The 114226-nt window shown below is 38.6% G+C and overlaps 1 protein-coding gene across 1 annotated transcript; it reads left to right on the top strand.

Moving 5' to 3' along the window:
• The first annotated feature begins 43305 nt into the window (after positions 1-43305).
• On the top strand, positions 43306-94497 carry oprd1a (opioid receptor, delta 1a). Its single transcript, XM_007234571.3, has 3 exons — positions 43306-43843; positions 90221-90576; positions 91871-94497. Exons 1-3 carry the CDS (start codon positions 43599-43601, stop codon positions 92398-92400), a joined length of 1131 nt encoding a protein of 376 aa, XP_007234633.2. The 5' UTR covers positions 43306-43598; the 3' UTR covers positions 92401-94497.
• Positions 94498-114226: the final 19729 nt, after the last annotated feature.

Genomic DNA, 114226 nt, shown 5'->3' with positions numbered 1-114226 from the left:
TCGCTTTGGACAAAAGCGTCTGCCAAATGTAATGTAATGTAATGTAATGTAATGTAATTATTTTAATTATTATTATTGCTTTTATTTATTTTTTAGTTCATTTATTTTTTTGTATTTTATTGTATTATGTAAAAGTTAGTTTTAGCCAATTTTATCACATTTTTGTTGTGTTTATTAGGAGTGTCACAATTCCTTAAATCCTCGATTCGATTTTATTAGGGTCACGATTCAATTCGATTCTCGATTTTTTTTTTTTACAGCAGAGAGGCCTATGCCAGGTTTAGATTAGTCTATGGTCAGTCATTGGTTTGATTAATCAAATTTACAACATCTTATTTCAAAAGGTGGGCTTGATATAAGTGAGCGTCGATCCTCTTTTTGAGTTCGATGCTCGAGACCATGACATAATTTCGATCGATTGCGATGAAATATCGAAATCGTGACACCCCTAGTATTTATCTTATCTTCTTTTGATCTTATTTTTTTATCAATTAAAACAAGCTTTATTATAATTAAAAAAAAAAATCTTTTTTACATTTTTATTTACTGTTATTTTAAAAATAATTAAATTTAGCTATTATTTTCTTTGTCATGTCAATCCCTGTTTATGTAAATGCTCGACTATATTGAAAATAAAGGGTTGCCCTTAATGTACTTCTGAGTCAAACTAAAAGTTGATTGATTATTTCAAACATGGTCTATTCTGTTAAACAGAGCTTAACAGAAGAGTTTTTAATAATAAGTAATGCAGTTGACAAAAACACTGTGACACACATAAAATATGTAGTTTTTTCATTATTAAAATGAGGTATTATACAGAAATAAGATATTCTATGCAACTGAGGTAAATATATATATATATATATATATATTATCTAAAATAAACAATTATTAAATGCAGTTGGCTGGTGTACAGTTTAAAAATCAGGAGGTGGAGACAATGATAATGGAGCAATAATATTTGAGGTGGGAGTCAATTAGCTAATATGTAGTTTTTAACTTGTCAAAAGGGGTGCAATTATTCAAAACTGATTCCCTAAAGATTTTTTGTAGGAAATGTAAAATGAACCAGTGATTTTAGAATGACCCAAATTATAAAGCTTATTCTCTAAATCGATAGTGTTTTATTGGCTGCAAAATTTCCATGTTATTTACTTTACTTACAGTATATTGTAATACCCACAATAATACATTTGACTTTTGACCCTTTTATTTATAATACTGTGTTTTTGCTGTGTACCATAATAACTTTGCATTGTCTGATTGTTTTATGGATTTTTTTTTTTTGTGTAAAACCACAAACCATAACAATTGAATACAATATTTAATGAATGCATTTTGATTAAAAATATACAGAACCATTCAATGTTATCTTTGTTTCTTAATGTATTTTCAACATTCGTAGATTATTAATAAAGACATGAAAACAAAGGGAAACATATGGAATTATGCAGTACACAAAAATTTTCTGACCTAAACCTAATCAACTGAGATACTGAGTTGGGATGAGCTGGAGCTTCACAGCAGCAACTATTGTTCAGCACCTCCGGGAACTCCTTTAAGATGCTGAGAAAACTATTCCAAGAGACTCTACATCAAAAAGACACTGAGATTAAAATAACAGAAGTGTGCAGATCTGTCCTCAATTTGTAATTTTTTTATTTGTTATTCTGTTATTTGTTTGTAATGTCTGGGTCGACCAGAGGAGGAGGAGTTCCTCTCAATGTTCCTTACTCTTAGTATGAGTGGGTTTCCCTTGCCTGCATCTCTGTAATGCTTTTTACGACAACATTTGTCGTAAAAAGCACTATATTATTAAAATTTAATTGAGTTTAACTGAATTAAATCAAGGCTAAATGTGGCTACTTAGAAGAATCCAAAGAATAGAACATATTCTGTTTTGTTTAATCCTTTTTTGTATAGCTTTAATGTCTTCAAAATTAAGTTTACAATGTAAAAAATAATAATAAAAAGAAAGAAAACATTGAATGAGAAGAGGTGTGTCCAAACTTCTGACTGGTACTGTATGCACAGCTGTCCTAAAAATAGCTTCCTTGCTACATATAAGAGCTATTATCACACCGTGAGTCCATGGGACTGTTCTCCCTTTTATTTATTACTAATGTAGAATTTCCATCAGGAGATCATGTGATCAAATCAAGATTGACAGCAGAGGCAAAAACTGCAATCAAAAACAAGGAGGTGTGAAAGAGGCAAGAACATAAAAGCCTCTTGAGGAGAATGCAGTGAAATCTATTTGAGCAGGTGGGCAGTGAGAAACGCTAGCATTAGCATAATAGCTGTCAAGATTATACAATCACCTTCACTGGTGCTGTGCAGCTCTTAATCTGACAAAGAGATTTCTTCCAAATCCTGGACAAATGGTATTTATTTAATGCAGGATAATTCTAAGGTCTGAAATGTTAAGTCTGTAACTTAAAAAGCTGGAAATTATTATTATTATTTTTTTATTTATTTATGCTGTTTGAGGAAACTGGGCTTGTGGGTCCATCCTAAAGTTTGCTGTTTTTTTTTTTCCACCTTCCAGGAACACATTGGTAGATGATCTACCTGGCTGTACTAAATAACCCCAGTGTGTAGGTAGGTAATTATGTGGGTGTGGTTGTTTAAATCCAGACTGAAAACCTACATTTGATCAGGCCTTCAGCTCAGTTTAAAACACTGCAGCTCTGCCCACTTTTATTCTGTAGCGGCACTTTGAATCATGTTTTATTCATGCTTTATTCTTATTTCCATTACATGTTTTAATTTTACTTCTCTTTGTTTTTCTTATTTTAGTTTTTCTTTCCATTTTGACTGTTATTCTTTTGCATGTTTTTATTTTATTTTATTTGACTTCTCTTTGTATTATTTGTTTTTTTGTGAAGCACTTTGAATGACTATATAAATGCTATATGCTAATGCTAATGCTATATAAATAAACTTGCCTTGCCTTGCCTATGATTGCGCACCCACCATACCAACTTTGACCAGGAACAAGTGGATAAAAATATATATCCAGGATGAATACTTTTTGCCTTATACTAAAATGCAGTAGTTGATACACTATAAATTACTATTTTCTTTCTTTTTATGATTTTTTACATTGTAAGTTTAATATTGAAGACTATATTTTAAGCTATACAGAAACACAGGCAGAATTATTATTTTTTAAGTGTTAAAAAAAAACAGAATATATTTTATACTTTAGATTCTTCTAAGTACCACATTTGTCTTTAAGGACAGATCTGCACACTCTTGCTATTTTAATCTCAGTGTCTTCATGAGGGAGAGTCACCTGGAATAGTTTTCTCAGCATCTTGAAGGAGTTCCTGGAGGTGAGCATCGCAACATGCCTTGTTCAGGTTATAACTTAGGGCCCATCATTTTTTAAAGTTGTGTCAGGAAGTGGGAATTTTCTGTTTCATTTTTCAGTGAGAGTTTTCCCACTATCTGATTACTTGAGTACCATATTTTGCGCACTGTAAGGCGCTCTTAAAATCCTTTAATTTTTCCAAAAATCTGTGTCTTATAATCTGGTGCACCTTATGTATGAATTTTACCAGTCAGGTTGTAAGGAACAAAAAAAAAAAAAAACACTCCGCTGAAGCACAGTGTTATAAAGGAGTTTCAGTTTAGTTCTTCAAAACGGAGACTTGTGACTGGAGCAGTGTTAGCATTAGCGGCTAACTGAGCTAAGCACTAGCTCATTCACTGTTTAGAGGTGAGTATTATCGACCTGTAGCCTGCTGCTAACCTCAGCTAGCACTGTTGGAGCAGCATTAGCTTTAGCTGCTAACTGCGCTAAGCACTAACTCTTACCATTCAGAGGCAAGTATATCTGACTGTAGTCTGAGTGTTTACCATGTTAAAACAAGCTACATGGGATGAACCGCTAGCTAATATCACCCTGGCTAACCAGAACACTCAGGGTTCCTCAGTGTAGCGCTGTCGGACGTCTTTAGCCGCTAACCGCGACTAGCCTTAGCGGAAATCTTCAAATCTAAGCTTACTTTAAATAAACTGAAGTGCTTTACTCACCCAAATAAACAATTTTCAGGAGAGAAATCTGCGTAGATTAACATCCAGCACTCATTTGACTTTATTTTTATTTTGTTTTAAACATCACAGTTTTGTTTACTTAGCTTAGCTTTACTTGACTTAGCTTAGTTTTAGACCTGCTGAATTAGGAGGAAAACATGGCGACACCCCTGTTCCTTCCTAATGTATAAAAATGTATGACCAGAAAATCGACGTTTATTGATGGTGCGCCTTATATTCTGGTGCGCCATATAGTGCGAAAAATACGCTATGTAAAGAAGTTTGTCTGGATTACTGAGTAAATTAGTTTTATATAAACACAATCACTGATCCTGTAAATTATAGTATTATCAAATCAACAGCCAAATTTGAAACTAGTGTGTAAAATGGAAATCCAGACACTCATAATTGACTTACAAACTTTAACAACAACAGTAAATCAAATCGTGTTCAAAGTGTTCCTCCTGCTTTGGTAGGGGGGTGGTACATCAAATCTGAACAGTAAAATCAAATAGATGCTTCTGAGGACTAAAAATGACAGGATTTAATCTGCCATCCATGAACTCTGGCTGCAATAATGTTGGTGCAATTATAAAAGACCCAGACCACCAAGGCCACGAGCTCCTCGGTCCTCCTGGATCTGGAAGCAAACAAACTGGATTTTAAAAAAAGGTCTTCAAAAGCAGCAAGCAACCCTGCCATGCTAATAAGAGGACAATCACCTCTATTTGTATTGAACAGCCCTCTGGCTCACTGTTAGACTGAGGGGGTGGCCGGCAGTTTTAAGCTTTTGTGTGGCCTCGCAGAGCTTGCACACAAAAATCAATACTACTCTGAAACCGAGAAATCCACATTTATTATGTCAGTTTCGTGGTACGGTGGGTTGTTTACCGTTTTCAAACAACAGCATTCCACTTCCTGTTAATTTATCTAATGGTGTTTTGAGGAGGTTTCCCTCTGGAAGACTGTTTTGAATTCATTCTCGGTGTGCTGGAGACCGAAGTGAATAAAGAGAGGGCGGGAAGGCATGGAGATAAATAATGCCTCTGTATCTCCACAACACTTACCGAGAGCCACTTAATTCACATCCATGGTGCTCGTGCCTGGATTGCAGGCAGTTCCTCATTCTCTCGGTTATTCAGCCAGAGACTCAGGACTAATAACACAAAGATCGATGATGCGGTTTCGACTGTCTATAGATTTTTATCACTTTAACGTCCTTGCACATTATTGCAGAGAGGACAGTTTGATATATATCTATAATGATACTAGCCCCATCTCTGTTACACTCGGGGACCTATTTTAGTGATATAGAGGTGAGCCGCCAACCGCACACACTGTAAGCCTGGATGAGTTAAACTTACTTAACTTAACTGAGGAAACCGGTTGCCTTAAGATTTAAGTAATGTTTACTTACACTTTACTACTGTGAATGTTGTGTGAAAGGTCAGGTGAAAAAAAAACTGATTTGCATTTAGCCTTCTCTTTGATTTCATTTAAGTAAAATACAGATTTGAAACTGATTTAAACAGCCTACAACATAAAAACCAAGCAGTTATCGTATTTTTTTGAACTATAAGGCGTCCTTAACATTCTTTAAATTTCCCAAAAATCGGCCTTTAATCTGGTGTGCCTTATGTATGAATTTTACCAGTCAGGTTATTAGCAGCAGTAAAGCCACTCATTCCACTGAAGTGGAGCGTTATACAGGAGTTTTAGCTCTTTCGCCGTTCAGAGGTGAGTATTATCGGCCTGTAGCCTGCCGCCAACCCCGGCTAGCACTGCTGAAGCAGTATTAGCATTAGCCGCTAACTTCACTTGCTCTTTTGTTGTTCAGAGGTGAGTATTATTGGCCTGTAGCCTGCCACCAACCCTGGCTAGCACTGCTGGAACAGTATTAGCAGTAGCTGCTAACTTCACTTGCTCTTTTGTTGTTCAGAGGTGAGTATTATCGGCCTGTAGCCTGCTGCTAACCCTGGCTAGCACTGCTCGAGCAGCTTTAGCTTTACATGCTAACTGTGCTAAGCATTAGCTCTTTGGCCGTTTAGAGGTGAGTATTATAGGAATGTAGCCAGCTGCTAACCCCAGCTAGCACTGCTGGAGCAGCATAAGCTGCCAATCGCAGCTCTTTTCATTGGTATCATTGGCCTGTAGCCTGCATGTTTACTGTGTTAAAACAACCTACATGGGATGAACCACTATCTAATACCACCCTGACTTTCCGGAACACTCAGGGCTCCTCAATGTAGCGCTATTGGGTGGCATTAGCTGCTAAATGCTAACACTAGCAGCTAATGCTATTGCTCCAGCTTTAGTACTGGAGAAATTCGTGAATCTAAGCTTACTGTAAATAAACTGAAGCGTATTACTCACCCAAATAAACAGTTTTCAGAAGAGAAATCTGTGCAGATTAACATCCAGCACTCTTTTAACTTAACTTAACTTTTGTTTGCTTATCTTAGCTTGACTTAACTTACTTTAAATGATTTACAAGTTTTCCTAAGGTAGTCCAGGGGGAATCACTACACACTGACAGTGAGTGTCAAAAAAGCTGGGGTACAGCCCCAGTATGCAAATAGATTGTGCCAGAAGCCAATAGAAAAGGAGCTGCCAATGGCGACAGACTAAACTCATAGTAAACTCATAGTTATCATAAGTTGGTTCAACTCAAAGATCTCAGTTTGAATGTATATGTGCCCACAAATTTTCACCTGATTTAAAATGGTTGAGTAATGTTTGGAAATATAAAATTTTACATAAAACAGACGTTTTTTGTTTGAGTTTAAAATAATGGTGGGTTTAAAGTTTACAGTGCAAAATGCAGCTTGATTTAGAGTGTCAGTGTGTCAAAGTAGCTCCACACCTGCTTGCCAGAATCTGGAGAGCACTTGCATTAAAAACATATATATATATATATATATATATATATATATATATATATATATATATATATATATATATATATATATATATATATAAGCATAGGAGTGCTCCTTTAATGCCAGGTGTAAATAGTCCCCATAAGTTACTTGCTGTCCATTATGAGAGGATTTAAGTATGCTATACAATTCACATTTATTGTTTAGAACCGCTTTATTACATTTCTTTCTTTCTCTCTCTCTCTCTCTCTCTCTCTCTCTCTCTCAACATTACACAGTGTGCACAGAGGATCTGAGCTGTTGGAGTACTGGCACACGTCACTGAACAAATACCCTCCAGAGATTTAACCGCCTTACTGCCTTTGACCCCCACTAGAGACGAGAAGCTGGGATTTTATTACTCGTTTCTTCTTGCTCGCTTTTTGGTCTTCACTTGCGTCACGATATCAACCACGTAAAACCTCTCCCATACTTTCAGAGAACGACAGTACCAGGAAGAATGAGGGGTCAGGTTTGAGAAAATGTTAATAGTTCATCTGTCCATTCCAGAAAACACACAGGCAGCCTGCTAACAGGCTAACGCACGACGCACTCACTGACGTCCAGCATCCGCAGCAAGCTACTGTTTATAGGCTGGAGCCCTGGAGAGTTTCCTCGGTTACAGAGCTATATGATGGATGATGGGTAATTAGTCACAAGTGAAGCGAGTATAAAGACTTTTTTTTTCCTCCTGCTGGCTAAGAGCATGATGAGGATGAATGAGCACTTTTCCTTGTTCTCCCCAACGAACATGTTATATTCACGAGCTACACCTGACGAGACTCCAGGAAACCCAATGCACTGTATTTATTCAGAAGGTGATGCTAACATGGAGCTGCCCAGCATAACATATGGGCTTTTTGTCCAGTTTGAAAAACCAAGTGACCAATTCACAAATTAAACTAGAGACTCTACACTGTGAGCCCGGATAAGCTGAATTTACATTTAAAAAAGTAAACTCTTTATTTTTGTTATACTGTAAGACCGAATAAGTTGAGTTTACTTAATTTTTAAGGCAGCCAGTTTGCTCAATTTTTTGTAAGAAATGAAGAGTTAAAACTTGAGTTAGCATAAATTAAAACATCAACTTATTACAACTAAAGGGAAACTTGATTTATTTCTAAGGTAGCCCAGGTGGAATCACTACATACTAATGGTGAGTGTCAGAAACTGTTGGACACACCCAGTATGCAAATAGTTTATGACAGAAGCCAGTGGAAAAGAAGCTGCCAATGACAACAGAATGAACTCAATTATTACAAATTGGTTCAACTCAAAGATCTCAGTTTGAATGTTATATGTGTGTGTTGTATTCCCGAGTGAAAATAAATGTTGATTGATTGATTAAACTCAGCTTTTATATAAACAGTAAACGGAATAAAGAATAAAAGAACATTACTTTTCCCTTAAATGAGACGCTGGTGAGACGCACAAAGTGCTGTACTGTTAAAATATTAATGCGCAAAAGTCAGAGTGCACCTGCGCCTTAAAGGGAATGACTACTGGAACACCAGGGCTGGACTGGTAATCTGGGACTGGTGCCGACAGTCCTCAGGGGCCGATGCTGTTGGAGACTGGCCCACAATTCATAGGGGGTGGCCCATTGGCCCATCTTCAATATAGACAGTGGACTGAACCATTCAGAATATAGGACGAATTTACACGCAAAGAAATTCACTGTGGCTGCTACAAAATGTTTAAAAATCACAGACATGTTCACTGCTGTAGCCTCAACGTCCTCCGTAGGTGAAGAGAGAAGGGGACTTTGAGGTGATGGAGGAAACGTTAGTAATGTTAGGATAACACAGGGACTTTGAGGTGATGGAGGTAACGTTAGTAATGTTAGGATTACACAGGGACTTTGAGGTGATGGAGGAAACGTTAGTAAAGTTAGGATTACACAGGGACTTTGAGGTGATGGAGGTAACGTTAGTAATGTTAGGATTATACAGGGACTTTGAGGTGATGGAGGTAACGTTAGTAATGTTAGGATTACACAGGGACTTTGAGGTGATGGAGGTAACGTTAGTAATGTTAGGATTACACAGGGACTTTGAGGTGATGGAGGAAACGTTAGTAAAGTTAGGATTACACAGGGACTTTGAGGTGATGGAGGAAACGTTAGTAATGTTAGGATTATACAGGGACTTTGAGGTGATGGAGGTAACGTTAGTAATGTTAGGATTACACAGGGACTTTGAGGTGATGGAGGAAACGTTAGTAATGTTAGGATTACACAGGGACTTTGAGGTGATGGAAACGTTAGTAATGTTAGGATTACACAGGGACTTTGAGGTGATGGAGGAAACGTTAGTAATGTTAGGATTACACAGGGACTTTGAGGTGATGGAGGTACCGTTAGTAATGTTAGGATTACACAGGGACTTTGAGGTGATGGAGGTAACGTTAGTAAAGTTAGGATAACACAGGGACTTTGAGGTGATGGAGGTAACGTAGGGCTCTATTTCATGAGAATGATGAGCAATGGCTGATAAAATAGCAAACGGTCAAGACTGAGAAGTGTTGGATGAGCAGCAAGTGTATATTTAAGGCTGCATTATAGTATTTTAGATATTTAGATTAAAGATATGTTAAAAGGCTGCATAGTTTGAGTTGGTAGCCGCTATGCTGTGGATCAACATGTTTTAAAAAACACTAAAACAAGTGAAATAACAGATTTTAAAACTGATAAATGATCAGTTCACTTAAAAAGTAAGTGTAAAAAATATAAAAGTAATATTAGCAAAAGGTATGCCCACACTGAATAAGAGTAAAACAGTGTCAAATGCTTTTTAGACATAGTTGTGTTGCATGAATTCATAAAGCAGTGCTGTTTGTAGCCTGACATAAATACATGTTATAGCTGTATTATTATTATTAGCTGAAGAATTAGAATTGAGCTGTTATATCAGAGAAATTCAGAAAATACATATTAGACATGAATTCAATAAAAACAATAAAGAATCAATTGAATTACCCAGAGCAGACAAAAAAAAAGCTGGAGTTAACAATAGACAAAACAAAAGACTAAATTCTCATATTTAACATGTTGATACATTATGTTTCTCTGTAACCCCACATGCATAAATTACAAGTCAGTTGTGCTCTGCTGATTATGAGGGGCCGGTCTAAACCAAAAATGCCAGGGCCAATTTTTGTCCCAGTCCAGACCTGTGGAACACTGATTGGTTTATTTCACGTTACGCCCAAAACACCCCCCCCCCCCCCCATGATTAATTAAGAGAACTAGTGCTTTAGTATTTTTTTTTGCACCCTCTCCATACCAAAGACACAGGACACGCCCCTAAATTAAGATGTGCAATGCGCTATTGATCTGTGCGCTATAGATCGCTAAAGTAGGGCCCTAAATCTGGCGAAGGCATTCCTAGAAAGCGAGAAAGTGTCCCTCATATTACTACTAAAGCCTTTAAATACAGGTTGTGTGCTCCAGAAAAGTCACAGCTCAATCACATGCTTTGTAAATATCACAAAGTTTGTCACTCAGCCCATCAGATCTATGCATCACTGTGAGCACAGCGACTCAATGAGTGACACACAGTGGAGAGATGAGGCAAGAAACAGTGGTTAAAAAGGACCACAAGAAGTGAGACAGTCAGAAGAAATGTATTTAACATGCTCTAGGAAGAGAAAATTGGGCTGCAGATACTGAGTTTTTAATCAAGTTTGTCTCATATGTCTCCAGACTGTAATCTTTGAGGAGGCATTAAAACCCTAAACCATATTTTTTTCTTTAATAGCTGAAATGTGTTTCTTTGAAGTAATAAAGCGTACTAGTACTGCTTGAAATATCAATTTTATATTATATTATATTTTCATTTTATATACATTTTATATTATTTTAAAACCTTTCCCAACCTTAAAAACACGCTTTTATTGCGGTCATTTCTGCCTCTGCAGAAAAGCAGTGTGTAAGACTGGTGGAGGAGAACATGCCAAGATGCATTAAAACCAGGGTTATTCCACCAAATATTACATTACATTACATTACATTACATTTCATTTGGCAGACGCTTTTGTCCAAAGCAACTTACAATAATGAAGTACAAAAGTAATAGGAATTTAGATAACCCATTTTTAGATAGGGCTTAAAGGAGGTCGAAGGGAAATAAAGGGATAGAGAAGTGAAGGAGGGGAGGAAGGAAATGAGGTTAGAAGTAGTTAGTGTGTTAGAGGTGTTAGGAGAGTAAGTGCTCTTTGAAGAGCTCTGTCTTCAGGAGTCTCTTAAAGACCAGCGAGGAGAACTGGTCTGCTGAGATATCTCGTAAATATCGGCAGAACGAGACCATCGTAGGAGTAGCCGTGGGTTTGTTTGAAATATGAATATTGAGTTTCATGAAGTAGTGATCCGAGAGGTGCAAAGGAGTGACAGTTAGAGAGTCGGTGTCACAGTTACGAGTGAAAATCAGGTCTAGATGTTTGCCAGCTTTATGTGTTGGAGGGCTGGGGACCTGCTCCAGTTCGAAAGACTGCACGAGGGATGAGAAGTCTGTAAAGCTGGTACTGTCGTTGTGGATGTTCATATCCCCTAGAATGAGCATGGGACAATCTTGCTCAGGGATAGAAGACAGTAGCATGTCAAGTTCGTGTGTGAACTCGCCCATTTGTCCAGGAGGACGGTAGAGAACAATAATGGCCAGTTTTGCTGGAGTATTAACCAGTGTGGCATGATACTCAAATGAACTGTATGAGTTTGCAGGTAGTAGTGGAGTATGTTTTAAGCCATTAGCGATTAAATATTGATTTCTGAACTCTTAAAACTTTATAAATATGAATTTGTTTTCTTTGCATTATTTGAGGTCTGAAAGCTCTGCATCTTTTTAAATGCTCTAAATGACAATATTTTTATTTGGAATTTGGGAGAAATGTTGTCTGTAGTTTATAGAGTAAAAGAACAATGTTCATTGTACTTAAACATAAACCTGCTAAAATGCTCTTGATGGCAATATTTTTATTTGGAATTTGGATGAAATATCTATAGTTTATATAACAACGATGTTTATTTTACTCAACTCAGAGAAACTGATTCAAAAACTGTGCAGATGTGCAGAGCTGTATACAGGTGGCAGCTGTTTTTCATAGGACACCACAAGAAGCATAGTTTTCAGTAGTTTTACAACTACAGAACATTGTTAAACATATTTGGAAAGCTGAAAAACTGACTTCATTTCTCTGTACATTTCACTCACTTGCTCTCTCACTTGCTATATCTCTCATATAGTGTCATATAGTAATGGAGGATATAAAGATGTCTGCTTTGACTTCAGAAAAGTCAAATAGAATTCAGAAAAAGCAGACAAACTAGTATCTAAGTTGAAAACAAAAAGTGAGAAATGGAAAACGTACCATAAGCAAAGACAGACTCCTGTTTAGACTGCTATAAAAAAAAAGTAGTCCCTCTTAAATTTGCTGTAATATTATGGTAATTTTAAGTGGAATTTCTTTTTTTAGCTGCTTTTAAACAAGAATTTGTCTACACAGTATAAATTTACTGTAGAACTCACCCTTCTCTACATTTCTGCCATGATGCAGATGTAGATCTACATTAACCTGCTGTATTTTGGATCCTACAGTAAGAAATGATCTATCTATAACAGTGTTTACAGTGCATTTTCTATAGATGATTTCAATGAAAGGAGAGTGATTCATTGTATGCCACATCTGAGTCGCGTACAGATCCATCATACGCCTCATCTTCAGACGTATACAGTGACTCATGCTAATGATGCTCATTTTTTTTATTGTGACTTTCTTGTTTTTATTCCCTTTCTTTTGGTTCCATTGCATAAACCCACGGTACACCTACTCCCCGCATTTCCTTTCTTTTCCTTCATCCTCCTCGTCCTTACCTAACTAGAGAAAGATAGCGCTGCCTGAGCCTTTGAACATTACCTAGACCCTTAGCAACGGTTGTGTCACGAATGAGGATGGAGGGATGGACATAAGTGCACAATATATTTTATTTAAACAAACTAGATTATAAAAACAGAAAACAAAACACGGGTAACGCAATAACTCAAAAAAACAAGATAAGGATATAAATCTAACTAAGACAAAGACTAGAAAAACTGAGGAAACATGAAACTCTAAATATAACTCTAAACATAAAATAACCTGAGAACACAAAGATTACAACCTGAACAAACTTGGAACACTTACATACAGAGGACAAGGATACAAAAGACTCAACACTGAACGCTCAAACAGAGGGGCTTAAATACATGAGGAGAGTGAGGAACACCTGGGCTTGGATAACGAGGGGGCAGGGTTACAAACAAGACACAGGTGAGAACACTAATGGCTAGGGCAGGGCTAGGGCGGAGACAAGGACAAAAACACAACAATAGCACATGGCTGGGACACATGACAGGAAAACAGAGGGGCAGGAGCACAATAGACCAGGAGAGGGAGACACAACGAGACAGACACGGGCTAAACTGTGACATTACCCCCCCCTCAACGGCGCCACTACCAGAGGCGCCGAGAGAGAGGGAACAGAAAAACAAGACAAGGCTAGACAAGACCAGAGAAAGAACACAGGGGCAGGAACTGAGACAGGAGACTAGACAGGAGAAACATACTGGGACTGGAATGGAGACTGGGGAGGTGGAAAAAACAGAGACTGGACAGGGGACGAGAACTGAGACTGGACAGGGGACTGAGACTGGACGAAAGACTGGACAGGGGACTGAGACTTGACGAAAGACTGGACAGGGGACTGAGACTTGACGAAAGACTGGACAGGGGACTGAGACTTGACGAAAGACTGGACAGGGGACTGAGACTTGACGAAAGACTGGACAGGGGACTGAGACTGGACAGGGGGCTGGACGTTAGATTGGGACAGAGACTGGACTGTGGAGGAGAACATAGACTGGGCAAGGGGCTTAGACTGGACAAACTGGGTCTGGACAAGACAGGGCGATGGAACCGGGACAAATACACTTACTGGGACTGACACAAATACGGTGACAGGGATGGGAACAGAAAAACCACCGGGGACAGGAATGGGAACAAACACAGACACTGGGACCAGGACAGGGAGAGACATGGGAACAAACAAAACTTGGGGATGCCCAGGACTGGCTAAAGTCTGTGGGGTAGTTAGAGGGGCCAGCCTGGGCACAGTTCTTGGGCAGAGGTCCGGGGGCCTTGGGGCGGGCCTAGGAGCCCGTGACCTGGGAGCAGGCCTGGGGGCATACAAAGTTCTGGGAGTGGGCACAGGGTCAGAGGCGGCCGGAGCCGCGGGCACAGGGTCAGAGGCGGCCGGAGCCGCGGGCACAGGGTCAGAGGCGGCCGGAGCCGCGGGCACAGGGTCAGAGGCGGCCGGAGCCGCGGGCACAGGGTCAGAGGCGGCCGGAGCCGCGGGCACAGGGTCAGAGGCGGCCGGAGCCGCGGGCACAGGGTCTGGAGCAGTGGGTACCACGTGGGCGGCAGGCACTGCTGGTGCTGGAGCTGAGGCTGGAGCAGCGGGAGCTGCTGGCGCTGGAGCTGAGGCTGGAGCAGCGGGAGCTGCTGGCGCTGGAGCAGAGGCTGGAGCAGCGGGAGCTGCTGGCGCTGGAGCTGAAGCAGCGGGAGCTGCTGGCGCTGGAGCTGAAGCAGCGGGAGCTGGAGCTGGAGCTGGGGCAGCAGGTGCTGGAGCTGGAGCTGGGGCAGCAGGTGCTGGAGCTGGAGCTGGGGCAGCAGGTGCTGGAGCTGGAGCTGGGGCAGCAGGTGCTGGAGCTGGAGCTGGGGCAGCAGGTGCTGGAGCTGGAGCTGAGGCAGCAGGTGCTGGAGCTGGAGCTGAGGCAGCAGGTGCTGGAGCTGAGGCAGCAGGTGCTGGAGCTGAGGCAGCAGGTGCTGGAGCTGGAGCTGGGGCAGCAGGTGCTGGAGCTGGGGCAGCAGGTGCTGGAGCTGGGGCAGCAGGTGCTGGAGCTGGGGCAGCAGGTGCTGGAGCTGGGGCAGCAGGTGCTGGAGCTGGGGCTGGGGCAGCAGGTGCTGGAGCTGGGGCAGCAGGTGCTGGAGCTGGAGCTGGGGCAGCAGGTGCTGGAGCTGGGGCAGCAGGTGCTGGAGCTGAGGCTGAGGCAGCAGGTGCTGGAGCTGAGGCAGCAGGTGCTGGAGCTGAGGCAGCAGGTGCTGGAGCTGAGGCTGAGGCAGCAGGTGCTGGAGCTGAGGCTGGAGCAGCGGAAGCTGCTGGTGCTTGAGCTGGAGCTGAGGCTGGAGCAGCGGAAGCTGCTGGTGCTTGAGCTGGAGCTGAGGCTGGAGCAGCGGAAGCTGCTGGTGCTTGAGCTGGAGCAATGGAAGCTGCTGGTGCTTGAGCTGGAGCTGAGGCTGGAGCAGCGGAAGCTGCTGGTGCTTGAGCTGGAGCCGGCTGTAGAGCTCGGGCAGCGGGTGCTGCTGGAGCTGGCTGCAGAGCTGGGGCAGCGGCGGGTGCAGCTTGGGCAGGCTCGGAGGGTTCCAACCCGAGGAAAGGCGCTGGGAGCGGAATATCTCCTCGGATTTGCTCGGCGAGGAGCCGGAGAAATTCAAGGTCCGCCTTCCGAGTAGCATGCCACTGTGCTACGTCCATATTTAGGTTGAGTCTTATGTCACGAATGAGGATGGAGGGATGGACGTAAGTGCACAATATATTTTATTTAAACAAACTAGATTATAAAAACAGAAAACAAAACACGGGTAACGCAATAACTCAAAAAAACAAGATAAGGATATAAATCTAACTAAGACAAAGACTAGAAAAACTGAGGAAACATGAAACTCTAAATATAACTCTAAACATAAAATAACCTGAGAACACAAAGATTACAACCTGTACAAACTTGGAACACTTACATACAGAGGACAAGGATACAAAAGACTCAACACTGAACGCTCAAACAGAGGGGCTTAAATACATGAGGAGAGTGAGGAACACCTGGGCTTGGATAACGAGGGGGCAGGGTTACAAACAAGACACAGGTGAGAACACTAATGGCTAGGGCAGGGCTAGGGCGGAGACAAGGACAAAAACACAACAATAGCACATGGCTGGGACACATGACAGGAAAACAGAGGGGCAGGAGCACAATAGACCAGGAGAGGGAGACACAACGAGACAGACACGGGCTAAACTGTGACAGGTTGTCACATTACAGCATGGGAGTGAGAGCTGGAAGCCCAGGCTGTCTGACACTTTATAATGGAAGATGCCCTTTTTTTTCCATTCTTCCCACAACCTCTTATCATAACGCTCCCTTGTCTCTATCTCTCCTTCCTCTCTCTTATTTCTTATTTCAGCCTTTCTTCATTCCCTGCCCCTTGTTCTCACCCTTGCTCTGCCTCTTTACTCCTGGCTCAATCTAGATGATTGGGTTCTCCAGAGGCGTCTTTCAATATAAACCTGCCTGTGAAACCCGGGGACAAATGAGGCTCATCATCATGTGAAGTGTTTCTCGCCCTGAGAAAGCCAGATTAGAGCGAGAGAGAGAGAGAGAGAGAGAAAGGGAGGGAGGGAGGTGGTATGACTTAACAAGTAGACTCGACTAGAAGACTTTTTTTTAAGAGATATTTTAGAAATTTGGAACCATTCCTCTTTATAGAACCCATCTAGCTCTCAGGGGCTTTAAGCTCAAGCAGCACATTATCAATAATGTTAAAGTCAGCTGATGTTAAGGGCTGTTCCAAAGGCTGCAACATATGTTTCTTAAAGCAACAATCAGTAATAAATGCAAGCAAGTGTCTGAAATGGCTTCAAGAGTCCAGGTTGCCAAACTGACAATTCGAGCAAGGAGAGCATTAATCAGAGAAGCAGCCAAGAGTTCCATGGTCACTCTGGAGGAGCTGCAGAAATCCACAAGTAGAGTGGGAGAATCTGTATACAGGACAACTATAATAAGTCATGTGCTCCACAAATCTGGCTTTTATGGAACAGTGTCAAGAAGAAATCCATTGTTACAAGAAACATGCAAATAGATGCTCTAAATATTTTAATTTGGAACTTGGGAGGAATGTTGTCCGTAGTTTATAAAATAAAACAACAATGTTCATTTTACTCAAACATAAACCTATAAATAGTAAAATCAGAGAAACTGATTCAGAAACTGAAGTGGTCTCTTCATTTTTTTTCCAGAGCTTTATATAGCTCCCAGTCACTCCACACCTTTGTGACTTATGACCTCACATGACTTGTTCTCTGGCTCCTCGTCCGCTGCCGCTTTTTTATTGCACTCCAAGGCTGCGCCCCATGGCCTCTGTGTCCCGCTGTCAGCTCAGCGGTTTTCGGCTCCCCGGTCTGGATTTCTGAATAACGACCTCACACCTGCCTCCAGCCCGTCATCACCCTCATCTTCATCACTCAACTTCACTCACCTAGCTGCGGGGGAGATCAGGCTTGAGAAATATCTCAAGCAATACTAAACTGTGCCTAAAGCATCATAAATCTGAGATTATTCCCCCCTCAAGCATTACTCATATGCAAAGGGTAGAGGTAATCCCAAATCTAGTTTGAGACAACATATACAGGGGTTTGACAATGAAACTGAAACACCTGTCATTTTAGTGTGGGAGGTTTCATGGCTAAATTGGAGCAGCCTGGTGTCCAATCTTTATTAATTGCACATTATTGCACCAGTAAGAGCAGAGTGTGAAGGTTCAATTAGCAGAGTAAGAGCACAGTTTTGCTCAAAATATTGCAATGCACACAACATTATGGGTGACATACCAGAGTTCAAAAGAGGACAAATTGTTGGTGCACGTCTTTGTGATGTATTAAGAGCCACGGTATCCAGGGAAATGTCAGCATACCACCAAAAAGGACGAACCACATCCAACAGGATTAACTGTGGACGCAAGAGGAAGCTGTCTGAAAGGGATGTTCGGGTGCTAACCTGGATTGTATCCAAAAAACATAAAACCACGGCTGTCCAAATCACTGCAAATATCAACGTGCACCTCAACTCTCCTGTTTCCACCAGAACAGTCCATATACAGTTAATACTTTTTATATGAGAAATTGCACGAGGCAAAGAGCCTTGACCAGGAAGATGTTGGAGGGCTGGATGAGCAAGAGCATCTCAACAGTGAGTCAGACAGATGATTCTAGCTGTAGAATATGCACTTTGACGTTAAGGGTCAATTATAAAAGCCCATTCATTCCTCAGTCTATGAACGCTTATATAATGTTTTAGTTCGGGCAAACATTACTCAACGCTTAACATCTGTTTTTAAACACTTTTTGTATTTGTCTTGTCTAGTGCACACACACACACTTTTGCCTAAGGCATATCAAGAATTGTAATTTGAAACTGTCAGGAGAGTTAAATGGCCATAAACGCTTCTCCATCAATTTACTGTCAATCATTGAAAAAGTTCGGTGTCAGTAATCATATGCTTAAATGAGCCGTTTGGATGGCTTCCTTATTGTGATGTCACAATAAGAATATCTGCATAGAACCACCCTGGCACCACCCCTCACCCGTCAACCGCCACCAGAGCCCCACCGACTAGATCAGTTAAAGATCCACCATTTCGGTCTGCTGGTTGAGAATCTCAGACTGTACACAGCTTAGCCAGGATTAGTCAGCAGACTTCGTCTGACAGAGGGATCTTTAGCTATAGTCTGTAGCAAGTCAGCAGATGAGAGAGATGTAATGTATACTTTCAAATTATGAGTTTTGTGCTTTTATTATTTTATTGCAGTTAAACATGAACTAGCTTGTTTGTGTTTTGCCATTCAGCACAAGCTAACACTAACCAGTGCAGAAGATGCTTAGTGAATACATGGTGTGACCAACAATCACATCACATGGGCTCTTCTAAACAAATGTCTGAAGATCTAAAACGGAAAATGTAATAGCAGGGGCAGCTTTTCTTTCCCAGTTTGCAGCTCATAGAGTGCTGAATGATATTAAGAAAATAAATTTCAGGGGAAAATGAAAACATTCATTGACTTTTCTGCCTCCCTGAGAGTTTAATCAACTGATTTTGAGTGTACATATATGCCAATTAAATATACTCTAAGGCAGAGGTATAGTAACACTGTACTGGAAGTCTTTTCAGGAGTTAAATCCAAGCATCACACAGAAAGTATGCATTTTTATTGGCTCCTTACATCATTTATTTGCATGGAAAGTGCCATTACCTCACTATCAGTGTGTAAAAATAATAATAATACTTTATTTTTGTATAGCGCTTTTGTAAAACCCAAAGGCTTTTACAATCATCATTAGTAGAAACATAGATAGAAACATTATACAACAAGCGAGATGAGTGGTAGAGCACATTAAACAGAGGGAAGGTCATAGGCATGAGAAAAGGGAAAGAGAAAAGAATCTTGAGATTCGATTTAAAAACGGGAAAGAGAGAAAAAATGTTAAACCGCAGATGGGAGAGAGTTCCATAGTCGAGGAGCAAGTCAGTAAAAGCCTGATTAACAAAGCCACAGAGTTTAGAGGAGCAGCAGACCTAAGAGATCAAGATGGTCTGTAGAGAAGAAGAAGGTTTGACAGATAAGAAGATGCAAGATTGTTTAAAGCCTTATGGGTAAGTAAGAGAATCTTGAATTGAATCCTGTATTTAACAGGGAGCCAGGGAGGGTGCTGGAAAACAGGTGTAATGTGCCATCTGAAGTTTATGGATAAAGGAAGATAGAGGAAGATTAACCTCTCTTAGATAAACATTTGCTGCTTAAAAAAAAATCTTCGCTTGGCTCCAGGTGGTTCCACTATGATCAGGAGATTGCTGGTTTGAATCCCGGTCATGCAGCTTGCCATCAGCTTCCGGAGCCCTAAGAGAGCACAACTGGCCTTGCTCTCTCTGGGTGGGGGGATGGCGCTCTCTCCGGATCACCGTCTAAAGGGTGATGTCAATCAACACAAAGCGTCTGTGAGCTGATGTATTGGAACCGAGTCACTGTCCTTGCCACAGAGCGCACTGTGTTGCTACTTGGCAATGCTGCATCAGCAGCAGATCGAAAGCAGGCGTGATCGGCTTCACCTGTGTTGGAGGAGCCATGTGCTAGTCTTGCCGCGGTTAGCACTATCATTGTGGTGTTAGTCATAAAACGCTCAAATTCATTTCTATATAAATAAAATTTAATTTAATTGACTAATTATGCTTAGTTGGCATTTTTGTTTTAAAGTACAGGATTATATTTGCTTCCCTTTTGCCATCACATTCTGCTATTAAATAAAATTATAAATTATAAAATTATTGTTGCACATTTTTGCAGTTCTCAGCCAGCATGCAATCATATTTTACAGTATAGCAAATGCTAACTGGCCTATAACACTGCGGCTAAGCAGATGACCATTATATACAATGTATCTGAACACCCAAGGGAAGGTAGCACTGGTAAAAAAAAAGACCACACACTGATGGTGAGCAAGAAGGACACACCCATTATGCAAATAAATGGTGCAGTAAGGTTTTGCTTCAAGTTGCAACTGTAACAAACGGGAGCAGACGGGAGGCGGACGTAAAAGCGGGTAAGACAGACTTTAATAAATAATAAGTAAACAAATAAACAAACAGGGGAATAACGAATAAGTAAATGTACATAAACAAACAGGGAAAATCAACACAGAGCTAAGCTAAACAGGGGTGCGTTTCCCGTACAACGACGGAGCCTAGCATTGAACTAACGTGGTACGATGCATCGTTAAACTAACTAACATGTGAAGTACGACCGTTTCCCGAAACCATCGTACTTTGTTGGTACCACAGAAGTCTGAACTATGTTGGTTTGAACCACCGTGGTCTTAACTAAGGTGTTTCCAGATGTGTTCGGCCAGACTTTCCCAGCAGAAAACGTGCAAAACTCACAATCTTTAAAATATTATGCAAAAAATATGTTAATAATGTATCATTTAGGCTATTTATATTGTAATTATCACCAGAACATAACGGACAACAATACTATTGATAAAATAACAATGAACTGCAAGTAAAATGTACACAATAATTGCTATATATTAATTATTATTTGTAACAGACAGTGTTACTTAAAAAAAAAACATACACATATTTGCTATTGCAATAATTTTTTTTTTATAAAATAATCACCATTCTGAAGAAGTCTTATTAAAATGAGACATGAGAAATGTGTTACTCAGTGGTTCAGCAGAGCGTCTACGACGTGCAGCGCGCGGTGTTCTGTCGAATTGTGCAACCCATCGAGATGTGCTTCTCAACACCAGCGCCCATGCGTGGAAACATTTTTTATTTATTTATTGTTTTTTTATGGTAATTCTGTTCTTTTTGGTTGCATTAAACAACCAGAAACCCCTTGCCATTATTTCTGAGTATTACAAATGCGTAAATGACAGCTGATGATAATGAAAGTAATTATAAGTTAGCAATAATAAAAAAAATAAGATTTATAATCACCCTAATAACCCTAAACTGTCTCCTGATATTTTGATTCAGGCTTTCCAAATATTCTACCGAAAGCATGTTTAAATATGGGGCTTTTTCTAGCAATTTTATATTTAAAAATTAAATATGCACTAGGATAATACGGTTTGACAGGGTAGCAAAACTCGACAGAACACCGGATGGAAGCCTAGTTCGAATCCCAGTCGTGGTTTTATTCTCTTAATGTTTTTTTTTTCATAATGGCAATTAATGTTATTATTTTTTCCATATATATTAATGTAGCCTACATATTTCTACGTATTTCCTGTAATATATTATTTAACAAATACTAATTGATAACATTTGTATAGGCCTAGAAACACACGTTGTATTGGCTAAATAATAAATTTTCTTTATTCACACTCTGTCTGGCCCTGTTACCTCCAGAGGATAATTAGGTAATTCAAAACACCTGCTTATTGCATATCTTATTCACAGAGTGCATATAGCACAATGGGTTTAAAAAAATAATTATTAACTATTTCATAAATGTTCACAGCACAAGTTATCTTTACTCAAGAGATGCCTGCTTGAATAATTGACATACATCTTTCCAAGACTGTAAAATACATTTTAGCTAAAGAGCACTTCTCTTTTCACTACACTGAATTCATGTTTGCCAAATAAAGCTAAATGTTAAAGACATACATTAAAAAAGGACTGAATTTTATTATTTTACCTGGGCGCACATTGGTAAAAGTGAAGTGGCTCAATTAATGTAATTAACACAAACATTAAAAAAATAGGTACACTTGATATCTTAAATCCTCGTGCAGCAATATTAATGTGATTTATCAGCTTTCTGAATCCTACCGTCCACCGTCTGCACTAATCACCAGGAACTAAGCTCTTAACGACAGGTCAAGAGCTGTAGTTGGAACGACGCAGCTGAACCATTCGCTGGAACCACGGTTCTGGGAAACACCTGAGTAGCTTAACTAAGGTTCGCACTATGCAAGTTACTAACGTGGTTACCTCCATAGTTCCAACCACGCTTTTGGGAAACACCTGCGTCGCAGCTGCATCGTCCAGACTATGTAAGTTCCTAACGTAGTTAGCAACTACGCTTTTGGGAAACGTACCCCAGATAAGTGACTAAACTAAACAGATAATAACAAAACAGGGCTAGGGAATTTATACAAAGGATAAATACGTTAATATATACAAAATAAACAAAGAAACAAACAGGAAATAAACGTGACTACAAATAAACAAAAGCGTGAAAATACAAATAACCAAGGAACGAGAAATCAGCTATAACGTAAACGTGGCGAGACAGACAACACGGGAAGGTGCAAAGACCGACGGATAAACATGGACAAAAGTGTACTATATATAGGAACATGAAACACTGAACACCTGGGGAAGGGGCGGAGCTACAAATTAGACACACATGACGGAAAATTACAGGAGAAACACAGGGGAACAGAGCGAGGCCGTGACAGCAACAAAGTAGTAAAGGTGAATCAACCTTGCAAATAAATTCAGAAATACTACGCCGCGTAAGATTTTTTTCTAACTTTTTCTCCAGAATTTTGCTGTTCAGATAAAATGATGTCACCCATACGATGTATCAAGCCTTCTACACTGCTTTCCAGTGCCTTGAATCTGCTTTTAACGTTTTAGCTTACAATATAGTTTTGAGGTCACTGACTATTGCTGGCAAAAGCATGATACTGGCCATCAAGCTCTCATTGCTCAGAAGGAGCACAATTGGCCCTGCTCCCTCCGGGTGGGTAGATGGTGCTCTCTCTCCCCACATCACTCCTAGGTTGATGTCCGCAGCACAGGGCGTCTGTGAGCTGATGTATCGGAACCGAGTCGCTGCGCTGGCAATGCTACTTCAGCAGCAGCTGGAAAAAAAGCGGTGGCTGGCTTCACATGTATTGGAGGAAGCATGTGCTAGTCTTCACCCTCCTGGTGTGTTGGGGCATTATTAGTGATAGAGGGAGTCCGAATGAGTGGATTGGGTAATTCGCTGTGTAAATTGGGGAGAAAATGGGAGAAATTGGGAATAAAATGATAAAAAAAAATAAATAGCATGATACTGGTTTTAGTGTAAACTAAAACTTTAGTGTAAAATGTCCATGGAAAAAAACAACCAAGCCGTGTATTGTAAAAAAAAAAATGCAGATGGTGTGATTATCTGCAATGAACAGTACCAGTCAAAAGTTAGCACTCAGGTTCTCATTTAGTGTTTTTATGTTTTATTTTTTATTGTAAATAAATACTGAAGTCATCCAGACTATGAAGGAACACATTTAGAATCATGTAGTAACTTAAAACTGTTAAATAAACCAAAAAATACTCTGTGAAGCTGCATTTAGGTGCATTTAGGAAACAGAGGAAACTTTTGGTCTTCCTATCCTCTTCCTATCATCATAACATGTTTTAAGGGTCTTTGTGACTGCAATTAAAGATACCATCAAAGTCAGATTGACGCACCTTCATTTCTTATTTTTTTTTTTTCCTTATTTAGTTGAGTAGTTCTTGGTATACTATGGATAAGAATATTACTCAAATAGAGCTATTCACTCTATTTACTGTATACCTGTAACTCTACCTCTTCACAACTTTACTACAACTGATGCTCTCAAACACATTAAGAGGAAAAGAAATTCAAGTAACTTCTAAATAGCTGAGTTAGCAGCTCTCTGTAAGAATAAATGTCTAGCTCTCCCTCAATGCCACTGTTTTTCCTACTGTGCATTGATGTCAGAGTTAGTCCAGTTATCGGGGCATCAGACATAATTTGAGAAAGAAATGGCTGATCTCTTGGGGTTTAGCCTTTAGCCTAGCTGAGAAATCAGACTGTCAGCAGTTTTATTTCCTGTAGGACTGAAGTGGAACTATTTTACAGAAACACTCACACAGAAACAGATGTCTAAAGGCTTTGTTAACAACTAGCTTTTTTTAATCAGACAGCAGCAAATGTAACTGTTTACTCAATCTTTTAAAGAATCTAATATTTGGCTGAACCATAGACTGTGTATAGCTGGACAGAGCATTGTCTCTCAAAAGTGAAGCCACCATAGTTCGGGCGCCCCCTGCTGTTCGGTTGCAGAAAGCTGTGTAACCCCACCCATCCCCATAGGTTTCAATGGCAAAACAGACAAATTTTCAAATCACGTTTTTTCCAATATACTGTAATTCTACCTCCATTATTTAAATGCAACAGCTAGTGTAACCTCTGCTTATATTGTCAAATTTTTATATCCCCACAGAATTTGTTTTTTAAAATGTTATTCAGCTCTATTCAAAAAAGGTGTGGTCATTGTAAAAGGGCTGGTTATGGGGGGGACTAAAAACAGACATCAGCTCCGCTCCGCTCTGCAGCCTGTGACCTCGAGGCAGCCCTCAGGGGCGGGGTTATTCAAATGAGTAGGTTGTCTCTCCACAGTCTTTCTCCCTCCTCTGGTCTCTACTGCGCATCCTCACGTATCAGGATTGCCAACATGGTGGAAGATTTTGCAGTGTGTAAATGAAATGCAGCGTCTAACAAATTTGAGATGTGTGATAATCCCCATTACCCAGAGAAAATTACAACAAGGGAGTTACAACAGCATTTTAGAAAAAAATATTATACTAAAAGTCAAACATGGTGGTGGTAGTGTGATGGTCTGTGGCTTCTTTGCTGATTCAGGACCAGGACAACTTGCTGTTATAATTGATGTAAGTATGACTTCTGCTCTCTACCAGAAAATCCTGAAGAAGAATTTCTGGTTATCTGTTTGTAACCTTAAGCTCAGGCGTACTTGGGTTCTGTAGCAGGACAATGGTCCATTTTTTATACTGGAAATGTAAATGCTTCAGGTCTTGCAGTACAAATATAAAGCAAATGTGTCCAAATGTGATGCTTTAGCAGATCAGGAGATCCCTATGTTATTTATTCCTTCCACTGAACAGTTCTGTGGCTCTAAGTATGATTAGATAAATGTAATGAGAAAACTGGAATCAGTCTGGTGTGTAAGTGTTCTATGCTTAGCAATGTCTGTGTTAAAAATAAATAAATTGTTCCCCTATGGTTCTGCAGTAATGGAAAAATATAAAAATATAAGTTTTCTGCCTGTAATGCACACAAAAGAAGAATTTAATTATCTAATATAAAGTCTGGTTAAATCCAATTAAATAAAATATATATATATATATATATATTGTGGCGTGAGGAGGCGGGGGAGTCGTGGGTCCGCCCCACGCCAGAGCACAAAGCCATGCCTGTCTCAGCTGGCCCGCATGAGGGCTGATTGAGCCGCCAGTTGAGACAGGCATATATACTCAGCCTCCGCCATCATTTGAGGACTTTGACTGGGGAGCGGAGGGCTGAGGCTGCGCGGACTCGTAGTCAGCACTTTAAAAAGAGACTATGAAACTCTAGAGCCCCATTGGGCCATAGTATGTTCTTTTGAGTTGTTTTTGGGTGTGGTGGAGGGCGTTAAAAGCCAATAAAGGTATGCTTTGAGTTTCATTTACTCCCCGTGTCTGTGTTCTCTGTGTGCTTCCTCCTTCCGGGTCACAGTGGTCACGCCCCCCTACCCCAGGGGCCTACCACAATATATTTTTATTATTGTATTGGAAGCCTATGTTTAACATTTTTTATTTTATTTTTGATATTGACCTTTTTGTGTACCAGACTATTCCTACACAGTAAAATAAACATGATGTCCAAAGTGTCCAAATCACTTTAAATAATCAAAAAATAACTATTAATTTGCCTTATTGGCTTTAGTGTGCTGCCACTCTCTAATGCCTGAGCTGCCGTGTTTTTTCCCAGTGAAGTGGGCGGGGCTAAGCTACTGTTTAATTGGCTTGTAAACTTGCTCTATTCTGATTGAGCACAGTGAGTATCAATAAGTGTAATGTGCAACACAGCGATAAAAAAGGATGCTCATTGGTGTTAATTGTAATGGACACAGAGTTTAAAAGGGTTAATAAAACACTGTAACCAAGATGTGTAAAAATGAAGAAATGCACAATGACCATAATGCACAAATATAAAAGTGACTGTTAACAGAAGGGGATGAACATGTAGAATCTGTTTGAGTTTATGTGTTTATGTGCAGTTTAATATAATACACAGTGGTGTTCAATAAAAAAAACTGAAAAAAATAGAGACCTCAAATAAATGTCTTTTCAACAACTTTAAAAAAAACATATTTTTTTAACTTTTAAGCAAAATCGATCGTAATTTCAACAAACAGCTCTGATGTTTTTTTCATTTTTTATTTTTTTTTTTAATCTGATATTGTTGGGTATGAAACGTTATCTTATTTTTATCATGTTGAGAATGTAACAGAAACCCATTACTAGCAAATCCCATTAGAATAAAACCTTATCTTGATCTTTGAAGCTTCACAATTACAGCCATTATGAAAGATTATAATCTGGGTGATAAACGCGCTATCTATCTCCTTTTGTATTGGTCTGTGAGGTCATATGAGCTGCCTCCTATTATCTTCAAAATAACAGCATAAATGAGGATGTTCCTTATGGATGTGGACCCACACTAAAAGAAATTGCTGTTTTTTTTTTTTTGTTTTTTTTTTTTTATAAAATTAAAGTCTATGTGGACTTTTAGATACACATGCAACACAAACACTGCTCCATTTTTTGTGTGTGTGTGTTTCTTTTATGAAAAAAGAGCGTTTTCAAAATGTATAAAATGAGAATTTTTGTAACTAAATTTTAGTTTACAAAGAGGTTTCAAAGAAAAATGCAGAAATAGTGCAGGATAAGTTATGGATCAGCTTATGTGGTGCTGGTTTGTCGTTCCCCCCTGCAAAAATATAAATCTTCTTTACTATCCCTGACTGTCTACATCCCAGAACTTTCAGGGATGCTTGGATTCAAACATTAAAATTCACAACTTTTAGGCTTGTGTTATTGATTGAATGTGTTTAAAAACGATGAAATGCGAGTTCTTGGTGAAAGCCAATAATATTGCAATAATATAGCTTTATTTTATTCTACTCATTTTTTTTCTAGTAACATAAACCATTTAAAAATAAAGAAAATGCATGATGTCCATTGTAAAGCGTTAAACAGGCTAAATGATTTATCGTATTGCTATGTAACCAAATAATCAGGCACTGCTCAGTTTTAGTATTCATTTTGTTTTTAAGCTATTAGCTTAAAGTACTGTACTCTGTTTATTTACAGTTTCAGTGTAGTTGTATGTATCTTGTGTGTTTCTCTAGAAAAAAAAAATGAAGAAATTAATCAAAAGAAATAAAATGTTATGTTATAAAATGTTTTTTTTTGTTGTTGTTTTTTTTAAAGAAATACGTGTACTGGTTTTAAAGGAAAACAAATATTACTTGATTTTAAAATAAATTTTATTTTACTTTAAACTAAAAACACAGAACATTTAAATAACATTCTTTCAAAATATATATTCTCTAAATACTAAATACATAATTAATTAGCATTAGATTTCTATGGTTATTATACAGTCATATGCTGTAATTGTTTTCCACAGTGAATCACTGCAATTTTACAATCCTTTATTGGCATTTTTTGTGTCTCAAACTCAACTTAAATTTAGAGTGCAGACATAAAAATAACATTATTCCAGTTCTTAGAGCAAATGGGCATAATTTAAAAGCAATTACTGGCCTCTTAGGGTTTATTATTAACCTTTAGCATTTGGAGGGGGGCAATTTTCACACACACACAAACATAAACATATGTCCAAATGCACTGATAATAGCTAGCATTTTAGCAGCAAAAGGCCAAGTATATTTATTTCCCCATCTTCTACTCCTACTATTTTTTTTTGTTTTTTGCTTTTTTATTTGATATAATAAGATCCAGCAACCTCAGTGATTCAAGGGTTTAAGGAGACTTTATTGTTAATCACATCTCATGGTCCAGTTACACCCAAAAGAGCAATTGTTAAAATAAGCTAAATATGAGATAAAATAAAATAGAATGAAATTAAAATGATAATAAAACGAAAAAATAAAAATAAATAAAACACAATGGAAAAATGAAAAAAAGAACAAAAAAAAAAAAAAACACAATGGCAGCTAATATTGTAGCAAAAGGACAAACCTGAAGCTAGCAACCATACAACCCATTATCAAAAAACCCAATCTTGATATTTAGGCTTCCTAATTAAAGGCTGGTATGAAACCATACAGTCCAATATGAAAGATTTGGATCTTGGCAATGAAGACCCAACTTATTTCTTTTTATGCTGTTCTGGAAGATCACAGCTGCCTGCATTAACTAAAGTCACCAATCAGCTTCTACTGGCACTTGTTGTACATGATCTTTATGAACCGAAAATGACAACATTTTACCTTTCTTGGTTTAAAATCTTTTTGACTCAATATCATTAATTTGTAAATTTAAGGTAAAGAATGTCTGATCACACAAAACTGAAATATTGTGACGTGCCTGGTCCATTATTTTTATTTTTATATACAGCTCTGAAAAAAAAAGAGACCACTTAAAAAATGATAAGTTTCTTTGATTCTATCAAATTTAAAACCTCTGGAATGTAATCAAGAGGAAGATGGATGATCACAAGCCATCAAACCAAGCTGAACTGCTTGAATTTCTGCACCAGGAGTGGTATGAAATTATCCAAAAGCAGTGTGTAAGACTGGTGGAGGAGAACATGCCAAGATGCATGAAAATTGTGATTAAAAATAGATTTATTCCACAAAAATTGATTTTTGAACTCTTAAAACTTTATGAATATGAACTTGTTTTCTTTGCATTATTTGAGGTCTGAAAGCTCTGCATCTTGTTTTTTATTTCAGCCATTTCTCATTTTCTGCAAATAATTGCTCTAAATGACAATATTTTTATTTAGAATTTGCAAGAAATGTTGTCTGTAGTTTATAGAATAAAACAACAATGTATATTTTACTTAAACATATACCTATAAATAGCAAAATCAGAGAAACTGATTCAGAAACTGAAGTGGTCGCTTAATTTTTTTCCAGAGCTGAATATAGTGCTGCTATATATAAGTATTAGTATAACTATTGCAATAACATCTACAGCTATACTAATGACACCTAGCTTTTCTATATAGTACATTTAAAATGTTTATAATGTTATTTACCAAGTTTAATTTAGCAGGTTATGTTGACTAAAAGGCAACACTGATCAAGAATCATGCCATTGGAAAAGGTGACGTTTTTAAAAGTCTGGGGGGGCCTATTTTAGTGATCTACTATACATGCAAGCCGTTGAGCGTTCACCACCCAGCTTGATTTAGGACATGTCAGTATGTCTTTGCTATTGTAACGACGGGAAAAGTACACCATGCATGGATCGAAATGCACAAAAGGCTCGTACTAATTCTGTTAATTAATCATCAGTGTTTTGGGGTGTAACATGCAATAAACCAATCAGTGTGTCACTTGCCATTCTCTTTAAGAGCCAGATATGCTCTGAATTTGTTACATTGCTATTTCAGGGGCGCAGCTTTCTGAACGTGTTCAACTCTCCTCTGCAGAGAAAACAGACCTGTTCATTCACATACGTTCTTTCTGTTTATTGCTGATGAAAAAGTGTGCATAGTTGACAATTCACTGTCAAGATAGCAATGAACGTCTGGCTGTTGATGTTTGCCTAGAATGTTGTCAGTCAGTGGTGCAGAAATTTACCTGAACACACCTCATTTAGAGACCACCATGCCCATTAGCGTAGGTATATTCAAAAGCACAGATAATCATTTTATAGTTTTATAGTTTATTTATTGTATTTATTGGTAAAATAACAGAGTGTAAGTTAACAAGTAATTCAGAAAATAATAAAAATAATAATAATATACAAAAAAAAAACTCCCCTTTAAAGCAACAAGGTCTGGAGTTGAAAATAAAAGCAGATTTTTTTTTTTATGTTAAATTAACACATTCGAGTTATGAGAATTGAATTGATTTTAATAAGTAGTATTAACAGTAAGATTTTACATTGATCTCCTTCAAAATATTAGATTATTTCAACCACTACCGTCACACCTGGCGCTGAAAGTGCTTCTATCTCTTCCAAACTCATTTCTGACTCCGGACTACATTCCCCAGGATGCACCACACATCGACATTACACCCGATCTCTTTCATGCCTTACATGACACAGCACATAACACTTTCAGGAAGTAGATCACCTGAGTACTAGCCACATGGTTTAGCCCTATAAATGGGGCTCATTTGTTCTCAGTCAGTGCTGAGTATTAACGGTTTATTCTCATACACGTTTACCTATTGCCTGTGTTACTCTCTCTCGTTTTGACCTTGCTTTGTGTTACCAACCTATGATATTACCTTGCTGTGTTTTGACCTCCAGACTGTTTATCTACCCTGGTATGTTATTTCCTTGTTGCTGCTGTTTTTATCCCTTTGTGTTATACTTTATTTAATAAAGCGTGTTCTGGGATCTATTCAATTATGATTATTATACAATTATACAGTTTCTATTAGCTTATTTATAATATAATCACTCTTTTTACCATTTCTATTACAGCTTGTTGATTGTGATACAGCTCCACTTGCACCACTCTGTCCACATCTCATATATCTCCCATCATGTCCTAAGCTGCCCTGTCCCTGCTGTCAGCCCGATGCTGGCGTGAGTCTGTTAGCGGGTTGCTGGATGCCTGCCTGTCCCCTGGATGTTTTTATTCTCTTTTCTCCTGACATATAAATTTGCCTGGATTTGCCTTAACCCTGTAAACCCCTCAGTTTCTCCTGTGCATCCTGTTCCTCTCACTGTCACTGTTCCACCGTTTCAGATGACCTGTTCCTGCTGTCAGCCTGAGTGTTGTCCTGACCCTGCTCACTATCTACTGCCGTGCTACCAGCGTCACTGCTGTTCTGCCCTGCTCCATACTGGCTTTGATTTACTTACTTAAGTTAAAAGTTTGGACACACTTAAATTCAGTGTTTTTTTTATTATATAATTTTTTTCTGCATTGTAGATTAATACTAAAGTCATCCAAACTATGAAGAAAAACATATGGAATTGTTTAGTAAACAATAAAATGTTAAATAAACCAGAATATGTTTTATATTTTATATTCTTCAGCTTTATGAGGGACAGTCACCTGGAATGGCTTTCAGTTAACAGCTGTTAACAGTAATGAACTCGTCAAGAGGTAATTCTTTATTTGCCTCTTAAAGTGTTAAAGTGCACAGGTATACAGTGAATAGCTCTATTTGAGTAATGTTCTAATCCATATTATGGCAAGAACTACTTGTACTAAGTAAAAATATATACTTTAGGAAATGAAGGTCAGTCAATCCAAAAAATTGCAAGAACTTAAATATCCACAAGTGTCCTCAAGTGCAGTCACAAAGATGTATGATGAAACTGGCTCTCATCAGGACCGTCCAAGGAAAGAAAGACCAAGAGTTCCCTCTGTTGCACAGGATAAGTTTATCAGAGTAGCCAGCATCAGAAACAGCAAGTTATAAGCACCCCAGATAAGAGCACCTAAATGCCTCACTACTTCAGAGTATTATGGTTTGTTTATCACTTTTAAGTTAAACTACTTGATTCCTTATGTGTTCCTTCATAGTCTGGGTACTTCAGTATTAATTTACAATGTAAATAAAAAAAATATATGAAAAAAAACATTGAATAAAAGAGGTGTATACAAACTTTTGACTGGCACTGTTTTTTTTATTAACTCATTTCATAGTCCATGACTTATTGTTACATTAGGAATAATGATTGTATTTCATTTTTTAGACATAAGTTCTACATTTTATTCAGTTTTTAGTTTCTGTTTTTCTCCTAGACATTGTCTCCATTATCTTCACAGTAAAAATGAAAAATATAAGATAAGATAAGATACTGTTTTTTGTTAAATATTATTATACTGTAAATATATCTGTGCTTTATGTGCCTTATGTTTGGGCAGTGCAAAGTGCATCTGTTCCATTGGCCCTTTGCACTATCCATTCATGAACTGGGGGTGTCTTCCTGTTGCTGACACTCACCATTAATGTGTTGTCATTCCCCCCATGTTCTGCCTTCTCTTAAGCATACATGTACAGTACCAGTCAAGTTTGGACACATCTTTTTATTCCATGTTTTGGATACAATCCGGGTTAACACCATAGCTTCCTCTTGCGTCCACAGTTAATCCTGTTGGATGTGGTTCGTCCTTCTTGGTGGTATGCTGGCATTACCCTGGATAACATGGCTCTTGATGCATCACCAAGACTTGCTGTCTTATTTACAGATGCGCCGGCAAGACGTGCACCAATAATTTGTGCTCTTTTGAACTCCACCCATACTCACCCATAATGTTGTGTGCATTGCAATAGTTTGAGCAAAACTGTATGTTGATGGCTAACTATATGAAGATTGGCCACCAGGCTGGTCCAATTCAGGCATGAAAACTGCCACACTAAGTTGACAGGTGTTTCAGTTTCATTGTCCAACCCCTGTGCAATAGTTAAATTCACCAGGTGTATCATAATCTGTTTAACAACAATATGTGCAACAATATTTGAAATATCACCTCTTATTTACTATTTATTTTTATTGATTTACTCATCTCATCTCATCCAGACTATGAAGGAACACATAAGGACTTATCCTGTGCAACAGTGGTAACTCTTACTTTTCCTTTCCTAGGCCGGTCCTGATGAGAGCCAGTTTCATCATAATGTTTTTGATGGTCTTTGCTATTGTGACTGTATGAAGATGCAGTAAATTGTTTATTGCATCAGTATTTCTTTTTTAGATAAAAGGAACAAATCCAGATTTATCAACACCAGTACTAAATATGAAGGATATGAAGTCTTAAACTGAACTGTGTCCAGAAGGTGGTACATTTTGACAAACTGCAGAAATATCACAGTAAATAATATTATTGTGATATTATTATGAAGCATTACAGCACTTTTGATCTTTTTCATTGACGTGACCTTTTGCTTGCTGGCACCAGCCATCTGTTTTGCTGCATTGAAGCAGTGAAATCATGGAGAATTAAAACAGTGAATGTTAATTTTGGATTGACCAAAAAAATCCTCTGCAATATGTTATGCTTTTTTTGTGCATAGTTAATTTCCTCCCTGATTGTCCATCCTTCCTACACAAATATATATATATATATATATATATATATATATATATATATATATATATATATATATATTTACATTTGAATCAATCTTATTCTAATCATATTATGTAAATCTAGATACTGCCATCATAATTATTCTGATTGTTAAAAATATATGGATGCAGAGAGGCCAAATGGTCATTCTCCATTTAGAGTGGAAATTCAAGTGGATCCATTTTTGAAAAAAAAAAAAAAAAAAAAAAACAATTTAATTTGTCCCAGAAACAAACAACCTTAAAATGCCTATTAACAGCTCCACTTACCAAATAGGCAAAATGGAGAGCTTAATTCTGAATAGATTTATTTATTATATTTTAACATAAAATCCAAAGTTTTGGTCAATTTGTCACTGGTGTAATCCCATCCGAAATAATATATTTTGTCATCAATTTATTTATTTTTAATTGAAATTACAATGTGGCTGAATGTGATAAATAAATTCCATTTAACTTAACATGTTCCCAAAGTATGTTTATACACAAGCACTGAAAATAACAAAAATAAAGCTAAATAAATTATTTATATTTAAAGGCATCCTTCAATACTATAAAAAAAAAAAAACAATAATACTTTTTTGTCCAATAAACATTAAAACAATTAACTACTGATATAAGAATGAATGATTTTAACATTTCATGTGGGATACTTTTAGTGACACCAGTGACACTTTAGTGAAATGGAAGATTTTGTGAAAGCCTGTCTCATTGGCAGTCAAGAGACCATGTGTAACTACTTAAAATCAATGAAATAAAAGACATATGGCAATATATTTGATAAAAAATATATATTTTCTTTAACAATTAAAGCACATAACACCAGTGACACACAAAAGTTATGTGCTAACTGATAGAGAGAATTATCAATAAATTAATAAAACAAAATGAGCAGGTATGGACTCACCTTCTCCTGCCTTGAGATTCTTATTCTTTGATGACCTGTGACCCAGGAATCAGTTTAACAGAGCTAAAAAATACAATATAAGAGTCCTGAAAACACCAGTGACCAAAATTTTTAAATAAATTACATATATTTTTTTATTGTAGTGTAATGTTAATCATGCATATAGTAAATCTGGATTTATTTTATGAAATCTCAAAAGTTAAACCTTTTAAAATAGTTCTTGCTCAAATGTTGAAAATTGGTTTTGTGACGAGCTATTAAATGCGCTTTAAATGTAAAGCGCCTTTGAAATATGATTTAAAAAAGGAAAATCAGAGAAATCATAAGGAAAATGTGGTTTTAATCTTAGGTTAGCTGTGAAATTTTCATATTTCGCTAATATTTTAGGCTTTTTATTAGCCCTCCAAACTTTGTGACATGGTTTCCCACTCCAAATGGAGAATGACCCAAATGGTCATAATTGAAATCCTCCTATGCATTTTCCACTTGCATATATATATATATTTTTACTGTTTTATACGTTGCTGGTACGTCGTGTGTTAGCTGGGTATAGTTACAGTCAGAGTAATTAGTTAGATTACTCGTTACTGAAAAAAGTAACGGCGTTAGTAATGCAGTTAGTTTTAACGCCGTTACTCCCAACACTGGTCTCAACAAACCTATCTGTATTGGTTGCTACTCTAATGGCCCTCAGCCACTTCCATCGTCCCTTACACTGGATTTAAAATAATCATTGTTGTGTTGAAATCGACACAAAAGACACCAGTGCTGACTGAGACCAGTGAGACTGAGATGCATCTGTTCAAATTTGATTATACTCGCATTTCACACCACCTCTAAATGTGGTTTGGATCAGATTACATGTATTGTTTTGCTGTTTATATGACAGAAAACAATGTGGATACAATCCAGATCTTCCAGAAATCAGATTTGGAAGGGATGTTTATAGAAACATGATAACTCATAGAACCATTTTGGTGCTTTAATGCTTCTTTTCCTAACTTAGGGCAACTCAAACATTTACGTTTTAAAGAAAACCACCATCATTTGTGCCAAAAAATCTTTAGTTCAGATAATTTATTTTTTTATATGTGTCATAGGAGACCACTTAAAAATGATGAGTTTCTTTGATTTTACCAAATTAAAAAACCTCTGGAATATAATCAAGAGGAAGATGGATGATCACAAGCCATCAAACCAAACCGAACTGCTTAAATTTTTGCACCAGGAGTAAAGGCATAAAGTTATCCAAAAGCAGTGTGTAAGACTGGTGGAGGAGAACATGCCAAGATGCATGAAAACTGTGATTAAAAACCAGGGTTATTCCACCAAATATTGATTTCAGAACTCTTAAAACTTTATGAATATGAACTTGTTTTCTTTGCATTATTTGAGGTCTGAAAGCTCTGCATCTTTTTTTGTTATTTCAGCAATTTCTCATTTTCTGCAAATAAAGGCTCTAAAGGAGAATATTTTTAATTGGAATTTGGGAGAAATATTGTCTGTAGTTTATAGAATAAAACAACTAAATAAAAATGTTCATTTTACTCAAACATATACCTATAAATAGCAAAATCAGAGGAACTGATTCAGAGCTGTATAAAAACACCAAATATTATGTCTCACTAACTTAAAAAAAAAATCACTTTATGTTTTTAGTTGGCCTAATTTAAGTTCTAGGAAATGTGTATTGTACGTTGTGCTGACAAACCTTTATAACGACCTAAAAATAATAGGTTTTACTACATCAATCAAACTCATGTAGTGGGCCAACAATCACTACAATTTGTGTGAATTTAAATTAGCAACTGGGAATTGTTTGACTATTACATGTCTGTATTATTGTCATATAAGCATCAATAATGTATTTGTGACATGTTGGATGTATTGGCTGCTGTGAGGCTGTTGCATGCAGTGTTAGCTTTAAAAGCTAATCTAATCTGAGAATGGGAGCATATGAACACAGGTGTGTGTAACAGGAAACCTCACAAGCACATCTGACACATGACACTTATCAAGTCATTTCTCTTGGTCAGGATGTTCTGGTGTTGGCTTCTCCTTCATAAAATCCTAAGAGCAGATGTATGAACATTTGGGGGGATGTTTTTGATTTAGCTCCTTCAACCACAGACGCAGCTCCTCTCATGTGGAAGGTGGTGAAGGGTAGTTAGATGGAATTCCTCAATACTGCAATCTTCTTGTGTTGTGTCTAAAACACTGGATCAAGCTAATTTCTCCTTTTCTTCCAATTGACCATTTCGTATGTTTATTATCACTGTGGAGTAATCTATTTGAATGGTCAGATGCTGGAATCCTAACAACAATTAAACAAACATGGATAAGTTGGGTGTAACACCACAACATTTAAAGAACATTTTATTATTTAAAAACCGGGCAAATAAATAAATAAATAAATAAATAAATAAAAATGAGTTTAAAATTTCAGTTTTTTTAGATTCAAAGTTTATTTACCCTAGTGAAAAAAATAAGATTAAAGTATATTAAGCATTAATATGCTATAATATATAACTTTTTTTTATTTATTAAACTTTAGTTGTGAAAAAAAAGTACAAAAGTATTTTTTTTAATTGTGCTAAGTGTATGTAACTCTCATAAAATGGAACTATTTTAAATGCATTTTTAAAGTAACATTTTAACATACATTTTAAATATATAAAATATCTTACAGTAAAATTATAATACATTTAATAAGTATTACAACTGTATCACTATTATACACCAGGTTTATTAGGAATGTACTAAGAATTGATGTTAAATATATGTGATCTATTTACATTAGAATACAAATATGCTTCTTGTTCCTGTCTTTTTTTAAGTAGCACACTTCCATTATACTTTGTTGGGTATAAAATATATATTTTAATATACTGTACTGCAATTTTTAGCGTGTTACAAATTTTCTTTACATTTTGTTTAATTAGTAGTAGTAATTTAATTTACTTTCTAAATAGTTATATGATACATTGTTGTACTTTAATTGAACTACTGTAACTGTTGTTTTTAACACACTTTACTAAAAAAATGTACAAAAGTATATGTGGAATTAAGTATTTTAGAATTATATTGAATTATATTAAACTATAAGTGTACTTCATAGTAGTCATTTTTTTAAATACACTATACACTTTTTAAAAAGAATGATCAGAGTTTACTTTCAAACATTTGATGAAATCATAATATTAATGCACTTTTAATATATTTTAAGTAAGTATCTGTTAAATCTGTTATATATTTAAATCTGTCATCTCATCTCATCTCATTGTCAACCGCTTTATCCGTGAAAGGGGGGGGGGGGGTGGCTGGAGCCTATCCCAGCAGGCATCGGGCGGAAGGCAGGATACACCCTGGACAGGCCGCCAATCCATCGCAGGGCAGACAGACACAGTCACTCACACACTCACACCTAAGGGGCAGTTTCAATCAAGTTCCAATTAGCCTGAACGTGCCGTCTTTGGACTGTGGGAGGAAACCGGAGAACCCGGAGGAAACCCACGCAGACACGGGGAGAACGTGCAAACTCCACACAGAAAGACCAGGGTCGCCCCAGCTGGGAATCGAACCCAGGCCGTCTTGTTGTGAGGCGGAAGTGCTACCCACTGCGCCACCGTGCCGCCCTAAATCTGTCATATATTTACAAAATACTTAGACATTTCTCAATATGTTTTAAGCACAATTAAGTATATATTTATTTTACCAGGGTATGTACATGTTTATGTCCAATAAACATAAAATAAGAACAAACTGTAAAAATAAGAGATAAAGTAAAAAAAAAAAAGTGAGAATAATCTCAGTGATTACATTTAGCATAACACAGCTTTGTGGTGATTTGTTTTCTAGTATTATAATTTTCAACCCTTATTAGCCCTTATTGTGTTTCCACCTGTTCTTCAGTTTGCTTTGTAACCTCGTTAGCACAAGATCTTCCTGCCCTTTTGATACTTATCTTTGAGTTGCATGAGTGTAATCAATGCTGTTTCATTTCTTTATCTTTAATTCATGATCAGTTCCATTTGCAAAGCAAATTCATTCTTTTATTTTAATGGGAAATGATTTAGTTTGTTCTGCAGTAATTCAGTGATGTAGCAGTTTTAACAGGTTATATCAATAATCAGAAATGGATTCAGCTCATGAATCATTATTAGAAAACAGTGCCTTTTTGCCCTTAAAACTTTTAAACAAAAGATTATTAATTCTTTTGACTATTTATCACATTTGTAAGACTTTAGACTACATAGAAATCATATCTTATCAGCCTAATCACTTTTATATTATTTTATGCATCCATCCATCGTGTCATAGAATCTGCAATTTTTAATTGCTCATGGTGACCCTTTTAGTTTCAAGTATACTTGTAGATTTTCTAAAATTATGTTAATTATCTTGATATTTTACCACAGCAGGGTAGTTATGAAAAATAACGTTATCCTTTTATGGGACAACAATGAAGATATGACACTATACGAAACAATTAAGCAATAATACACTCAAGATTCGTGCTATAATGTGTTATATTGTCACTGCTGTGCTGCAGGCAGTTCCATTATCGCTGTTTATTAAAAGATTTAGAGCTAAACAGGATGAGAAAATATGATCTGTTTCGTTATAAACAGTCAGCGAGTTAAAATAGTTCCATTGCTGCTCTGTTTGTGGCTGTGCTGTTTGGCTTGTAAGCGCTGCATTGTTACTAAATTACCTATATGTGGCAGAGTAATACATGGAGAGCTTTGGTTACAGTGCATTACCGGCTGATAACGGCACTCATAGAATGCCTTTCAGCCAATCACATTGCACATGCAGAGTCAGAACTAACTATAGTATAATATAAAAAACAGGCATAAATTCACAGTTCTTAAAGTTAGGTGATGCTTAAAGTTGTTTGTAAAAAGTTGTCTGTAGAGCATAAATTAAGAGACTTAGAAAGCTTTTTGGAAACAGGCACAAAATTGGCATTCTTAAAGTTACATTGTTTTAAAAAAATGACATCATTCTTAAAGTTGTTTGTAAATTACTCAGATTAAACTCAAACATCCAGCAAACAAAGTACTAGGCACTAGGATCTAGCCAAAAACAGGGATCTCACCTTTTATGCTTTGAAAGTCAGTTGAAATACTTTGCAGTGTAGGTGATATCCAGGCTTTTATACAAGAGAAAACAGGTAAACATGATTTGTATTCAGGTAAAGCGGATTGGAAAACAATCTTAGGGCCGGCTGGTTGCTGCATTATGGGATCTGGGGTCTGGATAGTGAATAGAACATTTCTCCAATAGACAGTTTGTTTGAGAACAGACGGGGCCGGGAATCGAAACAGTATTGCGCAGTATTGCCTCAGGCCAACAAACCCATGATACATAAATAATGACAATGAAAGGCTAATGATGAAGCTATGAGTTAAAAAGTCCTGTTCTTGGTCAGGATATTTCTTAAGGGCGATCAGGAATCATTTCTTTTATGTTTATGTTTTTCATGCTTTGAATTGCTGCTTATTGTTTGATATGAATATGTTATGAAATCATTACTTCACAATATTGTTTCATAGTGAGATGCTTTCTTTTTAAACTTAAAAAACTAAACAGACCTGTCACATACTGTATTTTCTGGCCATGTTTAGCATTCAAAGATCAATTAATTTGATACTTAATCATTTTTGTTCAAAATATATATAAAAAAAGGATTTCATATTTTGTTTTTTAATAACATTGTCAAAGAATGTTGCCTTGAGGCAGTGTAGATAAAAAAGATCTCCAGATATGTTTTTTTTAATTATTAAAAAACAAGGTTTACTGTATTTTTTATGCAAGAAAAGTAAATGAAAGGTATAAAAATTAAGATGTTACAAAGGGTGAAGACAAAAGGTGCCTTTACTCTATAGCCCTATAATAATTATGATTTTATACCAATCCCTCAAAGTTTACTCATATTCTTTAAACATTTATAAAATTCTACAATCACTCATTTAATTTTAAACATTTTATTACTCCCTGAGAAAGTCTTTAGGAACTTTTTTTGTCTCTTCTTGCATTCTCATTTTTTTCATGTGCATCACTAATGGTATAAAGAGAAGACGTGGTTTAAAGAAGGTTTAAAGAAGAAGAAGTTAAGAAGTGGTCATTTGAAATAAATCTTACATTCTTAGGTATTGCTTAAAATGCAATAACCAATAGTCAGTGTTCTGTAGAAAAGCTCTTAAGTCCTCATTTTAAACATGGGGAACCTTGTTTCTGGATATATCCTAAAGCAGATTTTTATTCAACCCTCTAATACTTAAAACACATCTAATAAAGGTGTTATATGAGTATAACTGTTGAGTTTGTGCATGTAGAACGACAACTGACCTTCAAAGAGAGTTTAGATGGCATCCTGTATCCTGTTTTTTACTTGCATTTACATCTGCTGCTGCCTCCAGGCTGACTGGTGACAGTATTAAACCAACAGACCTAGTGATATGTTTTATCCAGGTTAACAATAACAATAATAAGAAAATTCAAATTCAGAAATTTCAGTTTTCTGTTTCAAAGTAAGTTAAAGAAAAGCACACTCATTCATCATTTAGCAAGAGTACGCACCACCGATGCTCATGAGCTGAACTTAAAGATCTAAGACTTTTCCTATGTACACAAAAAAGCCTTTTTTCTCTCAAATTGTGTTCACAATTGGGTTTAAATCCGTACTAGTGCACATTTTAGAGTGGGCTTTTATTGTGGTGAGCCCAGGATACACCTGTGTAATAATCACTGTGTCTAATCAGCATCTTCATATGCCACACCTGTGACTGGTGAATGTTTTTTCTCAGCAAAGGAGAAGCGCCCACTAACAAAGATTTAGACCCAATTGGGGGCGCCGAGTGGTCCAGCGGTCTAAAGCACTGCCACTATGAGCAGGGGGTCGCAGGTTCAAACGCCCGCTCATGTAGCTTTGCCATCAAGCTGCCAGCACTCAGAGGAAGTTAAATTGGCCTTGCTCCCTCTGGGTGGGTAGATGGCGCTCTTTCCGCACATCACTCCTCCGGTGATGCCTGCAGCACTGGGCGTCTGTGAGCTGATGTATCGGAACCGAGTTGCTGCGCTTTCCTCTGAGCGCGCTGGCTGCTCGTGCAATGCTGCATCGGCAGCAGCTCGAAAAGAAGTGGTGTCTGACTTCACATGTATCGGAGGAAGCATGTGTTAGTCTTCACCCTCCTGGTGTTTTGGGGCATTACTAGTGATAGGGGGAGTCCTAATGAGTGGGTTGGGTAATTGCCCGTGTAATTTGGGGAGAAAATGGGAAAAATTAGAAATAAAATTATAAAAATTATTCTGAGTTCAAGAAAATGTTTTTGCATTTACAGTATATTTTTTTGTTTAGTGTAAAAAGACATCCCAGCTGGCACACAACCGACCTTCAATGTTGAAATGTGGTTGAAATATGACTAAAGTAATGTATGTTGTTGTTTCAACGTTTAAACAACTTTGAATTAACATTTAATGTTCAATGGATGTGCTAACCATGAAATTTTAACGTTGAATTAACATTTAATGTTCAACGGTTGTGCTAACATTGAAATTTTTACGTTGAATCAACATAATGTCCTCAACCTTCTGCTTTTTGAATAAGCATTTTACATTTCATCACCGTATAATTTCTAAAAATGGTTGGATGGAGGGATGAAAAAGTGTTTTACTTCTATTTGCAGTAACTGCTTTTTAATTTACCACCATGTTAATGTTTGAAAAGTTTTACGGTTTTAGTGTTTTTGAGATCAGATGTTGAATCAGATTGGTGCAGAGTGGTGGTTAACTTTCTTTATACTCAGATTTACTACAGTTATGTAAGTTTTTTGTTACCACTTTGTAAACCATAGGATTTTCTAGTTTTAGTGAGCTATTGTTTATTAAAGGTTGAAAATATGACGTTGAAACAACAATGCTATATCAATGTTGATTCACTTTTTAAAATCAACAGTTGATTCAACATTGATTCAACCATAACACCTAAGCAATGTCAAGTCAAAGTTTATTCAACGTTGAAATGCCAGCTGTGATGGGATGCACCATTCTTCACCAATAATACAGGTGTGAACCATTTGCTTATTTTCCAAACATTAAATCTGAAACAAATCTGAGAGAAGAAAGAAAGTGGGAACGTTTTTTATGTTATAATATGGATGCCAGTGTTTTTGGGTGCCTCTGTGTCTATGTTACCTTCTAGCTCTCTACCTTTAGTTAGGCTGTTATCTTATATAGCCACACTCTGATAATGTTGCATATTCTCTGTTTTTCATAAATCCAGTCAAAACTAATTCCATTTTCCTGCCTTCCTCCGAGATAGTGACTGCCAACCTGGATGCCCACCTGAAGGTTTGACCCTCAGATTCTCCTTTTACCTGTTAGACTGATGTTAGAATGGTTGAAACTTGATGTCTGACTTTTATTTGTTCATTTTTATTTATTTATTAATACTTTTGTCAGATTTAAGTTATTTCTGTGACCATTGTGGGTTTTTATTTCATTAACAGATGGGTATGAACAATTTTGTCCACGTGTTTAAGTACTGCACTTGAATAAAATGTTATTCTCAAGCAAAAAAAAAAGTGATTCAGTTTTTTGTATGAACTTTACAATTATATTCAAAATTGGTTATGTATAGTCCTTACATTTCGAATACGTTGGTTTTCTGATGTGTTGATGTGTTCAATAATAATATATTTTCTGTGCCTCGCGCTGAATATTTTTATTTTTTATTTTTTACACGATCGGTAGCGCAAAGTCTTTTGCGCCTAATATATATATATATATTATATATATATATATATATATATATATATATATATATATATATATATATATATATATATATATATATATATATTATATATATATATATATTTCATTGCGCTAATTGGATTCGTGCGCTGTCCAACCACGCATGCCAGTCTCTCTCTCTCTCTCTCTCTCTCTCTCTCTCTCTCTCTCTCTCTCTCTCTCTCTGATAGGGGAGTGAGAGCTGTAGGAGCAGATGCTCTCCCACTACTCTCTCCAGCATCAGCTCCTCCTCCGTGTTGTAGAGGTTCTTCTCTCTGTTGCTGTATTACTGTTATTTTTTTTGGTCTGTATCTGGATCGTGTTTTCTGAAGACTGGATTAGTTCTCTGTTGTTTTAATGTAATCTGAGGAGAATTTAAAGCAGTCGGAACTGTCAGAGTCCCGCCCGGCGAGCGCGCAACTTTTCAGCACCGCGGCGGAAAAGAACAGCGACCACCGCGGAGCATGGAGCCGTCCGCGGTCCCCGGTCTGCCCGCAGACCTGCCCGACCTGTACTCCGTCATCCCGTTCAATGTCACGTTTCCCGACGACGTGATGGGCTTCGTCCCCGACGGCCGCAACTACACCGAGCCCGGTCCCGCAAAGAGCCCCGCCGGGATCATTATCGCCATCTCCATCACCGCGCTCTACTCCGTCATCTGCGTGGTGGGACTTCTGGGCAACATCCTGGTGATGTACGGAGTGGTCAGGTACGCGTGTTTAATGTGCTTTCTTAAGGCTTAAACTTTAAGTACCAACTTTGTTTCCATTCAGTGTTTGAAAAAAAAAATGATTTTTTATATAAATATTTATAAATATTTTTCCTTTTGGCTCTCCAAAAAAAAAAAAAAAAAAAAATCAAATCAAATTTGTATAGCGCTTTTTACAACTGATTTAGTCACGAAGCAGTTTTACAGAAGAGTGATCACATGGCGGAGAATCAGGCAAAACATTAAACATAAAGTATACAGAATACAAACCCCCCCCCAGCGAGCGCAGAGGCAAGGGAAAACTCCCTCAGCGCTGGAGGATAAAGAAACCTTGGGAAGAACCAAGACCCTCATATAAGTTGGGACCATACAACCACTGGTCAAACACCTTTAAATACATTTTTAAAAAGTCATTATACATTCACACAGGTCTAATATATTCAGGTGTATAGCAACACCAATAATGGAAGCCGTTATGGAGTTCATACGAATTTACATTACTCATAAATCATATTTTCTCAGCTCAATCACTTTTTATTTCCACGTTTTCACATTTCCTATCATGCGTGCGCCCACCCTCTGAAGGAAAGCTGCAGGACAGGGTGGAGAATTTTAGTGAAGATTTCAGCGAGAATCGAGATTTGATGTTTGAAAACACAGTTGGTTAAACTAGAGCTGTACACATACAAAAACAAATAATAATAAAAAATTCTCGATTTGCTTAAATTATTTTACTGAAACTGCTGTGAGAGTTTACCAGGGCAGAGTAAACAGCTTATCGTTGCTGTCTAATTAAAAACAAGTATCCTCATTTTTGTCGATTTTTAGGTTACTACATAATTTGAACAGAAAAACTGAACAGACATACACTAGGCCAAACATTCTTGATGAACAGACCAATAAAAATATTTCAAAATGACTTTAAAAATAAACTTACGTTTAGAAGTTTTTTTTTCTCTCTCCTGTAAAGTTGCTGTTTTGGAGAATGTTTGGAGATGTTTTCTATTGGATAGCGACCTTATGCTTTACATTTTATGTAAAAAAGAGAAGTATTAAGACAATTTAATATTTTTACATGCAACAAGTGTCCTCTGTCCCTTGTAAAAAAAAATCAGTTTAAAGGGGTTTAATGTCACTGAATTCTCACACATGTTTAGCTTAATATTTAAAAAATAGTAATATTGTTAAATTAATAATTACATTACAATTATGCAATCTAACCAAGCAGCACTGTAGACATAACACTACACCCCCATCCCTACAATTAAAGAAAAAAAAAACAGCTGCAAAGGAATTAGAGCACACACATGTCCCTTTACTGAAGTACTGTAGACAAGCCTTTGAGGATATGACCTTAAATGACAAAATTATGTTTTTTATTTTTATTTTGATATAACAAAAAACAGTTCCAAATTCCTGTTATCACAGACAGGTGAAAAACTATCTTCTTCTATGTCTTCTTTTTCTAATTAATACAATGATATTGGTATGATTTCCCTTTTATACAAGTACCTCCAACAGTGCTCTTTATATGACAAAAGAATTTCACATTATTTTCCATTTTGTTTCATTTAAAGCACAATTTTCTGGTCTCATTCTGAATTGTCCTAATCTACTTTAAATTTATTGTTTATGTGATGTCACAAAAAATGTCTGCATTTAAAAAAAACATCCTGTTTCTTCAGGCTACAACCTTTAATCTTTAAGTGTTGCATGGTGATAATATAAGGACTAGAGCTGTGTTTACTCTGACCTCATGCCCCATTACTCCACCCCCATTTCCATCTGCTTGGCTTCAAAATCATAAAGGACACAGCTAAGTGCCTGCATCGGTGTAAGATAAATACAGATAAATACGGTTTGAGTAATAAAACAACAGACACCAATGAGCCTCATGAAATGAGGTTTGAGGCTTCTTTCACGTGTATCTGGATATTAAGAAATAAAACACAAGTTGTAAACTCTCTAAGATGGAAATTTGTAAGAACTGTTTTTAGAGTTTTCTGGAAACCAGCTTTATGAATACACTGACATCACACCTCATGCATGTTTCTGGGTGAATCTTTTGAGTGATTTTTACTCCCTAAAATACATATGTTATATCTATGACTACAACTACTATTGACATAAAACATATAAAAAATCTATAGTAGCTTCTAGTACATTATATACTTATAATGTATATATATTTATTAACATTTATAAACACCCAAATAGGCCTTAGATAATTTCAAATCAATTTCATTTATTAAATTCTTTTAAAAAATATTTGCTGTTAGCAATGGCAGTGACTGGGTTTGGAACACTTTGCTAGCAGCTTAAGTGATGCTAGTGACCAGGCTTGGAGTGTTAGGCTAGCGCCAATAGCAACATCCGTGACCAGGCTTAGACTGTTGGGCTAGTTGCTTCAGCAGTGACGGTGATCAGGCTTGGAGTGTCAGGCTAGCGGTATTAGTGATGCTGGCTACTGGGCTTAGATTGTCAGGCTAGTGGCATCAGCAGTGGTGGTGACTGGGCTTCGAGTGTCGGGCTAGTGGCATTACCAGGCTTGGAGTGTCCGGCTAGTGGCTAGCAGTGGTGGTGGTTGGTCTTGGAGTGTCAGGCTAGTGGCATTAACAGGCTTAGAGTGTCGGGCTAGTGGCATTAACAGGCTTAGAGTGTCGGGCTAGTGGCATTAACAGGCTAGGAGTTTCCAACTAATGGCATTAACAGGCTTGGAGTTTCCGGCTAGTGGCTAGCAGTGGTGGTGACTGGGCTTGGAGTGTCAGGCTAGTGGCATTAACAGGCTTAGAGTGTCAGGCTAGTGGCATTAACAGGCTAGGAGTTTCCAACTAATGGCATTAACAGGCTTGGAGTTTCCGGCTAGTGGCTAGCAGTGGTGGTGACTGGGCTTGGAGTGTCAGGCTAGTGGCATTAACAGGCTTGGAGTGTCAGGCTAGTGGCTTACAGTGGTGGTGACTGGGCTTGGAGTGTCAGGCTAGTGGCATTAACAGGTTTGGAGTGTCAGGCTAGTGGCTAGTGGGGGTGACTAGGCTTGGAGTGTCGGGCTAGTGACGTTAACAGGCTTGGAGTTTCCGGTTAATGTCTAGCAGTGTCTGTGACTGGGCTTGGAGTGTCGGGCTAGTGGCATTAACAGGCTTGGAGTTTCCGGCTAGTGGCTAGCAGTGGTGGTGACTAGGCTCGGAGTGTCGGGCTAGTGACGTTAACAGGCTTTGAGTTTCCGGTTAATGTCTAGCAGTGTCTGTGACTGGGCTTGGAGTGTCGGGCTAGTGGCATTAACAGGCTTGGAGTGTCAGGCTAGTGGCTAACAGTGGTGGTGACTGGGCTTGGAGTGTCAGGCTAGTGGCATTAACAGGTTTGGAGTGTCAGGCTAGTGGCTAGAAGTGGGGGTGACTAGGCTTGGAGTGTCGGGCTAGTGACGTTAACAGGCTTGGAGTTTCCGGTTAATGTCTAGCAGTGTCTGTGACTGGGCTTGGAGTGTCGGGCTAGTGGCTAGTGGCTAGCAGTGGTGGTGACTAGGCTTGGAGTGTCGGGCTAGTGACGTTAACAGGCTTGGAGTTTCCGGTTAATGTCTAGCAGTGTCTGTGACTGGGCTTGGAGTGTCGGGCTAGTGGCATTAACAGGCTTGGAGTGTCAGGCTAGTGGCTAACAGTGGTGGTGACTGGGCTTGGAGTGTCAGGCTAGTGGCATTAACAGGTTTGGAGTGTCAGGCTAGTGGCTAGAAGTGGGGGTGACTAGGCTTGGAGTGTCGGGCTAGTGACGTTAACAGGCTTGGAATTTCCGGTTAATGTCTAGCAGTGTCTGTGACTGGGCTTGGAGTGTCGGGCTAGTGGCATTAACAGGCTTGGAGTTTCCGGCTAGTGGCTAGTAGTGGTGGTGACTAGGCTTGGAGTGTCGGGCTAGTGACGTTAACAGGCTTTGAGTTTCCGGTTAATGTCTAGCAGTGTCTGTGACTGGGCTTGGAGTGTCGGGCTAGTGGCATTAACAGGCTTGGAGTGTCAGGCTAGTGGCTAACAGTGGTGGTGACTGGGCTTGGAGTGTCAGGCTAGTGGCATTAACAGGCTTGGAGTGTCAGGCAAGTGGCTAGAAGTGGGGGTGACTAGGCTTGGAGTGTCGGGCTAGTGACGTTAACAGGCTTGGAGTTTCCGGTTAATGTCTAGCAGTGTCTGTGACTGGGCTTGGAGTGTCGGGCTAGTGGCATTAACAGGCTTGGAGTTTCCGGCTAGTGGCTAGCAGTGGTGGTGACTAGGCTTGGAGTGTCGGGCTAGTGACGTTAACAGGCTTGGAGTTTCCGGTTAATGTCTAGCAGTGTCTGTGACTGGGCTTGGAGTGTCGGGCTAGTGGCATTAACAGGCTTGGAGTGTCAGTCTAGTGGCTAACAGTGGTGGTGACTGGGCTTGGAGTGTCAGGCTAGTGGCATTAACAGGCTTGGAGTGTCAGGCTAGTGTCTAGCAGTGTCTGTGACTGGGCTTGGAGTGTCGGGCTAGTGGCATCAACAGGCTTGGAGTTTCCGGCTAGTGGCTAGCAGTGGTGGTGACTAGGCTTGGAGTGTCAGGCTAGTGGCTAGAAGTGGGGGTGACTAGGCTTGGAGTGTCGGGCTAGTGACGTTAACAGGCTTGGAGTTTCCGGTTAATGTCTAGCAGTGTCTGTGACTGGGCTTGGAGTGTCGGGCTAGTGGCATTAACAGGCTTGGAGTTTCTGGCTAGTGGCTAGCAGTGGTGGTGACTAGGCTTGGAGTGTCAGGCTAGTGGCATTAACAGGCATGGAGTTTCCGGCTAGTGGCTAGCAGTGGTGGTGACTAGGCTTGGAGTGTCGGGCTAGTGACGTTAACAGGCTTGGAGTTTCCGGTTAATGTCTAGCAGTGTCTGTGACTGGGCTTGGAGTGTCGGGCTAGTGGCATTAACAGGCTTGGAGTTTCTGGCTAGTGGCTAGCAGTGGTGGTGACTGGGCTTGGAGTGTTGGGCTAGTGGCATTAACAGGCTTGGAGTTTTCAGCTAGTGGCTAGCAGTGGTGGTGACTAGGCTTGGAGTGTCGGGCTAGTGGCATTAACAGGCTTGGAGTTTCCGGCTAGTGGCTAGCAGTGGTGGTGACTAGGCTTGGAGTGTCGGGCTAGTGATGTTAACAGGCTTGGAGTTTCCGGTTAATGTCTAGCAGTGTCTGTGACTGGGCTTGGAGTGTCAGGCTAGTGGCATTAACAGGCTTGGAGTGTCAGGCTAGTGGCTAGCAGTGGTGGTGACTGGGCTTGGAGTTTCCGGCTAGTGGCTAGCAGTGTCGGTGACTGGGGATAGAGAGTCAAGCTAGTGGCATTAACAGGCTTGGAGTTTCCGGCTAGTGGCTAGCAGTGGTAGTGACTGGGCTTGGAGTGTCAGGCTAGTGGCATTAACAGGCTTGGAGTTTCCAGCGAGTGGCTAGCAGTGGTGGTGACTGGGCTTGGAGTTTCCGGCTAGTGGCTAGCAGTGTCGGTGACTGGGCATAGAGAGTCAGGCTAGTGGCATTAACAGGCTTGGAGTTTCCAGCGAGTGGATAGCAGTGGTGGTGACTGGACTTGGAGTGTCGGGCTAGTGGCATTGGCGGTGTCGGAGTCCGGGCTTGGAGTGTTGGGCTAGCAGCACTATGGTGGCAGCAAGCTGGCTTGGGGTGTTGGGCTAGCACTGTTAGCGATGCCGGCGACTGGCCTTAGAGCTAAATTTATCAGGTGACTAGCCAGCAAGCTGGTTGGACAAATGAACCACTGAACTATTTGAAAATCTACATTTTCAGCTAGCTAGCTAAATAGCTAGTTGCCCTAAAATTTAAGCAACAGGTACTGTGTATTTTCAAGCTAGTTAGCTATACCCATAGTACGGCTGGCTACCAGTTTACAGAGTTTAATTGTTTAGTACTTGTCTACTTCCAAGAAACAATTTTAAATGTTTTGTAAACATAATTTACTGCAGCACTGTGTCTCTAAAAAACTATTTAAACTACACAGATGCTTCACAAACTTAAAATAAACAGTCTTTTTAAGTGGGGTCAAGTGGGGTCATAAACACTCTTAAAATACTGTATTTTATTAGGCATGCTCAATCTGTAAAGTTGACTTTACTTAATTGTTTATGCAGTGTTTCTGCAAAACTATGAACATAATACAAACAAAATGATCATTTTAGGTAAAATCTTCAGATTTTAAAGCTGATGTTCGTAAGTTTTGGGATTTGGGGGATTAAGGGCCCCCTCTGGTGAAAATGGGTAATTGCACCAAGCATGCGGAAGAATTATTTTAAACTGGGCGGGTGTGATGCGTTCTCCTTTCAGAGCGGATGAATCCGACTCCAGGTTATGTTCAGTCAGAGAGAGATGCCCTTTCAAGTCACATAGTTCTTTCCATCGTTCAACCGCCAATCAGCTATTAATCCCGGCTTTAGCACGGACTCTTTCGTTTCTTTGTTTTTACTATGAGTGAATGAGCTACTGAGCTCTGAGTTTCCCCTTCTGAAGTCTCCATTGCTCCACCGGTCGCTCGCGTTCAGTAAAACTGAGCCGGATCCTCTTTTAGAGGCTGTACGTTTGACGTAAGTACACACATTTTTAGAAAGTAGTGAAATCAGTGTGTGTAATTTGGGATTAATCCTCTTTGATGTCTTTATTTATGAGGTACTGGGGTCTCATACAGGGTTAGCATACCCATGTACATACTGTTTTCGCCATTGTTTGACAGAAATTGAAGGTTGGAGGGAAATATTATTTAATAAATGATCTGGATATGAGTAGACAGGGCCTAATTGTTTATTGGTTTATTGTACTAGCTTCTTTATTGTACTATAATGTAATAGTGAGCAGCACTACATGTGAAGGAAGAATGCTAACACAAACACAATCCCTTGGACACAGGGATGCTTGCTGTATTTTCTTTTATTGGTCCATTCTTCATAAAAGAAATGTCACATAGTGGCAAAGGGTACGAGGTTTATATTGTCTTTGTTGGTCTGGATATATGGTCTTCTTCATGACTGAATGCTTCTGATAAATGTTTTATTTTTTATTTTTTTGTAAACACTTTAAAAATGGTCCTAGTGCATGTCAAAGAACCAATTTTACTAAAATGGTTTGTGAAGGGGAGAAATATACACATTTTATACAGCACCACTGCCTAAACAATTTCCTAAACAGCCCACAGCAGGCTTTCAGGCTTTTCATTTTGCGCAGATTCTATCTGACAAGTGAGCCACCGGGTGTTTGGACTGTTGGAGAGACCTCACCTCATAGGAATCTGTCAGCGGAGTCAAAAGAGAGAATTATACATGTCTATTAAATGGTAGACTTTAGGGAGGTAAATACTCATATCTCATATTTTGTAATTTTGTAATTAAAACACATTAAAATTAAAAAGCACTAAAATCAACATTTGCAAAAAGGATGTCAAAATCAGGGTTCCAACGGGTGCTTGAAATCCTGGAAAATGCTTGAATTTAAACGTTCTGTTTTCCAGGTCTGGAAAGTTCTGGAATATTAAAAAAATGCTTGAAATTGTAACTTCATTTACTTTACTACAAATAAATATCTGACTAAATAATTTCGCTTATAGAGAAAATTTCAGAGCGTAAAATAAAAAAGGCTTTGCTTTACTTGAAATATCACCATTATCATTAATTTACCACAGCTGAAAGGTGCTGGAAAACTTAAAAATGGGCCTTGAAAGTGCTTGAAAAGTGCTTGAATTTTTCCTTGTAAAAGGTGTATGAATGTGTAGAATCTGTAGAATGTGTAGAATCTGTACATGTCTATGATATACAGGCTCCATGAACCAAACTATAGTTGTCTTAGAACCGAAACCTTTATGATTTACAATATAAAATAAAAAAAGAAACATTAGGATTTCTTCCTTCTTTATATTAAAGCTTATTTTACTTTTATTTCCATTCAAAGCCTTTCAATAAATCAAACTTGTTTTCTCATTTCTTGACAACTTTTTGTTACATTCAGTTGCTAAAATGTGCTTCATTTAGATCTGCATTTAGCTATTTGTTGCTTCGAGTAGACATTTTTCAGGGAACTGCATGAAAGGCTGATCAGTAGCAACTAACAATGCTAACCAGCTAACACAGGTGGTGACTGACAAACTACTTCATAAACTTGTTGTAACAGCACTTAATGAGGCTCATAAGCTGAATTTTAAGGCTTTTTTTGGTAACTAAAACGAAGCTTTAAAAAAATCTTAGATATAGTTAGATATTTGAGACATACTGGGCCCTTTCTTACACCCTGCACAAGGTAATTCATGATGCTTATTGCTATCTTTCTCCTTGCAAACAGTGTGTTTTTACACCTGGTGCTGGGATTAAGCTATAAAAGATTTTTTTCTCTATTCAGAATGTTGCGTAGTCCAAGACTAAGCTTAATCCCTGTCTAAAAAAACTGCTCCTAAACATTTAAATTTAGCTTATGTGCGCTGTAATTTAACTATACACTTCCTTTAGCTTTGATTGCAGCACACATTCACTGTGGCATTGTTTCAGTAAGCTTCTGCAAAGTTGCAAGATTTATTTCAATTCAGTGTTGCATTAATTTTTTCACCAAGATCTTGCAGCAGCATTGATGATGGTAGAGTCTGACCACTGCACAAAGCTTCTCCATCCAGCACATCTCAAAGATTCTCAGTGAGGTTAAAGTCTGGACTCTGTGGTGAACTCTCTCAATTCATGTGTGAAAATGATGATCTCATGCTCCCTGAATCACTCTTTCACAGTGAATCCTGGCACTGAATATCTTAAATTATGTCTGTGTCATCTGGGAAGAAAAAATACATTGATGGAATAACCTGGTCTATATTCAGTATATTCAGGTAGTCAGCTGACCTCATTCTTTCAGCACATACTGTTGCTGAACCTAGGCCTGCAGACCAACTGCAGCATCAACCATATAACATATCATTGCCCCCCATAGGCTTGTACAGTAGGAACTAGGAATGATGCACCCATCAATCCATTCCAATGTTATTCATTCACATTGTGTGTAAATGCTCCTACTTTCACTATTAAATATATCCTTAAGTTGATATGTTTGCTTGCTAAGCGCTGCCACTATAATCAGGAGATCACTGGTTTGAATCCTGTTCATGTAGCTGGCCATTGGCTACTGCAGCCCTAAGAGAGCACAATTTGCCTTGCTCCCTCTGGGTGGGTAGATGTCACTCTTTCCCCTCACCACTTTAAAGGGTGATGTCGGTCAGCATAAGACATCTGTGAGCTGGCGTATTAGAACCGAGTTGCTGCGCTGTTCTGCGAGTTTGCTCTGATGCTACTCGCCATTGCTGCATCAGCAGCAGTTAAAAAAAAAGGTGGAGTCGGACTTCAAATTTATCAGAGGTATTGTAAATTTAAAAAAATTAAATAAAATGATAAAAAACATATCCTTCTAGTATTATTTTTCTACCATTTGATTTCACCAAACCTGCTTTTTTTTACCGCATTCATTAATCAAAGATGATGTTTCACCACTGTCCTTTGTCACTTTTTAATAATCCTGATTTTAGTAGTTTCAGCTAAATCTCAGCTAAATGTTTTCTCTTCTGGATGCATGCCAATAATTTGACCCTTCGGAAACAGATTAACATATTTTCCACGATCACAGGATGAGTCTTTGCACATGGTTGTTTAATAAATGAGAAGCTACTCATTGCATCAGTTAGGGTTAAATAACTTGCTGCCAGCTGAAACATAATCATCTTTGCAGTCATTATCCAATTGAAGGCTCTTACTTACATGTGGTGACATTTTCCTTTTTGGCCAGACAGTGTATTAAAAAGATATAGCAACAATACTATAATATAATGCAGTTCTACTTTATATATAAGTCCATTCATACAGGTGCCAACAGAATCATCTGCTGTTCATGAGTCACACAGTTTCCAGTTCACACCTCAGCCTCCTACTTTTCCTTCTCTGGGGACTCAATCAAAAGTGAGTGGCCTTTCTGTGACCAGAGCCATGAGAGAATGAATTGAAGGCTTCAGGGTGTGAATCAAAAACGCTCTGTAGGAGTTATCCACCGTGTATTAACTGGACTTATTAACCACGTTCTGTACAAATCTTTTTCTCTGCTGGGGTCTTGCCTTGAGGAAACCTGTAGTAATGGAAATAAAGTGTAATAATTAAGGGAACAACAGAATTCTAAAAAAAAGAAAAAAAGGGGCCACAATAGAGATTTGAGGTAACCAGATCCAGAATTAATGAAATCTAAGAATTTTAGTTTGGGTTGTAAGAGTTACCTACGGTTGGAGGAGGAACCAGAGAGCGACGCAAGTACAACAGAACTTATGGTTCAACCACAGAACTACAGCAACCGACCTCATGGCAATCGATCCCTCGGTTTTAGGTCGATGTCTCATGGACAGCCGGGATAATTCTGGGAAGGGAATTGTTCAGTGAGTGACAGAAAGCAGATCATGGCGGATGCAATGTTAATAATTATTGTAATATGATATGAAATGTTTTTGAGGTTGTGCAATTTTTTGTGATATTGTAACTGTCAATTTTCGTCAAATAAAGAAAAATAAAGCCCCCCCCCCCAAAAAAAAAAGGAAAGCAGAGGCAGGGCCTTCTAAAAAGGAAAAAGATAAAACTAATTTCAAAATTTAATTAAAAAAAAATGAAAATTAATAATGTCAAAGTAAAGTTTTGTTATCCTTAGGTGTGTGAGCAAGGGGAGGGGTTAGCCAGGGGGTTGACCTCCCTGAAATCAACTTTTGCAACTTGGGATGTCTGCAATAAAGTAAAAAAGACATCTTAAGAACAAGTGTGATTAATCGCAATTAATCACAGAATATTGTTGTGATTATTCTGATTACATTTTTTAATCGATTGACACCACTAAATATTACTTTTAAAAATGAACTTTTACACACAACAAAACATAAAATATTTTATTTTCACATAATATTCAAAGTAATGTACCAAACATGACATGGAAAAAAATCGAATGCACAGAATCATCAGTGATAATTCAACAATAGCGATACTCTTTATTTAAAAAAAAAAAAAGTTGCTAATAAAATCTGACATCTAATATTTCTCATGTACCATTTCATATAAAACTGTCTGTCATAGGGCTCAAGTCTTGCTCTCAGAGTCTTAACATTTACAGGAGACAACATATTTGCTAGTTTTAGATGTGAAGGAAGATGTGAATATGGCTTAGCAGCCAACATCAGGGTAGCAATGCTGGGTAAGGCTAATGCTGCAATAGCGATGCTAATGCTGTAGTAGTATTGCTGAGCAAAGCCAGCTGCCAGGGTAGTAGTGATGCTAATGTGACAGTGCCGATGCTAAATGCAACTCTAATGATGCTAACAAACATGACTAACAACACTTCATTATTGCTACTAATTGCTTCAGTTAAAGATGTATGCACACACAGCAGAACGAGCTAACAAAGGGTGCAACCTTAAGTGCATGGCCATTTAAGGTGGAAACTCTTAATTGCATTAGCAAGAAAGTAGCAAGTCATTGTCTGGCAAAAAGCCATTGCATACATTCTAGTATGTTTAACAGGTTATTAGGCATTAATTAACCAGATATTATTTTAATCTACTTTTATGTGAAATATACCATTCTAGAGAAGCATAAATATTAATCACTATCTAGTTTAATCTAGTCTAGTATTAGGTCTAGTTTAATACTGAAGCAACTGTAAATAGGTAAATAAATGCAGGATGTGTTGCTATCACACAGCATAGCAATGCTTTTTACTAGCAAATCCCATTAACAAAGATTCACTCCAAAGAACACGTTTTGATTCATGTATTTTGCAGTGATTTTTTGAGTTGTGGACCAGCTCTCAGGGATGTATTGCTTTTTCTCAGCATCAGCCTGGAAGAAGAGCTTCCTGTTGGGTAGAGAATTGATGGGAAAAGAGAGTGTGCACAACTGCAAGCCCTGCTGAGTGGAACATCAGACTTAGGTTGACCTTGTTACCCTCAGGGTGGCTTCTGTTGACATGGCGCACTGGCATTTAGTATTCCTTGGCAATATGGCCATTGATTTATTGAACAACGCTGGTGGCTCGTATCAACTGTGTGGGAGAACAGAGCAAGGTCGGTGTGAACGGTTCATTTGTTCAGACTGCACACACTCTTATACTCTACTACTGGTCTCTAACATTAACCTTTCTATGATGTCATTACTTGTGCTAACCCTCATTAGATTTGATCCCCCACTGGTAAGTGGAGCTGGAGATGGAGATAGAACTGAGGTCAAAGGAAGAGTCAGGATGGTGGGGGATCTAGTAGCGCCTTTCCACTGTTGCGGAACTGGCACCATTCTGGTTTGCGAATCTCATTTTGAACCGGTTCGATGCGTTTCTACCAACAAAGTAGGTTCTAGAACCAAAAGCTTACTTGGTTCTTTAGCACAAACTCTCTTGATGATGCCTCTGTTGATGACGTATGATGTGATGTTTTGATGGTTCTACTAAAACCATTGGAAACGTGGGCTGGTTCGCTGAAAAGTACCACAGTTTTTATAAGCCCAAATGGAACTGGTACAAGAACCAGTATTCGGTGGTCTGGTGGACTATGGCTCTGTCACCATTTTTTTTTCTCAGTAATACCAGCTTGAGACCTGGTTCATGCTGCTTTCCATCAGCAGCCTAGCAGAGTCCATTGAACAGAGCAATTGAACAATTGGCCTTGTTCTCACTGGGAGGGAAGATAGCTATATTTCTCTCCCCCATCACGCTCAGGGTGATGTTGGTCAGCACAGGCATTGGTAAACTGGGTTGATGTGTTTTCTTCTGAGAGCGCTGGCAACCTAGTAATGCTCAGTAAGGCTGACTTCACATGTATTGGAGGAGGCATGTGCTATTCTTCACCCTCCTTGTGTTAAGACCTTTGGTAAAGGTTGGAAGAGTCCCAAATTGGAGCAAAAATGGGATAAAATTTAAAATAAATTCTAAACAAAACACGAGTCAAGGTTTTGGTTGGGTGGGAAAACTTCATAAAACATTTCAGATTGTGACCCAACTTGGCCAATCCATGCCATGTACTGTATAATGGTCTAATACTGGTCTATACTGTCCTACATCAGCCCTTAGGCTGCTTAACTGAGTATAATAAAGACTGTAGCTACAAGGTAGATAACCTGAAATGTTAGTTTAAGCAAGCAAATTTAAGGCTAGGATGAACAGACCAATTAGTTGACAAGAAGTTGTGTCAGATGACAGGGCTTGATGTGGGTTGGATGTACAGTGCTGTGAAAAAGTATATATATATATTTTTTTTTTTTTGTCATACATTTTTTATCTGATTAACAAACACACTTTAATATAAGACAAAGATAACCTGAGTAAATACAAAAAACAGGCTTTGAATGATGGTTTAATTTATTAAAGGAAAAAAGCAATCTTAACTAACCTGGTTATGTGAAAAATTAATTGCTCCCATACCATTTTTCTTAGAAGGCGGAGTTAAATTTGACTAATTTTACTGATTACTACCAGACCTGTAGAATCAAGAAAACACTTAAATAGAACCTGTCTGACAACATGAAGCAGCTAAAAGATCTCAAAAAAACATCACATTATGCCCAAATCTGAAGAAATTCAAGAACAGATGATCAAGCAAAGTCATTGATCATCTATCAGTCTTGAAAGAACTGCAGGTTTACTTGCCTCAGTTAAGGTCAGTGTTAATGATTCAATAATAAGAAAGAGACTGAGTGAAAAATAGATGGTGTGTGTGTCTCATTGCATCTGGCATAAAACTAACTCATCATTTCAGAAGAAGAAGTCAGCTCTTTACCAGAAAATCCTAAAGGAGGATATCATCTGTGAAGGTTTGGGTAATAAACTTACACTGAGAGTAGCAGGGACACTAACACACAGCTAACTCATTCACTTAAACACAAACAAAAGACCTAAAAAAGGCTGCAGGAAACACTGGGCTACATATACACAGAGACAGAGGAGAGACACCTGGGGAACTTAACGAGAGGGCTGGGTAACAAATAACACAGGTGGGAACACTCAATAGGCGGGGCTAGGGTGGGGCCAGGACAGAAACTGTAACAGAGCCATGTGCTAGAAGCAGAAACAGAGCTATGAGAAACAGAAGAGACAAAACAGGACAAAAGCATGACATCATGACTTTAAGCTCAGGTGTACTTAGGTTCTAAAGCAGGACAATGACCTGACATACACCAGAAATTCCACCTCAGAATAGCTAAAACAAAATTAAGGTTTTGGAGTGGTCTATAGTCAAAGTCTGATTGAAATGCTGTGACATGATCTTAAACAGATTCTTCCTGCTAAAAAAAAAAGACCAAGGATGGCACAACTAAGTTATTAGGTTTTGGGGCAAACACTTTTTTCACGTAGGGCTATTTAGGTTGGTTTGAATAGATTTTTTCCTTTAGTAAATAAAATTATAATTTTAACAACTGCTTTATCAATGTACTCAGGTTGTATTTGTCTGTGAAATGTGTTTGTTAATCTGAAAAATGGTATGATAACATATGATAAAAAAGGAAATCTTTAGGCTGGGAAACATTTTCACATCACTGTAACATTTGGCAGGTACAATTTAGTTTTTGAGGAAGGGGTGGGATGACGGAGGACAGGCTGGGATGAAAGGGGATGGGTCTGGATGATATAGGAAATGGATTTGGGTGAGAAAGAAAGGGTTTGGTATGATGAATAGCGTGATTGGAATGGTGGAAGGTGAGGTTGGGATGATGGATGGTGGGGTTGGGATGATCGAAGGGCAGGATGGAAATGGAAATGGAAAGGGATGAATGGAGGGGGATGAGTAGCGACCAACAGTGAGGGATAGGATGAGCAATGGGGGGCCATTGTAAAAGGGCAGAAGAGTTGACAGGTGGGATATAAAGAGCAAGAGGAGAAGGACGAATGATGGAAGAGAGGCAGCAAGAAGGGCAGGAAGAGAACAGAGATGTGCAATACGAAATTAACTGTTAACTACATGAAGAAAACACAGAACATCATAGTATTATTAGTAATATTATAGTCATAATAGTCAAAAAGACAAAATATACACAAAATCTTATATTAAGTGCACAGTGAAAAAAAATATACTGTTTGAAGTAATGCAACACATTATTTTTCATGGTACGTGATATGGGCCCTGTACACTATAGAGGGGCTGTGGCTGAAACTGAAAACACAAATGGATTGAATAGTTCGAAGTTTAAAGTGAATGAGTTTTTTTAAACTTTGTGCCGTCATTGACAACAATTTACTTTGTCTTGTACCAACAAACACAGTTTATTCAACTGTGAGGGCATCTACAGGGCACCACTTCACATTTAATCCACTGGTTGGGTAATTCTTTGTAGAGGAGAACATACCATTTCAACAGTCTATTTTCACACCTTGTGCCCGTGCTGTTAAAAAAATGGTCTGGAAGTGAAATGTGTTCAGGTAAACATCTGGCATGTTTCTATCTTGGCGGCGGGAAATACAGGTGCGCCACTGACTGATTAAAACCCTGACAACAGTCAACAGTAAGCCGGTCATTCCTATTATAGCCATGCTGGAGCACCTTGTGCACTGGAAGTCCTTAGTGCATGTACACCCCCGCTCATTAAACACACACAAATAAATGCAGTGCAGTGTGCGAATCCAGCTTTTACATCAACAATAAGCAGAATAAAAAACAAAGTAGTATTGCTGTATCCATAAAAGAACTGATGACATACATTCACAGCGTGAACACTTAGGTCATTATTGTCTGCTGAGACATGCAAAGCACCACACTGTTTAGATATCAATGCACTAAAGTCAGAGATTGGTTTATTTCATTTTACGCCCATGATTAAGAGAATTAGTACATGCCTTTTGCACATTTCGAGCTACATGACGACGTCATGCATTAAATTCAGCTGTGCAACCAAGCTTTGCCATTTTCTTTTTTTTTTTTTGGCCAGTCTAGAGGATACTTTAGGAATGCTTTTTCAACCATGGGGCCAGTGGTGTGGTATACTGCATGCACCGGGTAAAGTGACATCAGTAAACGGGTTGGTCTGCATTTCAACAATACACAGAGTAATTCAAATAATTACCACTGAAATTAGCATTTTAAATGTATTTATCAGAGCAACAAGCACTTATTGAAGTAACAAATTGGAATGTGCACAGCATGCACTGAGTAAATGGACATGATAAACGATGGAGCGAAGTCCCATCCGGATTAAAATACAGGATAAACTAAGTTAACAACCACAGCAATAATCATTAGCACTCATTTAGTTACTCCAGCAGAGGACAATTACAATAAATTCTTTAAAGTGGATAAATGAAAGGGAGGAGCATGTTTAGCTGGATGGAGGTGTGCAGTATGGGGTGGTAGGTGAGATTAACTGCACTTAATGGAGGGGCCTCAGGCTTAATTATACTTGGAGAGCTCTATTTTAGCAGTCTTTAAGCGAGCCATCAACTGTGCATCTTGATTTAGGGCAGTGTTAGTGTGTCTTTGCTATCATAACGACGGGAAAAGTATGCCTTGCTAAGCTTAAAACATGCAAGAGGCATGTACTAATTCTCTTAATTAATCATGGGTTTTTTAATTTTGGGCGTAACATGCAATAAAACAATCAGTGTGTCACTTACCGTTTCCTTTAAGAGCCAGGGGCACTCTGACTTTGGTAGATTGCTATTTCAGGGGCGCAGCTACCCGGACCTGTTCAATGCTTCTCAGCTCATTTACATTCATTCATATTATTTATCGTTGATGTAAAACTTTGCATAGCTGAAAACAGGCACGCACCAGAGGTTTGCTAATGGTGTACACGGATTGAGGATGTGCCTAGGTTCATTTAAGTCAGTTGTACACCTGTTTTTTCCATTGCCAAGATAGCAATACGCCAGAAATTGACCTCATTTCGAGACCACCACACCCATCAGCAGATATATTCACAAGCACCATTGCTATTTAAACAATGCAGGCGCAAGGCAAGAAAACAGACTGATGCCAGGGTGTAAGATAGCCATGAACATTGTGATGCACCTTGCACAAAATGTAAGATTCCGGAATGTTCTTTCCTCAGTTTGGTTTGTTTTCACACAAGGCAAAAAAACAAGCACACAAAAATGTATCACAACAAACAATGTAACTATGTTCTCTCTGCTTATTGGTCAAACTAGGACTGTGTGGGGTGGGAGAAAAAAAAGTAAATACAGGAAAAGGATCCTATGTTTTGGACTAGTGTGTATTTATGTGCAGTTTTATAGTCAAATCACATTATACAGAGGTAATTTAGGACCGCACCTGATTGCAATTTCTGTATCCACACCTGTCCAATCAAATCACGTCGAGGGTGTAAAAACACCCTTAAATTTCATTTGTTTCATACATGTGCACTACATATTTCTGTAGACTACATTTTCCTGTATTCTGAAGGAAGTGAATATTATAAAAAAAAACAAAAGACAAAGCTAGTGCACTTGTCACGAAGACAGTATTTCAATTTCTCTTCCATCCTAGCAACGAAGTACTTTTAAATTTAATTAACATGCTAATTGAGTGCTAATTCTTTACACTATGTGTTTTAGGCCAAGTAGTTCTTCTGCTTTTAAGCTAATGGATACGCTGTCAGCAAGGACTTCCCTTCACCCTAACACCAAGTACTTCCCCCATTACACAGTAATAGCTTTATTAGAGTCTGGCTGAAACATGCTTTAATTATTCATGAATAAAAAACTCAATTTAAACAGCCTTGTATAAACAATTAAAGCAAGGTCTAATACACAAGCACTGACCTTATAATGTAAAGCACATTAAAGCACATGTCTGAAAATGTTCCAAACATCAGGACTGCTGACATCATGCTGCAAATTAATATTCCTGAAACAACTGAATCATCCTAGATTTTGAGTCTTTCATTACATTTGAATGATTTATTAATCAGTAGTGACATAGAAAAAAATGTTTGTTTTTTTTTTAATTAAGTTATTGGAGAGAGGAATGAAAATCTGCATTCACTGTCCTGTCAATTAGACACTCCTACCTATCTGATCCACCATGTAGATGTGAAGTCACAGACAGAAGCTCATCTGTTGCTGCTCAGTTTGGCCATTCTCTCTCTCTCTCTCTCTCTCTCTCTCTCTCTCAGATCTGGAAAAAATTAAAAGATCACTTCAGTTTCTGATTCGGTTTCTTAGATTTTGCTATTTATAGGTTTATGTTTGAGTAAAATGAACTTATTCTATAAACTACAGACTATATTTCTCCCAAATTCCAAATAAAAATATTGTCATTTAGAGCATTTATTTGCAGAAAACGAGAAATGGCTGAATTAACAAAAAAGATGTAGAGGTTTCAGTCCTCAAATAATGCAAAGAAAACAAGTTCATATTTATAAAATTTTAAGAGTTCAGAAATCAATATTTGGTGGAATAACCCTGGTTTGCAATCACACTTTTCATGCATCTTGGCATGTTCTCCTCCACCAGTCTTACACACTGCTTTTGGATAACTTTATGCCACTCCTGCTGCAAAAATTCAAGCAGATCTGCTTGGTTTTCTTATAGACTGTATATATGTTTTCGATTTTGTAATTGAAAACATCGTAATTTTTAGTTTTTCAGAACTGTATACATATTTATATTTAAGGGCTCTCTCACTTTTATGTAAATAAGATGTGGCTGGCCATGCCCCATGTATACGCTGAGCGTTAACCACAGGTTAATATTAACTTGTGCTAAATGGCAAAACTCAAACAAGCTGGTTTAACTGCAATAAAAGCACAAAACTCATCATTTGAAAGTACTTACATCTCCCTCATCTGCTGACTTGCCAAAGACGGTAGCTACAGATTCCTCCATCAGATGAAGTCTGTTAGCTAATCCTGCTGTATACTGTCTGAGGAGTTGAACCAGCAGACTGAAATGAAACTTGTTTAACTGATCTAGTTGGTGCGGCTCTGGTGGGGGTTTACGGGTGGGAGTGGTGCCAGGGTGGTTCTATGTTGTTTTTTATTATGACATCCATCCAAATGGCTTATAGAAGCATATGATTCCTTATGCCATGGATGGATTTTTTTTTTGTGGTTGGAGTGTTTAAAGGGGCAGTTGAGACCCAAGTAGAAATGGAAAAGCACATAAAACTAGAGTTTTGCAGAATATGTCCCCTTTAAGGTTTAGGTTTACTAATTTTGACAAGATTGTTGTATTAACATATCATTTTCATGAATCATTTCTTGACTTTGTGGCAGCTCCCAAATTGATCAATCTTAATCTGTAATGAATATGAGTTAGCATACCTGGGGTCTTGCTAGTTTGGAAGTGAGGTCTAGAGCTAATTTGCCTGATAAAAAACTTTAACTTGAGTTTGCTCTGCACAAGAAGGATATGTGTATGCGAGTTATTCCTCAAAAAAAAAAAGCTTTCAGAGGATCTACAATCAAAAAAAGTTGATTTACATAAAGCAGGACATGGTTACAAAATGATTTTAAAGACTTTAGAAATTCATCAGTCTACAGTCAGGCAAACAAGCCAAAACAGCAGATAATTTGTGAGTGTGGAACAATCCAAATAACTGCAGACCTCACTTGACTCAGTTATGGTCAGCATTCATGACTCTGAGACTGGGCAAAAATGACCTGCATGGCAGAGTGCCAAAACCAAAACCAATAAAAAGTGAAAAAAAATTAAGGCTCGTCTCAATTTTGCCAGTAAACATCCTGATGATCCCCAAGACTTTTGGGAAAATACTCTTTTGACTAATGAGACGCTGAACGAGATGTTAAAGTTTTTTGGAAGGTGTGTCCCCCATTATATCTGGCATAAACGTAACACTGCATTTCAGAAAAAGAACATCATACCTACAGTAAAACATGGTGGTGGTAGTGTGATTCAGGACCTGGAAAACTTCCTGTGATAAATGGAAGCATGAATTCCTATGTCTACCAAAAATATCCTGAAGAAAAATGTCTGGCCATCTGTTTGTGACCTCAAGCTGAAATTAACTTGGTTTCTGCAGCAGGACAATGACCCAAAACACATCAGCAAGTCCACCTCTGAATGGCTGAAGAAAAACAAAATGAAGACTTTGGAGTGGCCTAGTCAAAGTCCTGACCTGAATCCTATTGAGGTGCTGTGGCATGACCTTAAAAATATGGTTCATGCTGGAAAACTCTTCAATGTGGTGGAATTACAACAATTCTGCAAAGAAGAGTGGAGCAAAATTCCACCCAACTCCCAATTCCAACACTCTTTCACACAGGGACATGTACAGGGGTTGGACAATGAAGCTGAAACACCTGTCATTTTAATGTGGGAGGTTTCATGGCTAGATTGGAGCATTTAATTAATTATTAATTGCACATTGCACCAGTAAGAGCAGAGTGTGAAGGTTCAATTAGCAGGGTAAGAGCAAAATATTGCAATGCACACAACATTATGGGTGACATACCAGAGTTCAAAAAAGGGAAAAATTGTTGGTGCACGTCTTGCTGGCACATCTGACAGCAAGACAGCAAGTCTTTGTGATGCATCAAGAGCCACAGTATCCAGGGTAATGTCAGCAAACCACAAAGAAGGACCAACCCCATCCAACAGGATTAACTGTGGGTGCAAGAGGAAGCTGTCTGAAAGGGATGTTCGGGTGCTAACCCGGATTGTATCCAAAAAACATAAAACCACGGCTGAATTCAATGTGCACCTCAACTCTCCTGTTTCCACCAGAACTGTCCGTCGGTCCAACCCCATGTATGTTCAGTAAGGATGAACTGATAGAAAGATGCTGCTGGTGACATCTGAACATCCTTGTTCTACAGCAAGAATTGGCTACATACAGCTTTAATGAATACAGAGAGCTGGGTTTAGGAACGGTATGTAGGATGTGGATCTATAGGCAGACACTCAATATGTTTGTGAGCAGCCTGAGCACTGCCTATCCTCTGTAAGTAATGCTCGGTGGAGTGTGAGCACGAAAACATAGCAATTTAGAGGTAAGTTCAGTGCTTTTCAGTGCTGCAACTCCAAGTAATCTAAAGCTTGTTGAAATTGTGGCAATAGAAATTCAATTTTCAAGGCTGTACTTTCTGGGGGAAGGGAGATGAGAGCCAGCAGGGTGAAACGAGAGAAGGCAAGGGATAAGAAACTTGAGTCGGCCTCGGTTTTTCAAATAAAGAACAGAGAGAAACAACCATATTTTATTTCTTTGTTTTTTTTTATATTATTGCTGTGGGCAAAGGATCCATATTAGCGGTTTATAAGTATCTGTAATATTGATTAATAACAGCAAGTGTTGGACATGCTACACAAACAGCCTGCTGTTAGCTGTGCAGTTTATGATGATGCATATTGTGTGTTAAAAGTAAAGAGCATAGAAAAATGACTGCATAGAAAACGCATTCTGTTCTAACTTTGCCACAGGGGGCGTAATTCATCTTACGCTGCGCACTGATGATGATAAGTCTTTTAGGTCATTTTCCCAGTGGAGCATAAGCTCACGCAGTCATACATTAAATTTATACATTTATACATTGCAAGGCATATTCTGCAGAATCTGTGCCATTTCTGTCCCTCAGGAAATTACATGTAAAAAACATAGATTTCATTTTTAAGCATAGGGTCTTGTACATTGACCTAATTGTAAAAGTAAGATATGTAATTAAAAACATTAATAAAAACTACTTAGAACACTGAAAAAATTGTGTCTCTAACTATTAACTTTACCATTAAATATAATTATTAAAATCCTTCAGTGATGTCATTTTTTTAATTGTTGTGTGACTCCAAATCTCATCTATGCTTTAAAAATATATATTTTACATAATAAATCCATAATATTTAAGTTAAAATACCCATTTTAGCTGTGTCCCTGGGTTTCACTCAGTCCTGTTACCGTAACACATTACCCCATCTGAAACATCTGAGCATTCTACTACAAGTCACATCTACAACAGGAAGTGACATCGGCTGGTTCTTCTGGAGATCATGAAGACCAGAATTTTAAAAAAAAGTTTGTATATATTTGATCTTATTGTAACTATGACTGAGGAGGTCAATCTCAACACTCATTCCTGTTACCTAAATTAATTTCTTAGATCTTATTTGTTTATTTTACAAATACAAAATTTGGGAAAATCACTAAAATGTGCTCAGTGTCCTCATGCTATTAGCATAGCCGCCATTTAGCTAGGTTTTATGTTTTTCCTAATTCTATGCTAAAAACTCAATCCTGTTGCTTTCAGTCCTGTTACACATAACATTAACAGTAACAGGAATGAGTAGCAGTAACAGGAACGAATGCCAGTAACAGGACTGAGTGCCAATAACAGGAGTTAGTTCCAGTGACAGGAATGAGTAGCAGTAACAGGATTGATATTCAGTAACAGGAATGAGTGCCAGTAACAGTAGTGATTTCCAGTAACAGGAGTGAGTTTCAGCAACAGGAGTGAGTTTCAGTAACAGGAATACGTGCCAGTGACCGTAGGGATTTCCAGTAACAGGAGTGAGTGCCAGTAACAGGAGTGTTTCAGCAACAGGAGTGAGTGTCAGTAACAGGAGTGAGTTCCAGTAACAGCAGAGAGTTTCAGCAACAGAAATCAGTATTGTCCCCTGGTTTAATGATGTAATAATTTGAATCTTAGTTAATGTAAATCACTTTTTTCCCAATTCTGTTTGGCTCATCATTTATCCATTTGTTTAATAAATGGCATGATAATAAATTTAATCAATTTCAGGTTTGGGTCTTCTTGATAAGATAAAAATAGCTTTTACATATTTAAAAAAAATACAATGTGCATGCATATATAGTGATATAAATTATTTGAAGATGCAATCCACCATTTCCTTAAAATAAAGGAATTAGTGGACTTGCTTTTAAACATGTTTTTTAAATGTCATGTAAGTTTTGGTAACAGAACTGAGAAAAATGTAACCATCTTCAGCTTAGAAACTTTGTAAAAAATTAAGTAAAGCTGCCCGAGTTTGACCAGTACATATTTTGAATAGTAAAATACACAGGGGTTTGACAATGAAACTGAAACACCTGTCATTTTAGTGTGGGAGGTTTCATGGCTAAATTGAAGCAGCCTGGTGGCCAATCTTTATTAATTGCACATTATTGCACCAGTAAGAGCAGAGTGTGAAGGTTTAATTAGCAGGGTAAGTGCACAGTTCTGCTCAACATATTGCAATGCACACAACATTCTGGGTGACATACCAGAGTTCAAAAGAGGACCAACAACATCCAACAGGATTAACTGTGGATGCTGTAAGAGGAAGCTGTCTGAAAGGGATGTTCGGGTGCTAACCCGGATTGTATTAAAAAAACCTAAATCAAACATAATTCAATGTGCATCTCAACTCTTGAGACAATAAACTATTGTGGTCTAAAACCAATTGTTTTAGTTTCATTGTCCAACCCCTGTATATTTGTTATCAGATTCAGATTTTCATTTTAAAATCTTTTTAAAATTAAGTTTAATTTGGAAAAGTTACAACAAGGAAATGGCAACCATTCAGAGGAATGGCCCACAAGTGAATCTTAAGGTAGCACAATTAAAAATGTATACATAGATCGTTTTATAAAGCCTAAATTACTTCCATTAAAAAGCAGTTCTTGTTTGACTGATGTTGATATGTGCAGTACAAGAGTTTTTTTTAAGGTAATTACAGTATGTCATGTTTTCCATTCTCTCTAGATATAAATATACACTCGCTGACCGCCTTACGGACACCTCTCCTCCTACACTCTTATGCAATTATCTAATCAGCTAATCATGTGGCAGCAGTGCAATGCACAATGCAGAAACATGCCAGCAGCTTTAGATAACGCTGACATAATTCATTACAACTGAAATAAGTGGTTTTATAACTGATCTCTTGTTATTTTCCTTCAGAACAGTCTGTGGAGTTTATTTTTTTCTGAGAAGAGTGCAGTAAGAATAAAACACAGTAAATCAGTCATTTTTCTGCACAGGGAAGCAGCATTTTAATAAGATATTGGAGCTGACAGGAAAGCTAACTCAGATAACCACGCTGTACACTTGCGCGATATGTCAAACCTGCCTGCCTTGAGGCAGAAGCTGCAGCAGCAGCAGCTGCAGAACACACTGTGACCACTTCTGTCCAGCGGTGGATGAAGTATCCGAATCACATGCTTCAGTTACGGTGAAGATACCCAAGGTGGATTATTACTCCTCCCTGTAGACTTCCACTTGAGTAAAATCTGTAAGAATCTCTATAGAAGAATCATAATTGTAGTATTTTTATCATTTTTATCATAACAGTATTTTTTATCATTTTTAACCCTCTATTGCATGTTGTTGCCATATGGCAACAAATTCTTTTTATGAGTATTTTCAATAGAGAATGACATAATATCCACCACTTTTCCCATTGTGTGTGAAAATGGGACTTTACTTTTGAAATATTTATCAGTTTGATGACATCAGTTAATCAGGAAATCCTGTTTGCCAACCCTTTCCATGTGGATGCGCCACACTGTGAAGGTCACGTCAAAGTGGGAACCTATACATTGCTAGTTTTCAAACTTCAAGACATATTTTGATCATAAAAAAATTCAACATAAATCTGGGGAAAGTAAGCTTTCATTTTTTATCATTTAATCCAAATATAAAGTTATACTTTCTCTGTAAAAGGCAAAAATGAATTTGTTGCCATATGGCAACAACATGCATACAGTGACATTCATTCTATACATGTATCCTAATGGGCTCCCATTGAGTTACCTGGCACTGTATTTGCAGATAGGTATATGATTTTAACTTGAAAACATATTTAATTTCTTAACATTATGCTATTTTCACATTTTCATATGATATATTAACAAATATATTAATTTCCTGATCAGAAAAAAATATTTTTTGCAAATGGTTTGTTATGGAAAGTGATAGTTCAATAGCTGTTTTTCTGCATGTATTGTATCAGTCAGCTAAAACTTCTTCATTTTCATCCTTAGAGCATGTTCACCGAACCCGCGTTGTTGCCATATGGCAACAAATTACCAAGTACCCCCCCAAAAATTTTTTTTTATGATTTTTGTTTTAATTTGAATTATTTAACCAATTTGAAGTCACAAAAACACAATTAAAAAAATATATGATGTTTAAAAAGTTGTTCATGCAATAGAGGGTTAATAACAAGACTCTGGAAATTTATCTAGATCAGATCAATCAAAGTAAAAGGACTCTATTGTCACCCTTATTTTACCAGTTTCTTTAATAGAATGCCATTAATTGGTCCGACACTTACAGTACCATTCTGTGTACTTCAATACCTTTATTGTTTTTTTCAACATTAATCAATTAATATTAAGAATATTAAGGAATAAACAATCCGACAATATAATATACTAAGCATTTACTACTACATCTCAAAAAAAATTAATAATACTGAAAAGTTACCTCAAATCAAAACGTGAAACTCATGCAATACAGAGCGGGTTTACCTGCATGTTCATAATCAGATTACTGCACTTATTATTATTATTATTATTATTATTATTATTATTATTATTATTATTATTATTATTATATTATTTAAGTAGTCATATGAACAACATACTCTGATTTCTTGGACTGGAATAACATCTAGAAATCAGATCACAAATTTGGTATTACTTTATAAAAGGGTCACAAATAACAGCACTTACGACAGTAATAAACATTGTTAAGCTGTTGTTAAGTAATATCTCAGCTAAATCTTAATTGTCTCAAATGTCTTAAGACCACTGTTTAAAATAGCATGATAAAACACTAAGGGCCCTATCATACACCGGGCACAAGGCGTGTTGTGATGCTCATTGCTATCTTACACCCCGCAAACAGTCTATTTTCACACCTTGTGCCTGCACCATTAAAATTGCGTTGGAGTTTAGGAATATTATATATATATATATATATATATATATATATATATATATATATATATATATATATATATATATATATATATATATATTACGTGGTGGTCTGGAAGTGAGGTGTGTTCAGGTAAATTTCTGAAGTGTTTCTATCTTGGTGGCAAAAAACACAGGTGCACCACTGACTGATTAAAAGCCTGACAACAGTCAACAGTCAACTGTACCTGTACTGTACCATACCTACGCAAATCCAGCTTTTACATCAGCAATAAACAGAGTACAACAAAAAATAACATTGCTGTTCCCATTAATGACCTGCTCACAGACCTTCACAGTGTGAACGCACAGGTCAGTTTCCTCTGCTGAGAAGGAAAAGCACTGCGCTGTTCAGATATCAATGCACCAAAGTCAGAGCACCCCTGGCTCTTAAAGGGAATGACAAGTGAAACACTGTCAAAAGACACCCATAATTAATTAAGAGAATTAGTCAATGCCTTTTACGCATTTCCAGCCAAGCAAGGCATGCTTTTTGCGTCTTCACGATACCAAAGAAGCTGTGAGATGCGCACTTGACATCTCGCTTATAGATCGATAAAATTGGGCCCTAAAACTGTAAAAGGAGTCAAATGTTCTTTTAGCTGATGTACAGTATGTTTATATATATTGCGGCATGATCTGATAAATCGAAGTTTTTATATTGCAGGATTTTTAAGGCGTTTAGATAATGTCTAATTCAGTGAGATTATTGGCTGGTTGCAAAGATGTAAGATCAGGTGTAAAACTCAGAATTTTGCTCATTTTTGATGACCAACATTACTGACAAAGCCTGATGTTCTGCATTATGTACAGTATTGTGCAAGTGTTTTAGGCACCTGTGTGAATTTCAGTAAAGAAAGCGTGTCTTATTTGTGCAGTAAGTGTTTATTAGCTTAGTAAAACACTAGCATTACAATAAAAACAAACAGCAATTTTACAAAAAGCAACTGTTTTCATTTAAACATTTCCTAATCTCTTCTCATCTGTGTTTCATAGAGTTAATTCTAGTTCTCATCATATCTACACCTGTTTTTGTGAGCTGCTGATGGAACTGAACATATACACATGCTAGCTGAGCTGGGCATCCAAGAGAAATCTGGAACTTAGTTAAAAATGAGAATTCCTTTTTGCGTTTTACTGTATGTAAGTATGTTTATTTGCTTCTGTTTAAATCATATGTGGTGCTTTTTTCAGGTAAAAACCCTCATATTGCTGAGATCCTCATAATGGATTAGTGTAATTTGCTTTGGTGCCTAAAACTTTTGCACAGTACTGTGACCTCCCCATAAGGGGAGCACAATAGAAAATAGAATAAAGAAGGTATCCTGCTTCCTAACACTGATAGCTAACACGTCAATTCACTTACACGTTACCACGGATATGCCATTAACCCCACATACTACTTTTATAGTGATTTGCCACAGAGTTTGCACCAACATAGATTATAAAACAGTAGACCAAATTCCACATAATTACTTAGTCCTTAGAAAAAAAGTACCCAAAAAGAAAAAAGATGAAAAAAAAAGTGTTCAGAAAAGATCCCAAAAAAATTTGATCAGTCTTACCATTAACCCTTAAAAAAGGGGGAAAAAAATCCAAACAAGTCCAAGTCCAAGCAAGATGTTCCTTAGATCCGTGTGTTTATGATTCTGTTGCAGTAATTCCTGTGGAAAGACCCATTTTCCCATGATTCAGATAGATCCCCAAGTTGGAATCTGGTTCAAAAACTGCTCCTAAATAAAACATTTAAGCCATTCTTTAACACATTGGCCCAGCATACTACAGATTACAACAAAGCATGTTAGCTTAGCTTAGCCTAGCATATTAGCATAGCATATTAATTAGCATAAGATATTAACATAGGACATTGGTATAGGTTATGACAATAGGTAATTTGCATAGCACATTAGCTCAGCATATTAGCTTAGCATGTTAGCTTAGCATGTTAGCATAACACATTAGCAAAAGACACCAACATAGCATAGGTCACATTAGCATAGCATGTTAGCATAGCACATTATCTTAGCATATTAGCTTAAGTCACTAACATAGATCACTAGCATAGCACATTAGCCTAGCATTCATATAGTGAACAGGTTCCTCAAACCCACTACTCATTTTTCCCACAACGATAATTCAAAGATAAATCTAAGAAACACTCCCTAAAATATAAACTCAAAAGGAGGTACTTACACCCAAGCAGAAAACAAACATGTTTCTCAGGCTAGGAGTTATGAAGAACTTCCAGAGCCATGCTGGAACACCTGTAGAAGCTCCTCAACTGCTCTACCTGGAGGCACTACTCTACTTCCTTTTCCTTTTGCATGCAAAGATTAGATTCCACACAACTGTACTCACTAAAATCAGGCCACCCATTCAGTTTAAACTCTTCCATTGCAGACTAGACACATTTTACAGGGTTTTGCTCTAAATGTGTGCCTTTTTAATCTTACTAAATCCTTTTAAAAAGAAACTGTAGCATGACTGATTACTGATTACAGAGCTGAGCCTGTCCCTTATCACTATAAGACTCTACAGAGAAGCCTGATCAATAAGGCTCTCCATCCAGAAAATGAGGCGTTCTGGAATAAGAAGCAGATTCTTCTGTGGGGGATAAGTGTGAAAGGGAAATGAATGGGATGTGAACTGCACCGCATTCCCCCTGTGTGAACAGATTGTTGCTCTAATAGGATACGGAGGCTGTCTCCATTCAGGCTATGAAAGGGAAGTGAAAGGATGAGAGCTGAGGGAAATGTGCTGTAATTGCCTGTGTGTGGATACAGTAGTTATGCTACATTGATAAGCATGCATACACTTAAAGGAATACTAGTAAGGGCATTGGTTCATGCATTCTTAAAAATAAAGCACTGAAAGGGTTCTTTGTAGTGGTGTTACAGAAGAATCATGCTTGGCTTCTTAAAGAACCGTTCAATAGATGGTTCTTCAAAGCTTTTTTGTCTTTTTTAGCGAATACCCTATACGATAAATCTCTCACATTAGGTTACCATGACTGCTGCTCATCATCTACACTGCCTACTGGGATTTAAATGGAGCTACAAGCAATTGGACAATTATAGGTTCAGTGACGAGCCTATTAACTTTGACACGCAACATGGGTCAAAAGTGACCCGGCTGAGTTTTAATGTTTTATATCTTTGCAATAAATTAATTTAACAATTCAGTATTGAAAATATTCCTCATAAAATGAAAAGTGTACTACTGAGGCATTAGAGAAACATTTTTAACATCATTTTACAAAAATGTAATGGAGCATCATGCAGTGCTTGTGGATATTGTTGCAGTTAGCAGGTGAGTTTAGCCTGACAGAGGGATCATCACAATGATTTCCAGTTATATTTATTCAAGTAATATTTGTTTATCAAAATGTGTTTGTTGAAAAATGTAAGTTTTATATAAAAAAAAAGTTTTGAACTAAAGGTGTGCTTTTGTTATTATACTATAATAAAAAAACTACTTTTTATGACTGGAATGGGCTGTGTTTATGCTCTTCTGGCCACAAAAAACAAACTCAAAGGCAACGGAAACCCCACGAAGCAGCATGTGCTCTCCCGGAACGCGAGGTGTCTCACAGCAGGGAAGCCAAAGGCTAGGTCACCAGGACGCCCCTACGGCAAAATCTGGACACTGTATTATCTAACTGTAACACTACAGAGCATTAATAAGAATCGGGTTAAAAATGTAGATAAATGATTGTAACCACAGCAGCCCTGTAACAGATCATCATGAGCACAATACAATTTTATGCTTATAATATTATGACGGTTTTACTTTTTTCCGTTGCCCTATTGTAACAGACATGAACAGCGCAGCAGATGTGATTTTATCTTGCTTGTATGTGCATGAACCTAACAAGACTTTTTTTTGTGTGCATACAAATCATTTGTTCAAAATAAAGAAATTGTTGCTCAAATTAAATAAATTGTTCATTCAATTTATAGAAATCGTTTACTCGAATTAAAGCAATCATGAGCACAAATTGCAAATTTTTGCAAAAATTGCGTTCACACGATTTAAACAAAACACGAGCCAAACTGCACAGCTCTGTACCATTCCCCATTCTCTTATCTAAAAAAAAAAAAGGCACATGTATTCTCAAATAACTCCACTGGAGATTCATACTGAGCCCAGCTCCCTCCATACTGAGGCCCGTCTCCCTCCACCCATCCTCACACTCTTCTATAGAGGGACCATTGAGAGCATCCTGAGCAGCTGCATCACTGCCTGGTTTGGGACCTGCACCGTCTCTGACCGCAAGACCCTCCAGCGTATTGTGAGGACAGCTGAGAGGATCATCGGCGTCTCTCTCCCCTCCATCACGGACATTTACACCACCCGCAGCATCCGCAAAGCAACCAGCATTGTGAATGACCCCACCCATCCCTCACACAAACTGTTCTCCCTCCTGCCTTCGGGAAGAAGGTACCGCAGCATCCGGTCCAGCACGACCAGATTCTGCAACAGCTTCTACCCCCAAGCCATCAGACTCCTCAACTGCAGAGACTGAACTGATGGTTTTCTGTACATGCACACACACTCTTACCCCACTTACCCCAGAAAATGGAAAGCACTAAAAACCCTACTACCTCACTGGACTCTATTGCACACTGTGTAATAGAGGTAATTACTACCTCACTGGTCTTTTTTGCACACTTTTTGCACACTGCATAATTTGCACACTGTCTTGTTATTTATTATTCTTTGTCTGTATTGTGTTGTATTGTCTGTCTGCACTTTTGTACTGTTGCACTATTGTTCTGTCTACACTGTGTTTATGTGCACCATGGTCCTTGGAGGAACGTTGTTTCGTTTCACTGTGTACTCTGTATATAGCTGAAATGACAATAAAAACCACTTTGACTTTGACTTGACTGTCAGCAGCTGGAGATGAAGAAACATGCAACCTATTATAAGAACTTGATTAGCTGGAGCTACAAATTGCAATGTTCTATAATCCGATTTCTTTTTTAATTGAGGAGGGAACTCAAGCTTTCACTTTTCTTTATAAAAGAAAGAATAGATTCTAACCAAATCTGTATGATTAGTTTGTAATAAAAAGTAGCTTATTTTTTTTTCTATCCACATGAAGTAAACAGCACTTTATGGACCGCAGGCTCAAATGGGTTTTTGTTTGTTTGATTGCTAAGCAGAAAAGCTTGTTGTTTTGTCAGAAATAATTGGAAACGAATTGAAGGAAATAAGTAGATGACTTGAATGCACAAAAGCCTCTTAAAAAAAAGAATAGTCTGTGTGAGGTTATTAAGTGAGTGTGTGTTGATTAAGAGCTGCATATGCTGCGTTACGGACTGACTCAGATTGGCCTCTCGTGTTGCACAGCGTGACTCTTTTCTTACTCAGCAGTGGTGTTTGTTTGAGTGTGTGTGTGTGTGTGTGTGTGTGTGTGTTTAACCTGGGTTTTCTCCAAACCAGCAACACCCAAGTACTCAAATCTGCCATCCTGCTAGATCTCAATGTATAAAGGCTATCCGCAGAAATACCATTTGCCATTATACACTGACAGGCCAACTGATGTCACTGTACATAACATTGATTATGTACAGTGTCTACAGTGACATCTGCCAAGGGATGCTCACATCCACTTTAAGTGAACAGTCTGATCTTGAAGTCGATGTGTTAAAAGCAGTAAAAATGGGCAAGCAGAAGAATCATCAAGAGTCATTTTTACAAGGGCCAAACTATGATGGCTAGACTACTGTATTTTTATTTATTATTTTTTTTTTATTTAACCAATAAAAATCTGAACAGTATTTAGCCCCATTATATATATACTTAATAGAATCACCTTTCACTGTAATAACAGCTGCAAGTCTTTTTTTAGGGTATGTCTCTATGAGCTTTGTGCATCAAGAGACTTCCTAGAGAAGTCTCTTGATGCACAAGAGTCTTCTTTATAAAACAGCTCAAGCTCAGTCAGGTTGCATGGAGAGCAATTTTTATAACTGGGCCATTCTAGCACATGAATATTCTTTGTTCTAAATCACTCCACTGTAGCTCTGGCTGTATGTTTAGGGTCATTGTCTTGTTGGAAGGTGAATCTACTTCCTAGTCTCAGATCTTTTGCAGCTTCCAACAGGTTTCTTCTAGAATTTCACATATATATTTAGCTCCATCCACCTGTCCATTAACTCTGATCTACTTCCCTGTCCCTGCTGAAGAAAAGCATGATGCTGCCTCCACCATGTTTCACACTGGGGACAAACAGTCTTTTCTATTAGAGCCAGCCAATACTGGAATAGTCTACCAACTGAGCTACGAACATGCGCAAATTACCTGACTTTTAAATATAAACTGAAGGCATGGCTGAAAGCAAACCAAATCTGTAATCACTGATAGCCGTGTATATTTTATGATTATAATCTTTGTGGTACTGTATGTATACTGTGTTTTTATGTATGTGTTGTTATTGTGTGTGGGTGGTAAGTTTTGTCATTTTTATTGAGCTGTTGACACTGTTTTTCTTTTTTTACCCATCCCAACAACCTGCCAAGGGACTCCAGATGAAAGTTAGGTTTTTAGCTAACTCTGGCATGTTTACATTGATGTCCCTGTTGAATAAACAAATAAATAAATAAATCTGGAGGGAATTAGTTTCTCAGGGGGGCGTCTGTGAAAAATATTTCACACTTCTACTCTGTGATAAAACTCTTGCATCCGGACTAATATTGAAAAAAACAAAAAACTGTAAATTCTTTTGGCTTTCTTTGTCACGTGACATCACGTGACATTCAGTAGCTCCTCCATTTCCACTCACTGTTATGTTTACGTGGATCTCCGTGGAAACGTGCACGCCCAAAGTGTAAATACAGTGCATGACAGTAAACAAATAGCTATTTTATTTCAGCCAAAAACAGTAGGTAATTCAGACTGTATTTTTCTTAGAGCACATATGAGGTAAACACATACATAGTTGTTCCGGACAGGAATAAAATCACAAAAGAAACCCCCATAAAAGAGAAAATGACCCCAGGACCCCCTGAGAAACTAATCCCATCCTGATAGGGCTATTGATATACAGTACTTTTTATCCCAGTTCATTTTTTCTATTATTAAATCATTAACACTGAATTTAACTAAGGCAAGTGAGACATGCAGTTCTTTAGATTTTGTTGTGTGTTATTTTTTTGGACCTCTTTGATGAGTTGTCCATGCCCTTTTGGAGTTTACCAGTGTTCCATGTTTTCTCTATTTGTGAATAACAGCTCTCACTGTGGTTCCTGCTTCATTTCGTCATCAGGTTTAACATAGGGACAGATTAGTTTAAATAGACGTTTTTTTCCCTTTTTACTTTACTTTTACTAAGTCGAGTGGCCCTGACTGCTCTGGTTGAAGATCAGAGTTCTACAGATTGGATTTTAGACTCCACACACTGCAGGATAATCTAAAAAGATCATTAGTTACGATCACCCTGAAACTGGGAGACTTTTCGCAACTGTCAGAAAAAGAAAATCGGCCTCATGTTGGCCCAATTTACTTTTAGTGTGAACCAGGCATTATATGCTAAGGGCTTGGTGACTTATGGCACAGGATGTTATCAGTGGTCTGAAGGACTCTGTGCATTTGCAGACGTCTCAAGTCAACTGGAAGTAGAGGGAGTCTACCATTTATCAATAATTGCTTCCTGACATTCGCAAGTCAGACATATCTCTCAGAATGAAAAAAACAGAGGGTCCATGTCCAGGTACCTTGCTGAAATCAATTTTTTCAACTTGGGATGCCTGCATTTGTACTCTAAAAAAAGATTGTGATGCTTCTGTATGATGCTTGTGATGAAAATAGTAATCTTTTTATCATAGCCTCTTGGAAAACTGATACTGCACTGTTTAACTTTGGTGAAGCATGCAGATGTACAGTATGTATCGCTTCAGTACCTCTCAGCTTGTCCAGAAATACTTAAATGTTTAAAACTCTACTATACAGTGTCTTCAGTGTCTTATAAATACTACAGCGACACATGTACTTGTGATAAGACCAAATATGTGCAGTCGTCCTGGATTAAGTCAGATTGCGGAATCATATCCATCAAAAATGATGTCAGTTTTCACGTCAGATCCCATCACTCAACATCTTGCCATAAGAAATAATTCATGACAGCAGCATCTTCCAAGCCAAAGAGGCAGATTACACAACTGAATAAGCACAAGACTTCTTCTTTAATGAGAGGCTTCACATTTCAGCAGTTATTTATTTATTTGTAGTTCTGTTTTCTGCAGTCGTAAATGTTTTAACTGGGAATTCATCACTGTGAAGCAGTTCATAATTCACAGGGCATTAAAGTGTAATTCTGCAGATGTTCAGGGCTGCATTCTAGTCATTATAATGCATGATGATGCTACATTTACTCTTTTAATGTCATTAAAATACTGCTTTATTTATTTATTTATTAATTTTTTTTCATACAACCACAAGAGCAAGTTTTAATTTAAATGTTCTTCAAGCAGGAAAGCAACAGAATCTCCAGTAGCCAATGGCAGGTTCACACTACACGAGTGCACCTTTTGAGCAGTCAGTCGTTCTGCTGTTCACACTACATGAGTGGGTGTGCAAATTACACGATTATTTTACAGATTGGAATTCACTGATTCACCTGGCAACTCGCAAGGAAACACATTTATCACAAGACCGTACCAGAAGTAAATGCTCACGAGAACTAGTGATGCCATGCAGAAAATCTTCAGAGAGGAGAATACGCACTTGAAGTGAGTCCCAAACAAATGGGTCCATATGAAGCAATTGAGTATAATCAGAGTTTATTAATGTCTGATCAATTTTTATACTAAAATATGTACTTATGTCCTCAATATAGAACTATGGCAAATATTTTAGCACCACAGACATATTTTTTAAGGGCTTTAACTCATTCATTAAACCTTTTAAACTGCCTGTGACCCCAGCATCAGATTACCAACCAATCAGCTCACAGTAGCAGACATGCAGCACTATTAATGTGTAAATCTTTGTTTGTTGTAGAAAAGAAATCTATATATATACAACGACACATTTTATTTACTTTATTGGTAAAACACATTTTTTTACTTTCTAAAATGAAAGAAATATCCAGAACAAATAGTAATTTAATATTTTTATTTTAAAGTTTTTAACTTTTAGCTCCTTTTTTAACTAAAGCTTTGGTTTCCAGTGGACCACAGTGAGAGCTATTATTCACAAATGGAGAAAACATGAAACACTGGTAAACCTTAACCAAAATGACTACAAAAGGGCATGGACATCTCATCCAGGAGGTCACAAAAGAACACAGAACAACATCTAAAGGTTGAATCTGCAGGTCTCACTTGCCTCAGTTAAGGTCAATGTTGTTGATTCAATAGTAAGAACAAGACTGTTTTTAACTTTTAGCTCCATTCACCCCATTCATAGAGGACTCACTCTCAAGCTCCCTCTAGAGTTTAACAGTGATATAACAGGAGAAACAGAAAGTGGTCAGATGTTCCATAAACAGCTCTGGTAAAGCAGGAAATGTTTTGGAGTGTTTTGGACCTGTGGTTCTCTCTCTCTCTCTCTCTCTCTCTCTCAATGTGATCCCATTGGCTGCAGGTAGCTGCTGCTCCTGACTCCCAGTCGCCGACTGTGTCAGATATTGAGCATGCCAAATATTTGCTGGGCGCCTACAACTTGTCGGCGATAGCTCTGTGATGGCTCAGCGAGTGTCTTTCAGTAGTTTAAATGACTGACTGACCAATTTGCCTCAGAGCTGAATTTTTTGTCGATGATCAATGGAAAAATTATCATAACTGACTGAAAAACTCTGCTAAAATTGTGTTGTGTGAACCTGGCATAAGCAACCACAAATTAAAGAACAGTTTCTCAGATCTATCTGAAGACTGGACTTCAAAATGAGAATGACAGACAGAATAAAAGTAAAAAATAGTCAAGACATGGATTTACTAGTAACTGCTACTGCACTGTGTAACTTTGGTGAAGCACGCAGATCTACAGTATGTATCGCTTCTTTCACTCCAGACACAAGTCGTTCAGTATCTCTCAGCTTGTCCAGAAATGCATGTTTGAAACATATCATTTAGAGGTTGATCATAGTGTGAATTATATTTCCTGAGAGTAGAGAGAACCCAGAATCAAGAAATGTTAATTCTCACATTATGCTGCTGTAACTAGAAGATTTAGAAGGTTTTTTTTCTTCATACAAAATAGAAGGCAAAAAGTTCTCAGCATTATATAAGATCCGGCAGTATTATAAGACACTGTAAGATGTTTTGTATATAGTATCTAATAGCCCTATCCATTATGGCATACATACTGCAATTCATCTTGCAGAACATCTTGATGTCAAAATACAGAGTTACCATGACAACCAATGCATGTATGTGAGGAAAGCTCCAACAGTCTGACCATACAAGTCACTATTTGGACACAGAGATTCACACTCTTTTGTTTGGGTATACTTGTGTTCAAGATTAATTTGTTTATGTGTTTTATGATGTTCCTTTAAATGAGAGGATACTAGTAAGCATTTCATCAGATAACATTAGAATTAAAAAAATACAAAAACACAACATATATAAATTGTGTGCCTTGAAAAAACATTTGCCAACTTACAGATTTCTTTTGTTTTTGCTTTTCTGTAAAAAAAAAAAATGTCATATAATCAAACACATTTTTATATCAGACAAAGATAACCTGATTAAAAACAATGATTTCATTTATTAAGGAAAAAAATGTAAACCAAATAAACCTGGCTCTATGTGAAATCACCGTAAAGACGCTGTGTGCGGTGCTTTTCCTGGCAGGGTGCTGAATTCCACCACCTTTACAGGTCACTTGCTTTTAAACATTTTATTATTAGCATTGATTAAATGGAACAAACCTTAACGGTTATTATTCTTATAAACATTAGCAAAATTACAACATAAATATAACACAGAAAAACAATAAAGATACGTAATACATACTATTTTATTTGACTAAAATTCATTAGACTGAAACTAGACTAAAATGTTGTTTGTTTTGGTTGACTAAAACTAGACTAAAAGTAATAATAACCAAAGCACTAAAATGTGACTAAAACATACATCATACATTTTAGTCAAAAGACTAAGACTAAAAATGAGCAAAATCACCTGTCAAAAATGAACACTGCAACTTCGCTTAGCTTTACAGGTAACCCAGTGGTGAGAGCTGCTGAATTAGAAGGAAAACATGGTGACACCCCTGTTCCTTACTAGTGTCACATAAAATGGGCTTCATAATCCGATACGCCTTATGTATAAAAATAGACTACAGAAAAGATGTTTATTTATAGTGCTCCTTATTATCCTTTGCGCCTTATTCACTGAAAAAAATGATTAAAAAATGATATTTTTTAATTGACTTAAAAAAGTTTTGCAACTTTCTGCATTTGCTTTTTTTAAGTAAATTTAATTTCAGATAAATTGCAGTAACTTCAACTCTGTGTCAAGTCTTTAATTTTATATAGAATAAATATCCTTTCTTTTAGTAACCTAAAGTAAGTAAAGTGTAATAAATGAAAGGATTGATTCAGCAAAAATAAATTAAGTAAAGTTTACTAAAATAAAGGATTGATTCAGAAACAAAAAATTAAGTAAAGTTTATTAAAATAAAGGATTGATTTAGCAACAATAAATTAAGTAAAATTTATTAAAATAAAGGATTGATTTAGCAACAATAAATTAAGTAAAGTTTATTAAAAGAAAGGGTTGATTTAGCAACAATAAATTAAGTAAAGTTTATTAAAAGAAAGGGTTGATTCAGCAAAAATAAATTAAGTAAAGTTACTAAAATAAAGGATTGACTAAAGTTCAGTTCACTTATTTACTCTATGTAACATTTAAGTCTTGAAACCGAGTTAAAGTTACTTAAATTTATCTGAAATTAAATTTACTTAAAAAAGCAAATGCAGAAAGAAAAAAATATGATAAACACTTTGTTTTTCACTGCACTGTAACTAACACATTGCTGTATGACCATACCGTGTGGCGCGGGCTCTTCCTGATGTTATTCCGTTCCTGCAGCTAATGGTGAGAGCGCAGTGGATGTTAGCATGATAATTAAAAGACAGCAGGTTGGTCAGTTTTCATTTTTACTGCTGAATTACACAGAATCTCACTCTGTAGGCATCCTGCCCGAACAGCCCGTGGAAATGGAACATATTTTGCGTCACGCTCCGCCACGCGCCCAGCGTGAATCAGCGGGGCTCCAGAAGCAGATTCATTCCATTCTGTCCTGCAGGAGCGTAAAACAGAGGCTGAGTCATGCACCACGGGCCAATTCACCAGAGACCTGAAATGTGTGCAGCACCCAGCACAAATCTGAGCTCAATCACAGCTTTACGATTCAGATCGAACAGCGCTGCCAAGCAAGTGTAATTGAAGTTAGTCTGCACTGATCTAGACCTCTGCACAGAGACAGGTGAGCTATGAGAGAGAGAGACATAACTGCCACAAATCTGTCTGATTGTCTGTCTGTTTATCTGTCTTTCCGCCAAAAACATTATATACAATACTGTGCAAAAGTCCTAAGCAGCCAAATATAATAATTAATACTACAGTATGACTGAAAAGACTTAATTTAAAAGACTTACTACTCACTACTAACACTTTAATCCCGGATAAGTTTAATTTACTTTAAAAAATTGAGGAAACCGGTTGCCTTAAAAAAGTTAAAAACTTAAAAACGTAATAGGGAATGAAAACTTGAGTTAGCATAAATTAAAACATCAAGTTATTACAACTAAAGGGGAAGTTGATTTATTTGTAAAGTAGTCCAGAGGAATCACTACACACTGATGGTGAGTGTTAGTCAGAAACTGTTGGACACACCCAGTATGCAAATAGATTGTGACAGAAGCCAATAGAAAAGAAGCTGCCAATGGCAACAGATTAAACTCAGTTATTATAAGTTAAATCAACTTAAAAGATCTCAGTTTGAATGTATTTAGGTGCCGACAAATGATCAACTAACTCAAAATAGTTGAGTATTGTTTAGAAATGCCCAATTTTATGTAAAACAGACCTAAATCATTTGAGTTCAAACAACAGTATTATAGAAGAAGCCTCATTTCTTGTTCTTGGGCTCTCCAAAAGTTGGGAATACATACGAGAGATCAACTGAACTATCATAGTTTAAGTGAAAGAAGAATGTTGAATTCCATGTTAAAACAATACTGAATTACATTTTTTTTACAATATTATGTTTTTCTGCTATTAATCAACATAACACTGAAATTGCACCACTCTTCTAATTTAAGAATCTGAACGAGATAATAAGAGACATCACTGTTTTTATTTATTTTTAAAAAGCCCACCTAAAGCTAAATCCTTATTCACCTAAAATTACTCTACTGCATTTTTAACTAATTAGTATACATATTCTTAAGGTGCTCCTGTATTGAAAATAATCTCCTCTGAGATTATTCCTTTAGTGCACACACACTGTCTAGCGAACTAATTTGATCTTAGTTAAGCAGCTAAGTTAAGTAAACAAAACTATAATTCTTCAAAAATATATACTTTCTTTTAAAGTCAAACAAGTGCTGAATGTTCTCTTCTGAAAACTGTGTTTATTTGGGTGAGTAAAGTGCTTCCGTTTGTTTACAGTAAGCTTAGATTCTTAGCATTTGCAGCTAACCACTAGCAGTTAGCGGCTAATGCCTCCCGACAGAGCTACACAGAGGAACCCTGAGTGTTTCGATAAGCCAGGGCGATGTTAGCTTGTGGTTTGTCCCAGGTAGCTTGTTTTAACACGGTAAACACGCAGCCTACAGTCTGATATACTCACCTCTGAACGGCGAAAGAACTAGCGCGATTAGCAGCTAATGCTAATACTGCTCTAGCAGTGCTAGCCGGGGTCAGCAGCAGGCTACAGGCTGATAATACTCACCTCCACCTGAATGGATAAGAAGGTAGGGCTTTTTGCAGTTAGGGGCTAATGCTAATGCTACTCCAGTCTCGGTGCTGAAGAAATAAACTCTTAACATGGAAGTGGTATTTGTGTTTTTAAGCACTCCTAAAGACACACTCTAGACAGCATTTTACAAACTGAGAGATAAAAAATCAGCATTTGGACTGAAACAATAAAGTATATTAGAAAAATATATGATTTTACCCAAATATGATTCATGGCACATTTGTCCTGCTCACTTCTCACAGAGAAGTGCTGTCTCTAGCATGTCAAGCCTGGAGTAGCAATTATAGCATCGATATTCTCGGTATTAGAGGTGTATGGTGGATCACTATGATTTTGAAGCTGTTTTGTTTGGGTAAAAAAATGAACTTTGTTCTGCTTTATGGGGGAAATCAATAGAGAATGAAAGGTAATAGGTGTTTTTCGGGTACTACTTTAAAATAAGACTACCTTTATAAAGGGTTTATAAATGTTTTTTTTTTACAATAAGTTTATTAATGGTTACTAATTAGGTTGTAAAGGTTGTTCATAATCAGTTATAACACATACGTAGAAAGGGCAACAATGACCTGTTGTTTGCCAAATAGTGAACCCACAGCCATCTATACTGTTGCCCTTTCTACGTATGTGTTATAACTGATTATTAATTATTTTTACAGTGTTTACAACCTAATAAGTAACCATTAATAAACTAATTGTAAAGTATTTATAAACTCTTTATAAAGGTAGTCTTATTTTAAAGTGGTACCGTTTTTGTTACGCCCTCGCTATGTTTTCCTGTGTTTTCCCCGTTTCCTAGTGTGTTTCTCTTGTACTTTTCCGTCACGTGTGTGTAATTTGTAGCTCCGCCCCTCGTTACTTGTTTCCCCAGGTGTTCAGTGTTTCATGTTACTATAAATAGCCCTCCTCTGCCACCTTGTCCTCCGTCGGTCTTTGCACCTTCCTACGTTGTCTGTCACGTCACGTCCTAGTTATAGTTTTGCCAAGTTTCTAGTTCTTTGTTAGTTTGTATTATTTGCTTGTGTTTGTTTATATTCCTTGTTTTGTTCTTATTTACGTATTTATCCTTTGTATATATATATCCCTAGCCCTGTTTTGTACTTATCTGTTTAGTTTAGCTCTTTGTTTGTTTCCCTGTTTGTTTATGTATTTATATTTATTCGTTATTCCCCTGTTTGTTTATTTGTTTATTTATTATTCATTAAAGTCTTGTTCTTACCCGCATATAAATCCGCCTCCCGTCTCATCCCCGCGTCACAGTTTTTAGCATTGCTCTTTCTTTTTCCTGCACTTTTAATGACAGCACTGCTGTCGTAATTATTATTATTATTTTTAATTTATTTTTTTAATTTATTTTTATTTGTATAATGCCTTTTACTGTTATTTTACTGTTGTTACAAAGCAGCTTTAAAGAAATATGCTAACAGGACAAAGAATAAAAATGATGGCAAAATGATCAGTTTTATTATAAGTTTCATTGGCCCTAAAACTGAACCCTGTGGGACTGAATGTGAAACTCTATACAATTTGAATGGTTACTAATTCAGTCACAATTGCTTCAGCATTAGGATTAATAGATGAATAATACTAATCTAGTGTTCTGTGGGATAATACATGTATTTTTTACTTTTATGTTAAAACAAAGTGCTTTGTAAATTCTTTGAAGCCTTGAATTACTCCACTCACTCGTACCTAATTAGGATTTGGAGGAGAAACAAAACTTGCAATTGGTCACTTTAACCCCTTTCTCATAATTGGATTCACCTGTTTTTTTTTTTTTTTGTAGGTCAAGGGTCAAGGAGCTTACCAAACAAAATTGCAAAGTGTTCCAATAATTAGTGCTAAAGGTCTTTAAATCAATACAACGAGAAGGGTGCCCAAATTAATGCACCTGTCCCTATTTTGTTTTTGTTTAAAAATTATTATTGTATTTTACTTCTCAAATATCAATGTGTTCGTCTGCTATATGATACAGTATATTTAACTGAAACCAGTGATTTATAAATTGTCTGTTATTTTGTATATAATGCAAATTAAATTAATAAAATTAATAAAAACACTGAGAGGACCTGTCCAATCCCTCAAGTTCTTTCCACCTGTGTAAAATTAAACCTGATTTGATTTCATTTTGATTTTACAGTGTTGTCAGATGAGAGATAAAACAAATGAGACACACTGACTGTTTGTTTTGGGTTTAATACATGTCATTTTAATCTTTATGTTGAAACAAATTGCTTTGTAAATACTTTGAAGCCTTGAATTACTTCACTCACTCCTACCTGATTAGGATTTGAAGGAGAAAAACTTGTAATTCGTTGCACTCCTTCCTAATTATTAGGATTTGTTTCACTATCAAAGCTGTTTCACCTCTTAATCTAGTGGCCTTGCTCATTATGTCTGAATCAACTGCTCTGTTGGAGGCTCAGCATGATCGTTAAACTGGCTGTGCTCGTTCTTTGCTCCTCTGAAGAGTTTTAATCAATAAAAGCGCCCACATCTTTGTTGTTGTCTTGGCTTGGAGGTCCAGTTCGAAGAGAAGCCTTTTTTTTTTTTTTTTTTTTTTTTTTTTACAGTAAATGAACTATTTAATTGCAGTTCTGCTTTTGGGAGAGTGTTGGGAGTTAATTCGGTAATTAATTCAGTACTATATGCAATTGCTATTGCTTTTTATAGCAAATTATGTTTATTAATTGCAAGATAATAAGCTATACAAAGTCTCTAGTTACTGAGTTACTGAGTTACTTATAAATGTTGCATCGTTTATAAGCGTTTTTTTTTTCAATGGTATCATTAAAAAAGGAGGAAAAACGTTAATCATTAACGATTTCTGTCACAGAACCAATGCCTCTCTCTATTTTTATTTCTCTGTACAGTTGTCCTCAGGGAGACGAGCTAATCTCTCCCCTGATCCCTGGGCTAAACACGCTTCCCGGACATTTGCATAACTGCCATTTACTCAGGGGTAAAACAAAGGCCACACTACTGCCTCGCTCAATACCATCCATCTCCAACAAATGAGCTTTACTTCCGGAACTGAAACTGATGAAGTTGTGAACTGAAGGGTTTCTGCTGAGGTGCAAAAAAGATCTGAGATCAAAATCCTATTACCAAAAAAAAAGAGAGGAACCATAGAGAATCCATACCACTGAATTATTGACACCCACCTGAGATTAAGAGGCCATCCCACACAATGCCCCCGTGCCCTCCTAATTTATGTGATGGAATAGATGGGGCCAAATGCGCTACATCAGCGAGAATTTTCTATTCCTGTGGGAAATTACGACGCTTTGAAATTCTATTAGTCTCCCTCCCAGAAACAAATACTGAAACAAATAAAGCAGATCTCAGCACTGCATTTATAAGATAAAATCATTGATTTCTGAGTTTATTCTCTTAGGATTTGGACAGTTTGAAATTCTGTGGAAGGATTCCTGCTCTTTCTACTCTACAAGACAGTGGAGAGAAATTTCTGTAGAGCTGTAGAAACAACAGAAGCGATTAAAGCAATAAAAAAAATGAGTTTTTACAAGTGGTGTTAATTAATTACAAAAAAAAGATACTCTGATTAATCATAAAAAAATATTCACCCACAAACATTTAATAGTGGATATTTATAGTATGTAAAAAAAATAATGAATGTAAGATTGGCAACATTGAATTGAATATTTGTATTAGTGTGTTTAGTTGCTTAAAAATAATGATCTTTAAATGTTGGAATTTCTTTGTGTTCCTTGTGTTTCTGGGAGGGAGACAAATAATTGTCTATTGTTTGTTTGTGTGCCTGTGTTAGAGTTTAGATCGTTTGCTCGAGCCCGAACTTTAAATTTGGGCCGTTTTAGGGCGCAGATTTCGCACCACTTACCCTGGGCTTGTCAGGTCGGCCTCAAGAAAATGGCCTGTGATTTAGGCCTAGGTTTTTAATGCTTTTTTTAATGTCTTAAATAAAGCTATGGCCTAAACACAGAGTGCACCTGTGTTGCCAACATAGGTATCGACTGTTGTCAGGGTTTAAATCAGTCAGTGGCTCACCTGTGTTTTCCGCTGCCGAGATAGCGTAGATTAATTCAGAAACGCTGATGCTATTTTAACGACACGAAGGCAAGGTGTGAAAATAGTTTTTTTAACAGGGTGCAAGATAAAAATGAGCATCACAACGCACCTTGCGCAGGGTGTACAATAGGGCCCATTGTGTGTGTATGTGTGTGTGTGTGTGTGTGTGAGAAGAGGCAGGGGTACAGTAATGAGTAATAAAATAAAAAGTTTAGCTTTCAAACTTGACAGTAGCAATGATGTGATTACATTGGTATAAATGCTACAAAAAAGGCTAAAACCTCACTAGGCTCTGTAAATTTTTAAATTGCCTACATGATTAATTTGCTTTAAAAACCGTTTTTACACTCTTCTGATGTAAATATTATTCAGTTGGGACTAAAATAAGTTAAATTTGACCATGATATGCCTCAAGTGAAATAATATTTTAATCCAAGTGATACAATTTAAAGTATTAATCTAAAGGATTTTAAAGTTCTAACTGATCCTAACACATATAAAGACATTTTATTTTGTTTTTTTCTGTTCTTGACCGAATTTAGTCTTCAAAGTCCAGACCAAGTGTTGCTAGCAATGGAAAAAAAACAGGTGCGCCACTGACCGATTTAAAACCCTGACAACAGTCAGTAGTCACCCATTCATACCTATTTTAGCTACGCAGGTGTGGCATGCACGAGGCATGCACTTAGTGTGTACGCGCGGGTCAGTTTTTTCTGCTGAGATGCACAAAAGCGCAGCCCTGTTAAGATGTCAACGCACCAAAGTCAGAGTGCACCTGCCTCTTAAAGGGAATGACAAGTGAAACGCTATAATAGAGCCTTAATTGTTTCATAGTCAGACAAGATTGGTGTTGATTGTTGTTAGAATATGTGCTTCCTCTGAGATTATTCAGCATTTATACTTGGGCTTATGCTCCATAATGTGTGATTTGTGATAAGCGTGAAGATAATTTATGGACTGAATAAGCGAATAAATTAAAATGAACATATTTGAGATATAGTATTCAGTACAGAATTATTTTGATGTGATGTCCTGTTAAAAAACTGCAGTACAACAGACAACTCGTAATAAAGGATGTTTCAGGCTTTAGAAGTTTAGTAGATGGATTCTCTAGCTTGTACAGGGAGACTCTCTCTATAGACTGAGACAGAATGAAGTGTGTACAGAGTCAGTGTACTGAGGCAGATAATCAAACAGAAGCACCCAGAAAAGCAGCCGTGCCAATCTGTCGCAATTTCTCACCGTAATGAACGGCTTTATTCTCTGCTGCCCATGCTCTAATAATAAAATACCTTATGCTCCAAAACCTGAAGAGTAAATCTCAGGCCTGCCACATCCATTAAATCACTGTGCGTGCACCGTCCTGGTGAGCATGACTAAATATGCAAATACACTCTTAAAAACTCAAAAATAAACTTTTTTTTTATTAACAACGTATAAAATGTTACCAAATTGAAAACCTCTGGAATATAATCAAGAGGAAGATTGCTGATTGCAAGCCATCAAACCAGGCTGAACTAAACCAAAAGCAGTGTGTAAGACTGGTGGAGAAGAACATGTCAAGATGCATGAAAGCATTAAAGATTAAAAATATTGATTTCTGAACTTTATGAATATAATGAATTTGTTTTCTTTGCAATATTTGAGGTCTGAAAGCACTGCATCTTTTTTTCATCCATTTATAATTTTCTGCAAATAAATGCTTTTAATTACAATATATTTTTATTTGGAATTTGGTAGAAATGTTGTCTGTAGTTTACAGAATAAAACAACAATGTTCATTTTTACTCAAACTATATATTAAGTACTTTTACCTAGATTGATCTAATTTCGGTGCTTGTTCAAAATACACTGCACTGTCTAGATAAACGTAAAACAAGTTTAAGTATTAACATAGGAAATAGATTAAATATCAGCATTTCCTTACAGGAAACCACTTAAAAAAGTTTTTTTTTTTTTTTTTTTTACCAAATTGAACCCCTCTGTGCAATTTAACCATGAGGAAAATGGACGACAACAACCATCAAACCATCAAGCTGAACTGTTTGAATTTTTGCAGCAGGAGTAAAGGCATAACGTTATCCAAAAGCAGTGTGTAAGACTGGTGGAGGAGAACATGCCAAGCTGCATGAAAACTGTGATTAAAAATCAGGGTTATTCCACCAAATATTGATTTCAGAACTCTTAAAACTTTATGAATATGAACTTGTTTTCTTTGCATTATTTGAGGTCTGAAAGCTCTGCATCTTTTGTGTTATTTCAGCCATTTCTCATTTTCTGCAAATAAATGCTCTAAATTACAATATTTTTATTTGGAATTTGGGATAAATGTTGTCTGTAGTTCATAGAATAAAACAACAATGTTCATTTTACTCAAACATAAACCTATAAATATTCATAAAAATCAGATAAACTGATTCAGAAACTGAAGTGATTTCTATTTTTTTTTCCAGAGCTGTATATATATATATATATATATGTTAATATGAATATTAACCAAATACATCTCTCCTCTGTTTGTGTTTATACAGATATACCAAGATGAAAACTGCCACAAACATCTACATCTTCAACCTGGCTCTGGCTGATGCCTTGGCGACCAGTACTCTTCCCTTCCAGAGTGCTAAATACCTGATGAACACCTGGCCGTTTGGAGAGCCCCTGTGCAAGCTGGTCATAGCCATCGACTACTACAACATGTTCACCAGCATCTTCACTCTGACTATGATGAGCGTGGACCGCTACATCGCCGTGTGCCACCCCGTCAGGGCACTGGAGTTCCGAACGCCTGCCAAGGCCAAGATCATCAACGTGTGCATTTGGATCCTCTCATCTGCCATCGGAGTGCCCATAATGATCATGGCGGTCACCAGGGTGACGGAGCAAGGTACCTATAATTTTTTTATTTTTTATTTAACTGTTTTTGGGTGGGTGGGGGTCTTCAGTCTATCATTTTTGCTGTAGAGTACTGAGTAAATGTCAGTGAACTCACTTCATTTATTACATTTCCAGTCAAAACAGCCATTAGCTTAAATATATTCATTTTTCAGAAGGGTATTTTGGAGGAGATATATCAGAGATTCTACTTGCATAAGGAAAGATGAAAATATTAGATTCCTTACAGCCTTGTAAGACCTGGTAGACCAACAAAACTGTGGAAAAAAGTGAAACTTTTTTTAATAATTGGAGAAGTTTATATATTCAATACTTTTATTAGCAGCTGACTCTTACCAAAACCACCAATTTAAAAAATCTGTTAGTTTGACAGCACCTATATAACTGATTGATGTTAAAAAAGTGTTTTAAACATAACAGACAGACAGACAGACAGACAGACAGATAGACAGATAGATAGATAGATAGATAGATAGATAGATAGATAGATAGATAGATAGATAGATAGATAGATAGATGCACCAAATATGTATGTCAATTCATTACATTTGCAAGACTTAACATACAGTATTTATTTGTTTTGAGTTTTGATTTGGATGGTGTAGTTGGTCTACAACCAATGTAACCAGTATGACCAACCTTGACAATGCTGATTGACCAGTATGACAAGGCTGTCAACTAGCATGATAAGCAAGACCATCATGACCAAGGTTAAGACCAAACTTGTTGACTAGCAAGTCCAGCGTGGATAAGCATTGATTAATTACATACACTGTGCTGGTCAAGAGCTGGTTATGAGTATAGGGTATGGCTTTACCTGGATGTGTTTCAATTTTAGTGTCATTTTAAAACGTTTTTGTCACCATCTTGCAGGTTCTATGTTAAACACTGCTTATTTATTTCTGGTACTACAGTCAGTTTTTACACATTCACTGAGAAATAAAAAAAAACTACAATTTAGAGGAAACATGGACTAAGGAATACAGTGGGCAGATTGAATGTCTACAACCTGCACAGATTACTGTGACGTAGCACACAGTTCATGTAAGAAAAGAGCTGTCAGTGCTTAAACTTAGCATGTTTTCTTGATGTCTGATGATACATCTTGTTAAATTTATATGTTGCTACAGAAAATATAGTTCTTAATGGTTCTTTAAGGTGGTTTTGATTGGAAATTAAAAAATGAAGGTGAAAATTTGTAGAATTATTAGAATTAGGACAGCAAAGCAGAAATGTCTTTGTGAGATTTTCTTTGTATTCCAACACATTTGAATCTTTTCCAACAGGAAAAACCGTTTGCACACTGAAGTTTCCCGATCCCGACTGGTACTGGGACACGGTGACCAAGATCTGTGTGTTCATCTTCGCCTTTGTGGTGCCCGTCCTCGTCATCACCATCTGCTACGGGCTGATGATCCTTCGCCTACGCAGCGTCCGACTCCTCTCCGGCTCCAAGGAGAAGGACAGGAACATGCGCCGCATCACTCGCATGGTGCTGGTGGTGGTGGCGGCCTTCATCGTCTGCTGGACGCCCATTCACATCTTCATCATCATCAAAACCCTGGTGGAGGTGGACCAGAGGAACCCCTTCGTCATCGCCAGCTGGCACTTGTGCATCGCCCTCGGCTACACCAACAGCAGCCTCAACCCCGTCCTGTACGCCTTCCTTGACGAGAACTTCAAGAGATGTTTCAGGGAGTTCTGCCTGCCCTTCCGCACCAGGACGGACCAGAACAGCCTCTCCAGAGCCAGGAACGCCACCCGGGAACCAGTGTCAGTCTGCGCTCCATCCGACACGGGGAAGAAGCCGGTATGACTAGGCCTGGAGCGGATCCCACGTGGGTCCCGCTCGAGGAGGGTCCAGCAGGAGCTGCAGTCTGAGGTCACCCAGATCTCCACCACTGAATTCTAGAGTCCAGTCCATTGACATCAAGTCAATGTCTTGGTCTTGGTCTATATCTAAACCACACTTGTACATTTTTACAACAGGCATGAATTGAAATTGAAAGACTGAGCTGTTGAAGACTGTGTTCATGCAGGAAACACCAGACGGCCAGATGTTTGGATTTGAATGGATTTGATGTCCTTTTCTTGCATCAGCCAATAGACAAGAACAAGGACTTTACGACTGAACCAATTCGCCATATTGCTATACGATGGAAATGCTAAATGCGACCTCCATTACGTCAGTCGTCAGCAGATGGCTTTTTTCTTTTAATCACAGGCAGATCAAAACCAGCACAAGCCACAGATGAATAACGATGACGATCATTAGGGAAATTCCTGCTGTGCTATATTTTTGAGCTTTTTATGTATGGCAATGGCTATTAAAAAAAACATCAAACTGGGTCAAATCCCCATCAGTACAAACTGTCTAGAACTCAAGGTCTGCTGCTTCTACAGTGGAAGAAAATCCAGTATTCATCTTCTCAACAGTCTCAAAAGTCTCGAAAAACGACGTACCGGCAGTCTCAAAGGAAATCGTCAAAGATGACTGATTCTTTTTTAGGGCCTACAAAACCATAAAGACAACATGGTTGACAGGTTGTTATTTGAAGCCCGTCTCTTGAAGCAGCCGTCTCTAATATGAACAGAGAAGATATAATGTGCTGTGACAAGAGCTTGATAGCTCCAGGCCAACTAATATCTGACATGCTGTCGGAAAGCTTCTTGCGCTGACACAAAACGTTGTCATTGACGTGTTGGATTACCAGTCATTACAAGTAAATACAGCCTGATCATATTAAGCTGTGCATCAACTCAGTGTCACAACAGTACTACGCCATGCCAACGTTGACTGCCTTCATCCTCCATCTGTGTAAATATATCACATTTTCGTAGACATAGACCATATTCTGTTGGTTATTTTGGTTTTCTTTAAATCAGGACTTTGTAAAAGCTTTGTGGTCTATGAAAAAAAATATGTAGACTGTAACTGGACATTTAAAACGAGGAAGAGAACATGAATGAACAATGGCCGCCAAATGGAAGATGTGAACCTGATGGAATATCTCAATGGAACCATTCTAATTCCATTTAGTCATGATTTGGACATTTTGCACAAGATGTAAAATGACTGAAGTTAAAAAGTTGACAGAAAATGGATAAAGACACCAGTTTTCCATTGGTTGAACATCAATAAGAAAATCCACATTCATGTTCATGGAAATCCCAACTTGCCAAATCTTCACTGCTTTGTTTTTCACATGACATTCACATGACCTGACGTCTGTAGACGTTTGCAGCTGGCACAAGTGGATTACAGTGATCCACTGGATGAACCAGATCCCCACTGAAGTGTAAATAATATTATGTTTCTGAAAAAAAAAAAAAAAAAAAAACGCTTGAAAGCATTGCATAGCGTTCAAGCGAGTTCAAATTTTCACGTTTTTTTTTTTTTTAATTCAGAGCAGTAGGTACCAAATCTCTCTCCATGCCTCTCTACCGAAGTGAATGTAAAGTGCCTAGCAAAAAAACAAACAAACAAATAAACAAAAAAAATAAACAAACAAAAACTAAAAACATTTAGTCAAAAATGTGTAGTATATTTTGTTAGTCGTTTAAAAGAGCTTAGCTTGCTTATTTGCTTGTGTGAGAGTTAATAATTAAAGATGAGCAAACTGGTCTTATTTAAATAGTTTCTGCATTCCTAGAATAGTTAATATATGTATAAGGGTTCTCTTAAAATGTCTCTTAAAAAATAGAAAAAAATAATAAAATTAAAAATAATAACCAAAAATAAAGCCATGGGTGACCATAGTGACCATAATCACTGTCTTAAAATTTTTGGTTTAACTGGTATTCTTTGATTTTTTTTTTTCATTTCCTGGAAGTGCAAAATGTGTAGGTGTCACTGGTTCAAATGATGGATCAATTCCTTTCTGTTCTATAGAAATAAAGCCAATTAATTCTGCCATGTTAAATTTTTCCCAGAGACAGAGCCAGACCATCCCATTTATTTGGTAGGCTTGCATTCTTCTCCCAGACCAAATGTCTCAGACTGCCTTCATTGAGTTTACAGAGCAGCCTTCAAACTCCAGAAGGACCAGATTCAACGTGTATTTGTTCACTGGATACCAAGTTCCCAGTAGCTGTAACACTTCATGACTAAATGTGCAGTTTTTTTTTATTTTTATATGAAATTATTTACATTTCTATCAAATTATAGTACCTGAGCTCAGCTTTGTTTGTTGCTGAGACGAACCAAAGCTTCTACCATCCAGTTTAATCTCTGGTTTTATTGTAAGAGAGTCAGCACAAACTGGTGACAATTAAAAGAAAAAAATATGACGTGGCAAGAGTCATTGATAAGTGGTATCATATCTGCATTTTATTCATCAGTTTCAGCATGTATGTACAATAAATTGATCAGATATTGGTTTCGGCCAACAATTAAACACCAAAAATACACACTATATTGCCAAAAGTATTCATTGACCCATTCAATGACCCATCCAAAACATTGAATTGATGTGACCTAATCCCTTCCATGGCCACAGACCAGCGTGGTACCATGATAGGATGCCACCAACAAGGATGTGTAACAAGTTCAGTCCTCTTTACTAAATATTCCACAGTCAACTGTCAGTGCTAATATAAAGAAGTTGGAAGCAATTGGGAACTACTACAGCAACTCATCCACAAAGTGCTTGGCTACGTAAAATTACGGTGCCGTGTCAATCACTTTAGACCTCCAGATTTAATGTAGCCTTCAGATTAGCTCAAGAACAGTAGAATGTAGAGAGCTTCATGGAAGGTGTTTTGGATGGATGAGCATCTGCACCCAAGCCTTACACTGGATGCAGTGGTGTTAAGCACGAAACACTGGACTCTAGTAAAAAAAATCGCACTTCCCTATCTAACAATCCAATAGAAGAGTCTGGGTTTGGTTGCTTCCAGAAAAATGGTACTTATCTGATTCCAATTTGCCAATTGGAAAGTTTGATATGGGGGGGGAGTTCGGGGGGGGTATGATGTAGGGTTGTTTTTCAGGAGTTGCCACCTGATTCTAGCAAAAAAAAAAAAACTCTTAATGCTTCAACATACCAAGAGATTTTGGAGGATTACATGCTCTCAACCTTGCAGGAACAGTTTGGGGATGACCCCTGCCTGTTCCAAGATGACTGAGCACCAGTGAAGCACAAAGCAAGGGCCATAAAGACAAGGATGAGCAAGTTTGGTGTGGAAAAACTTAACTTGAACTAGAACTTGACAAGGTCCATGAGGACAAGGAAGAGTAAGTTTGATGTTGAAGAACTTAACCTTCAACTTAAACTTGAATAAGTCTAAAAAGACAAGGATAAGCAAGTTTGATGTGGAAGAACTTAGCTTGAACTCTCACTTGACAAGGTCCATTAAGACAAGGATGAGCAAGTTTGATGTTAATGGAAGAACTTAGCTTGAAGTTGAACTCGAACTTGACAAGGTCCATAAAAATAAGGATGAGCAAGTTTGATGTGGGGGGAGTTAACCTTCAACTTAAACTTGAAAAAGTCTTAAAAGACAAGGATGAGGAAGTTTCCTGTGGAAGAACTTAGCTTGAACTTGAATTTGAAAAGGTCCATAAAGACAAGGATCAGCAAGTTTGATGTGGAAGAACTTAACCTTAACTTAAACTTGAAAAAGTCTATAAAGACAAGGATGAGCAAGTTTTGATGTGGAAAAACTTAACTTAAACTTGATCTTGACAAGATCCATAAAGACAAGGATGAGCAAGTTTGATGTTAACGGAAGAACTTAGCCTGAACTTGAACTCGAACTTGACAAGGTCTGTAAAAACAAGAATGAGCCAGTTTGATGTGGAAGAACTTAACTGGCCTGGAAAAACGAATTCTGATATCAACCTGAAAAATGAACCATTGGGATAAATTAGAGTGGAGGGTGAAAGCCAGGCCTTCATGTCCAACAGTAGTGTTTGACCTCCCAAATGGGCTTCTGGAAGAATGGTCAAATAATTCCCATAAACACACTCCTAAAACTTGTCGAAAGCCTTCCCAGAAGAGTTGAAGCTGTTATACATGCAGAGGATGCATCAACATCATATTTATGATGTAAATTAAGACAGGGGAATACTTTTGGCAATATAGTAAGTGTACTTAAGTTAAAGTAAATAAGGATACATTTAAACATACTATAACAGTATATAGTATTTGAAAAATAACATTAGGATTCAAGAAACGTAAGACTAGCGAGTTTGTAAACCTGAAGGCACGTCTCCTTAAACAATGTTTCCATTGGAAATGACATATTCAACAGACTGGCCAACAAACTAAATAAAAAAAAGCACTGGAGCAACCACTAAGGTCTCCATGCCCAGTACTGGGCTTTGGAGGAGTGGAGCTGTGGAGCTGTTTGGATTAAAATGAAGCACCATCCAGTACCTTTGGGAATAATTGGAGGGCAAGAATTAATCACCCAACATCAGTGGGTGCCTGACCTGACTAATGGCTGACTTTGGTCGAATGCAATCAAATCAAATCAAATCAGAAACTGTCAGTGCCATCCTCCACCATCCTGCTCCGTATTAATCTGCATGATTTCAAAAAAGAAATGCTTGATGAAGAGGTGTCTGCCATCTTTCATTCCAATTACAGTACGTTGTATTTCCACCCCTGCTTCTGAAGCTTTGTGGTATTTATTTATGTGATTTTGTTGGCTAGAATAGAACGCTGGAATGTATCTCTGACCAAAAGGAATGAGCATTCTTTGATACGCTGTAGATAAAGGGAGAAGTGGGTCAGAATGAAACAGAATCTTGTTATTTGCTTCCTGTTAGAATTAGTATTAGAAGTGTAAACAATTAAAAAATGTCAAAAGTGCCCTTTTTATATCTTCTTGCTTGAGGGTTTATTTTCATAATTGTTGGAGTGAATACAGTACTGCAGGGTATTTGACTGTACAGTTTACTGCTTTTCTCTGGGCCAGTTGTGATGCTGTGCTTTTGTTGTATGCTCTATCTATCTATTATTCTCATTTACTTCTGGAAAACAGCTTTTCTTGTTGTACAGATCCTTGAGAGAAAAAAAAGCTAAATCAAAACAATAAAAAATTCAGAACGCATTCTCTTATCTTCATTATTAAAGCACCCATGTCTGATCATTTGCATTTAATGTTTTGCTCCTTTTGAACTTTTCTGTTTTATTTTGGTGTATTGTGTCATGGTATACAGTAATTCACATTTGCTATGGACTCTAAATTGACAAAATTTTCAGATCACTTTTTTTTTTGCATTACTTCAAAGAATTTAAAATGACTTAAAATTGGCTCAACAAACTAGGAAAGTTTTCACACTACACTGAAAAAAATGATGAGCAAAATTGACTTTAAAAAAGTTTTGCAACTTTCTGCATTTGCTTTTTTATTTTTTAATAAATTGAATTGCCAACACCCTGAAACTGAGCTGCAGCGCAGTGACCAAGATCATCCAGTGTTTTAAAAGAGCAGAAGTAGGAGTGCTGGAGGTGCATGAGTGCTGTCAGCATTGCTGCAGAGATTTAAGAGGTCAGACCATACGTTGCACACTACATCAAATTGGCATGCATGGCTGTCACCCCAGAAGTAAACCTCTTCTGAAGTCTGTACACAAGAAAGCCTTCAAAAAGCTTGCTGAAGACATGTTGAAGACATGGTCTGTTAAGATGAAGATTAATTTGTTTGGTTCAGATGGTCTCAAGCACGCGTGGCAGCAATCAAGTGAGGAGTACAAAGTTAGTGTGTCATGCCTACAGTCAAGCATGGTGGTGGGAATGCCATGGTCTGGGGCTGCATGAGTGCAGCAGGTGTTGGGGAGTTACTGTACATTTTATTGAGGGACACATGAACTCCAACATGTGCTGTGAAATACTGAAGCAGAACATGATCCCCTCCCTTCCCTTCAGGAAACTGGGACATCTTTGGGGCATCCTCAAGCAGAGGGTGGAGGAGCTCAAAGTATCGAATATCTGCCAGCTCCATGATGTCGTCATGGAGGAGTAAAAAAAGCCTTCCATTGGCAACCTGTGAAGCTCTGGTGACTCCATGCCCAGGGGAGTTTAGGCGGCAGTTCTGGAAAATGATGGTGGCCACATAAAATATTGACATTTTAAAAGCTATCACTCTTTGTGATACACTGTATGTAGTATATGTCTTTGTAGTATTTTTTTCCAGAAGTACGAGTGCTTCTTCCACAGGTTTGGTACGTTTGGCAAAGCGTGACTGCTTCCACTATCCAATATACCACATACTCTTCTTAGATTTTTTTCTGAGGTGATATTGATTTGACTTCCAGGTCAAAGTCTGGCAAAAGCAACACAAGCCCTCCCCAAGCTTGCTGAAATGTCTTTGTTGGCTGCGTCAGTGCTCATAAGTCTTCCAATGTAGGAGAACTCCTGAATCATCTGAACGTTTGTTATACACAGTAACACGTGCATCTGATGTTGGGTTGGTCGCCACATGACTTAATTTTTTTTGGTGGTACTGATGTTTAGGCCTGTCTTTTGAGCAAATCAGTGCTTTCCTGGGTGCAGACTCACGTCACCCCACTGCTCATTGAGCTCCATTGGCTACCAGTTGATGCTCGCATCAAATTCAAAGCTCTTACAATCGCCTACAAGGTGATGACAGAACAGCTCTTGCTCCTGAAGGCTTACGCTACCCCCCGGCCGCTGCGCTCCTCCAATGAACGTCGCCTCGCTTTACCAAACAAACATTCACACAAAGCAATCCAGACTGTTCTCATACAGAGTTCCCCAATGGTGGAACAAACTACCTTCCACTACCAGATCGGGAGAATCTCTCGCTAAGAAACTCCTGAAGACAGAGCTCTTCAAAGAGCACTTACTCTCTTAACACCTCTAACACACTAACTACTTCTAACCTCATTTCCTTCTTCCCCTCCTTCACTTCTCTAACCCCCTTATTTTCCTTCGACCTCCTTTAAGCCCTATCTAAAAAATGTTTTACCTTTAACTTCTATTACTTTTGTACTTGACTATTGTAAGTCGCTTTGGACAAAAGCGTCTGCCAAATGTAATGTAATGTAATGTAATGTATTCATGGCAAGCATGAACACATGAACTTAAGATACTATGGCTTGAGGATCGTAGGTCTGATTCCCATATTCTCTCCATATTAATCCCATTGTGATGTTGGTCAGCACATGTGTCTGTTGGCTGAGGTATCAGAGCTGGGGATCTGGCGCTTTCCTTTGAGTATATTGACTGCCCAATGATGCTGCATTGGTGGCAGTTTAGAAAAAAAAACTGTGGCTGATTTCACATGTATCAGAGGAGGCATGCACTGGTCCATAACCTACTAGTGTCAGGAACATTGCAAATGATCCTAGGGAGTCCTAGTGAGTTTGTGAGTTAATTGGCACAGCTAAATTGAAGAAGATGAAAAGGAAGAAGAAAAAGAAGAAGAAAATCTAAAAAAGAAGTAAATCTCACTCCGTGACGGGATTTCAGACCACATCCACACTCCTTTTCTTCTGTCTGTTTGCTTAATATACTTCTCACGTCATGCTCACTATCAGGAAATTGACCATTCTAACACAGCCTAATGCACCAAAGTGACGGGAGGCCTCCGTTGACATAGCAACGAGCAACACAGCTCATTGTGAAGTGCTTAGCATTAGCTGAAGAGTCCTTTTTAATTGAGTTTATTTATTTATTTATGTTCACTCCTCAGTGTGAGCTGCTTGCTTATTAATTATCCATGATTAACTGGATGAGACCATCGAAGAGACAAGGGCCAGCAGGCAATTACATCAGCACGTTCGGGGAAATCTGGAACAATACAGCAGGAGTTCCTCTTGTGAAATTGAAAACAGCAACAGCAATAAAGAATATGAAGATTAAACTGAAAGTCTGAAAGCTTTAAAAGTGCCCTAGAATTGGGTGCCCTAATTTTGCATGCAGTACCATCAAAGGTTTGGATACAACTTCTCATTCAATGCTTTAATTTATAGATTTTTTCCTACTGAAGTCATCCAGACTATGAAGGAACACATAAGGAATCATGTAGTAACATAAAGTGTTAAACAACCCAAAAAATGCATGTGAAGCATTTGGGGTGCTGTTAACTTGCACTTTCTGAGGCTGGTACCTCTGATGAACTTATCGTGTGCAACAGAGGTAACTCTTGGTCTTCCTTTCCTGGAATAGTACTGATGAGAGCAAGTTTCATCATAACATTTCTGATAGTCTTTGCGACTGCCCTTGAGGATGCCTTTAAAATTCTTGTAATGGTTTGGATTGACTGACCTTAATTTTTTTTTTTTTTACTATTTTGTTCTTCACAGTTTCACAGTTCAGCACAGCTGTTAACTGAAAGTCATTCCAGGTGACCCCACTTGATAAAGCTGACTGAGAAAATGAGAAGATGTCATCTAAGCAAGAGGTGCTACTTTGAAGAATCTAAAATATAAAATACAGGGGTTGCACAATGATACTGAAACACCTGTCATTTTAGTGTGGGAGGTTTCATGGCTAAATTGGAGCAGCCTGGTGGCCAATCTTCATTAATTGCACATTGCACCAGTAAGAGCAGAGTGTGACGGTTCAATTAGCAGGTTAAGAGCACAGTTTTGCTCAAAATATTGCAATGCACACAACATTATGGGTGACATACCAGAGTTCAAAAGAGGACAAATTGTTGGTGCACGTCTTGCTGGCGCATCTGTGACCAAGACAGCAAGTCTTTGTGAAGTATCAAGAGCCACGGTATCCAGGGTAATGTCAGCATACCACCAAGAAGGAGGAACCACATCCAACAGGATTAACTGTGGACTCAAGAGGAAGCTGTCTGAAAGGAATGTTCGGGTGCTAACTCGGATTGTATCCAAAAAATATAAAACCATGGCTGCCCAAATCACTGTAGAATTCAATGTGCACCTCAACCCCTGTATATATTTCGGTTTGTTTAACACTTTTTTGTTTACTAAATAATTTCATCTGTTTTTCTTCATAGTTTGGATGACTTTAGTACTGTATCACTGCTGTCACCAAACAACCCAGACTCTCAGTTTTCAGTCATTTTTGGCTTTATGTAATTTTTCCACATAATGTGAGTCTGGCAGTGTATTCTTTTTTACTTTTTATGATCAATATAAATGCTCCAAAATGAATTGCCAGGTCCCCTGGGTTGCCTTCTCTTATAAAGACTGCCTGGTCTCAGTGTTAAAGGCTGTAAGAGCAAGTTAACCCTTTCTCTGCTAATGAAAGTTAATTTATTTTGATTAAAATCCACAGTAACACAGTAACTCATGCACTAATTGAGAATTATGCCATTGGAAAAAAAGCATCTATTAATGTTTGAGTCCTTAAAAATCTGAGAGATAAGATGACCCTAAATCTTAGTGTTAAATGAAAGAACCTCTTAAACTCTAAAAACTGAAAAAGTATATTTTTTATGGGTTTTTGTTTATGGTAAGAAACTATAACTGTAGTATAGAAACATTAACAATTGCAGTTGTTGGTTAAAGGCAGTGGTCTAAATTAATACTGTGGCATTGCTAAGCAGTCAATAAGGTGGTTGCTAGGGTGTCGCTAGTCTATTACCACAGTATATTTGGTCTAGCTTAGTTTAATAAGCTGTATAATTCATTACTGTGCTTCATACAGACCTAGAAGTGAATAAATGACATTTCAAAACTTTCTGTAAAGTAAAAACAAAGACTTGATATATAACCAAGGCTATATATTATCTTCTTGTCTAGGCATTGATAAACGTTGAATATCCAGACAATAGGGACATGACAACAGAAAGAATGTGATGTCTTCTGCGAGCTTTGGAACTATTGTTTTTTGTGTGAGAACACAGCAGATGAAAACAATGGATGATTGTGCCCACTGGACACTTGCTGAAGAACTCATGGACAGTAATCAGTGAAAGGGCATTTTTATTGACTCATGAAAAACAACATTTCCCTGCCTTTAAAGAGAAAAACAGTCCTATGTCTTCAGTCTTAAAGGGTAAATAAAACCCCAGATTTTTGGGTAGTTTGGGAGTGGCATTGGGTGATGTATGGGTTTAGGGGCAGGACAGAGGAGAGAGCTGATTGGGCTGAGCAGTGTGTACCATGTGGGTACCATGGTCTCAACATCTATACAAATTGAGTCACCATTTCTCAGCACTGAAGTTACCTCTACAGCAAAAGGTACCACAAACTCTATAATTAGAGCAGATATCCTGCTTAGTAGCCCAGAATATTAACTGATAGTGTGGTGGATAATCCATTTTGCTTGGAGTTCCCACATGCCTTGAAACAGCCCTGTCATTTTAGTGTCTTTTAATGCTCCCGCATGATGAAGAATATTTTAACTGCTAGATCCATGGATCTCTTGTACATTAATGCAACATACTGTAATTTGCAGAGATGAAAGGCTATCTTTCCATCATTACTCTCTTAGCCTCCTGGACACAAATAAGGCGTGAAGATTGACAGGTTGAATGAAGGTCCTACAAGAAGACATCTTGCCTGTATTAAAACTCTGCTGTCTTGTAATATTAACCCTTTGATCATTGAATCTAAATCTGAATCTGTCAAATAGTCATTTTCACCTGTAGCAAAACAACATGGAAAAACAAGTACTGATAAAATAATAAAGTGTTAAAATACAGAGTATGAATATTTGATCTCAGACAGCTTTTTGTTCTTCATTTTTTTAATACTACGTTACATTTTAGTCAAATCAAACTGATACCTTCCTTCCATAGAACCTAATATGAGCCTAAAATTATCTTTTAATGCATGAGTCAGATGATCTGCAGACTTTTACCTCAGTAAAACTGATGGAGGTTTTTTTTTTCCAGTTTCTTTGTTAGGACGCAGATGTTTATTAGAGCACGACAGAGGAGATATGTGCTTACACATGCTACAGTGCTGCTGTGCCTCAGAGATTCATTTGACATTAAGCACAGAATGGGCTCACTGCACTGAAAAGCAGATTGAATTAGTTTACTCACATGGCTCATGGAAAACGATTCCCCTGAATTAACCCATTTCCTCCAAAGTCATTTACTTGCATGTGCTGTCCGGATTAGTACAAATATAACAGCACAATTAAATCAAATGATGACCCAAAGCTCCCACAGTATTCACCATCATTTTCTTTCCATTACTCATCTGAGGAAACTAAGCTAGTGCTCTTTTCATAGTGAGTCTTGGGCCTTGGTCCAGAAGCTCAGAGGCTGTTGGAAATAAAGGGTAAGATGATGCTCTTTGATGGGTGGGGTGCGACTGGAGATATTGTGTTCATTCTTTTTTTAGGGATCCGGAAGGTCAGAGCATTTTCATCAAAAGTTAGAGTTGTGGGGAGAATGGGACACTGAGTGGCAAAGAAACTTCACTACTGTTCTGCTGGGGAAAAAAGTATTTAGTCAGTCACTAATTGTGCAAGTTCTCCCACTTAAAAAGACGAGAGAGGCCTGTAATTGTCAATCAAGCAAGATTTCTGGCTGTTACAGACCTGTAACTTCTTCTTTAAGAGGCTCCTCTGTCCTTCACTCATTACCTGTGTTAATAGCACCTGTTTGACCTCATTACCTGTATAAAAGACACCTGCCCACAACCTCACACAACAGTCACAATCCAAACTCCTCTATGGTGAAGACCAAAGATCTGTCGAAGGACACCAGAAACAAAATTGTAGACCTGCACCAGGCTGGGAAAACTGAATCTGCAATAGGCAGCAACTTGGTGTAAAGAAATCTACTGTGGGAGCAATAATCAGAAAATGGAAGACCACTGCCACTACAAGACCAATGCTAATCTTCCCCGATCAGGGGCCCCACACAAGATCTCAGCCACAAGGGGGGACCTAGTGAATGACCTGCAGAAAGCTGGGACCAACGTTACAAAGGCTGGCTTCCTCTCCCAGAATGACCTTCTGGACCAGAACCAATCTGGGTTCAAAAAAGGACATTCTACCGAGACGGCTCTGTTGTCTGTGACTGAAGCGTTGAAAACTGCCAGAGCTGCAGGTCAGTCCTCAGTGCTCATTCTGCTGGACCTCTCGGCCGCATTTGACACAGTCAACCATGACTTCCTCCTAACTATACTCTCAAACATGGGGATCGCAGATAATGTGCTGTCATGGTTCAGATCTTACCTCACTGGGTGCTCGTTCAAGGTGTCGTGGCAAGGACAGCTGTCCTCAGCCCGCTCCTTATCCACTGGGGTTCCCCAAGGTTCGGTACTGGGACCCCTTCTCTTCTCCATATACACCACCTCTCTTGGTCAGGTTATCCGCTCACACGGATTTTCCTACCATTGCTTTGCTGATGACACCCAGCTATACCTGTCGTTCTCACCTGAAGATCACTCAATTTCTGCACGGATTTCGCAGTGTCTCTCTGACATATCCTCATGGATGAGGGAGCATCACCTTCAATTAAATCTCTCAAAGACTGAACTTCTGGTTATACCAGCAAAACCATCTTTTCAACACAAATTCTCTATAAGTATCGACTCTCTCTCTCTCACCGACAAAGGTTGCTAGGAACCTGGGTGTTATGGTTGATGACCAACTCTCCTTCATGCACCATGTGGCCTCAGTTGCTCGGTCCTGCCGCTTTGCGCTCTATAACATCCAAAAAATTAGACCGTTCCTGACGCAACAGGCCACCCAACTCCTGGTGCAAGCGGTCGTCATCTCACGCCTCGACTACTGCAATGCCCTGCTAACTGGCCTCCCGGCCTGTGTAGTAAAACCACTCCAGATGATCCAGAACGCTGCAGCACGTCTGGTCTTCAACCAGCCAAAACGGGCACATGTCACCCCGCTGCTCATTGAGCTCCATTGGCTACCAGTTGATGCTCGCATCAAATTCAAAACTCTTACAATCGCCTACAAGGTGATGTCAGAACAGGCTCCTTCCTACCTGCACTCGCTCCTGAAGGCTTACGCTACCTCCCGGCCGCTGCGCTCCTCCAGTGAACGTCGCCTCGCTTTGCCAAACACTCACACAAAGCAATCCAGACTGTTCTCATACAGAGTTCCCCAATGGTGGAACAAACTACCTTCCACTACCAGATCAGGAGAATCTCTCGCTATCTTTAAGAAACTCCTGAAGACAGAGCTCTTCAAAGAGCACCTACTCTCTTAACACCTCTAACACACTAACTACTTCTAACCTCATTTCCTTCTTCCTCTCCTTCACTCCTCTATCCTATTATTCCCCTTTGTCCTCCTTTTATCCCTATCCAAAGATGTTTTTCCTTTAAACTTATTTTACATTGTACTTGACTATTGTAAGTCGCTTTGGACAAAAGCGTCTGCCAAATGTAATGTAATGTAATGTAATGTAAATGAACCCTAGTCTGTTTTTGTGTGTTTTTCTCCTCGTTTTTGTCAGTTCCTCCTTCAGGTTTTATAACACAGTAATTATATCAGATAATTATGTTTATGTGTGAAGGGATTCCTGAGTATTTAAGGTGAGAACACAAGGTGTGATTTTGGACGGAAATTCCATCCGTAGGGTTCTAAGGGTTAAATACCTCATACAGAACACAGTGATATTTGAGGAGTGAAATGAAGTGTATAGGATTTACAGAAACGTGCAATAATTCTTTAAACAAATGTAGGCAGGTGCATGAATTTGGGCTCCCCAACAAAAATAGTTTACATCAATATTTAGTAGATTCTCCTTTTACAGAAATAACAGACTTTAAACACTTTCTATAGCTTCCAACAGTAAATTTGTGAGAAAGGTTGTCTGTAGTTTATAGAATAAAACAAAAATGTTAATTTACTCAAACATATACCTATAAATAGCAAAATCAGAGAAACTGATTCAGAAACTGAAGCGATCTCTTAATTTATTTTCAGAGCTGTATTTTCTGTATTTATTAGAAGACTGTTCTTAAGAAATTTGAGCTTTCAGTGTCAGCTTTTCAAAGTCTAATGCATTTGTGCTGGTTAAATTTGAATTCAGAGGTTGTGTGCTGAGTGCACAGAAGAGGCGGAAAGGGCTAGTTAGGGGCTGTGTTTCACTTAAGTCGGATAGGAAAGGTCAATGTGGAATTACAGGTGTTGCATGGTGGGATATATATATATATATATATATATATATATATATATATATATAGCAGGCTGTGTGGTTGTGTTTAAAATCCACATGGAATTGGTGGCACTGGGAATGCTTTAACAGTACCTGCGGCTCTTTGGGTCCGGCTTTAGTCACACAGAGAGCTAATGTGGATATATAGATCTACAGTATGCTGTTGATGTAGTGTGGGTGTGTGTGGTGTGTGCCGCTGTTGATAGATGTAGTGTGTTGGGTCCACAAGTAATTGGTGGCACTGGTCATGCATTAGCAGCAGTATCAGTGGGGCTCAGAATAGCTCTAGTCAGGAGGAGGCCAGTGTGGTTCTACAGGTATGAAGCTGGTTTAATAATAGGTTGGTGAAATGAGCTTGGAGGGAGGCTTGGTCTGAGATGCCAGACTTTACTGTTTAGCCTTCCAGAGCTGTTGTTGTAGTCTTGTTTTAGTAAAACACCGATAAAGGAATTTACCTACCTGATAAGCCTACCCAGTGAAGAGCTTGCAAGGTGATAAGTGATTAGAATATGGGTAAAGTAAATGGGCTAAGACCCTTTTGTAATCCCAATTATTTTATGCATGAATAAATGTCCTCTTATCATGTCTTATTCTCTTAATCTTATCATTATTTAACCATTATTTGAATGAGTTTTCTGGTATTTTGTTTTCCCTGCTTCCTTTTTACTGTATTCAGGATGGCCCCCCAGTTGCCCAGGGGAAGTGGCTGGCTCCATATTTTATCTGTAGTACACAGGTCAACTGCGGAACGCACAGGTTGATTTAGGGCGTGTTGGTGTGTCTTTGTTATAGTGAAAAAATACACTTTGCTTGACTCAAAACTTGAAAAAGGCATGTGCTAATTCTCTTAATTATTCATGGGTGTGTTTTGAGTGCAATGTGAAATAAAGCAATCAGTGTGCTAGTCATCATTTTCTTTAGAAGGCAAGTGCGCGTTCGCATCTTAACAGTGTGGTGCTTTTGCGTGTCTCAGCAGAAGAAACTGACCTGCGCATTCATGCTGTAAAGATACACCAGCAGCTCATTTAAGGGAACAGCAATGTTTTATTCTTGTTTATTTTATTCTTTATTCTGTTAATTGTTGATATAAAAGTTGAAGCAGGTCTGTGTGTGTGTGTTTAAGGAGTGGCGGTGTACACACATTGAGTATGCACTGCACTGCACTAAGATAGATATTGGCAGACAAATATGGCTGTTGTCAGGGTTTAAATCAGTCAGTGGCGCACCTGTATTTTCCGCCACCAAATAACAGCATGCCAGATATTTACATGAACACACCTTATTTTCAGACCGCCATGCCCATCAGTGTAGATTTATTCCTAAACTTCTTTTTTTTTTTAAGGGCACGGGACAAGAAGTGCTGGGCGGCATGGCCAAATATGCATATCACAGTATTTTGCAAGATTCTGACGTTTTCACGGTATATCACAGTATTCTTCTTATTTTTTATTATTATTATTTTTTGTATGACTGGGCTTTAATATAGGTTGGACTTACTGAACTGTTATATATTAATGTAACTTAATATATTAATTTAACTGTCAGGAAGCTGACCCAGGCAGGGAGACGAGGAGACGGACGCAAGTGCAGGTAGGGTGAAAATAAATAATAATTTAATAAATAAATAACAAGTAAACAAGGAACAAGTAACATGAAACAAAGATACAAAAATAACCAACAACCAAAACAAATCAGAGAACCTAAACTAAACCAACTAGAGATAATAAATAATAAACAGGGAATATATACAAGAGAAGGACTAGAAAAAACAAGGAAATAAACAAGAAGCTAAATTAGACAAGGTAAAACTAAACTAAGCAGGGCAAGGGAAACAAACTAGGAATAAACACGGAACTAGGGCTTTAGCAACACAGAAACGCGGAGAGACAGACAACAGTGGAAGGTGCAAAGACCGCAGAGACACGAGACAAGACCAGGATGTGACATTAACACTTAGGCTTTAAATTAAGGCTTTGATTACTATTGGGTTTTCTTTGTCCCACAAAATTAAACAATATATGAAGAAATCAGACTTTATTAAAATAAAAAAAAGCTTGAAAAAAGCCAACAACTTTAAAACAGCGTTCTATACAAAATTAAGTATTTTAAATAGTTCCATAAACACTATAGACAGACCTACAATACTCAACATGCAAGTATTCAAAATACTAATTTTTCAAAAGCTTTATTGCACACATAAAACACAAGTTGAATATCAATTTACAGTGTGTTATTACTGAAGCCATTAGAGGCATGACAGTATTTAAGCAGCTGTTTATCACAATTCCCTTGGTTTTCCAGTTAGTAAATACATTCAGTTCAGTGTTTATTAATTAATTAGTTAATTATCCTTTGAGCTACAGTATTAATATATCTAAACAGGGCTATAGACCATTTTAGAGGAATATTCATGAGTGTAGGAAGTGACGTAGCTTTTCCTAGAACACTTCCGTTTAGCGGTAAACAGCGTTCAAAACAGTGGACGTAACTTAATTTAACATGAATTCAAACATCACCTTATCTGAGAGTCACAAACATTGAAAATCAGGTCTAATTGTTCTTTAAACAAGCGAACTATGGAGGACCAAAAATTACATAAGTATAAATAAATACACATATAAATGTATAAATAAATTAATTAATTAATGTTGAAATGAATAAATATATAAATAAATGCACATATAAATGTATAAATATATGAATAAATAAATACATGCACAAATAATTGTATAGGTAAATAAATAAATTAATAAATACATTTCTTATTTATATATTTATTTATTCATTTATATGTGCATTTATTTATGTCAACATTTATTTATTTATTCATTTATTTATGTCAACATTTATTTATTTATACATTTGTGTCACGTCTGGTGCTGTTAGCTCCTCTGTCCCTTCCACACCCAGCTCTAACGGAGGTTCTCAGGTCAACTGTCAGGGTGGAGGTGCAGGGAAGACGAGGAGGCGGACGCAAATGCAAACATAAACGGGATTTATTAACGAAAACAGGATATACAATACACAGGGATTACTGAACACAGGACTGAGGAAAACGTGGAAAACATGGAACACTGACAGACGTTAAACGTACAAGGATCGACACCGGGGAAATGGAACACGGACCTTAAATAGAGGTGCACACACACAGGAAACATGAAACACCTGGGACGAAGGGGCGGAGTTACAAAAGAACACAGGTGAGTGGAAAAACACAGGCAGAACACAGGGGCACGGGTACCGTGGGACAACACAGGCACGATGACAGACAGGAAACAGGGCCAGGACCTTACATAACCCCCCCCCTTAACGCGCAACTCCCGGGGCGCGAAAAACGAAACCCCAGGAGCAGGTCAGGAGAGGGCGGAAAACAAAGAACAAGACAAGACAGAACTAGGACGGAGACCGGACATGAAACGGGGGCAGGACCGGGAACGGACACTGGACGTGGGGCTGGGCAGGGAACGGAAACTGGACAGTAGACTGGACAGGAGACAGGGACGGACACTGGAACAGGGACTGGACAGGGGACACAAAGGGAGACGGAGACTGGACAGGTGACAGAGACTGGACATAAGGCTGTACTGGGGACTGGACACTGGACAGGACAGGAGACTCGGGCATGACACTGGACACAGACTGAAACTGGGACTGAACTGGGGATGTAAACGGAGACTGGACGAAAGACTGGACAGAAGACAGAGACGTAGACTGGACAGGGGTCTGGACATTGGACAGGACAGGGGACACCAATGGGGACTGGACCGGAGATTGAACAGGAGACACGAATGGGAGCTTAGACTCTACAGAACTGGACGGGGGAACAGGGACAAACACATTGACAGGGACAGACACGAGCACTGTGACGGGGACAGGAACAGAAAAACCTAAGGGGACAGGAACATGAACAAACACAGATACGGGGACCAGGACAGGGAGAGACAGGGGGACCAAAAACATAGGTAAGTGCCCAGGACTGGCTAAAGTCTGTGTGGAAGTCCAGGGAGCCAGCCTGGGCATGGTACTGGGATTAAATTCCGGGGGCCTCGGGGCAGGCCTGGAAACCCGGGGCCTGGGCCCAAACAATGTTCTGGGAGCTGGCACAGGGTCAGAGGCGGCCGGGGCCGCGGGAACTGGGTCAGAGGCGGCCGAGGCCGCGGGAACTGGGTCCGAGGCGGCCGGGGCCGCGGGAACTGGGTCAGAGGCGGCCGGGGCCGCGGGAACTGGGTCAGAGGCGGCCGGAGCCGCGGGCACAGAGTCAGAGGCGGCCGGAGCCGCGGGCACAGAGTCAGAGGCGGCCGGAGCCGCGAGCACAGAGTCAGAGATGGCCGGAGCCGCGGGCACAGAGTCAGAGGCGGCCGGAGCCGCAGGCAGCGCTGATACAGAGGCGGCGGGAGCCGCGGGCAGCGCTGATCCAGAGGCGGCGGGAGCCGCGGGCAGCGCTGGTACAGAGGCGGTGGGAGCCACGGGCAGCGCTGGTACAGAGGCGGCGGGAGCCGCGGGCAGCGCTGATCCAGAGGCGGCGGGAGCCGCGGGCAGCGCTGATCCAGAGGCGGCGGGAGCCGCGGGCAGCGCTGATCCAGAGGCGGCGGGAGCCGCGGGCAGCGCTGGTACAGAGGCGGCGGGAGCCGCGGGCAGCGCTGATCCAGAGGCGGCGGGAGCCGCGGGCAGCGCTGATCCAGAGGCGGCGGGAGCCGCGGGCAGCGCTGTTACAGAGGCGGCGGGTCCTGCAGATCTGGAAGCGGCTGGCACCGTTGGCGAAGAAGCCGCTGTAGCAGGAGCTGAGAGTGCGGCTGCCGCTAACACCAGGACTGGAGCAGTGGGCGAGGCTGTAAAAACCGGAACAGAGCTTGCTACTGGAGCAGGAGTCGCAGAACTGGAATCCGGCCGGGCTTGACAGCGTGGTGGAGCTAGCAGGCTAGCTAGCTTAGCTGGAGCTTCAGAGAGCGGCGCTGCCGCCGCCGCTGTCTCGGGGAGCGGCGCGGCCACCGCTGAAGTCTCGGGGAGCGGCTGAGCCATGGGAGTCACGGGGCGTGGAACCTCAGCCGCGTGCTTCTCGGAGCGCGGTGAAGCAAGCAGGCTAGCTAGCTTAGCTGGAGCTTCAGAGAGCGGCGCTGCCGCTGCCGCTGTAGTCTCGGGGAGCGGCGCGGCCGCCGCTGAAGTCTCGGGGAGCGGCTGAGCCACGGGAGTCATGGGGCGTGGAGCCTCAGCCGCGTGCTTCTTGGAGCGCGGATAAGCCGCGGGGGTCTCGGAGCGCGGAGCCTCATCCGCTGGCTTCACGGAGCGTGGTGTCTCGGTCGCGGGATTCTCGGAGCGCGGCGTCTCGGCCGGGAAAGTCACCGAGCGCGGGTAGAGTACAGCCCCTGGGGGAAACGGCAATGGAGTACGGGCTGGTGCGGGGTAGAGCTCCTCTTCCTCCTCGGAGCTGCTGGGAGCGCAACCGAGGAAGTCCCACGGCTTCCGCTCCACGAGCCTCGGGTAGGTTTCACCCAACCTGAGACGAGTCCCGAGGCTCCCCGCACACACCCGCAGCGCCCCCCCAAGCAAATCCTCCCCGGAAAAGGGATCCTCCTTCGGCTGGCGGGACCCCTTAGAACGTCTACCCCGAGGCCTGTGGCGTCCTTTAGGCCTCGGGGATTCCAACGCCGGGGTCCCGCATGGAGCGTGGCGAATCGCCAACCTGGAGCCGGTCCACGGGTTCCCCTTGTGGGTCTCGGTGGGCGCCACTGAAGCTAAGCTGACGGGCACCAACCCGAGGAAAGGCGCTGGGAGCGGGTCATCTCCCCGGATTTGCTCGGCGCGGAGGCGGAGAAACTCCAGGTCCGCCTTCCGAGCAGCATGCCACCGGTTTACTGCGTCCATTTTTGTGGTCGATCCTTCTGTCAGGGTGGAGGTGCAGGGAAGACGAGGAGGCGGACGCAAATGCAAACATAAACGGGATTTATTAACGAAAACAGGATATACAATACACAGGGATTACTGAACACAGGACTGAGGAAAACGTGGAAAACATGGAACACTGACAGACGTTAAACGTACAAGGATCGAACACGGACCTTATGGAACACGGACCTTAAATAGAGGTGCACACACACAGGAAACATGAAACACCTGGGACGAAGGGGCGGAGTTACAAAAGAACACAGGTGAGTGGAAAAACACAGGCAGAACACAGGGGCACGGGTACCGTGGGACAACACAGGCACAATGACAGACAGGAAACAGGGCCAGGACCTTACAAACAACTACATTACCCAGAATGCACCACCCGCTGACATCACGCACTCACCTGATCACGTGACACCTCACCTGCTTCCTCCAGGAAGTCCTGAATACTGATTACTGGCACTATAAAAGAGCACTCCACACAAACACCCACGCCGCGTATTGTAGGTTCTCCTCTTTACAAAGCGTTCTATATCTCTTGTCTCAGTTTATCTTGTGTATGACCTTGCCTTTGTTTTCTCGACGCCGATTATTGCCTTTGCCTCTGATACTGGATTGCTTGTGTATTACCTGGACTGTGTTTTCACTACTGCCTCTTGGATTACCTCTGACATTGGATCTCTCGTGTATGAACTCTGGACTGTCTCTCGTTTATGGTATGGTTTTGTCTACATTGCTCTGGTTTCTGGTGATTAACTGTTTTCTGTATCAACCACGTATTACATCTGTTTATTTTTATAATAAACATATATTTTTATCAGTATCTGCACGTGTCTGCAATTCTGTGCTCATCATGACAATTTGTTTATTTCAACATTTATTTATTCATTCATTTATTTATTTCAGCATTTATTTATGTATTTATTCATTTATTTATTTCAACATTTATTTATTTATACTTGTGTCATTTTTGGTCCTCCATAGTAAACACGCCTGCTTTCGTTTTTCACACTGCTAACCTGCCATGCAGTTACAGTGTCCGCTCACAACTTCTCCCTCCTTCTTATCTACAAATCATGCAGAGCACGTGTTGGATAGCGTTTGACTTGCTCCAACCTCACCATACACTATAGTGATGCCTTCTCTACTACAGGAACAAATATTCCCAACTTTTCCACTGAGAAAGTAATTAATTATATGCGTTATAAACTGCGGTACGCTTTCACTGCCTCTCTGGTGTAAACACACTCCGTTTCAACGAGGTAGTGATCACATCTGGGTAGGTCACCTCTGGCAAGCGTTTTAAATCAGAGGAAAAAAACTTCCCTCTTAAATCCTTATCAAAAGGATCAGGAGAAGAGGTTTGATCATTAATTATTCATTTCTGACTATAGCGTGTTTGCTCTGTGTTCGGGAGCGAAATATGCGCTCTCATTTTGACAGCTGTATAGTTGAAAATAGCGCCACTGGAAGCGTCGAAGGAACAGACATGCGCAGTAGCTTTGTTATTGTTTTCTTCATTGAAACGGTCTATGGTTACTCATATTTTAGGGAATAACAGCTGTGTGAGGCTTCTTTGACGGTGCTCTACACTTCTACACGGCGCACCGCAGCGCCTCTAGTGGTTTAGCGTTATGGGAAAAAAGCATACCGCAACGCAAGAAAATAAACTGTTGATCGGGTGTAAGGTAAGGTAAACACTTCGAAATACAGGG

Source organism: Astyanax mexicanus, chromosome 3 (genome assembly GCF_023375975.1).
Source record: "Astyanax mexicanus isolate ESR-SI-001 chromosome 3, AstMex3_surface, whole genome shotgun sequence".
Taxonomy (NCBI): Eukaryota; Metazoa; Chordata; class Actinopteri; order Characiformes; family Acestrorhamphidae; genus Astyanax; species Astyanax mexicanus.
The sequence above is the reverse complement of the archived record's forward strand: the minus strand, read 5'-3'. Positions and strand labels throughout refer to the sequence as shown.

Bases quoted from the DNA above. Each gene is read 5' to 3' on its own strand.
- oprd1a (XM_007234571.3), top strand. From the start codon at position 43,599: ATGGAGCCGTCCGCGGTCCCCGGTCTGCCCGCAGACCTGCCCGACCTG. The intron at 43,844-90,220 runs GTACGCGTGTTT...GTGTTTATACAG, and splicing joins GTGATGTACGGAGTGGTCAG to ATATACCAAGATGAAAACTG. The intron at 90,577-91,870 runs GTACCTATAATT...CTTTTCCAACAG, and splicing joins CACCAGGGTGACGGAGCAAG to GAAAAACCGTTTGCACACTG.